The sequence below is a fragment of the Halichoeres trimaculatus genome, unplaced genomic scaffold (assembly GCF_033239565.1).
Source record: "Halichoeres trimaculatus isolate MK-OKI-2021-1 unplaced genomic scaffold, fHalTri1.1 fHalTri1_scaffold_18, whole genome shotgun sequence".
Taxonomy (NCBI): Eukaryota; Metazoa; Chordata; class Actinopteri; order Labriformes; family Labridae; genus Halichoeres; species Halichoeres trimaculatus.
This window is the reverse complement of record NW_027437196.1, coordinates 13,370,951-13,491,564: the sequence shown is the minus strand read 5'-3', so window position 1 is coordinate 13,491,564 and position 120,614 is coordinate 13,370,951. Positions and strand designations below refer to the sequence as shown.

The window sequence follows — 120,614 nt, the reverse complement described above, 5'->3', positions numbered from 1 at the left end:
GCTATACTTAGATCAGAGCTTTCGTCTCTCAGGTGTGTGTTTGCCGACAAAAACATTCCGAGGGAAAAAAAAAAAACAGCCATCAAAGCAGAGCAAGTGACCAGAAAGCTGAAGATTTAGTCCTCTAAAGAAGGCAAAGAGAATTTTATGATTGAGAATGCACATTCTATTCCTGGAGAAGAGGTTGAAAGCCACAACCTGCATTTGGCACAGAGCTGTCAGTGTAGCATTTATAATTGATTACACAATGAATAGTAAATCAGTCATGTATGTGATGATGAAGAAAGTGGAGCAGTTAAGACAGAAAAGACTGTTGTGGCATGCTTGGACTCCATCAGAGTAATGCTGTGTTGGCTGAATGTATTTGTGCTCAAACCATAAGCTGATTGGTTGATCAATACAGTTACTCAGCAATATTTACTGATAGGCAGCTGTAATGTTGGGCATGTCTCTGTTTAGTCCCTGGACAAATAAAATCAACTTGAATGCATTATGCAATGAGGCCTTTAACTGCAACATTACTTGAGTTAAAGAAAATAAGGTGCCTTAAATTTTGAGAAATTGCCTTGAAGTGATATTTCAACAACCCTGGCTGATGTTAAAATTGCAAAGATGGTTATTTACCCAGGATATTATTTTAAAACTCTGCATGCCAGTTGGAGTTTGTCTGAATTCCTGAGAAATGGTAAGCAGCTTAACTTTGTGAAGTAGGACTGTGAAAGAAAATAAATAAAAAGTGATTCAAATGTGAAACGCTGCTCAAGTAGTTGCACATACATCACAAATACCGGGGTTTCAACTTTTATTGTCAGGATACTTGCTTCATGTAAAATATTTCAATACAATACAGTACAATGCATGTTCCATCTGCAATCCTCCATGCGATTGGTTGGTTTTGTCGTCATGTTTGTAAGGCTTGCTCACAGCGGCTGAGCGCTCAGCCATCACAGGCTGCTCTGCCCATCTTGCCATGAAAACGGAAAAACCATGAAAACGGATTAAATTATAAACTACTAAAATCTTTTTTGTCTTTTCATTTTTTTGTCCTTTATTAAAACCCTCAACGCCACAGCTGCGGGAGCTCCACATCCTCCCAGCATGCTTCACAGCAGCTTAGTTCAGTCCTCAGCTGAGGCCCTCACAGGGCCACACACACTCACGCACACATAAAACAGACACACAGAATTAAAAGACAGACAAAAAAATAATAAACAACAGACAAACAGGAGGACAGTTGGACAAGGAATCTGTCAATGCTGGCAGTCACATAGCAGCTTTCAGTCTGTTCCAAGCTTTGACGGTAGGAGGGCCAGGGTGGAGGTGTAGGTGTGGTGACAGGTGATCAGGAAGAGGAAGAGGAGACGACACAAAAATGAAAACGCATCCCCTAAAAGCCAAGCCATCATCTGTTGCCTGGTTCAGACACAAGTCGGCCTCCATCCTTGTGTCTCCTCTCTCCATCCCCCTGCCTTGTGTTTCACCTGTCAGGTTCTGCTCTGGAGCGGTGTTTTGTAATACTGGGGTAATGGTGTGTTATCTTGAAGAAGTGTCGTCACTCAGGCCTAAAAGACTGCTGCAGAGAAGGTGCTCTCTGTTGGGTGGGGTTTGTAGCCTTGGACATCCCCACATCCCTCAGTACATTCGTTCAGGTGGGCATGGTGAGGGCTGTGTATGCGTGTGTGTATAGATATATATATATGTGTGTGTTTAATTGTATGTATGTATGTATGTATGGTAGGGGTTTCTCAGTAGCGATGGGTCTGGTGGGAGTACTGAGGCGGCTGTTGGGAGGTAGAGGAGTATCCCATGCTGCTTTGGGGCAGTGATGTGCTTGGTCCAGGGTTCTGGTAGGCAGCATGTGGATTGGAGCGCTGCAGGGAGGAAGAAGTCAAGATACTCATTATCTTATTTCTTGGGTTCTAAGAGATTACATGTTCAACCTGGAATTAAAACACTGGAATAGGGAGAGAAAGAAGACTTGTTTTCATCCAACTATTAAGGAAAGAGAGACACATACCTGGTAGTCTGAGGTCATAATGAGGCCACCTGAGGTAGTGGTGGGCGGGACAACTCGCACTTTTTTCAGAGGCGGACCCTGAGCATGGCTGTTGTCAGGGTTACCAGTGTGCCCCGCCCCATTTGTGTGGTTGTTTCCCTGTTGCTGTTGCTGGTTTTTCTAATGGTGCAAAAGAAAACACAAAAAGTGCTCCTGTCAGAGGGGTTCACTTCATGTTTCAGATCTAACTGATGAGATTCCCCAAAGAGCCTTAATATCATGACCACACAAAGGAGGCAGATAAGACTGGTTGGTTGGTATCTGTCAGTGCTTGGAGCTGTTACAGAGTTAGTGAAAGTTAAGTAAGTTTTAGAACAGGTAGAGGGTTGTCCTTGTGGAATATGCTGGACATTCAAGTCTAATCTATGAAGGTCCCACCTTGTAGTGTACAGGAATTTAAAGATCTGAAGCTTATGTCTTGGTGCCAGATATTACAGCACACTTTCAGAGGTCTAGAGTTGATGACTCGAGAGAGCTTCCTCGGCAATACTAGGCAGGTGGTCATAAAGATCAGTAGATGGGTGTACAGGGTATTAAAGGTATGTGTTCTGGATTTCTCACTTTGTCTGCCTTGTCCTCTGGTTCCTCCTCTGTTAAGAACTCCCTCTTTGGATAGGGAATCTGGCAGCCTGCGAACACACTGGAGAAAAACAAAAACAAAGGAAGCTCATCGACTTTATTCCTGGTAACTGGAAATGGAAACTATTTCATTCACAACAGATATTTCAAGAGCTGCGTGTGTGCGCCTGTAAGTGTGTGTATGTGTGTGTGATAGGACTCACTCAGAGGTGGGCAGAGGCTCCTCCAAAAAGTAAGGGTCCTGCATGGCCTGCTCAGATGTGATTCTACGGATTGGGTCCATGGTCAGCAGCTTCTGCAGCTTTAAGTCAGTGCACAAAATGTTATTTCTACAGTAGTAATTTGTCAGTGGTTCACAGCTATGACTTAATGTCCATGAACTTTATTTGATGCTGCCTCTATCACCAAAGGATGAACTTACCAAGTGGAATGCTTTGCTGTCTGGTTTGACTTTATGTTTTTCCATGTACTTTATAAGGCTGCAGTTTGTGTATCTGTGATAAAAAGGAAGCAAGTTGTATCAATATCGAGCCATCAGCTATTACATGAGCCGTGTACAGCACTCAGACATGTATTTCTGCCAGCAGACACAGCACTTTGCTTTCTGACTTTCTGATCTTAGAGAAAAACTGGGACACCGGAGCTGTGCAGACTCACGTGTTCCTTCTAAAGTCTTTCATCAGCGTGGAGTGTTCTGGCATCTTTTTGATGTCCTCCCAGTCTTTATCTGTCAAATGAGGAAAAGACAGGATTATAACACGTCACAACCTCCCTCCCTCCAAGAACAGATTATTTAGATTGTTGGGTCTGGATTAGGATCTTTTTAAGCACGGATGCTTGTGATTTCCTCACAACAGCCTCTCATTACAACAACAACATACTGAGCCTTGGTTTTGACATCTGTTTCGTTTAATATAAAGCTGAAAAGATTTGCCTTTCAGTGCGTTATTTTTCTGTTTAATATCAATCCTGTGCAAGCCTTTTTGCAGAAACACATCATAACTTTAATTGCAAAACGCCACAAAGGGATTGGAGCTACTGTAAGGGTCAGTTCTCCCTGCAGAATCAAAACAAAATCCATCAGATAGGCTGGGGAATTATACAACCAGAGCAGCAGAGAGGGTGGAAGGGGAGAAACCAATTCAGAAGCAGCTTAACTGAACTGGAAAATATAGGCTCAAATGTAACAGTGCAAGTACAAGTTTCTATGTTTGTGATTTGACTTCATCTACTGTGTCAGTGGGTTGATGTCCTTAGACTACAGGAGAGCACGAAGGGAATGAGGAAAAGAAAAGAGCAAGGTAAAAGTGGGGCAGAATAAAAGATGAACACTTTTAATTCACAGCTGATACTATAGGATAAAGGGGTATATATGAGGATTTTCCCTTTAGGTGTCACAACAAGTCAACCCTCACCAGCAGGAAAGCCCATGACATTAAAGATGCGGTCCAGTTGGTCGTGGTGGTAAGGGTTACTGGTCTTAATGTCTTCCTGGCGACAGTGGAATATTGGCTCAGAAGTCAGCAGCTCTGCAAAGATGCAGCCAATCGCCCAAATGTCTGGAGAAAAGTGGAAAAGCAGACTACAAGTTAAGCTCGAGGTGGGTAACTGAGTATTTCTGATGCTCAGGAACCGGAGCTATACAGACAGATGGCAGAGGAACATTTTCTTACCGATGGCTTTGGTGTAGTGCCGAGCCCCCAGCAGCAGTTCAGGTGCTCTGTACCAGAAGGTGACCACCACAGGGTCGAGATCGGCTAAAGGCTTCAGTGGTGAATTGAAGAGTCGGGCAAACCCCATGTCAGCTGAAGATTAGACACTGTGATAAGTTAAATGCTCGAAAACTTAGGGTTCAAATTTGAAAAGAAGAGATCATACTTACCAATCTTTACTCTACCCCTCTCTGGCCCTTCACCCATAACTAAAATGTTTGCTGGTTTCTAAGAAAGACAAAAACCAAACCCACACACTTTTAACAAAATTTCAAAATATTCAAAAAATTAATTCAAATGTGTCATAAAATGGAGACAAATAGCAATGATACATTCAGATTAATGGAGCAAAGATCTCCAGCCCTGCATAAAATATGGGATCAAAATTTACAGTTGTCGCCCTCCAGTGGACGATCACATTCACTACATCCAGAGGAAGCAAAGCCTACCATTTAAAAATTATTCAGACTGCGAAAGAATATGATTGTCTGTGTTACAGAATTTAAATCTGTAAATTAAGCATTTAAGGGTTAATGCAACACCTAAAAAGCTTCTTCAATTCACAGGAACTGAAATAATCTTTAACTTAAACTTAACTCTGATATCATCATCACTTCTCATAACAACTCTAAAACTATTTTTTGTGTCAAGAGAACAAGATAGACCAAAATCTGCACACGAGACAAAAAAGCATGTGAAAAACAGGTGGTTCAAAGCCATATCTGAGCACAAGCAGAGCTACAGCAACTGATTCTCTGCCCAGTAACAATCCTCCCATCTCTCATCAACCCCTGCCTTGTTTTCCACTTCTACCTAAGTATTTTCTCCTTCTGGCTCCCTCCCTCTTGTCCTTTCCTCCCCTCTCCCCGCCCCAATCCTCTTACAAGGTCTCTGTGGAGGACCCAGTTGGCGTGGAGGTAATGGATGCCATCCAGGATCTGGTAGAGCAGAGACTTGACCATTCCTCTAGGCAGCTGAAGAGGCTTCTTGTTGGCCTTGGAGGCTCTGTGGAACTTAATAATGTGCTACAAGGAGACAACATAACAGTAGTTGTGGTTAGCGTGTAATTTTTCGCTTAAAACCATAATTTTCTCTCTTCTCTCCATTTTTTAAATTTTTTTTTGCAGTCATACGGTAAAAATGTCAGTAAGGCTGATGTTTATGGCATGTGTTTCCACTTCCTCAGTGAAGGAATGTGAGTTTAGCAGTTTTGTGGAAGAAATGGTATTTCGACTCCATTCTGATTCCCTTCTGACAATTGAACACTGACTATTTCTTGGTGTTTATGTTTTTTTTATTGAGAGTTTACAACGCATAATTAGCACCATGTTCAGAGTCCTTCCTTACAAGTTGTGAATGAGTATGCACCAGCTCTGTGAGTAATTCTGCAGTTGTGAAAGTCTGGGATTTAGTCCCTCTTATAAAAAAAGTAAATCGCTTGAGTGCAAAAAGTATGTCAGCACAATATATGAACAAAATGTTTACTACGAGTTCAATTTTTGTATGCGATCTGTAACTAATGGAAATCTGCAGTGTTGTATGTGCGATGGTCTGAAGAGACGATTAAAATAAATCCCACTGAGGATATACGCATTAATTCTATACGCAACTATTGTGGCACATTAAGCAGGAAATATTGCAATATGTCTGATGTGTGTGTATGTGTGTGCATGATTTACCCAGAGATCATGCTCGGCGTAGTCAAAAAGCAGCCATACTTTACGGTCGGCGTGTGACAGGAAAACCTTCTGCAGGGAGATGACATTCGGGTGCTTCAGCTCCCGCAACAGCTGCAAAGTACAAACCATTCAGCGAGGGCAGAATCATGAATGAAAAAAAAAACACAAAGCTGATCTGCTACTCATAAAACATCTAAGATGTGCCAAGAATGAGGAAATAATTTGCCTGATAACCGTAAAAAGAGATACATGACACTTTTTTTGTCATATGTGATGCATGTACCTAATCAAAGTCTTTTTGCTCTTACGGTCTAAGTCTGGTGCTCATTTAACAAAAGCAACCTTGAGAAGGTGATTCATGTATTACATAAACCACCTAGGATTTGGCATGAGAGCTTTTGACAGACCAAACAAAGGGACAAAGTAAGCCAAGCATTTCTTACTGCAATCTCTCTGCAGGCTGACATGGAGATGCCAGTGCCTTCAATCTGCTTGAGGGCGTAGTCCTTATCATCCTTCCTACAAAACAGAGAGACAGAGCAACATCAACACCACGGCAGACTGTGAGCCCCCTGAGAGCTGTCTGCACCGAATCATAAAGGGGGGCACTTGGCAGCTGGCATGGGGAGTCTAAGAAGAGGCCGAGTTGCATTACCTCCAGATTTGTGTAATCAAGCTCACCTCTGAGGCTCAAAACAATAGAAGGGGAAAGGAAACAGGCCCTGTCTGGCAGCTGGCGAGGGACAAACAGAGCACAGAGACTGGCTCTCACTTAAATGAATCTGGAATAACCCCTTCCACCCTCCTCTCTGGCCTACATCATCTCATAAACCCAAGCTTTGTGCCTCCTCGGGCCCTGTCCAACTACTGCAGCACAAATTAGCTCACAGAGTCTCATAAACAGCACCCTCCTAAAGTGAACACAAACATCTTTGAACACTTTAGGGCTTTTTTGTGTGGATCCGGCTGCCAGTATGTCCCGGCTGTCACAATGGGCCTAGTATGGGCATGGTAGCTCAAGCTGCTCTATACAGCTCCTGTACAAACTGTGGCGTAAATAACATTAGAAAACAAAGGAAAAAGAAACAAAGGGTTTTAAATGAATATGGATAGCATTCTGATGTGCCAAAGGGTCTGTGATGGTCCAGCTGAAGCACTTTATTGCATCATAATCTAGTAATCCTTACACTTCTCATTAACGTTCATATCAACCCACGAGTTTCGGAGGATAAGGTTAAAAGTAAGAAGAGAGTGCTGAAATTAAAAAAAAGTTACAGTATATAATTGTGTTAAATTGGCTACAGAAAGTAATTTAAATAAAAATAAAACAATGGCGTATTTACATTGGGGTCTAAAAACAATAACAGATCTCAAAATGTGCAAGGTTTTTCTACAACAGTTAGATTCCTCTTAATTAAAATGTAAGAACTTAAAGTGATCATCAAAACAGCCGTTTTTTCCCCAATTTGCAACAAATATGACCTGACTAGACCACAATGTTGAGGCATATGTCAAAGTTTTCCCCAGGAAGAACACCCCAGACTGCACCAGTGACCATCCAGACTCAGCTCAGGACATTTTATGAACCCTTGGTAGCTTCTGCACTTTTTAGTGGTCTCCTGTGGGGCAGGGAGCACAGAGAGGGACAGGAAGAGAGGGCCTTGGACTCCACAGAAGGGGTAAGTGACAGAAGGATGCTTGCAAAGCTTACATACATTATAAACAATCCCTCTCACCTGCTGCATTTGACTGTGAGGGCTTTAAGCTGCAGACCATGACACCCACCCTGCAAGGAGGAGCACTACCACAGGTCATTCCTCCCATCTGCAATAAGACTTCTTAACATAAGCACCTCTGCCTGACGCTAACATAATTGCACTCACACCATGGCATTCATAATAGTATTGCACATGTCTTTTTCATACTCATTGTTGTTGTTACTCTCATTCTTGTCTTTAATTTGTTTCAAGTTTGTGAATATTGTACATTTTTATTTTTACAGCTATCTCTTGTTCTTTTGTTGCATTTTTAATTTTCATTTTTCCCATTTAAGCTGCAGTAACAACAGAATTTTCCTTTCTAAACGATGAACTTAGCCTCATCAGGATCCTGACAGCCTATTCTTTTTACACACGTCGCCTTTATGTTCCTCTGCATAAATCTCCGACATGCTTCCTCTGCACGTGATTAAAGCAGCTATGATACGTGGAAACATTGAAGAAGAAATTAAAACGTATTTAAAGGAGGGATAGAGGAAAGGAGGGGGGTAGTGAAGGGTTCACTGGTTAGGGGCCTTGCTGGTCATCAACTCACCCATCTTTTCTCTTCGCCTTGTATACATGACCGTAGGTGCCTCTTCCCACTTTGCATCCTTCGTACTCGAACAGGTCCTCGACACGCTCTCTTTCGCCGGTCAGCTTCACTTTGAAATCATAGTCCATTTTCACAACTGTCTGGGCCAGATGTATCCGCTCCTTCCCTTTTAAAAGCGACGCTTGGGAGGCAACTGGGCCACCCCAACGAGCTCGGTGTGGAAATTCAGCTAGTTGCCTTCCCCAGCGTGGCCCTTTCTTCCTTCAGCCCAGCTTCCACATCAAGTTTTGGGTCAGATTGTTTGTACCGGAGAGGGTGAGCGGTGCTCGGATGTAGTCCGGTTGGAATAGGAGCCCTGAATTTTTAAAATGTTTTCCTTTTTCTGTGGTTGCTGCGTTTCTCTCTCAGCCGGTATCTGCTCCAAAGAGACGCACTTCACTCCGTAACGACGGCGTATGCACGCACGGCACTGTCGTAAAATGTCGTGAATACATACCCGCAGCAGATAAAGAACTACAGAAAATGGAAAGACAGATCATCAAACCACGTGGATTTGCACACAATTACTATGTGGAATATCATATAATGTAAGTATCGATGCAACAGAAAATTGCTACAATGTCTCACATTTGTTTCAAACTAAAGAGCTGCTAAAGGAGATCTACATTTCACACGTTGGCCACTATTAGTATGCCTACATTTAATTGATTCATTATTATCTTCAGGACACAATTTTGTTTTGCTATGTACAAAAATATGGGTAATAATAAATACAGAATTATCAAGGACTTTTCAGAGCGATATGAGCCAGTAAAACATTGGGAATGAGTTTGAAATTTCCATTAAATTGGTTTGTTTTGAGACAAATAAATAATTGAAATGTAATCATTTTTATTTAGTTATATAAATCATAGGTAAGGTAAAGAGTTTCAGTTTTTAACTGTGATTGTAACTCCAATAAGTAGCTAAAATTACAGAGAAATAAGTTTTTGGACCTAGCCCTGGGTTATGTGTGTAAATATATTTGTCCAAATCCGTCCAAACTTTTAATTTACCATCAATCATTTGACTTACCTCCCCCTGTTTATCAGCATTTGTTCTTAACCCTCTGATAAAAGCCACACATAAAACAGTAATTTATTCTACAGTGAGGAGTATTTAATGACATAAGGAACAAATCAATAAGATGTTGCTGTGCTTTGAAAAGATGTTAATGGTAATAAAGGTATGACACAACTTTATCATGTAGAAATTATTTAAAAAACAACAACCATAATCTACTATATTTTGATATATAGATCAATACTACCTCAAATTTTGTGACTGACTCCTTAAGAAGTAAAACATATTATGATACTAGTTTGTGTGTTATAAGGCTATCACATACATGATTGTGAATGTTGGATGCTGTCTCTGACCTATTTATTTTTGTTGTTATTTGTTATTGTTTATTTTGAAGTGTAGCATATCTATCTATCTATCTATCTATCTATCTATCTATCTATCTATCTATCTATCTATCTATCTATCTATCTATCTATTTTTTAATTAATCCATTTTGAAGGCAAGTGCTTTAAATCAAGGATAACATGCTGAGATGGGAATTTTTTGCAATTCAATTGAAAAGTACAAAAAATATTGATAAAAAATGAAGAAAAAGCGATCTAAGATTTTCCAAGTGAAAATAAACATTTCTGGTAGAATGACCCAACTATTTAACAGATCATTTTCTCTTATTATCGTCTCTTATTTTTTTCTGTACATGTTGGAGGATTTACCTAGGAACTAATGTAACCAGACTAGTTATTTTCCGCCGGATGATGTCACGTAACACCACTGGTCCCATCTTGGTTTGAGAGTGAAGGGAGAGCAGAGAAAAACGTCCATATTACCGCTGCTTTGTCAGGTAATACAACACTTTTGTCACTGTCATCTCTTACAAAAACGTGCTGGGGTTACGTGTTGTGTCCCTTAAACCTTTGCTGCTGCATTCAACTGTTCCTCGTGTTTTAATCTGAACAGTTATTCAGCCACACAGGTCGCTGCTGATTCAGCTAACACATACTGCTACTCGCTAACGGTAGGTGAGCTAATTCGCTACTCCTCGGTTAGCAAGTAATGCGTTGCGCAGACAGATGACTCTTTTGATCCTTGAAAGCTCCACGCAAGTCATTGTTTTGATGGATCACCATAGCAATTAATCTCTGCTTTTCATCAACATGTCAGTTATCGAATTATATCAAAAATCTGAGCAGATTCTTTGTCTTTCCTTCTTTGCCCTGCGTTTACATGGAGTATACCTCCGTTTAGCTCGTCGTGGCCCGCCTTTGCAGTGCACTGATTGGATCTCTTGCATGTCGGTCAATAGAAATGGGCCCGTGATTGGTGGCTAACCAGGATGACAACGCCAGTTTTGTTGCCCTATACCCCTTGCCTTCAACATGGCCTTCCGTAGCTTCTCGTTTACAGTGGTTGATATTAACACTCAAAAGGCGATGCTGTTATTAGTTTGCTCACTAGTTGCCTTTACAGCGAAGAACGTAAGCACGTTTTGGGTCAAATCAGCTGAAATTACAGTCGACTTGGAGCTGTCAGGTTCGCCTTTTCTCACTGGTTGAGTCTTTCGGTGGAAAATGGATGGCGTTGTCTGAATAGCTGACGTTGACCATAGAGTAAAAACTTCAAGGGTGGAGTTTCTATGAATTCTGTCTTGTAATTCTTATTATGCTTTACTCATCGCACATGCCAGAAATCGCACCATATTCAACTGAGCCAACGATTCAGTAGCTCTCCAACAGAGAATCAAATCGTACTTAGACAGTTTTTCTTTGAGCATCATATTGAATGATAAATGGGCATGTAGACTTAAAAGGAGGCTGTGCAGCTACATTATGAAAAAAAATTTCCCCATTTATGTATGGTAAATGTTAATATTATCATGGCTGGCTTTGTTGAATGACAGGACTACTCATTTGTTTGATAGCACTTTTCATGGTGATGGACCCTCCTGGTGGGGGAGATGAACGGCGGAGACAGGCAGAGCGTCTTCGACGGGAGGAGGCATACTATCACTTCATCAATGAACTGAGTGAGGAGGAGTATCGCCTTATGAGAGACAGCAACCTGCTTGGCACTCCTGGTGAGAAGATTAACTCCTGACAAGTTGATGAGATGACTGCTTCTGTCAACTTTGCAAAATAACAGAACAACTAATAAAGATAGTGTGCTGATAGTTAAGGAGCAGACATAGTTCTTCTTTAACCACGATTAGTGCTCTATGCTTCACAGGGGAAGTGACTGCTGAGGAGCTCAGGCAGCGTCTGGATGGTGCAAAGGAGCGCATGTCATCTCAGCCCCGTACTGAGCAGCGTTCGCAGACTGCTGATGCTGGAGAACAGCAGGGCAGCAGTGCTGAAGTAGAAGAAAGAGGGGCTGGAGGGAGACGAGGGGCAGGTATGAAGTAGAGACAGGAACATCTGATCTTTTTAAATTTTGTTTATAATATAGTCTTTTTGATTTGGTCAAGCGTCAGTCTTACAGAGATCTAAATAAGGTTACATGTACTGTAGGTCTGGTTTAGCCTGTCAGTGAATGCTAGGATGCCTTTAAGTAAAGTTTGAAGCATGAATGCCCACACTTTTGGTGCCACTTAAGACCTGCTTGTTAAGTTTTTAATTCGCATGGATTTTGTAAGAGAGCATGTTAGCTGGCATTCTTAGAATTAATTTTTTTTTTTTCTGTAGGGGGCACAGAGCCCGGAGCAGAAACTTCAAATGGTGATTCATTACTAGAGTGGCTAAACACTTTCAGACGCACTGGTAACGCTACCCGCAGTGGACAAAGCGGCAACCAGACATGGCGTGCTGTCAGCCGGACAAACCCTAATAGTGGAGAATTCCGATTTAGCTTGGAAATCAACATCAACCATGATCAGCCAGAGCCGGGCGAGCATAGTGAAACTGTGGACACTGCAGAGCTTTCGGTGCCTGGCCCAAACACATCGACACCCTCTTTACGCACAGCTTCCTCTTTTTCCACCCCTCGTCCTTCAGCTACACCAAGACCTGCCCCGTACCCCACCCCACGGCCGGCCCTCAGTAGGAGGATGCAGACACGACGCACACGCAGCAGCACTACCACTCTTTCTATGAATCCCCCAGCACTTCCTGCACCAGTTACCCCTGCTGCTGCTCAGAGGAGAGGGGGGACTCTGCAGTCTTTGGCTCCGCCCCTTAATGTTCCCAACTCCTCTGCTGATCAAGCCACAGCTTTGCAACATCAAGCCCGGAACACAGAAGAAGAGCAGATGAATGCTGATACGTCTGCTTCTATAGACTGTCCTCGTGTGTCAACTCAGTCTGGGTCTCAGGCCCCAGCAGTGGGACATGAATCACGTGCAAGTAGGACTCGATCACGCGGGCGTGCACGCAGGGCTGCAGCTGGGGCTGTAGTTTCACCCCGTTTATCAAGGCGGAGCCGTTCCCCTTTGCACAGAGCTCCCCTTGCCAGTACTGCTACACCATCAAGCAGTAGTGTCAGTGGCTCTAGCATGAACACTGTTGAGCCAGGTAGTGGCACAGGCTCTGTTTCCATGGAAACTGTGGAGAGTGTGGCAGAACCTGCAGCTCAAACTGAGTCGGTTGTAGAAACAGGAGAACGTGAGAATGAATCCCATGTGATAGGAGCAGGAAGTTCTGGGGTGCGACGGCATCCGACCATTATGTTGGACCTGCAGGTGAGAAGAATTCGACCTGGTGAGAACCGCGATCGGGACAGCATTGCAAGCAGAACACGTTCTCGTGCCCGCGTTGCCGAGAATACAGTCACATTTGAAAGTGACAGTGGTGGGTTTAGACGCACCATCTCACGCTCTGAGCGAGCTGGGATCCGCACCTATGTGAGCACTATTCGGATCCCTTTGAGGCGCATCAGTGAGACAGGCCTGGGGGAGCCCAACTCCACTGCCCTGCGTTCTATCCTACGTCAGATCATGACTGGATTTGGGGAGCTGAGCTCTCTAATGGAGACCGAAGCAGACTCTGAAACCATTGCACCTAGCCACACAGATGCTAGTGGAATAAATAACACTAATGCAGCCAGTCATCTACATACAAACGAGAATGCAGCAGGCCAGGTTGTGACTGGCGGGGTCGACCAGGAGAGACCCGGACTGGTGGGAAACGAGGGAGACCAGAGTGGGCAGACCAGGCTCAGTGGAGGGATAGTGAGCACCACTGAGGGCCGGGCCACCAGCAGAGACACCAACAACTTAGTTGAAAATGGAACTCTGCCCATCCTGCGGCTGGCGCACTTCTTCCTGCTCAGTGATGAAGAGGATGATGATCACCCCAGGGGCCTGACGAAAGAACAGATTGACAATCTATCCACTCGCACCTATGGTCAGGCGAGCCTGGATGGGGAGATGGGTCGTGCGTGCAGTGTTTGTATCAATGAGTATGCCCAAGGCAACAAGCTGCGCCGCCTGCCTTGCTCCCACGAGTTTCACATCCACTGCATCGACCGCTGGCTCTCTGAAAACAACACTTGCCCCATCTGCAGGCAGCCCATACTGGCTGTGCATCATGATTGACCTATTTGCTCAAAAATACATCTATCATGTTCCTGGCTGGCTGAACTGAGCAGACCCATGAGGAGATTGCATGTACATAGTGCTTTCATGGTTTAATTTCTTTAAAATATCTGAAGTGTTGAGGAAGGTTGAACCAAAAGTGTGGAAAAATGAAATTATAAATGCAGAGAATTAACAAAACTTTATTTTTTTAGACTCTTTGTTTCCAAGTCAATGTTTTATTTCTTCTTCCTGAAACCTATTTCAACAGTCTGTGTCACGAAGCCTCAGAAATACCCGACACAACGGCTAGCATAAACGCTGAAGGAGCTCCTGTAGCCGCTGCTGACTTGTCTCACTTAAACGCTTTGATGTCCGTTACATGTGACGTCTCTTTGTCACAGCTGGACTACACAAATCCCTTCTAGACTTGATTTACTATGTCTAAGCTGTAAATAATTCATCACTGCTTGTAATTAAGGGTTTTGAAACAAGATGCTCTTTAGATGCAGAGTGTTTAGAATTAAAGCAAGATCCCTGCAGTTGTTCTATTCACCATTTTAAAGCTTTGACATCCGTTTTAAAGCACCCCCTTAAATTTTGCTAAGTAATATTTGATTAATTGGGATGTTTATTAGCTAAGTCTTTAATTTAAAATAAGTTTTATTCTGTACATTTATTTTTTTGAGACCTCACCATGTACTTGTCATATTTTATTGCAATACAGACTTTAATCATAAGTCACTGACTAAAACCAGCCACTTTAAATAATTTCCATATTAGTTTTGCAAATCAGATGAAATGCTGAAGGCATGTGATAATCAGGAAGTCAGAGTTGTAATTTAGTTTGAGTTGTGCAATACAGAAAGGAGAGACAGTATTGTTTGTTTTACTGTTCATTGTTGTTTACGTTGTAATGCCTGATTGTCATCTTCACTTGAAAAAAATAAGCTTTGTTTACCCTGAAATCAATGTTTCCACTTCGTTCCTGTTGCTTTTTTCTGATCCAAACTTCCCAGGCACTCTGGGATCTATTGCACAAAGTAATATAGTTTAGTTAGCTTGTTATTTCTGCCTAGCTAAAAAACTTACAAAATAAAAAAAATGGGACTGAGGGTTAAAAAAGTTTTAGATTAATGCAGTTTTCACACAACTGCAGCCATTTTTTTAAAATCAGGAATCCTTCCTTTTGATAAAGTCTGTCAGTGCAATGGTCGCAGCTTCAGCTTCAGCTCCAGCTCTAGTTCTGACCCTGAATGAGGCAGTGTTAGTAATATTATATTCCTGCTTTCCCTCTCTGGTTGTTAATTTTTCCATAACTTGCAAAGATATTTGTAGCGTAGCTTTAAATGATCATTGAGCCCAACCACTGTCAGTGTGTTGCCACCAGGGTCACTTTGTGCATCAACAACAGTACGCTGAATCTACTACATTTCTACAGAAATTATGTCGCAAAGGCAACTGCAGGAATAATGCAGTATATGTCAGACCGTGTAAGAGTGGGATAAGTGATTTTGTCTTTTTTGGGGGTCTGGTGTGGGGGTCGTTGTATGTGTGTGATAGAGATTGTTGGGCCCAAAGGAAAGGTCCAATGCCCCTAAACCTGGTTTTCAGAGAGCTTATGTTAAACCGATGTCCACCTTTGAGACCTGAAGAGGGTTATAGCCACTCAGTTTAGAAGTGAGTATTTATTCTGTTCCTATTTAATAAGATGGGAATCAACTTTTGAAGTATGAATATGTATTATGTTACAATGTGATGAGTAAATGAAACAGTTAAGACAAATATGTTACTATGTAATAAAATGAAGATATGGGTTTTCTTCTTTGCTCCTTAACAATGGAATAAAATGCAGCTTTGTTATGCCTGGAAATCTTGCATTTATGGTATGGTTAGTGTTGATCGCGCTGGGCGCGGGAATCTGGCTTACGAACGTCGACAGCTCAACACACCAACAGTGACAAGCTGATTTAAATTAGTTATTCAGACGAAATAGCAAACTTGTGCAGCCAGTAAGGATTTACACTGACAGAAGTCATTGGTATTGTACATTTTGGTAAACATTGCATTTGATGTGACATTTCATCCTTTTGAACTCACCAAAATAAGGTAATGCTTTCAATGCATGTTCTACCATATTCTATTGCTATTAGTTAAAAATGCAGTAGTTACAAATTAACAAAAGACTCACGGAATATCTCTATTCAAGCCCCCTTTTTGTAATGTTACTAGTTTTCAACAGTCAAGAGGGTTTGATGACAAATATAAGCCAATGTTTAAAAGTTAAGTAGCCTCAGATACAATTTCTTCTGTGTTATCCCTTGTTGAGTATTTTTGTGATTAAGAACTACCACTGGGAGTTTCGACCATGGTTCAGACATGATGAGCAAGCATGTCTACATTTCTGGCACTCCCAAATAAAAAGTCTTAGCATAACTTTGTACATTTCTTTTTGTTTGATAAAGTAAACTTATACAACACATAGCTATTCCTCAGTTAAAGTAATTCCACATTTGTGTAAAAATATTCTTTGAAATACATTTTGCGTCAGGAGAAAAGTAGGAGCACGCAAATTATCGCAAAATTCATTGCGCGCGCCCGTGGCTCAACTGAACTGAAACAGCACCCGAATGTGTAAAGCAATGACGACAGGAGCGGAAGTACAATAGCTTTCTTTCAAAATAAAATAAAATTGAAAGCGAAAATTTACCCATTCCTGCTCAGCAATAATAATAACAATAAGTATAATTATTTTATTATCACTACTATAAAATATTTTCCTTCGTTTAACGGCATATTTTATCATCTTTTGCACACATCTAGCACATTGATTGTCAACAATATGTGAAAACACTGTAACAGCCTTGATGTTCCAAATGTGATTTGTTCATTCAAAAAAAAGACAATGACTGAAAATGATAAGATTCCTTTGGTTGTATTTTGTCGAAATGATATAGAAATTAACACACACACACACACACACACACACACACACACACACACACACACCAGAAAACAGTCGAGAAAACTGACAAAGAAATGATAGGGTTTCACGAAAAATAAACCATAATCATGGGACACATGTTTATTTATTACTTTTTATTTATTTATTTATTTATGTACCTATTTTCTGAAAGCTTAATTTATTTAACGTCACATACAGCTTTGACTATAAATATTGCCTGTGAAATCCTTCTTTGGCGCTACTTGATTTATTTTGAAATCAGAAACCGGAAGTCACTTATTGTTATCTTGTACGTCGACACTGACTAACGCTTGCTCTCTTAAATTAACCAAAGCGGTCCGGTCGGGAAAAAATGAACCCCCAACAGCAGCAGCAGCAGCCGCGGCCGCAGCCTGGTCCCGAAGCAGCCTTCCCCTGCTCTGTCGGTGAGCGATGAGCATGCCACCGCTCCGGCCTCCTCGTCCTAGCCTCACCGACGCCCGAACACCACCAGCAAGATGTATTTCAACCGGAGAGCCAAGAAGATACACAGCGAGGGAGGTAAACCTTTTAAAAAAACCCACCTATGTATTCGTTGCTCCATCGGGATTCCACTCGCCAATCTATCCGTATCATGTCCCTGGAAACCATGTTTATCAATGTGCTCTTGTAGGCCTGTGCTTATAGGGGATATAGCGGCCTGTGTATGATAGTGCGTATTCGATATGTGCCTGGCATAATAACGGGGGTCTGTATTATCACTGCGGCATGCATGTGGGGTGACTCGCTGTACCGGTGTTTATCCTCCAGCCTCGCTCATCTTGTTTTTGGCACCGTTAGGGGATGCAAGGACAAGTAGACTGCAGGTGCCTCTTTTAGGCAGCGCCGGTTGTCCTCATTTTTATTCCTTTAAAATAATACTCTTAGCGAGACAAACATGGTGCAGTTCTGTGACCTTAAATGGACTGTATGAATTTCCTATAGCACCATTAGGCATTATATAACATGATGCATCTTGCTGCCTGAATTTAATCCTCTGTGATAGCTTCTATTAAACTGTGTATTGAAATAAATAGGAACATTTGTGCCTTAACAATGTCTTACATCTAAGCTCAGTGAGTTATTTTTCATCCCTTTAGTCCAGCTCCCACATATCAGTCGAGGAACAGAACGGCCTATTACCTGGTCGACTTAAAAACCACGTGACTGTCTACAGCGCGCACTTTATTCTGAGTCTCTTCTTCAGTCTCTCCCTTACTTAAGTCTGTAATTCCATGTCATTATTTTTCACACACGTTTATTGAAAATGAGTCGCTCAGGCCTCCAGCTTGAATTAATCCGTCATAAATAATATACAGTCAGAGCTACAGTGTCTTTCCCACAGTGGGAGTTAAAGAGAGAGGATGGGGTGTCACAGAATGATGCTGCATTGGATGGTTTCCCACTGACATTGAAATAGATTGTACCGGAACAGAGTAGCATGTGTTTGGCTCATTCAGTGACTTTTAATACTGACTGCCACATATTGTTAAGCTGCTTTGCTGTTGTGTGTGTGTGTGTATGTCTGTGGCTACACGCCTCATGCAGATTCCAGAAATAGAAGCAGGGTGAACTGTAAGTGGAGATGAGCGCCAACTGGGCCGTACTGGACTTAGGCTGACGATTCACAGTTATTTGATGTTGAAGCAGCGAATCTTTACCTGAAGGTCAAAGAACAGCCCAAGACCCAAACTGTATAAGTTAATGAATGGGGTGGTATAGTATTGTGAAAGAATCTTACATTTACCCAGACTCTAGTTTTTTTTGTCTAAATAGAAATCCAGATAAGAAATGTGGTCAGTTTTGTGCTCTATAGTGTTACAAAGTAGGTTGAAAGAGGATGGGTGTGAAGCCGTGCTCTAGTGTGAATGTCCATCAGTGTGTACATGTGTTCCTGCTGAGATTCTCCATGTTGCCTTTACTGTAATCTCCTCGAGCTTGACCTCTTGATTCTTTGCTCCAATTAGTGAGCTGCCACATCCCTGGTGATGACGTCTTCAGCTGACAATCTGTCACATTCACTCAAACGCTCTGACACACTCACACACAGTATAATATTTTTTACATCTTGAATATTGAGTTTTGAACCATTCAAACTCTAACTTAAGATTCTTTTTCATGTTGCTGAATGCACCTTTATTTACATGACAGCACAGAAAACTCTTAATCTGTTGGAAACACACCTACAGAGAGTATAGTTGTCTCGGGTTTAACAGCACATCTTGTCTGAGTGTAAATGGCCTGCTCTGAGAGTCATACACATGAACCTTAAACAATACATCTGTTTTTACTAGATAATGACTGGTTGTCATGGCTGCCAAGCGACTGAAGATGCAGTTTGGGAGATAGCAGGAGGCCTAACAAATAGCAGCACTTTGGTATTTACACAAGCTGAACACAGGGGGGCACTCCTGGACAGGCTACAAAGTCCATCTGTGTGCAACTCATCAGGCCTGCAACTTCATTTGTAGGCATGTCTGTCATTGCACTGATGATGTTTCTAGTTTCAGGCACATTCAAACACATTTACTGCTCAATCATTGACACATAGATGTGTTGTGTGCCGTATGTTTATTGACTTGTTGTCTTGTGTGTGTTGTTTTCTCCTGCCCGGCCCCTCTGGCGCCCACAGAGCAGTTAGTGTTGACCACCATTAGGCAGGAGGCTTCTGAACTGCAGGACCCAGGCCAGGGCGCCAGCGCTACCATGCGTGCCTGCCTCACAGACAGGTTTGACAAAAGTGAGTTTGCTCGAATTAGACTGGATTGACGCCCCATTTGTGTCCGGAGTCCTGAGGTGCATGTGGCCATGCGCAATAGCTAGAGGCAGGTGTCTCCAAACCCCCGGCCCTCAAGAGCTACAATTTTTAACAAGAGAGTGTCTTTGGTTCTTGCCTGAAAGGGTTACGACATGACATCCCTGCTGTGGACCCTGAACAGAATCATCTGTAGCTCCTTGGGGCCTGGAGTCATGAATGCTGAACAGGATTCAACACTCTCACTGCATGTGCTTGTAGATAGCAGGATGAACATTCACAAAAGACCATGTTGATGAAGGCAAATTGACATGCACTGGGGTCAGATTTCCATTGAACACATTATTTGCATGCTACAGACATGCATGTTTGGACATGGTATGCTTTAACAGAGCATGCACATGGTCACTACTGCATGCATGTATGAGCCATAAATGACAATGAGCTGAAGTAAAGTGGGGGGCATTGACCAGACATGACATCAGTTTTCCTCTGACACTTAAATTCCAATAAATGTTGTGTTCCAGAATGCAAATTGTTTGTGGATGCAGCTTCCTGATTGTTCACCACCTGAAAAGACAAGAGGACTAGAAAATCTGAAGGGATACTGGGCCAAGTTTTATGTTAAGACAGCACTTTTTGAGTAATTAGCCAAACCACCTCTTACTACTGTAGTTACATAATCCTTGGAGGTGGAAGAAACTGATAAAACTTACTCAAGTTACTGTGTTTAGTAGCTTTTTTGTTAAGTTTTTAATATTAGTTATTTTACTTGTACTTAAGTGTTTTTTTTTATTTTTTTTTAGGGGGGATTCTATACTTAACTACATTTTAAATTTCCTTAACTACTGAGTAAAAAAATATGAAAAGCATACTCGCTGTCCATCAACCATGTGACTACTGATTGGCTGACATCAACCACCAACACACTTCTCATGTTGAAATCAAAACAGACACTTTCACAGGTTCATCCTTTACAGGTCAGTAACTCACCAGAGAAATATAGGTTTTGCCAAGCAGACACCTTGTCCAACCAAAGTCAGCGTTCTGCAATCTGGACACTTCACAGAGGGATTTCACACCGGCACAGTTCTGGTTCTTGAACTGATTATCTTCTCAGCATCTTGGTGCTATCTGGCAAACTGGCTTTTGTTCAAACTAGTTAAAATAGACCAAACGTGGGGGGGCATTACTACTACTTCCTGCTTATTTTGCATGAACACAGAATATGGCATTCCCACCAATAATGACACAGTTTGCTAGCTGGAACAAATGTTTTGGGTTCCAGCTGTGAACCATCTTTTCTGGTCTGAACACACCAGCTGGTTTGAAATAAGATCCAGGAACTGAAATCATGCAGGTGTGAAAAACTCTTTACACAGCAGGCTGTGAATTGATGTTGGGACTGTCAATAAAGTGCTAACAGAAGAAAAAGAGGGAACAAAATATTTAATCGCTCCAAACTAAACATGTAAAAAAAAATCTCCCCACATATTAACACTCTTGGTTTGTTACACTAAAGCACTTGACGTAACGTAGACATGTTTTAACATAACCATAACTTTTTTTGTCAAACATATTTTTCAACCCCCCTCACTTAACACTCCCTATTTTTTGAAAGTACTTTCTACTGTTGCCCAAGTAGATTTTCTGACTTCTTCGTACGTACAATTTCATCAAAGTAACTGTTCTTTTATTTGATTAAAATATTTGGTTTTCTTTACACCCCTAATAATACTACATAAAACAAAGGAAAGGCTTGATTTTCTAGAATGGCACTCCACTTGGACTCTATACTCTTACTGTTTTCTTGATTGCTAGCATAGCTTACTTATCTCGCAAGCTATCAGGCTAACTGTAATGGTGGTTCAGAATATTTCCTATAGAATGAACAAGAGAATTTTAGCTGTTTTATCTCTGAATCTGTCACCCAATCCCTTTGTATTTTGCCAGTCTATTGTGGCAATAAGTGATGATCTGTCTTTAAGCTGTAAAATGATAAAGGTTGTGTTCTTCCCTTCCTGAGCATGTCTGAGGAAAATGACTGCCATGTGATTTAGGATAGCTGCATGTTGGGGCCCTGCATCTATTCACACATGAAGAGTATATTCACCTGTGTGTGAGCGTGTGTGTGTGTAAGAGAGAGAGAGCGTACATAACGCACTGTCAATTTGTGTTTGTGTGTACCTGTAAAAATACATACATGAGTTATGTGTGTTTGTGTGCCTGTTACAGTCTCACCTGTAGGATTACCCGGTTATGGATTAGGAGCAGGTGAAGTTGCAGAGCAGACACCGTGGGGATTATCATGCTCGCTCACTTGGCTCGTAAGAGGCTTTCTTGCCTTACCTTCTTCTCTGTTACAGTGGCACATGGGCCAATTTGGAACACACGAGACTGGGTCCACTTGGACCTGAGAATAGGGCCTGCAGGTCACCTAGGAGACTGGGACAGCCATGGGATGCAGGGGTCAACCAGGCAGAAGACGCTCTGTTGGTAAAGCTTTCTAAAGTGAACTGAGTAAAGTAGCTGTGGTGTTTAGGTCCACATGTCCTGAGGCTGTTAGACGAAGTAATTCAGGAGCCTTTGCCTTGTTTTTTAGGCACAGACTCTGTAACTTTGCCGCCATGTTGAAGAAAGAGGAAGACAAAGTGTGCAGGGATTATTATATTCTCTCGAGTATACACAAGTGCAATTGCATCTAAATGTTTTGACAGTTTCTCAGAGAATAAAAATATTGACATATCCAGAGTAAAGGCTGTAGCAGTAGTCTCAGAGCGGCTTGTGGGGGCGGGAAGAGAATGCTTCATCAGCAGGAGATAATGGTAGCTGTTCTACTCTAAATGCTGTTATAATTAGTTGCTATTTCCACTGGCACATTTCATCTCTGAGCTTTGTGTTTAGGAGATGTCTCTATTTTAGACATGATTACAATTAAATCCTGATGGAATTGTAGCTGTGGCATCCAAAGACACAATACAGACAGCTGAGAAAAAGACACCATGCTAGGGGACGACATAAGAGTGGCACCAAAGAATAACGTCCAGTGAAGTATGCTCTGCCATACTGGAAAATGTAGATGAATTATGCAGCCTGGTGCTATCCATTATTCAGTTGCCTAGCTTGCTTTTTAACGGTGAAACTTTGGCTCCAAGCCACAGCAGCTTGGGCTCAATCCCAAAAGCAAAGGTAATACTCCATACTGAGATGTTATGAAGCTCAGCTGTGATGAGTGACATCCTCAATAAATAACATGTACGATGTATTCAAATGTCTACATTGTTCTGCTTACTGGATCAAGTAATTTTATCTGCCCGCTGTGTGAACTTTTTTTTTTTTGTTTTGAGGAATTGTAATGGCAGGCTTCCAGCAATTAAATGGTGCAGGGGCTTGATTAGCTCATGCATTTTATTAAAAGGACACATCTTGATCTAGCTTCGCTATTTGTATGTAGCTTGTAGTAGCAGAGTATCTAATCGGAGTGTTTTTGGAGCTAGGATCAGATTTTCAGGCTCGTGGTACCTGTCCGGCTAGCCTGGGCACTTCATGTGAAATTGACCTGGCTGTGCTCTGTTGGGGTCGGCTGCTGACTCATCTGTGGTGCATCAGTAATGAGTTATGGAGGTGACTGTGCCTCTACTCCATCAGAGATGAGTAACTGAGGCATTGATCTCCTTAGAAATGAATCAGAGCCGAAGTGGGCTGCTGAGAAAGCTGTTATTGATCTGCTTCGGAAAGGTGGAGTGTAGAGAGGTTGAAAGGTTGAGGTATGAGGGTGAGGAAACAAGCAACAAGGGAGAAAGAAAGGTACACAGGAAGGGCTCAAGATGACATTAGCTGTAATTATGTGCTTTAATCTCCGCCAACTTTGACCTTGTATCATTCTGAATTATTTCCCAACAATCTCCCATAATCTGGACCCTGTGCTGTGAATTTGACCTACAGCTCTGCTGGATCTAGAGGTAATAGCCTGGTCACAGATAAAGAGGTGAGAGATAGGCGGCTTATTATCATTTTGCTTGGATAGACTTTGATCCTTGCTCTCTGCCTTATGAAGAAACTCTGGTGCTTTTTTGAAGTCACATTAAACTACGCTCTGGAAATCTCAAGGAAACCCCTTTCAAAAATGGATATTGATGAATTTTTTAACTAAAACAAAATGCTTGAACCAAAGAAATATCACTTCTTCAAATAGCTCTAAGTTGCATTTAAAAATGTTGTTATTATTGTAGCTACTTTCCTGCATAAGCACACAACTTAATGCCTTTTTCAGTGGGAAAAGTGAGACTGGTGATATATCCTGTAGATAAGCCTGACAGGCTTATGTCTGGGTCGTTTTACAATTCCTCGCTTTCTATAGCATAACAGCTTGAGTGGAATTTAATGATATTATCCAAAGTTTGGTTATCGATGAAAGCAGAGGGCTGTACATCTAATGCAGGAATGTGTTGCTCAGAAAGAGATGTTCAAGATCATGGAAATTCAATCTGCCAACGCCTGGCAGTGCTTATTCTTTCTTAAATTATTCATGCAATTAGGCTGTTGTTGTTTTGGCTTACAGACAGGCACGCCGCAGATCTCAGGGAAGTACTAACCCACAACTAGTGCATACAAATAAGAATAACAAAGAACTTATGAATAAAAGTACTGCTTGTATTCTGTAAGAGCAGTTAATGTTTGGGTCAATGTTTATTAATATAAAAGATTACTGTGACAAGTATTGAAAGGGGATTTGGAGGGTGGCCTAGCCTACCTGTATGGCATTATGGACTATTTTGTATGGCTGGGGTCTCAGTGTAATACCCAGAAACCTGTAGCAAAGCTGGTAGACATTTCTGTTGCAGTCATCGCCGTTGAAGGGAAGCGACATGAAGTGATCTCCTGATGGATGGTTTTACCTCAGGCTTGTCATTTGACCCATCTGTGTCCGACCACAACCTCAAGGCGATATAAGGCGTCTGGCCCTTTAAAAGCGGAGCCCCGGCTTTGCCCCTCCGCAGCACTGAAGGAGCTCCATATGGCTTCCTCTTGTTGTCTGGACTGGCAGCAGTGCGAGCCGCTCAGCATCAAGCTGGAAGGGGGGAATTGTCCAAATCGAGCCCGATAAAAAAGGCTTCCCAAGGCGGCAGGTGGCCAGATGACACGGCTGTGGAGCTTGGCGGGGCAGTATCTCTTACCGGGACCGGGAGCTTTCGCTACAGCACGGCCGAAGAAGGGGAGGGGAGGCACGGGCGTGCTGCTGCATCTGTCCTCGCCCAGGTTTGCCGATGTTTAGCCCAGCTGAGTAAACTGTAGGGCTCAGACCTGTTTGCATTGCTCTCACTTCCCCACAGTGCTCTTGCTGAACCACTCGTGTATTCCAGTTATGAGGCGCACTCGAGGGTAGAAAGAGTCCCGCTCCTGGCGCTCATGCGGGGGTGACTGAGCGGAGATCACGACGCTTGAAAATGGTTGGAGATGACAAAGCCAGGCGGGCGAGGAGGCAGGGAGTCTGCAGGAGAAGACGCGTGTTGCATCCTCTGCTGTCACTTCTTTTTTCCTGTAGCTTGATTCATCCCTGGTCGTTCCTTCTGGCTTAATGTGCGCCGGTTCCTGTGTGTGTGCGTGTGTGTGTGACATGTGGACAAGTTGACGTGCTGATAAAACAGACGGACCCGGTGTGTTTGTTCGCCATTGTGCATCCCTCAGCACATCCATTATACACGGGGGGTCCCGTGGGCGTCGCGAAACGCGCGTGTGTGCATTGACGGTACCTGCATAATAATACTGACAGACAGAGGGGGTGTTATACGGGAAACGTCATTGAATCGCCCCCACCGGCTTCAGCATACATCAGCATACAGTAGCCTCTAGTACTAATTGGTCGCCTTCGCTGTTGAACTGTAAACCACGTCTCCCGTCTATGTTTCTGTTTCTGTCCCCCTCCCTCCCCCCTCTCTCACTCACTCACTCTATCTGTCTCACTGTCTCTCACTCACAATCACTCAGCCTCGCCTCTCTCCCATCAATCCAACGGTGCAGGACCTGCTTGCTCGTCTGCCGGTTACCGCAAGGCAGATGATGAGATGTCCGGGACCACTTCCCAGGCGGATCCCATAGACGCCTCGGCGCGGACGGTGCTGCTCAACCGGCCACAGGTGACCAAGTTCTGCGACAACCACGTCAGGTAGGTCTTTGCAGGTTTCCTGTAAAGCATGTTTTATGGCTTGAGTGCACAGATTTCCATGGGTGTTCACTAAAAGTTAAATATTAGCCTGTGTTGATTACCAGGAGGCAGATAGGGAATGGAAGCAGTGTAATGACTGAATGATTTCCAGTACACATCATGAAATCAAACATATCTCAAGACTTCAGAGACACCAACAAAAGTATTTCATACTTTTTGATTGTTGGAGCTGACCACAGCTTATCCGTCAGACTTTTTATGTCCTGAAGTTTCACTAAAAGTTGAGGATCTGCTCGTACTTTATTTCTCTCAAAGAAAAAGCATTCCTTCTTTGTGGATGTTTGCTTAAGGGGGCTCCACAAACTTGTCACAAGGTTGAAGGACATGTGTTTTTTTCCCCCTGGACATACCATGTGCGCGAATAGACTTTGGACCACTGAGATTTCTTTTTCTCCCAGAAAAAAAAAACATGAACCAGTTTGAGCGTAAATCTCAACGACCTACTAGGAGGGTATTTATTTTTGTTTTACAATGACAACTTTATTGATGAAGCTGTTTAATAACTCACCTATTGAGTGATTATTTGCTGTGCTAACACATGCCCCAGCTTGAAGTCCACATTAGGATGTGAGTGGAAAAGTGCTGGGCTTGACAGCTTAACATGGCCGTGTTGCTCAATCAATATGTTCGCATGAATATTTAAGGTCACCGATGAAAGTAAAGTAACTACATGTTGACTTGTGTGCATAAATTACAGAAAGTGCCTCTGTCGTGTTGATCTGGGCAAAGGTGTGTTCTGTGTTTGAGGATCTGAGAGGGGTCACTGAGAGTGAAAGTCTCCTGATTTGATTTGTTGGACTATCATTGTGACTCTTAATGGTCTGAAGGCAAAAAGTGAGCTTCACATGTGTCATCATTTTAGTGCTTTGTGCTGGTGTGTCTGATTGGTCTCTGGAGGTTCAACAAGCGTGATAATGAATGGAACCAAACGACGCTTGTTGTTGTAAAAAAGTCTCTTTTATCAGTATTATCCCAGCTGCCCTCACTGTATTTTGTAGCCCTTGCTGTGATTGAAAATACAAAGCTGCAGTTAAAAGAACAGAACTGGAGGTTGGATCAATGTGATGTGAATTCACTTGTTTTTGTTTACCTCTTCTATTCACAAACGAAACCTGGCGCCATCGCCCGCATTAGGGTCATGTTGCCGTGAGTTAAAGGTTTGTTTTTTGTCACTAGAGTGCCATTATTTCCAGGAGATTTAATTCCTCTTTCAAACAGCCCATTACAGCCCTACAAATATGATTACAGTGAGGTGGTTGCTCCCTGTTTCATTGGATTGGTTAGCAAGTGGCGTTTTTCGCCCGTGCTGCATGCTGATTGGAGAGTCCGGAGCACTTTGGCTCCTGAGGCATGCCCTTTGATGTCCCTGTGTTCCTGTAACTCTTTAGTTTACGTTTTAAAGGTTCAATAGCCTTATTGATTTTTTCTGAGATTAAAGCCTTGTAGCTTTTATCTGCACTCTCAACTCACCTCCTCTCCATTCGATGAGTCTTTCACTTCCTTACATCACTGTATGCAGTGTTGTTTATAAAACCTGGGCATTAGTACGGCTCTCCTGCGCACAAACTCAACCTACTCTGCTATTTTCACTTTGAATGAAAGTTTCTTTTACACACACCTCATTTTTTTCAACTGATCTACCAGACCGTGCTTTTCTGCTCAGCTTACTACAGCTGACTTTTTTCTTCCATTAAATAATGCATGAAGAACGCTGACCTTTTCCATAAAAAAGGGAAAAACAGGACAAAGGCTGAAAGCAGCATGAGAGTTACACCCTGCAGCTAACAGCTGTTAACAACACCAGCGAGTTGGGCGTTCGTAGTGTAAAAAAAACCCCAACACATCCAGATGTTTTCCTGTCTTTTTCTGGTTTTGTGCCGATGCGTGTGTGTTGGAGTGTAAAGAGTCTGGTGTCACTCATCTTTGATTAGATTAGGGTGGCTTTATCTGTGAGATCATGGGTGTAGTATCAGTTAACCCTGACGGATCAAGTGACTCAAGGTCAGGGCATTAAGAGTGTAAGTGTACGTCTGTGAGTGTGTCTGTGTGTATGGAACAGACTACCAGCTGTTGCGCCTCTGTTGCGTGTGTTTACATTTTTGTGCTTTTGTGTCTCTAAAAGTGAGAAAGAAGGGAAAAGAAATCGGGGCTGAGATCGAAAGTTGTGTTGCACTTACCTGATGCACTCTCACACAAACACACACTATCCATTAAACAAAAGCCTCCAGAAAGCACTCACTTTTCACTCAGGCCATGCAGAAAAAAACAAGGGAGGGCTTGACCTGAAGGTTGACTTCTTTATTTTTAGCTTCTGTAAAAGCTCTTACGGTAGCTCTCGATTGTAACAAGACTGATCAATACAGTCGTTCGATCAACTGAGTGACTGACATGTTGGGGCTGCCAAGGATTCTTGCACCTTTATTCTGGGGTGCTGAGCTAAATTTAGATTTCTGGAGTTTAATCATTGCTCTGTTTATAGGTGTGATGTGTGTGCAGGTGGTAATGACTTTGTTTGTCCTCTCTGAGGATAATTGAGTGTTTCTAATAGATTTTTAAGTGCTGCAGTATTGACCTGTGATATAAAGTCTGTAGCTGTTCAGCCTTTAAGATAATTCTGCTGAAGTGAGGCGGGTTAAAAAATCATTAGCACGCAATTTATGCTCGATACCTTTGCTAATGCACCTTCTGGCTCAGCCTTTGTCCGTCTGAATGTCAACGCAACTTAATTCAATTTCCCCTTTCTGCTTTTTTTGCAGTACCACCAAGTATGGGATCCTCACCTTTTTACCTCGGTTCCTGTACGAGCAGATCAGGCGTGCTGCAAATGCCTTTTTCCTGTTCATCGCACTCATGCAGGTAAAGTCCATACAAAACAACCACAGAATGAACAGAAATGTTTTCAGTTTGTTATATACGTGGTTCCTGAATTACAGATCTTCACTGAAAAATGTATTGGAAAATTACCCCACAAGCCTCAGTTTTTGAAAAATGTGTCTCATTTCGAAGTTTCTTTCTTTATTGCAAAAGTTAAATTTGGGAAATTTGTTTGATAAAGCCTCAAGAAACAGATGAAGGATAATCAAGGAAGTTTCACAATGTAAACCCCATAAAGGGACCTTTTTTTGTTTTGATTTGATACAAGTAAAATACTTCATCTTCATCTTCCTTGAACCCCATTGTTAGTTTCTCTTCAATGGCTCCCAATGGCAGCTCAAATCAAATTCAAAGCCCTTCTCCTACCTTACAAAACTGGGACAAGAATGACTCCTGCCCACCTGGCAGCCAGGTCTACACTCCTTCTCACCCACTACACTCTGCCTGTGAAAGACGCCTGGTGCCCCCAACCCAGCATGGCTCTGAATCTCTAGCCAGACTCTTCTATTCTGTTAATTCCACCCAAATGGTGGAATGAATTGCCTAACTCTATATTGTTGAATTTTCAGAATTGTCAGTGCTAAGTGTTCACCAAGAGCTGGGTCTTAGACCTTCTGATCAGTCTACCCCTGAGGACAAAGAGAAGGGTCAGATTAGGTGCCCAAATGTTCCTTGAACAGTGTAGCCCTCAGATATCTCTTAAGAGTATTAAGGGACTCTGCAGATCATATAATGTTGTTGAATGTTGGAAGATATTGTTAATGCTGAAATGCACATGGACTGTGTAAAACATGGACACAGTCTACCCGACGTCACCCGTCTGTTTCTGAAACGGGAAATGAAGCACATCTGCGATAGCAGCCATATTGGTAGTGGCAAGGGCTTCGCATACAGCTATAGGGTGCTGGTCGGTCAAGTGACCCTGAGCTGTGCCTCTGATTGGGCAAACTCGGGATCTTAATATCCTCTGAACGGCCGAGTCAGAAAAAAAACTCACCTCCAGTACAGTGGGTGCTGAAAGCAAAACTAGCGACTCAGACAGGAGACGTTTTTGGAACCAGGCTGTAAATAGTTTAATTTCTGCTTTGAACACAGCTTTTTTTTGGCTTGGTGTGTATGTGACTTCCAGTACTTCCGGAGCCAGCCTCAAGCGAACACTTGAGAAACAGCAGATTTTAGCACTTCCGCATTGTCTCATATTCTTAGACTAGAAGTTGCTGCTTGGTTGTGCGTCACTTTGGACAAAAGTTTCTTTAAAATGAAATTGTAAATTTTTAGAATTGAGCTAAATACCAAAAGTTGGATCATCTTATTTTCAGGGTGAATTTTTAGTCTCGATGTCAATATTTGGTGCCATGTGGTCTGTAAAGGCAGATGTCACTCACCACTGCAGCACTGAGAAGATGACCGGCAGATAGGTACAGTGATCCTATGACACGAGCGCGTTAAGAGTGTTCAAAGTCATGCAGCATCTAAGGCAGAGTTATAAGATAGTGTTCATCAGTGTAACACAGACAGCTAAAGAAACAAAATGTCATTTTTATGGTATTTATGGAAAGAATTGGTAACACAAGAGCATCATTAAAAAAGGCAACTATATTTATTGAACAAGTTTGATCTCAAAAAGTTTTTCCAAAAAGTTCCCATGACTTAACTCTGCTGACTCACACTATATTTGTCTCCAATTCCAAAACTAAATGTTTCCTGTTGTTTTGATTTTTCATTATTGCAGACTGTTCTAAATTTAAAATCCAATTATTGGGGATTGGACTTCTTCAAAAAGCGTCCCCTTTCCCCTGTTCCTCTCACATATCTTGTGCCTTAATGCAGTAAAAAGTGTTGTTTATACTCTGATGCTCCATTATGGGCTCTTAAAACCACTCAGCTACCTGCAGTGAATCCTGAATGTCCCCAATCTTGACTCTCTGCAGCAAATCCCTGATGTATCACCGACCGGTCGCTACACCACACTGGTCCCGCTCATCTTCATCCTCACTGTGGCCGGGATCAAAGAGATCATAGAGGATTATGTGAGTATCACAGCACTGTGAGCTCTATAGGAAGAGATTAAAACTTTTAAAGTGTGAGAAAAAGTATTTAGAGATTCTTGAAGCTAATGTATGATGTTTCTTTCTGCTTTTCTTTCAGAAAAGACACAAAGCAGACAACACCGTTAACAAGAAGAAGACAACAGGTATCGTCTGCATGTGATCATCAACTGTCTGTGCGCTTTTCCATGAGTGTGCTCGTGTCTGTTTGCGCGGGCTTTGTTTGCCTTTCATGGCGTCCTGAATAGCTGTTGTCCGTCACTCACTATAGTGCCGACTCCGGACAAAAGTTAGCAGCTATGAATACTGTATGAGCGCTGTCTATAGGCTGACTGATGGCTGTGTTGTCCTTGTCTCTCAGTGCTGCGGAACGGAGCCTGGCAGACCGTCATCTGGAAACAGGTACCACAGCCTCCACCCCACTCCTCGCTCAGGGGTGTCATCTCTCTTTCTGCTGTTATACAACTCAGTTATAAAGTCTTTAACTACATCAATGAGGGAATATAATACTGTATGGAGCGGCGCAGACGTGCAAGCTGAAAGGATACATTTCTTCTTAAGTAAATTAGCAAATAAAACCAAATCAATAACGTAAATATAAGGCGGCTCTTTCAACCAAAGCAGGGAGGGTAATAAAATGACATGATAGACTTTAAAAGGAAAAGATCATTAAAAGTTAGAGGAGCCAGGCATGCAGCATATTCAGTGTGCTTTGGTGGTGTAGAGTTTTGGATCAAAATATCAAATATCTCTGCATCTTTCTTTTGTCTTTAGAGAGCTGGTTTTCAGTCTCAGTCTCAACTTTTAATCTGTGATTTTTGTGGTTTTCACAATTTCACAGATTCTACCTATAGTCACTCAGTCAGTGCATGTTTGCACAGACTCCATCTGTGCATTGGACTCATGACAGAGAAATGATACCCTTCCTATTAGTATTGATGTTTACTGGCTGGATTACACCTGCTTTGTTTTTTTGTCCGCATAATTCATCCAATTTTCCACACAGACAGCGTTTTAAGTTAAATAATCAAGTTTCCTCTGCTCACACAAAACTTTTGTCTTCTGGTGGTAACAAACTTTGGTCTACTGCAGTACAATGCCTGGTCACTGCATGTTCCTACAAGACAGAAAATCTGTATCATTTTTCTCATCACCAGGAGGTCTCCTCAAACGTACTCATTAACTCCAGAGTCCAGCTGTGTACAGTCTTGGCTCAGCAGGTCAAATCAAATCACACTTGAGTTATTTGGGTGACAACAATGCGGAGCAGGAATGTAACCCCCCCCCGCGCTCCGTCATCCCTCAGGGTCAGGACAGGTGAAGGGATTGTTCCTGAGCCGCTCAGCTCAAGCTGAAAACGAGGTGGCGACAAATAGCTTGAAGTTGAGAACTCTTGGATTTGTCTCATGTTACATAATTTGACTAAAATAGGAAAAACATCCCCCTGTGATTAATTACAGCTATAAGATCAGTGAAGTAGCGCTTTGGTAGAAAGCCAGTTTGCCCCAAAGGAAGATCCCACAAGAGAGTTGTGTTGAGGCACCAGTAAACAATCCCTGGATCACAGCTCATGAAATGTCTTGGAGTCCAGATTGTCTCCTCTGTAGCTCTGGGGAAACAAGGCTCCAGATTTTAGAGAGCCAGGAAAAGACGATTCAGTAGTTTTAACTGCACTTTATGCACACTGGCTGTGTTTGAGCTTTCCCGTTTCTTCTGATAATATCAACTCCACATGCTTTGAAACTTCTCCTTGTCATGTTGTCACCTGGTTCTTTCTTTGAGGCAGACTTTGAGAGGGTTATGGCCCAACTCTTTCCCCATACTTTCCAGAATATCCCAGAGAAATCGTCCAAATTAAGACTTTTTCATGCTTTATGTTCTTTTTCCTCATTTGTCTTCTGCTTGAGATCTCTGCGTGTTATCTGGTCTGCAGCTTGATAAGAACAGTTGAAGCTTTGCACTGCTGTGCGCGCTGTCACTTTATCTCAAATTCACTCTCTCTTGGTTGTCCTCCAATTAACATGCTTGTTGTGTCCTCTCCTCACCCCTTCCACTACCCCTCACCCTACATCTTAATACCCCCCCTTTTTCTTCCCCCTCATGCTGCACTGCTGCTTCCTGGCCACAAGGTGGCAGTAGGAGACATAGTGAAGGTGACCAATGGCCAACACCTTCCAGCTGACATGGTTATTGTGTCCTCCAGGTCAGACTCCATGTGTTTGAGTGTGCATATGTGTGTATTTGTGTGTGGACCTTCATATACATCTGTGATAATTCTTTGTTCATCACATGTTTTAATCCTTTTTTGTGATACTGTGTTTAAATGTTACTATAACTTTCTGATGTTGTTGAATACTTGTTTTATTTAGAAATGCTATTATTGATTCCCAGCTTAGCTTACATGTCCAATTGTTGAAAGTGTGAAATTTTATCATGCTTGAAGTTTGATATTTATAAAACAGATGTTTTAAGGGTGAAACGTGATACTCTAGTGTCGGCATTATTTATTTTTTACTCACTAGTTGATGAATAAAGAGTTTATGTGTTTTGTATACATCTCTGCTTCCTCTCTACAGCGAGCCACAGGCCATGTGTTACATCGAGACCTCCAACCTGGATGGAGAAACAAACCTGAAGATCAGACAGGTAAGAAACACAGAGTACTTTGAAGCTCTGGAGCAGAAGTTGCTGAGAAACCAGGCGGCTGAGTTAGGACATATTGTAACTTTTGGAGGTCATTTGGAAGAAGGTGGTAAAACCCTCTTTAGAATCTGGTGCGAACATGAAGAGAGGAAAGTTATTCATGTTTAACCCATTTATGCTCAATTCTTTTGAGAGTTGTAAGGCATTAAGTTGTATTTGTGGAGTCCCTCTGAATCATATTATACACTTATTTTTTCCATTTTGTACTTTGTTTTGAGGAAAACAAGATTTTTATGATTAGCAACAATTATTGCTGGTGGTCACACAGCTTGTCACTAGGTCACCTTATAATCATATCGAAATAATAATTATAAAGGGATAAAAAAATAATAACATATTCATAATAAATTAAAAAAGGTGATGTGTGTGGGGATGGGGTGTGGGCATTGGCTATGGCAAGTACTTGTTTGTCAAGAAAATTGCACCTAATAAGTGAATTATGAGCAATCCTGCAGGCAGTGTTTTCCTTTAGTTTTTGACAAGCTATGTGCCTACCACCAACTTTTGTTGCCACTCATAGAAAAAAACACATGAAAAAAAAAATTATCCCAAGTACAATTTTTTGGTTGAGGGTTACTCCAGAGCAGGGGTACCCAAACTTTACAATGCCAAGGTACCTCAAACAGTGTTTGCTTCTGGCAGGGGCCGCCCTTTGAAAACCACCAGAAAATGCTTCAGATTATGTAAAGAAATGTCAACTTTAGAAATGTTTTTTCTATTTTTTTTTTCACTTTTTAAAAATTATTATATTTGTTGAGAAAAGGAAATTATTAACAAACAAAAGCAAAACTCACACAAGTAGGTTTCAGGGCTCTGTCAGCCAAGGTGAGATACTCCTTTCTTACATGTAGTCAGTAGTTAAACAGGGAAAGAGCCTCAAAGTTCAGTCTAGTTTTTTGGATAGCTTAATAATAAGCGCAAAGCGCCAGGTCTACACAGATCGTGACATTGTAATGCCGAAGTTGGAGTTGTCAGATAGATTCTATTTTTCCCCTCCCTCCAATTTTCTGAGTGCTCCCAGGGGGCTGCTCTAGAGACTTGAACGATTAAATAATTATAAATATGTTTGGGGGGGAAAATCATGAGAAATTTATAAAAATTGACTCTTTCCTGAACGATTTGCATCCACCATGTCTTTCATCGGAAGGAGCAGGAAACAGATGATGTCATGTGACAGGATGGTTTTATAAACCAAAATCTTTTTTTAAGTTGTCTACGAGCATACAAGTGGAAAAAGTTGCATTAGTAACATTGAGATTTTTCATTGTAAGTAGAAAATGACAGAGATACACTTGGGAAACAATTGTTTCGGGTTAATGTTGTGTTGAAAACGCCATTTTTCAAAATTAAAACCTTTCTCACCACAATCCTCACATTCACAGATAGAGTCTCGGTTGTGTTTGTTGTGGCTCTTCCTGTGCTTCATCAGTGCCTTATTAAAGGTATTCTCTTAATTTACCTTTCATGTTTTTTAAACAGGGTCTCCCACTCACAGCAACGGCTCAGACTCTGGAGGATTTGATGGCGCTTAACGGCCGTTTGGAGTGTGAAGGTCCCAACAGACACCTGTATGATTTTACTGGCTTACTGCGGCTGGAGAACCAAAAGTAAGACACAAAGACAGATTTCTAGTGAAAGAGAAAAGTGTTATTTCTTATTTAATATATCAATATGAAAGCGTTTGTAATTGTGAGAAGAAGGTTAAATAAAGAAAATTTCTATGGCACTGTGAAATTTTCTTCTGTAGTATGAATTATATTTTGTTTCTTATTGGCTCTTTTTTTTTTTTTATTTCTCTAGTCCTGCTCCTCTGGGTCCTGACCAGGTGTTGCTGCGTGGTGCCCAGCTCAGAAACACGCAGTGGGTTGCAGGAATTGTTGTCTACACTGGCCATGACTCCAAACTCATGCAGGTAGACCTGATGTCTGCTCTGAATAGAATAGAATAGAATAGAATAGAAAATACTTTATTTATCCCTGAGGGGAAATTCAGGAGTCACCGCAGCATTTAAGAAAACAAAAGTAAGAAAGAGTATAGAAAGTGCAAAAAGGTCCATAAGAAATTAGATGACGACTTCCCGTCCACCACTCGTCCACCACTCTCCAGCCCAGCCAGTCTCCACCTCCACAGGGTCCAGGACTGAGCCTCCCCAGCAGTCTGTTCAGTCTCTGTCTCCTGGATCCTGTCTGCTCACAGCAGGCGAAGCTCCTCCGATGTGTTGCCGGCGTCCGATGTCAGCTCCGTCAGCCACGTCCGTGAACAGCACGATGCCGCTGGGTTAGCACGGCTAGCTCGTCCATCCCCCGGAGCTGGATCCCACGTTCCCAACAACGATGGATGGAAGGACAGGTCCACGTTGTCATCCCCCAGCTCACACCCGAGAACCGGCACGTCGTCCTCACCTCCTCCTCCTCAGCTCGAGGGAAATCATCAAGCCCTACACTAGTTAGCATTGGCATGCTACAGGCTGCTAACAGCTGAGTTCGCATGTAAACAATACAGCCATGGTTACATGTAGGATCTCCAGACAAACACAGGAGAAAAAGTAGTCAAAAATATTGCCAAAGCCACAAAAAGTATGGTGTCCGTGACCGACAATGAACCGTACAAAGTGATGATCCACTCCAAATACAGAGATTACGAAAAAGAGACGAAAAAAATTACAAGAAACGGAAAAAGACGAGAGAGCTGCTGCAACAGGCAGCTACTTGGGTAGCGCCTAGCAACGGAAAGAATTCAGCAAACTGGAAATAATGACTGAAAAATCCTGGTTTGAAAGGCATTTGGAGTTAAATTTGATTAGAAAAATTACAATTAGAGTTTAATTACCCTCTAATAAACCTCACTGGTGTTAATCAGAGATTTTAATAAACTCAAACAATCCAAGTCAGGAGGCACTTTAAATGCTCCATCCCTGCGCTTGGACTGCTGACATATTCTCCTGCCAAAACAGATCAAAACATTTTAATGAGAGTTTCATTTTCACAATCAAGCATGACAAATTAAAGAAGTGTTTGAAGAGTGCTACAAGGGACTTTCTCCTCTCCAGAGAAACCCCTGTAAACTGTGTCTCTTTTTACTCTACCCGTGCACCTGTCCTCTCCCCAGAACTCCACCAAGGCCCCCCTGAAACGCTCAAATGTAGAGCGGGTCACCAACATGCAGATCCTGGTCTTGTTCGGCATCCTGCTGGTCATGGCTCTGGTCAGCTCTGTGGGTGCTGCCATCTGGAACAGAGAGCACACTGAAGACGCGTGCTGGTACCTGTCCCGGGCAGGTGAGGACACAAAAACAACACACACAGAATGAAAGTGAAATGAAGATTGTGACTGAACGACGAGATGGTAACTATACGACTGCTGTGTTTGTGCAGGTGACATTTCTACTAACTTTGCATACAACCTGCTGACGTTCATCATCCTGTACAACAACCTGATCCCCATCAGCCTGCTGGTCACCCTGGAGGTGGTCAAGTTCACTCAGGCGCTTTTCATCAACTGGGTGTGTTAGAATCCTGGTGTAGGATTTTAAAACTACTCACTTTAACATCAACAGATCTGCTCATTGACCTGATGCTCTTCTTTCAGGACATGGAGATGTACTACTCAGAGACAGACACACCAGCCATGGCTCGTACATCCAATCTCAATGAGGAACTGGGCCAGGTCTCTTCCTCCTCCTCCTCCTCCTCATCGGATGCACTAAACTACTGTTGCATAATAAATCAGAACAAGTCCATCAGTGTTTGTGTTTGTTTCTTTTTTCAGGTGAAGTATCTCTTTTCTGACAAGACGGGGACTCTGACCTGTAACGTCATGAACTTTAAGAAGTGCACCATTGCAGGAATTACATACGGGTAAGCCCGCTCTTTTCTTCTTTAATACACTCTTTCTTCTTGGCTCATTAAAGAAACTCAGCCTGAGTAAACCCACTTTAACCCTCTTACTCTGAGTTTCCTCTAATCTTACTCTACTAAACCAATTACTGACTAATTATTAGTAAAGAATGACTCGTTAACTATCGGTTGATTGAACTCTTGCATGCCTGATCAAATCACCTAATCTACTCAGTAACTGATTCCTTTTGCAATTCAACCTCATTCATTGCTGCAGCCACTTCCCTGATCTTGACTGTGACCGTTCAATGGAGGACTTCAGGTATGTGACCTCTGACTTCCTCACCCCTCTGTCCTTTTTCCTATAGAAGCTGCATGTTTATAGATTAATTAATATATCTTTGGTTGGAAAAAGAACAACTTTTCTCTTTGATCATTTTCTGCTTTGCATCAAAATCGACTTTTTCTCACCGTGCAGCAACCTGCCATCCAGCAGCAACAACTCCACAGAGTTTGACGACCCAACCCTCATCCAAAACATAGAAAGCCATGTAAGAGTCAGTGAAAGTCTTCACATTTGATTCAGCTGAAGGAGAGCGTCTTTGAATGCCCTCTATATGTTTGTGTTTGTGTGTTTAGCCCACATCCCCTCAGATCTGCGAGTTCCTCACGATGATGGCGGTGTGCCACACCGTCGTCCCAGAGAGAGAAGACAACCAGATCATCTACCAGGCGTCATCACCAGATGAAGGAGCCCTGGTCAAAGGCGCCAAAGGCCTCGGTTTTGTCTTCACCGCAAGAACACCAGACTCAGTCATAATAGAAGCCGTAAGTGTGTGTCTGCGTGTGTTTTTTTTCTGCAGTAGGAGCCTTTTTCTGGGAGTTATGAGCTGATATTTTGTTGTGTTTCAGAGGGGAAAAGAGATGAGCTATGAGCTACTGAATGTTCTGGAGTTTTCCAGGTAAATGCTCCCATAAAAGTCCTTCTCAGTCAGTAAATTACTCTGTAATTTAAGACAAGTGTGTTTTAAAACTGAGCCCACTGCTTCCTCCACAGTAACCGCAAACGTATGTCTGTGGTGGTCAGAACCCCCAGTGGGAAGCTGCGCCTGTACTGCAAAGGAGCGGTATGTTTATCTCATTAAAGTTTTAAATCAGAATTACTTTTCTCTGACAGATTCTTCATTAATGATGATTTCTTTTTCATTCTCTTTTGGCAGGATAATGTCATTTTCGAACGGCTGATTGAGTCATCACAATACAAAGATTTAACCGTTGCTCATCTGGAACAATTCGCCACAGAGGGTAAGAAGGCAGGGTGAGAGCTGCACTGTAAAAACTGAAATCTTAGCAAGTGTTTTTGTTGTTTTCAGAAGAAAATGTTTTTTAAGATCAACATGAGCCACATTCATCTGACCAGTCCAGAAAATGTCTCGTTTTGACTTATTTAAAGACAAAAATGAGGTCTGAATTACTTGTAACAAGTAAAAACAAATGTGCCAATGGAACAAGAGCAATTTGCTTGAAACTAGAACAATATCTAATACAAGAAACTTTTTCCTTTTCCATTGGTATTTTTTTCACTTGTTCCAAGCAATTCAGACCTTGTTTTTATCTTTAAATAAAACTTTGATTGAAACTTGTAACAAGACATTTTTCTGGACTGACCAGGTTAATGTGGCTCATATCAAGTATAACAAGACAATTTGTAATTAAAATAAGACAAAAACACTTGATAAGACTTTATTTTTTTCCAGTGTGGGTCAACATTTTTCTCATGCGTATCTTAACAAACATGTCTAATCCTTAGCCTGTCCTTCAGTTTTTAATGGAGACAAAAATAAATAAGGACACTTCTGTTAAAAATTGATGGCACAGGAATTTAATGAAAACAATGAAAAAGATGAAATTCTGTGTGAACTCATGACTTCACTTCAACTCAAAAGAGCTCATTGAGTTTTCAACCAAAGCAGCAACATGCAGTCAATACTTGTACAGATCTGAGACTCATTTAGCAATAGAGAGGCAGCTCTTAACCCTTTGCGACTTACTACACCAAGTCTGCCAGAGTGTATTTTACACTTTTACATGCTGTATTGTCACTAATACAACCCTTATATACAAAACTTTACAAATATGTATGGATTTTGTTGCAAAAAGTGAAGTAAACCATAAAAAATGACAATTTTACACAGATTTTTCTAAATACAGAAATGTCATGGCTGTATTCCTCAAAAATGTAAATGTAAAAAAATGAGACGACATGTTTTCACCACAGGAAGTGAGCAATAGTGATCTGGCTTGTTATGTTTTTGTTGTTTACACTTTTAACTGGATTTCAACCACATTGGTGGAAGTTAAAATGTAACTATCTTCTCTGGTTTCAAATCTGCCACCAATCAAAGCTTAACTAAGTGCTACGCTGGGTTTTATAGGGTTACATGGCACTAAATCTGATGAGGAATTTCTCAGGACTTGTTTTTCATGGCCAAAGTCTTACGTCCAATCAGCCTTCAGAGCTCTGTGTCCAGTCATTTATCCTGATACTCCTCCATGGTTTCTGGTCCTGAATTCACTCGTTGAAAGTACCCTTAAAAAGTATTAATGCACATCTATTTTTTACCAGGCTGGTTAACCATGAAGAACTTCTCTTTTCCATCTAGGTCTGAGGACTTTGTGTTTTGCGTATGTGGACCTAGAAGAAGATGCCTACCAGGAATGGCTGAAGGAATACAATCGGGCCATCACTGTGCTCAAAGACCGCGCTCAGAAACTAGAGGAGTGCTACGAACTACTGGAAAAGGTAATCACAATCCTCTGTTGTGGTGTTCGTTGTTTTCTCCAAACTTTGGCAAGATGTTTTTTGATTAAACTGGCTTTGATTGGACTTCCAGAATGCCTGGAAGTCTAAATTAAGAGATAAACAGGAGAGAAAATGTTAATGAGGTTTTGAGACTTAAAATCAAGACAAAGACCTTAAAGAAGAGAGAACACACACACCATATGTTCGCCAGCAGGTGGCAGAGTGACTCTGCCCAGCCCCTCTCTAAAGGCTCCTTCAGTTTATTACTCACTCAGTCAGATTCTCCTTCAAGGTGTGTCTTTATTGAGGAGGATGTAGGTGAAAGATGCTAAAAAGAGAACTTCTGAAAAAGCTTTTGGCAAGAGTAAAGGTAAATCAATAAAATCAGTTCCTGAGATGAGAGAATACTCTCAGAGGAGAGTCGATCTGATGGGTTGGAAAAACCAAGGACTCGGTGCAGTGAGTTGAGGTGAGAAAAGTAAGTGAAGAGGAAAAAAAAAGAGGAAGCAAAAGGAGGAGGAGGAGAAGGAGGGGGGGCTCAGACTGGGAGACCACAGGGGTAATTACCTGCACCAGCCTGCCAAAAGCCCCATAAAACTGGAGTCAACACCACAGTAGTGTTAACTTGTGTGTCTGTGCAAGTGTTTGTGTGTGCAACCGAGTGTGTCTAATGAGGCTACACATGCATTTAAATGCTGAACAAATTAAAGGGGGGTGGTGTTACCCTTTGGCACAAACACACAGAGCTGGTACAGAGGTCCAAAATGAGCTGTGTTGGTAAACTTTCTGGCATCGTTCTTATCCCTAAATTAGACATGGATGATGTTCCCTGGAGATAAAGAGCCCTCACATCCAGGCTGGTGATGTTTGGCAGAGTTTGTAACCTATGGAGATAAGAGTTATTAGCCTGTCATTCTCATCTCTGTGCCCTCTCATTTATTATCCAACCTCTAAGTTACTCTGATTCTGTATTCATCCACTATCCACGGACAGAACCTGCTGCTGCTGGGCGCCACGGCCATCGAAGACAGACTCCAGGCTGGTGTACCTGAGACCATCGCCACTCTTATGAGAGCAGACATCAAGATCTGGGTCCTCACTGGAGATAAGCAGGAGACGGCCATCAACATAGGTGAGAGCATTCAACAGACAAAGTCTGAAAACTCATCGTTTACGTCACAGCTCTGCCAAAAAAAGTGATTGAAAGTTGGAGCAGCTGATGGCGTGGAAAGCCCCCGTGTCACTGAAGCCTCATGTTCAGCAGAGCAGGGAACTCTGTGTATTGTGGAGTTTATTGAGTTTTCTCCAGAAGAAGAGCAGGCATTATGTTGTCTAGGAAATGCCAGACATGTCTCCAGGTTTCACGTGAGTGCGCGGAGTGCTCGGGGTAGAATGCACTTTAAATTACTTGGTAATGACGCTGGTGCGTTTAGGTTTTCTTGGCCGTTTGGGGAAAGTTTCCACAAAAAACGAGACACAAAAATAAAGAAACATCAAACTTTTCAGGAATGTCTTCCTGAGACTGCAGCATTCATATCATGTATCATTTTTCACACACTGAGGTGTTTGGAGATGAATTTCACTCACAGACTTTGACAGAGATATGAAGATAGTTTGGGGTTGAAAGAGGAGACAGGAGTCATGTAGCTGTGTGTAAGAATGGATCTGGATTTAGCTAATCCACTCTCAAATGTGACCAGATTTTCACCTGTGTTTTGGGTTTGAGTACATCTAATCCCTCACCCATCCCCCCTTTCTCTCAGGTTACTCCTGTCGTCTGGTGACACACGGCATGTCCCTCATCATCGTCAACGAAGACTCTCTGGACGTGAGTAGGCTCTGTTCTTCCTGCTTCGTACAGTATGGGGACTTTTTGCGTTTGTTTGTGTGCGTATAGCGGAGGAAGTGGGATGTGTGAAGGGGCTCTGAGCAGGTTACCGTGAGAACTAAGGTGTGGTCCAGAGTGGGATTGGTGGGTGGGGTTCTTTGTGTGCTCACAGGTGCGTGTAATTAAAGTCTCTGGTGTCTCTTCGGAGAAAGGGATGAAAAGAGACGAGCTCTGAACTATCACTGTTTCCCTTTCTTTCACTTCCACTCACTTACAGTACAAGCTTTCCTACAACAGCACAGAGTTGTTACACAACATGTGCATCTCCCTGTAACACATGTGTAACTAAACACCAGCAGCATGTAAAAAGCAGGTCAGAGTGAGATCTGAAACATTCTTTATGTCCAGATTTGATTTTCTACCCCAGTTATGTGTTCATGTGTGACAGCTTAACCTAAGTGCTTAGATTACTGTCATGTGTCCGTCTCATGTCCCCACACACATCCACAGTGTTTCCACTTTTACAGAGGTTGTTTATATCTGAGCCTGGGAAGATTAGGCCTCATAAATTTGAAGTGTAGGAACTACGTTTATGTGCATGTGTGTGTTTGTTTTTGGATTTGTGTGTGAGGGAAGCATTTGTGGGCCCAGAGAGAGTGTTAAACCTGAGGGAGAGGTGTGTACTTTTATATTTGCTTCTTGCTTCGTGTAACTCTGGATGCAGATGGTGGCTGTTTGAAGCTTTTAGGGGGATTTTATTAGTCTGTATCATAATCCACATCACATTAAATCCTCTGTGTGGTTCACATTACATCCAATTGGCATCCTGTGTGAAAGGATTTTAGTGTTTGTCATACTCTAAAATGTAATTGAAGAACTTCTCACCTATAATTAGTTTGCTCTCCCATAATTATGTCAGCTACTGGTAAAAGAAAAATGTTGTGCTTACTTGCGTATAAGTTGTGTCTGGAAGCTCACAGACGTTGGGAACTGATGGTCAGGAGCCAGACAGCGTGCGAGGCCACTTAGACGCTGTGTAAATTGAGTTGGACAGGGTGGACGTTTAATGTCAGGGTTATAAAGGTGCTTGCTGAAGAATGGCCTATGTAATTAGAGCGAGAGGGTGAAAGCTGATACAGTAAGCACTGTGAGAGGATCATTTCTAATGCAGTTTGGAAAATTTGGTTAGCATCAGATGTTTGGTTTCAGTAAACAGTTTGAAAAGGGCTGAATCAATATAGTCTGGTTTGGGTGCTAAACATTTGGCTGCTGGTTTTACAGTGGGTGAGTTTTTATGACAGTTAGAACCATGACAAGGTGAGCAACACCTTCAGCAAGATCCCTTACTCTCAGCCTGGTTAGCGCATAAAGAAATAAGCAAGCTGACGCAAAATGTTGATCCAAAGATAATTTAATTTCCTCAAAGACATCCTTGGAGCGTGGGCGTTACAGTGCTTCCACTGCTTGTTCTTATCAGCCTGCTTCAAGAAGAACAAACATGACAGTGTTGTTGGTTGTGTCACAAATTAGACACTACTGTAAAGACACTTTCAGGCACTGTGCACACTTTGTGCTTACTTCAACCCTGCATTAAATCATACAGGGTAGCATCACCTCAAACCAAACACTGTGGCTTCCCTCTTACTGAAAGTGACAATTATTAATTGCAACCATCAGCCACTGTTTGATCCTCTGCATAGACAATGTGGCAACCACTGACTGTGAGAAGGGTCCTGTGTCCCTCACTTGACTTTATTTATATTTCTAAAGGATTCTTTATCATTGTGAGATAGGGCCGTTTTCACCATATGTGTATATAACTCCAGGATAAACGGTCGGATTGCTTTGCAAAACAATACAAGACAAGGTCACCATAATTTCTGACAGATGTAAAAGTACGATCCAGATCCTGGCAATATTCTGGATACTAGGATCCAGAATATGAAATATGTACTGGGTCATCATCATTTTCAAAACTGTCAGGTAACAAATTATCGTACAAACCTGCAACTAACACCAAATTGTAGCAGACAGTCTGCTGAAAGGGAGTATAACATTAAAGTAGGACTAAAGTGTTGGTGACAATCACAATATGCTTGGTGGTGGTCTGTGCTCTTTGAGTGCTTTTCTAGATTTTTTGATGTATTTTTTGTGCTTCTTATGTCTTTAATCTGAGAGGAGAGAACGGTGGATAGAGTAGGAAACAGGGCGAGAGCGGAGAGCGACATGCGGGAAAGAGGCCTAAGGTCAGACTTGAACCCAGACCACTCACGTGAGGGCGAACCACATGTGGAGCTCGACCTAGACCGTTAGGCCATCTGCACTTTTTGACCGTTTTGAGTGCGCCAGCTGAGAAATCAACTGTGTTTTTCCATACTCTCAGTTTGAACTCTCTTATGCACTTTAAATAGTATGTCTAAGTGTAGATGTACGTGATATGGGACACGACCTAACACTGTCACTCTTTTCTTTGGCACACTAAACTGATGTGTGAAATGAACCTGATAGAATCCTCTGTTTGGAACTTTTAAAGTTCGTCTCCATTTACTTTTCAATCAAGCCCAAACTGTGTTCAGGCTCTGTGAGGAGTTTATAAGTGATATTGAAATAGTTTGTCGTAGTAGTTTATCTTCTATATATTTGTTCATAATCCAAAATTCATTTAAAATAAGGGTATTAGTTACGCAACCAGTTATATCTAAATGCTTTTTCTCAGTATGTTGTGGTCAGGTAGAACACAAACCCATTTCCGGCACATAGACCAAAAGTCCTGATGTCGACACTACGCTGGTCAAAGTTTAGCAGGAGCTGTCCTCTTTCTGAAGATGATTTCTTTAATTTAGTGGTAGTGGTGCAAACTGGAACTGAACTGATGAAAAGAAAAATTACAAAGAGAGAAGAAGAGCAGAATGAAGCTTCCAAAACAAATGCATGTCATGGAAAGAGTCAAATCTTCACTATATTGGGTTATAGTGCTCATGGGAAATGGAGTCTTTATCTGCGACAAACACTACAGATTCTGAATAGTCCTCACGTCATGTCAGCCCTTTTTGATTCTGCCTCTAAGTGTGTTATAAAGTCCATCTCTATTGCTCCTCTCAACCATGAACCTAAAGTTTTCTTCTCTCAGAGACTTATTTTGAAACAATCCTCTTTGATCTTACAGATTTGTCACAGTGTCAACAGTCACAGTCAGGAGACACGTTCAGGACTTCTTTCAGTGCGTTGATTTTACTGACATGAGTTGTTAAAGGCCTCTGGCTTGTCACACTCAAGTTTCTGGCACAGCTGAATAATTTGCTGTGTCCAAAAACAGCTTGTAGATATTTGGCAGAAAGCAATAGCTGTCATCATGTTTGGTTGTTGCTTAACTTTTGTTATCTTAAGTTCTGGACGTGATTGCACCTACACGCCTTGGAAGAAACTTTTAACCCCTTTTCTTTACAAATAACTTCTGGCAGAGAAGAAACCCTTCCTGCAGTTGAATGAGCTGTGATGAGGCAGGATTTGCAGGATTTCCATCGTTGCTGAAAGGTGCTGTCTACCAGAGGCGAAACTCACTGACGCTGAGAGTGAGTGGAAAATTTGCAGAATCACAAGTTTCCAAAAAATCTTTCACCTACAAACAAGAAGTCTACACTGAGATTAACGTTATTTTACTATCAGTGCAGTCGTTTTAGTGTTTTGTGATATGAAAAGAGGGTCTTTGTCAAAAGTGCTGACAAAGACTTTCCATAAAGCAGCCACTTGAAAAACTTGGACTCCATCGTCATGAAAACTTTGGCTTTTAGTACACTGTCGTGGCAAACAGCCATGGATGTGATTCGTCCTTGAGCAAGAGTTTGATTCTGCACCAGCTCCAGAAAAGTTGTTTTTGCTGTTAGAGAGGTTTTTGAAGAAGTGAAGAAGTTGTCGTCCTAACATGTTAACGACAGGAAAGCTTGAACTGTCAATGAGTGCATGACGGTATTTTCCTGACTCAGGGATATATGCTGCTTTTAAACGGGTGAAAAAGTCGTAGATTGTATTTAAGTCAGTGGCGATTGCTCTAAGACTGCAAGGGAAGCTCAGCTTCCCCTAAAATGTCCCCAAAAAAAGTGTTGATATGTACGGCTGTGTGTACATTTCATTGACAAAATATGTGCTAGAATTCCTTCATCTTTTGTCCAGAATCAGCTACCTATCACAGGTAACTGGCTCCACCTCCTTCTCATTCATCCACGCAGCATCTCAGCGCTTTAACGTAGGCGGACACTTAGCATCTTCTGACTTCAACGGGGAAGAGTAGAGTGGGTTGTTCCACTGTGGAAACTGGACGGTCATTGGATAAACGCTGGGCTTTGTCCCGCCCATCGGACGCTCAGCGTCTCTGGGGGTCTATGAGGCAGTGGGCTGGCCTGGACGCTGGGCTTCTGCATGATGATTGGATGATCTGTCTGAGGCCGAATCACTTTTTAATTGACAGTAAAATGAGCGATCTTGAAGTATAACCCTCCACTGGAGCATCTTCTCAGTTGTTCTGGACTGATCTTGAGGCTTTATGGCTCCCCAGTGAGTTTACCTTTGTTAAAAATGACGAGCGTTGAGAGAACACTGGTAAAATCCCTGGAAAAAACACCTGGTTGGTACGAAAGGGTCACAGATCATTTTCTTGAAGAGGAACGGAGGGTAGAATTTACATTTAAATAAATAAACAAATTTAAGATGTAGGCCGGAAAGAAATGAGCTTCCCCTTCTTGACTGACCAGCAGCCGCCCCTGGTTAAAGTGCTGCTCAAGAACTATTTCAAATCGGTAATATCTGATTTTTTTATACTCTGTTCTCACTTGCAGTTTAATAATAGCTGGACATGAATGTGGAATCACAAATAAGAACCTGGACATTAGAGACAACACTGTCCTTTGATCTTATGTTCATCGCATGTTCATTATTCCCTGTGGTGTCACCATCATGACTTCAGAGCGCTCTGCTTGTGACTGTTTGTCTTTGTTGATGAAAGTCACACTGTCTTTACAGCTTCACTTATCTCACACTTAAAATACCTCCCCGTCTTCTCAGCTCCTGAGTGTGTGACGGTCTTTTTGAAAGTGTAACCTTTGCGTGAGCGAAAACAGAAGCTGCTTATCAAAATCCCACTCCCAGCTTCACCTCGTAACCTCGTTTTTTTTTTTTTTTTTTTTTTTTAAATGTGTCTCAACTTCTCAACTCTTTTTTGTCTTGTTATCAGTGTGAACGCTGATCAGTGTGTTGGATCCTTTCGTTGCCAGTAGATGCACTCCCTCCCTATCTCCTTCACACGACTACCTCCACCTCTGTCAGCACCCTCTCTGTGCCCAGGAAGCGACGAAACAACCACTGCTCTGTGTGTGTGTATGCGTGTGTGTGTGTGTGTGCCAGAGGCAGAGCAGGAAGAAGTCATGAAATATGTGTGTTTATGCTGGTGGATGCTCAGGAGGTTTGTTTGTGAGTAAAACAAGGAGTGTTTATTGTTCTTCATGTTTGAGATAGACAATCTGGATGGTGGAGGAAAAAAACAGGGGGTGGGGGGGCAGATCAGACCAGACCAGACCAGGCCATGTGAGGGCGTTGAGTGAGTGGTAACATGATCTCCTTTTGGTGCTCCTCCTCATCAAAACAAACCCTGTGAGCAATGCCTCCTGGGTAAACGGTTTGTGACCGCTGAAGCTGCGACAAGTGCCATCTGTCACCTCCAGCTCACATGCCACACACAGACCGACACAAATCTTGAGCCTGTCCGCCGCTGTTTAGTCAACGCTGCAGGACACACAGTTTAAAGTCTGGTTTTCAGCCTTTTATTTCTGTTACACACACACACACACACACACACAAACTCACACGCACACTGTGTTTAATCACCCACATCAGCCTGATAGCTCTGAATATACATTACATCTAACTTTCCCACAATCCCTCACTCCCGGTCATGCTGCCCGCAGTACAACTCTTAAACAAACAACGTCTTTCCTCTGCTCGTTAATCATCTTTATGCACACACACGCACACACACACACACACACACACACACACACACACACACACACACACACACACACACACACACACACACACACACACACACACACACACACGCTCATAGACACATTTATAGCACCTTAACTTTCATGCTCTGCAGTTCTGGCATGTCATCAAACTGTTACACTCCATATGTGTCTCTTTGTCTTTTGGTTTTGGAGAGTGTGTGTGTGTGTGTGTGTGTGTGTTAGACTGTGTGTGTCTCTGGCTCTGGCTCTGGCAGCAGAGGATGTGGGTGTTTGCACAGATGCACACTCAGATAATTAAACGGTGTATTAAATCTCACTGGTGACAGATTCTGCACTTCAGTTATGAGCGTGTCTTTCCTCTTCCTTCTCTTCACTCAGCAGCTCTTCCCTCTTTCTTTCTCCCCCTCTTTCTTTTCAGGTCTGACTGTCTCGCCTTACTTTCCTTGTCCTTTGTCGGCGTCTTCTCTTTGTACACTCCTGTTTATCTTTCTTAGAGCTTTTTGTATACGCTGCTCTCTGCTCATGTCCATTTGTCCTGATGGCACGGGCTCTTTAAAGGCCTGGAACAGATCAACATTTGTTCCCCTCCTGTCCTTGCTGTTTTAATTTTTATAAATACACACTGATGTTAACATAGATATCAGTGATTGTGTGTGTTTGTGGCCGTGCTTGTTTGCTCTGATGCTTTGTATAGAGAAGTATGCCATGAGAGAAAAGGTGACCTGTGGTATCTCAGACTCCCTCCATGTTCTGCCCATTTTAGGATCCTAAATATAAACCTGATAAAATTCCACACAGAAAGGCCTGTGAACAGAGTTTATGAAGAGTGTTTTTGTGTGTTTGAGCGTTTCCGTTCCCTCTGAGCTCAGATGCACATGAAAAGTAAACATTTAGTTTGGAGCTGAAGAATGCTTGCTAATGAGATTTGTCAAATTGCAACTTTGTGCAAAGTATAAAGCATTTTTTCCTCCTCCCAGGTCTCCAAAAATAGTGGGTAATTTAGCGTGGGAAAGTGGAAAGTTACTTGGTAATGAATTTTTCTTTGGCCTTTGTGTTTGTTCCCTTCTGAATAATGTGAACACATTAAAAGGGGAGCTGTTTCTCTTCATGCTAAGCTGCTGTTATTTGTTTTGAGTTTACTGTTATGTCTGCTCTCTAGATAAAAGCTGCCAGTTAACTTTAGGCGTGCACTGATCCAGCTTTTTAAGTCCAGATACCAATACTTATACCTGGACTTTGGTATCGGCTGATACCAATACCAATCTGATACAAGTTTTGATTTAACGACAGAATTATGTTTTGGAAAACTTCAGGCTTTTCTAACTTTGAAAACCAAAATGGAACAAAACTTTAGTTAGACTGACTGTATTGTTTTTCTTCTGTTTTCTAAATGTGTAAATGTGTGGCTGGTAAATCTCTAATACTAACAGGAATCCCAGTTTACCTGTAAACCTCAGCAGAGAATAAGTGAGGAATTAAACTTGCACAAATTGCGAGTTGCTGTCAGAGTTGTTGGTGAAACAAGTGTGAAATCCATTGAGCAGCTGAGTTTCTGTAGTTATCCTTAGACATGCACTGATCGATGGGTTGGCCGATTTCCTTAATTTTGGGGGATTGGTGATTGGCCCATCCTTACATATGAAACTGATCCTAAATACCTACGGGAAGGTCTGACAGCTATTGTTGCTTTTTGCTCTGAGACCTAAAACTCAGGACACTTAAATGGTTGTTTAAGTTAAAACATGAAGATTTTATTGTTTAACAGGTATTGTTCAGTGGTTTTAAAATAAAAGGTTCAAATAAGGTTGGAACATAGAAAGCATACGCTGTCAGTTATAAAAAATAAAAAATAAAAATCACTATTGGCCCAAATGGGTATCCTTTTTCATGATATTTTACCCCTACCTTGCAAAAACGTGCATACCTACTGGCCTGATGTCGTAGAAAAACATAGAGCTGAGTTGATTAGATCTGTCCCGTCCTATGGGTTTTCTCTTTGTCACCAATATCCGATCCAACTTTTTATGTCTGTATCAGACCAGCACCAGATACCAGGATCAGACTGGCTCATCCCATCGTTAGCTAAAGCTAATGACAGATGCACAAAAGTTACGTTTTTAAACATCTCCAAAGACTCATCTGGTTGTCATCATCAAGCTTTACTCAAGCAGCTGTGACAAGTCACTGTGCTGCTTTAGCCTCATTCCTGTGCAGGTCATTCATGTTATTAGACGTGGTAAAGGAAGTGGTTGGCGTATTGATTCTGTGGTATCCATGTATCCACTACTCACCTTACTCATTTGAGGGTTGATTACTCTAATACAGTATTAATATTAAGAATTTTATAGGGTAGCTTAGTCTAAGATTTTGTGCCGTTGCCCCTCTGGCAGCATAATATTGAACTAGTTCATTTTTGTCGTGTGACCAAAAGTGCGGTGACTCCTGAGAGCTTGGCTCAGAGGCAGAGGAGAGTGGGCGTATTTTTACAGTCTATGTTTTTCAACCCTGGAGCGGGTGTGTTATTTCTCTTCTATATTAGTTTTGACTTTTTTAAAAAAAAATTTCACATTAAAAGTCATCATTATTTGTTTTATATTTTTATATTTTAATTGATATTTATGGGGGTTTTTTGTGTGTCTTTCTGATATTTTTTCATTGTTGTTGTTTTTTTGGTTGTTTATTTTATAGGCCACTAATGGTAATGATCATTCAAGCTGTTAAATGAACTGTATTTGTCATGTGAGTTGCCTTTGAAGTGTAACGTTTCAATTTACCCTCTTAAACCCAGCATCCACATATGTGGAAATTACATTTCTGCCTCTCAGACCCATGATGCTTTATTTTTTTAAACTTTGACCTATTAGCTACATTTAGGGACACTGCTTACATCATCTTTTGGTGAAATAACAAAATCACCAATTTTAGTGAAAAAAGCAACCTGTTTAAGTACAATAACATTACTAACAAACATCTCAAAGAGAACTAATTTCATAAATAATCAAACTTCCTGCGCAAAGACCAAGTTTACTTACTTTAATCACAAGGTCTTACTTTTTTAAATAGCAAGTTGAGTTAAGAGAAAGAGAAAAGAGAAAGTATCAGCATTGGGTATTGAATAAAGTAGTGGGAATTGCATCAGTTATTAAAGTAGTGGATAAAGGCACAATATTAAAGAGCTAAAGGTGCAATGCATAGGTTAATATGATTAAGATCATATTAGCTATGGTAAGCCTTTAGTTTATTCAGATTTGTGCACAACCAGGCCCCAACAGCCGCCGAAGACTTGATGCATCAGCACCCAGAACCTCATGAGTCTCACATACGACATATTTATGCAATCATCTCTCGTTGAAGCTGTTTACTTTCTATAAAACTGAAGCTTTTGTCCATTCCTCTGTGATGAGGTGACGACAAGCAGGCGCAAAAACTGTGATTCTGTTTTTTCACACACACTAACACAGTGCACTTACACGTGTTTAACTCCTCTATGACAACACATGTACATCACACACACACAGACACTCTGACTTTCAGAACTCTGACAACCTGTAATCCCCTCTAATCCTTTCATTATGTTTTTGTTTTCCTTTCCCCTGTTTGGGGGGAAAAAGGTGAATGCAAACAGGAATTCCGGCGTACAAAGAAAAACACACAGCCTCAGGCTGAGAAAAGAAGAGCAGGGAATTTTCAGGGGGGAGAGGAGGGACACGTGTGCGTTGTGTGTGGCTTTAGGAAGAGAGGCGGCATTGTTCACATGATGTTGTTGCGTACACATATTCTGTGATTGTGCGACTGCTTCGCTCTGTAGATGGAGGGGTCATTTCTCCCTGGGTAACTGGACTCTCTCCTTCAAGGTCTGACGGCTGCCAATAACCCACTGGGACAGTCAGCAGATTGTAAACGGCGCCAAATTTTCAAATGTTTGTGCACTTTTGATTCCAGAGTTTGGTCTCATGATTAGTATGTGTTTAGCTGGACTGCCCATGTTTCCACAAACAATTTCCACCACGGGGCATTCCTCTTTGCGTCATTTCTTGTTTATTATTTATAGAAGCTGAATCCACATGTACATGTTACCAAGTTGCCCCTGGAGAGGCCGTTTCTGGAGCCGTTTGCTGTGACTCTGTTTGATTCAGTTTAGTCTGGATTCACCTGGTTGACTTCCTGCCAAAGCTGTTAATCTAACATCTTTGAACTCTTTTTTTTTTTCATTTCTTGTTTGATGAAATTGCACAACTGAGAGCTCAAAGATGTTTTTTGAATATTTATATTTTTTCTGGTCAAGAAGTAATCTTTAAACTTGGCAGTATACGGAAAAAAAATATTACAAAACACAAGGGACCGTTTGCATGACAACGGTTTTGGATGAAACACAAAAGTTTTGTTGCATTTCAGCCTCGCGTTTACACGGAAACGGCGTTTCAGTCAACCTAAAACGCAAACTTTTGAAACGGCCTCCAGAGTGCGATTTTTCTGAAACTCTCCCGACACCGTTGCCGTGTAACAGTAAGCTGGCGTTTTCAGTGGAAACGCTGACGTCACACTCTGCCTCGCACGCGCGCATACAATAGGACAACAGTACAGTTGTTACGATCGTCGCGAACTACCGTGTTGTGCTTGTGCTGCTCAATCTGCTGTATCTGCTGACTGTCTTTGAACAAAATGTGCATCTTTTGCTCCACTTTTTATTCCCCATTACACCTGATGTCCGGCTCAACTCTACTTCAGTGGAGAACTCCCAAAAGCGGCTTCTGGACAAGACAGTTAAAGCACCACCTACAGGCCTGGCATGCTTACTACAGCGTTTTCAGTCCATCAGCGTTTCCGTGTAAACACAGATTTTTTTCACTGCGTTTTCACAGCGTTTTGACGTTTTCAGATGAAACGTTGTCGTGTAAACAGGGCCTAATCAAAAGTATCAATTTTAAAACTTAACGGGAGCCTTATACACAAACGGCTTCTCTTGTAGAAGTAAATGTGTTCTGCACAATACAGCAGCTAGACAATGATTCTGTTGCCGTGATGCTGAACAGGACGAGTTAAAAGAAAAAAGGGTTTTAAGGATGATTAACACAACTTGCGTTTAGAATCATAGAGGTGAAACTAGGACGCATGAGGCGAGCACATTGAGCCGTGTTATCATACCACTTTGATGCTGTAAGAGCAGAATCTCACGGAAATCATAATTTAGTTATCGGAAATGAGGATTTCAGGTGTGTGTGTGTGTGTGTGCTCATGTGCATGTGTGTGTGGCCTGACTGGAAGCATGTAGCGTGCCTGCTCCTCCACATGGGATTCATTACAACCCAGTAGGTTGTTTATTTTCTCTGTTAATCCCTGTTCCTCTATTATCAAGAGCTCCATCAAAACTGCCCCAAAATGCTACCCCTGCAGGCAAGCTGGCATTCACAAACACACACACACATACTTACACACCCTTTGTTAAAAATGAATGATATATTTCACCCTGAAACCACATAAAGAGGTCTCCTCCATCTTTTCCCCCTGTCTGTCCCTTCTCCCTGGTGGTGTGTAGCTGCTCTGTGAAGTAAGGATCAGGGATCATTGTGCCTCCGGGACTCACGGAGCATCTACAGTGTCTACACAAACACTGAACATTATATTGGCATTCTTAACTGTTTCGTGTACACAGACGCAAATACTTTCCGGAGATGAAAGCCGCCTGAGCAACCAGGAGCACATGTCTTCCATTTACCGCTGGTGGTTTTTGACCTTTCAACAAATTGGTTTAAGTGTTTTGATGTGTGTTTGTATGTGTGTGTGTGTGTGATTTGTATCCTCACCACTTTGTGAAGCCACAGTATCTCCACAGAAACATAAAATTGGAATTTGTGGCCACTTCAGAGAGCCCCTGTCAGATCACATAAAAAAAAAAAAATGGAGTTACGATTGGTTGGGATGCCGATTAGGATTTCTTGATTGTTGGCAAACAGTGTCGTGGTTTCTTCTTGAGGTTTCCGTTTGAGGCCTGGTGTGTTTGTGTTGCTGACAACTGTAGAAAAGATGTTGCAGATGAAACTAAGACATCTTATCAGCTTCTGTAGCTGAGTTTCAGGTGAAAACTTTTCTCCTTTTTGTTCAACAGACTGAAAAAACCTAAACCCTCTCCACTGTGTCTCCTTGCAGGCGACTCGGGCAACGCTGACAGCTCATTGTTCGTCCCTGGGCGACTCTCTGAGGAAGGAAAACGAGCTGGCGTTGATCATCAACGGTCAGACTCTGAAATATGCACTGTCCTTCGAGCTTCGCCAGGCCTTCCTCGACTTGGCGTTGTCATGCAAAGCTGTCATCTGCTGCCGGTAGGGAAGATTTAGTCATCATGCACAAACACACAAATGCATGAACACACATGAACATGCAAACTTTTGATACACCAAAAACAATCTGCACAGATCTCAAAGCCTGAGGGAAGAGCTTTACCTCAAATTCTCTTTTGCCTCAAGATTTCAACATCAGTCATCTTCGTTGTTTCCTCAGTAATGAAAAGTTAGTGACAATTTTTACTGGACATCTACTATAAGATGAGGTTTCACTCCGCTGAAAAATATCAATGAATCATGCTTGTTGCTCATAAATGGAGTATGTCGACGAAAGCTCCAACAAAAATACAAAACAGATCTAAGAAAGAAATGAGTTAATGTCTTGACGAAACAACCGAGACAAATCGGTTTGTAAAAGTCTAGACCAAGTCTGGATTTATGATCTTTGAGAGCCAAATTCTCTGAATGTAATACACATTTAGATAGACCCAGAATCACTGTGAGAAAACACCTAAGTCAAAAAAGAAGAAAGGTTACAGTTGTGATTTTCTTTTAACAGCTATTTGTACTTTGTAAAGACAAAACATGGGATTACAATTTAAATCTTGAGCTGACGTGTTTTGAACGGCGCAAGATCAAAAGGAAAAGTATAAAAAAATCGGAAAGATGCACCCTCAAATCAAAAGACTAAACGCTTGGATAGAAACAAAGCCACACAAACAGCATCTTTTCCTCCTGAAGGCCAAACAGCTGAGAGCCAACAGACGGGAAAGTGCTCTCAAACATTCTGGAGAATTTCCAATCCATAATCACTCACAGATCAATTCTCAATCTATTCTGGGCACGGTGAAAAGAAAAAGCTTGCATGTTTACACACACAGGTTTGGAAACCTGCTTGTAAGAGTGTGTGAAAGTGTGTGAATGTGTGTGCCTGCTTGTAAAGGTTGTCTGTTGCCCACGGTCAGCAAACGAACAAGAATGATGAAAGCCTGACCCGCCTCACAGCAGGGGTAACACAATACACCACACTGCATGGAAATGTCAGAGTCATGACTCATTTACTGCTGGTACCTGAGGAATGGGCACACACACACACACACACACACACACACACACACACACACACACACACACACACACACACACACACACAAATCCTTTGCTGTTATCTGTCCATTTGACCTGGCTGTTCATTGAATGTTTATCGTGTGAACCCATTTTTGGTCTTGTTGCACTCAACACCAGCTGTGGCTTAAGAAAAGTGTTTCCACTCGCTTTTTGTCTTTGCATGTGTGTTTGTGAGTGTGTGAGCATGTGTGTGTGTGTGTGTGTGTGTTACTAGAAGGGAAGTAATTGACTCTTCACTGCGTATCCAGCCCATATCCGGGCTCAGGTCTCACAGGTCTTGCAAACAGCCTCCAGCTTTCTCTCTTCCATCCTTCACTACTTCTTTTTTCCTTTGTTCACCTCCATCGTCTCCTCTCCTTCTTATATCTTTGTTTCATGATCATAGTAGTCAGTATCATTAAACCATTTTTTCATATAGATACTTTTTTTCCACAAAGCTAACTGATAAGAGCATCTCACAGAATAGAGGTTTGGATCTGAGTTTTAAGTTTTCTGTTTGAGTTAGTGATTGAAATGTAGAATATGGTAGTTTAATGCCACATGGAAAAGAGAAAACTCAAATGTAGAGAAGCCAGAACATGTGGAGCTAAATTAAGACACAACTAACTGCATGATTTCATTGTGTAATACAAATAGTCAGGGTGTGTGTTCACCAGCTGTTCAGTTTTAGTTTCCTGTATGAGGAGATAGCTTCCTATGGTCGGATAAACATGAGGAAATAAAGCCACCGGGAAAAATTATTGATTTTTAAATTTCCTTTTTCGAGTCCAAGTTTATCTTTGGCTTGCGTCCTGTTTTAAAACCAGTTTATTTAACTCATTAATCTGAGTAAATGTCAAGCAATCAATCTTTATTTATATAGTGCCAAATGATTAAAAAAAGTTGTCTCAAGACACTTTCCAAAACATTAACAGGTCTAGCTAGACTTATTAACATTTATAAAAAGTTATTTTGATTAAAGAAATGTCAGAGGCTTTATGAGATTAACTGTTGTACAGAAATTTCTTTTTTGACTTTAAATATAAGCCACATTCACTTGACCAGTCCAGAAAAGTGTCATATTTCAAGTTGTTAAACGACAAAATGAGGTCTGAATTGCTCGAAACAAGTTCAAATATTTGCCAGTGGGGTCAGAGAAATGTACTTGTCAAGACTAGAATAATGTCTTAATACAAGTACATTTCTCTTACCCCACTGGCAAATTTTTGAACTTGTTTCAAGCAATTCAGACCTTATTTTTGTCTTTAGATAACCCTAAATAAGACATTTTTCTGGACTGGTCAAGTGCATGTTGCTCATATTAAAGGTCCCTTTTCTGCTCCTTTTCTGCAGCTTAATTTGGATCATTGATGTCTTCATGAAATGGTAGTAACATGTTTTGGTCCAAAAACCCAATAAATCAAGCACAGCAGCATTGTTTCCAGGCTCTCATAGCCCCTCTGTTCAGAACGCTCTGAGTTAGTGGGCGTGACCTTCATATGTAAATGAGCCACCGCTGATATCGCCCCGCTCTACCGCGTCACTGAGAGCGGCACCACGAGCTCCTAATGCACAATGTTTAGAAAACAGCAAAGTTCTCTTACAGTAACATTACAGGCTAAAACAACAGGCTAACCGCAGCTAAAGTTAGCATCCTGAAGCTAACACAGAGACAGGGGGAACACTGAGGAAAAGCTCTTACATCTGCTCCATAGCACACAGCATTTAAAATACTCACATTTCCAGGGTCCGAGGTTTGTTGGCGGATGGTTGGTAATGAGCCTGGATTCAGGACCAGTCTATTCTCTAGCCCTCTGTTGTACTGTCCAAAGTTGGAAAAGCAGTTGGCTGTGAAGTGACTAGCACACACATGCACAGTTTTACTGTGTGTAGCTGGAACATCTTCCTCATAAATGAACTCTAGCCACTTAGTCTTGTCTTCCTCTGAGATGGGAAGCTTGTGCATAGAACTATGTGGCTGTTTACAGCCAAAAACAGAGCAGTGATGGCCCTTCGCCTTCAGCATTCTCCTCCCCGCTGTTGGAGATCTCTCCAGCAGCGGGGAGGAGAATACTGAAATCAGGTCGGACTTGACCCTGATTGGTCAAAAAAGGGAATCGCTGACATCGGCAAATCCCCAGAATCCAAACAATTCATTTTTACATTGTTTTATGTAAAATTTTTACATTTACAAGCACTACTAAGTACAGGTTTTGTCATTAGATATCGCATTTTGTGGGCTGGGAGGAAAGCCAAAGACCCACAAATTTAACTAAAAGACTTGATAAAATGATTTTTGCATAATATGGGATCTTTAATGCAAGTTCCCATGAATATCTATGCTATTCCGTAAACACATGGCAGCACCTGTGACTTAACCTGTGCGAGGGGAAAAAAAAAGCAGAAAATAGCCTCTTAATGAACTGTTTCACCACTTTGTTTTCATTAGCAGCGTTCGATCTCTGCTCTTTGCCCCTGTGTCACTGAGTGAACGTGACTGTAGTTCTGCTTTTTGACACTATCAAATGTTAAAATTACAGGTTGTATTGGGAATGGAAAGTACTGTAGTTTAAACATTTCAACCACCTTGATCTCACTTACAGTGTGTGTGTGTGTGTGTGTGTGTGTTTCTCGGGGCAGCAGAGTCAGGGTGTACTCGTACGCATGGCTTCCTAACTTCACTGCGCGTTTGTTTATCGGCGGACTTAGTGGCAGCTCATTTTCTGCTCAGCTCCACCGTGAAGAGCACTGGGAGCCTTTCATCTCTCCCAGCGCCACTTTAAACACTGCTAACAGTGTCTGGGGTTTGTATGGAGGGAAGGTAGAGTGAGACGGAGAGGGAGAGATAAAGAGAGATTTGCGGTCAGAGGCCGAGGGACACGCAGGCGGACGGGCTCACACACACTTCAGATGCTGAAACAGGAGGAAACAAAGAGCAGAGTTTGATCCCGTCCTTCAGCAACATCCCCATGAGCCAAGACTCTCTCTGAGGTTTCCCCGTGGAAATACAGGCGAGGGGGTGTGTTTGTGCATGTGTGTAAATTGTGTGTATTTGGACACGCCTCTGTATGAATACTAAGCAGACCACCCAGCTCTGTGGCTCCAGCTTGATCGGGACATGTTCCTTCTTACATATTCATAGAAGATAGACCATCTTTATGACCTGTGGGCTGCAGCCGGATGTGTGTGAGGGCGTGTGTGTGTTTGTGTGTGCGTGTGTGTGTGCATGAAGAGTCATACATCTGCTCATGATTTAATTTATCCATATTTTTCATCAAAGCATCAAATTGTGCTCTGTGTGCATGTGATGGTTGATGTGGCTGCACATAATTACATTTTTATTATATCGTTATCAGGACACCGAGACACGTGATGAGGTTTTATAAAACAACATCCACATGAACACATCACGGTCAAACCTAAGAGTCATAAACACTCTGATCTCACTGACATACTGTGATATGTTTGTCTCATACTGAAGAGAAGCTTCTCAAGTTGCGAGTCCTGTACAGTGGTAAATATAGCTTGTTTTGTTCACTTAAATCCCTCCATTGATTTTCTCCATGTCTCCTCCTCCTACTCCGTGGATCTCAGTGTCCTTTGTTTAGGTCGCAGGTAGTAAAAGCACTACTTAAGCTGTGCTGCCTGCGAATAACAGGCAGAAGGAACGCCTCCTCGTATAGGGCTTGTTTTGAAAGACGAGATGAAAACAAATTGAAGCCTGGTCGTTGGGTTCAGAATGCAGCTTCTGAAAACACAAACATAGTTAGCGGGGTTGAATCTCTCTCACACACACACACACACACACTCACACACCACATGAGATCCTGACTGGTTGGGCATAATCACTCACTGATTCAGCTCTCCAAAGAAAAATTGTTGAACAAGGCTGAACTTTAAACTGCACAAATAAAAGGCTGTTATTTGGATGCACACGGAATAAGAATGGATGATGTGGAACAAAGAAACTCTTCATCTCTTCCTAATGTTGAAAACAAGTCAAATATGAATGTGCATGTTTGGTCGCTAGTTATTCAGTTGGCACCAGAATAACTAGCTGGTAACATAAGTTGGTATTCTTTATGTTTGTTTGCACAAAATATTGTAGCCAGACTGTAGCACAGCCATCCACCACTAGCCAGGGCTGTAGCCTCTGTCAATGGCTTCTGGCACAGTGATGATAAACATAGTGATCTACTACCCAGATGTAAACAAGCACAACCGGTTTTTGTTTGTCTCTACAAGTTATTTTGGGGGCTTTTTGGCTTTTATCAGAGAAGTCAGGACAGTGATTACGGTAGAAAACAAGGTGAGAGTGGGGGTGAAAAGAGCCACAGACTGGATTACACAGCTTGTATTCAAACCCAATGGGTGCACGGCCCTAACCGTTAGGCCAGTGAGCGTCAACTGGCGGCGCATGGGCTAAATCCATCTGACTACCAGATTATTACTGAACATACCCCAATGAAGACAAAAAAAACTGTGTTACTTTATTTATTTTCTAAATCACCCTTTGAAAAGTAGCTTGTGCCATAGCCTGCCTTTAATGTAAAATAACAGGGTTAGGGTTAGGCTCTTGTTTCACCCTCTTGTTCAGTTGTAGTTTAGCTAGTAACTCTACTTGCATGGGAGATTTGAGGTTTCAGAGTAGAAATGTTTCCCTGACAAGCCTCTGACAGTTCAGGTGTGTAAGTGTACATGCTTTGTGTTGTGGTGACTCCTCAGATTTTTTCTTTTAGCAACAGCAACAATTTCTTTGCAAACAAGGCAAACAAGTACAGCATTACAAGAAGTCAGCACTATAAATAAATACTTATTAGTCCATTAGTTGAGGCCTAGTGTTCTCCAAAATCTGCAACGCTACATTTGACTGGTGGATGTTTTGACCGCTGCACAAAAATCAAACCTAAAATATGGTATTGCCCCCTGGTGGCTCGCTGCAGTACAGGTAATATGAGACTGTTAACACTGACAAATACTAACAAATAAAAAAATTAGATAATAACCCCACAGTAAGCTTTTGAATCGAAAATAGAGGTAAAGTTATATGTTTGCTATGTATGGCCAGCACAGGTATTTGGACATTTAACTGCAGCGTAAGACCAAAGGCTGGTGGTGCTAGCTCTGCTAATGTTAGCCATACTTGAGAAACCAATTTGAAATTGTTCACAAGCAGACTGATATCAAATTTTGACGCGTCGAATAAATTGCAGACGATTTTGTTTTATTCTCTCCCTGCTAGAAAAATGTCTGCTCAGTGAAATGTAAATTTATGTTAGAGGGCCGGGGGCATAAATGGCTAATTTGAGGTAAACTTGATAAACTTGATGTGATCATTTCTAGGATAAACATCTTAAGTCTTAGTTTATAACTCTTAGACAAGAGGAAATTATGATGATAATTCTTTGTCACGTTCTACCAGTTGATTTATTAATCAAACCTTCAGGCCTTTTCTGGACGGCAAGACAAATGGTCCAAACAAAATGAATATTCAAACTGTATTTTTTTATTTATGTTATTCAGCTGTGTAAACATTAAATTTAATTTATCATATTTATAGCAAAAGATGATAAGATTGTTTACGACTTAATCAAATTACATTATTTATATGTCTCTGATATGGCATATTAGCTGCTGAATGAAACACATTTTAAGAACGAATGACCCATATAATACAAGTTGTTCCTCATTTTATAGATGTTGGATCTCTGATATTGAGATATGACTCCATTACTCATCTACAAATATTTTGCCAGGCAGTGTCAGCGTGTCAAGAGTGATTTTTTTGTGTTTCTTTAACTTGATCTTTGTGGTTGAAGAGAGACTGAAAAGTCTCAGCTCTTCAAGAAACAATGATTTCAAGTGGATTTATTCAGTGTCACATTCCACCGAGTGGAAAAGATGGCACCATCAGGTGATGTGGAGTTCAACACATTTATCAACAAGATACAGAGACTCAAATAGGATCTAAGAAAGCTTAAGGAGGGAGTTGAAGGATTAAAGTAACATATAGGATGAATGCTCGCTGGAACGTGTGAATGTAGCACACGCTACTCTTCTATGTTCTATAAAATCCAGTTTTTAAGGCGGATTGTGTGAGAAAAGAAAGGCTTATGTGGGGAAATACTCTGTAAACCTTTGTTAGTTAGAGCCAAATGTAAAAAAATACAACACACAGTGTGAGGAAGAGCTGATTCAGCACATTGTACTGTAAAATGAATTTTTAAAAAAGTAGTACTCGAGCAAAGCTCGCCACCTCACTATCATCTCTCAGTGTCCCCGGGGGAAAGTGTGTGTAATCGAGCCTCTTTGGGTCCTCCATTGTCAGTGAGGAGACAGAACCGGTTATGAACAGAGGGATCAGTGATACAGGTCAAGAGGGTGGAGTACCACTGGAAGCTCCCTGAACACACACGCACACACACCAGTATAAGTGCACACATACACAAGCGCTTATATGAACACATCAAATGCTAGCTACCCAGAGTGTTATTAGCCGAACAGTGAATCATTGTTTCCTAATGTCCAGAGAGGAGCCGTAAACACAGGCCTGCAAGTGTGTGTGTGTGTGTGTGTGTGTATGTGTAAGTGTGTGTGCCTTTTTCTGCTCTTTGAACTGTTTCCCACTCCTCAGATTTTCAGGCAGGATTTTCCCCTAGCAGCCAGACTCTTCTTTGTCCTTCAAGCTTTTCTTATTTTCCTTCCAAACTTTGCACCTTATTGCAGCTTCCTGTTCCAAACCAACCACCTCTGTTTCTCTTTTTTGTGTCTTCTCTGCAGCGTCTCTCCACTGCAGAAGTCAGAGATCGTGGATATGGTGAAGAAACACGTCAAGGCCATCACTCTGGCGATAGGCGATGGTGCCAACGACGTGGGCATGATTCAGACGGCTCATGTTGGAGTTGGGATCAGCGGCAATGAGGGGATGCAGGCCACAAACTCTTCTGACTACTCCATAGCACAGGTAGGGATGCAGACGTGGAGGCTTTGTTTTGGGACGTGTGTGCCAATAAAACTCACAAGATTTAAATGGAAATAAAAAATAGATTCAGACTTGGCCGTAACAAATGGATCACTGAGAATGACCTCCAGTAGCACCAAGAAATGCACATCAACCCTCCATTATCTGCTCTGTATCAAGATCTGATTCATAAACTATAGTGCTCTCATTATATTCAAACTCAAACATGCTGTAAAGTTAGATTTGATACAAGTTTTGTGTATCAAATGAATTTTCTTCCCCTTTTAGGCAAGTCAGCAAGTGCAGTGCTTTTAAATAAATAACAACATAAATAAATAAATAAATAGATAGATAATTATTTTGTGCATAATCTAAGATCATCTTAACATGTGTGGAAAGTGCTGGGATTTAGCTGCATCCCCTGCCTGACCATCATGGCCCCTGATTCTAACAATAAAAGAAATATTAACAGGTTTAATGAAACAATGCAACAGTTTTAATGGGGTTTATTTGCATAGAAAAAGGAGAGTTTGGCCTCAAATTAGTGCAATAATTTTATTCCTTTATTTCAATTCATTTTACCAGGAAAACGTCATTGAGATTAAAAATCTCTTTTTTTCAGTATTTTCATTTTATTTTACTTGTTTGATTGACAGGGGCGAATGCAGGATACATCACTTCATTAAATTTATAAAGTAGACACCATATTTACGGATGTCTGGCCATGGCTAATTGGCAGTTTGTTTCCTGGCCATGACCAACAGCAGCCTATTCCTGCAAAGTTACAGACAAACAGCATGTACTTCAAAAAAAAAAGTGTTTTCCTGGATCACAATCACTGAGAGTCATCCATCAAAACATCATCAAGCTTCAATACTTACCGTCTACTTTAAAAATTTTAAAGACTCAAAACTAAATTTTTCTGTAGCAGGCTTCATGAGCAATGTGCCTAAATATTTTACCCATTTCACGATCTCATTGGCCATAAAAGTAACGCAACCCTTTTGTGGGCCAGGCTTGTTAAAGGTCCCATATTATGCTCCTTTTCTGCAGCTTAATTTGGATCATTGATGTCTTCATGAAATTGTAGTAACATGTTTTGGTCCAAAAAGCCAATAAATCAAGCACAGCAGCATTGTTTCCAGGCTCTCATAGCCCCTCTGTTCAGAACGCTCTGATTTAGTGGGCGTGACCTTCATATGTAAATGAGCCACCGCTGATACCGCCCCGCTCTTTAGCGTCACTGAGATCGCCGCCACGAACTTCCGAGTGCACAATGTTTAGAACAAACATAGCGAGGCTCGTTTACCGTAACATTACAGGCAAAAACAACAGGCTGACCGCTGCTACAGTTAGCATCCTGAAGCTAACACAGAGACAGGGGGGACACTGAGGAAAAGCTCTTACATCTGCTCCACAGCACACAGCATTTAAAATACTCACATTTCCAGGGTCCGAGGTTTGTTGGCGGATGGTTGGTAATGCGCCTGGATTCAGGACCAGTCTATTCGCTAGCCTTCTGTTGTACTGTCCAAAGTTGGAAAAGCAGTTGGCTGTGAAGTGACTAGCACACACATGCACAGTTTTACTGAGTGTAGCTGGCACATTTCCTTGATAAATGAACTCTAGCCACCTAGACTTGTCTTCTCCTGAGATGGGAAGCTTGTGCATGGAACTGTGCGGCTGATTACAGCCAAAAACAGAGCAGTGATGGCTTTTCAACTTTGGCATTCTCCTCTCCAGATGCGGGGAGGGGATTTGGGGGTGTCTGCTATGGTGGACCAATCAGGTCAGACTTGCTCCTGATTGGTCAAAAAGGGAATTGCTGATGTCGGCAAGTCCCAAAAATCCAAACAGCTCGTTTTAGGACAGGATTTTACATTCACAAGCACTACTAAATACAGGTTTTGTCATTAAATGTTACATTTCGTGGGCTGGGAGGAAAGCCAAAGACCTACAAATTTCACTTAAAGACTTAATAAAGTGATTTTTGCATAATATGGGACCTTTAAATCTTCATCTGCTCATTGTTAATACAAAAAGACAGGGAGGCAACTAAGAGTAGACTTACTGCAGCATCTTGTATTAACACTTTCTATTATCAAAAACAAAACAACAATCATTTTTTTTTCTTCATAAATCAGAATTTCCATTCATTTTAAGCCACATCAAAGCTTAAGGACACAGTTTTTTTATTGAAATTTATAACCACAACAGAACGGCTTTATTATTAAACATCTATCACTGTTAGGGCTTCAGGTCTGTATTTCAAGGTTTAGAAAATGGTTTTCTTGTTAACAAAAGAGTTGACAACGCCTGATTTAACCAATGGGTGATACTGGGTCTGTCCATTTTTAAAACAATAACTTTGTATCCATCACACTGGGATAATGTCAGTTTGACTGTTTCTGTTTTTTTAACTTGAACGTAATCCTCGTTTAAATCAATTATCCCTTTATCCCATCTTGTCAACACAATATTTAATGTAATAAAGGATAAAATGTGGCCTGAAGACTCTTCTAATCCCTGAGGAGTCAAACTCATTCTGTCACTTTCACTGTCTGAGCTGTTTATCTTGTAGCCTTCAGGCATCTTATCAGTGTGTCTCCTCTTGTCTCGACTTTCTAGTGTCCGAGTCACATTCTTCCCTCCTCCTCCGCTCACTTTCTGTTTCATATTTTGATTTAAAACCTTCCTTGTTCATCGAATTACTAAAATATCTTTCTTTTCTGTCTCTTCCTCTCTGGTTGATAGTTCTCCTACTTAGAGAAGCTGCTGTTGGTCCATGGGGCGTGGAGCTACAACCGTGTCACCAAGTGCATCCTCTACTGTTTCTATAAGAATGTGGTCCTCTACATTATAGAGGTAAGAGCCTCCTATACACACACACACACACACACACACACACACACACACACACACACACTCACAGACATTACATTAACAGAGACGTTATGCAGCTGTTTGTCGACATGGCTGACAGAGATGAACGAGGTGCCCTTCTGGTGTCTGCTTTCTGTCTATTCTGCACGCGCAGACACACACACACACACACACATACACACACACACACACACACACACACACACACACACGTACATACAGAGGCACAGAAAGACATGGGTTTAGATCTGCAGTGACGAGACCTTGGCTCCAAGGGTCGGCACTTTTCAGTGTGTGTGTGTGTGTGTGTGTGTGTGTGTGTGTGTGTGTGTGTGTGTGTGTGTGTGTGTCCGCTCTGGCTTGTCTGTTATGACGGGTATTTGTCAGCTGTGCTCCACCCTCCTGCTTCTCTGTCTGACTTTAAGGATGCCAGCAGGTGCAGGTCCTCATGGGAGCCGCAGCCTGTAGACTACTGTCCCTGCTCACACCACCACTCTGCATGTCTGTGTGTGTGTGTGTGTGTGTGTGTGTGTGTGTGTGTGTGTGTGTGTGTGTGTGTGTGTTTCCATGATTATCTCACGTGATTGGCTCCCAGCAGAGCCGCTCTAGGCCAAAGGTTAGAGACTGTTTCTGTCCACTTGTTGGAGACAGAATCAGTGTGTGTGTGTGTGTGTGTGTGTTTTGTGTATCTGACCTCACCCCTAGGCTACATGCTCCACTGTATACCCAGGAATGCCACTGCTCCCACCAGTGGCCCCAAACGTTCCTCTATCTGCCCTCAGATCAGCCTGCGTCTACCGCGTGTGTGTGAGAGTGTGCGTGAAGGCGTTAATGATGTTTCCCTTGGGCCAGAGTCACTTTTAGACACCGTGTTTCGGTAGATTAACTTCTGTGAAGTCAGAAAAAGGTTTCTGAGCCAGCTGTAACCTGTGTGAGGAATGTATTTAAAGGTCTTTGCCAAATGATCTAATGAAGCTGAAGTAATGATAATTCAGTTTTGGCATATTTTATATTTGAATAATCAAAGTAGAGCGTCAGAGAAATGCTTTTTATAAACTTTTTGTCCTTGAACACATCTGAAAAAGTAGAATTATCTCATATTTTTGGTCTTCTGAATTCTGAATGTAAAAATCCACTCATATGTTAAGCCTGTGTAACACTCGTTACAGAAGCCGGCTGCCACTCACAACCACCAAGTGTCAATTATCAATACGTCAGATATTAAGTGAAACAGCCAAGAGACTTAGTGCCACAGAGAGTGATTTACAAAATGAAACTAAAAGTGAAATAACAGAGAAATGTGAGGACAAGATTAAAACTGCACAATAAAACAGAAGAGAACAAAGCAATATTAAAAAGTTGAAAACCACCACATGATGAAATTAAAACATCAAAAACAACAAAAGGTAAAAAAGTAAGTTAAACAAGCTAAGGCAGCTGTTACTTACTACGGTTGCAAAAAGGTGGAAAATTCCAGGTAAATTTGGGGATGATTTCCTGGAACTTTCATGGGAGTTTTAGCCTGGAAATATTGGAATATTTCAGAGTTTCATGTGTTTTTTTATTCCTCTTGTTATCATCTTAATTTAAAAACTAGAAAAGCACTCAGAGAGCGCAGACCTCCATCAAGCATATTGTGATTGTGACACAACACTTAAGTCCGACTTTAATGTTATACTCCCTTTCAGCAGACTTTCTGCTACAATTTGGGGTTAGTTGCAGGTTTGTATGATAATTTGTTTCCTGACAGTGATGAAAATGATGATGACCCAGTACATATTTCATATTCTGGATCTTAGTATCCAAATTATTGCCAGAATTTGGATCGTACTTTTCCATCTGTCAGAAATTATCATGGCCTTGTCTTGTATTGTTTTTCAAAGCAGTTCGACCATTTATTGTGGAGTTACTTACACATACGGTGAAAACGGCCCTATCTCACGATGATAAAAAATTCCTTTAAAAAAGTCCTGGATCCAGACGGTGATCCAGATCATCTCCAAAACTTAATCACTTCTTCCTTATCCCATTTTTAACATTTCCTGAAAATTTCATTGAGATCTGTGTGTTACTTTTTGAGTTATGTTGTTCACAGACAAACAAACAGACAAACTCGCACAAAAACATATCTACCTTGGCGGAGTTAATAATGTGTTAGACACATTTGTGTTTCCTTAACTAGCTTCATTCTGAGGTGGTTTTTCCTCAGATTTTGATTTTTAAAGGTTTTTTTTCATCATGGAGTTTTATGTGTTGTAAACAGATACAAAAGCCTGACTTCTTTTCTCTACAGTAACTCTGTCAAGTGTCCATCAAACTGAGAGACTAGAAGCTCAAGTTGTGCCCTCTCTCCCTGCTGTTTCTACTATTAGTACCCCACCTGGGGCAGATTTACCCTCTGCTATTGTTTCTCTCATCCCCTCTCATCCCTCTCTTTGTGCTCCCAGCTCTGGTTCGCCTTTGTGAACGGCTTCTCCGGGCAGATCCTCTTCGAGCGCTGGTGTATAGGCCTCTACAACGTGGTGAGTATCCACTCTCACTTCTCAAATTTTGACACTCTTCCATTTCAGGGTTTCTCCCCCCGTGCGTCCGCCTGTCGTGTCTCATTCTCTACCCATCAATCAGTCTAGCTCTATCTTTGATTCTTTCTTATGTTTGAATGCGCATGCCTTCATTTCAGATCATAATAAAATCGTTTTAGTCGTCTCATATAATCTTTCATCCTCCTTTTTGTTAATTCATGCTCACTGCATAACATCTGTGTGTCTATCTCTCGTGTGATACAGATATTTACTGCTCTGCCTCCTTTCACTCTGGGGATATTCGACCGACCGTGCAGCCAGCAGAACATGCTCCGTTTCCCCCAGCTCTACCGAATTACCCAAAATGCTGAGGGCTTCAACACCAGGGTACGTGCGCAGGCTTTTACAGTCAGAGAGCAAACACAGAAACCACGTGCTGCGGCTTGCATCAAATCTGTCAGTCCTGTGGCTCACCTGAGAGATTGTCGGGCGATGCCAGCTGTTTGTTTGGGACGCCCACAAGTAAATGAAGGTGGCAAGGAGATGGGGCGGCTCCATGGCAACCCATAATGAGATTCAGCAGGCCAGCATAAGGAAGTCTTTCATTTTAGATGGTGCACCAGCAACCTGGTGTGCTGGACGTGTGTGAGTTTGTTTGTGTACAGCGCAGGAGGGAGAACACGGTGGAAGCTGTCTGTACTGTAACTTTTAGAAGTTGCTCTTCCTGTTGGTTTTAACGTTGCTCTGACTTTCTTTTCTCATCTTTTTCTACTTCTCTGACTGTCTTTCAGGTGTTTTGGGGCCATTGTATTAATGCACTGATTCATTCAATAATCCTTTTCTGGTTTCCGCTCAAAATGTTAGAGCATGGTGAGTAACATCTCAGAGTTATTCTTCTCTATCCTCAAAGCTCGGGCTCATTCGGCTCTGCCACAAAGCATCTGTGTGTGTTTGTCCTCCACAGACTCTCCCTTTAAGAACGGCCAGGGAAACGACTACCTGTTTGTTGGAAACATGGTCTACACTGTAAGCATTTGTTTTGTATTTGCTTTTATACTCTGTTTTTATCCCTGTCTTTGGAATGCACATTGTTGGGTTTCTGTGTACACATCAGCACGGCGCTGCTTCCTCTGAGTCGTTAAGAGTCTCCAGTCAATCTGACCCGTCTAGCCAGCTCGTCTCCCCCTCACACTCATCCATCTCCTCTCTGTATTAACTTCTCCACCTCACACTCCCTCTATCATTCGACTCCCTCCAGTCTAATGAGAATGTCAGCAGTGTTTATCTGTTGTCTTATTAGTGTGTGTAGACTGCAGGGGGCTGCAGGGGTCCTGGGAGGTTCAACTTACATTGCTGAGTTTATTATACAACACTTATGTTTATTATCCTCACAGTTGCCAGAAAACTAATCTTGTTTCTCTGTTTTCTTTCTTCTTTTTGCACTCCCTCTCCTCTGCGGTGTGTGTGCAGTATGTGGTAGTTACAGTGTGTCTGAAAGCAGGAATGGAGACCACCGCCTGGACCAGAGTAAGAACAGTAACACAATCTACTATTTCACTCCATGTGCTGTTATTTTCTCAGCCAGTGATAGATAAATAAGTAAAGGAGGTGAAGGATGAGTACACTGCAAAAAAAGTGAAACCAAAAACAGTTTTTTGTCTTGTTTTTAGCATGAATACCTTGTTGGACTTAATATTGTCAAGGTACAGCAGAAAACACAAGAAGCCTGGAGGAACCAGGTGTAGATTAACAAAAATGTTTATTAAACCAAAAATTCAAAAGTCCAAAAAAAACTAACAAAATAACATCAAACAAAAAACCAAAACAAAACCCAGTTTAAGATAAGAAACTAAATCCAAAAGGTCCCAAAAACATAAAGGGAAGCAAAAATCATGACATAACATGACATGAAAACAAGATGAACTGGCCAGAAACTGAAGACACAAAGACTAAATGCAGGATAAATCCACAGGACAGACGAAAATAAATAACCAGACAAAAGGGTCAACACATGACAGAACTAAACGTTTGGCAAGAACGTTAGACAAGTACTGCAAAATAAATCATGAAAAATACGGACAAATACAAGACAATGATCACTAAGATAAAGACAGAGAGTACTTAGAAATAGGAATGGGTAAGTGCATGTGTGGAGTATCAGGCATATACCAGCATTAGTTCAAGGTATTAGTACTCTCGAAGGCTGCCGATACTCAAGCCAATACTCCTCGCTGCATTGCTGCAGTTTGATTCTACAGCAAATGTGTATTAGGTTTTATTTTGAATTTTATTTAAAAAAAAATACTAAAACTCTTCCAGTTTTTAGTTTTATTTTGCTCTTTTGTTAACTTCTTTGAAACAAATTATAGCAGAGTGACTGTGCTGTCTTTGTTTAAAATGATCCATCACTGTTGCCATTGGTATCAGTGCTCGGTATAAGTGAATACCTAAAAGGAAACACTTGTACTGGTATCGGCCTGAAAAAAAGTGGTATCGAACATCCCTACTTGGAAACACAGAAAAACAAGATAAATCTAAAAGACAGACACACTGATGATAGAAAAGACAAAAAGGCCAACAAATATGAGCCACATTTACCGGACAAGTCCAGACAAACGTCTTATATGACGATTCAGGCATCATTGTCTTTAACATCTTGATAAAAGACATTTTCTGGACTTCTCAGGTGAACATGACTCATAAACAGCCTAATAGACTTTTTTTCTTAAACATAAGATTCAAACCAGAGGTTTCCTCATAACCTGATTTTAATTAGCGTGTCTTATCCTTATCCTGTGATGGAGGTTTTGGGTTTCTCAGTGCCGCTGCTTCTCACAGATCATTTCTGCAAACTTTTTACTACACAGAGAAACGTCCAGATGTCGGTCACTTCATTCTTAAAAACAACAGTTTAACTGTTAAAAATGTGTCTCGAACAGGAGTTTAGTTTTCTTTTTTTAGGAGGGGTTGTATGAGGTACTTGTAAATAGTCAGTGAATGACCCACAGGGGATGCCGGTCAGTTCAGCCCCTTTTTTGAGAAGCTGCTTAGAGTACAAGAAAACTCAGCCACACTACACATAATGGAGCTTTTTTGTGTGTTAGCATTAGTGTGCACTACATTTCACATTTTTTCAGCTCTTTGCTGTGAGAAACCTGTTTGTTGGAGCTCTACTCACTGACTCAACTCGCCTGCAGTTTGTGCAGCTGGTACAAGTGGCGTCTCCTGTGGTTAACATACTTATCTATGACAATCAACCTCTCTGACAAACATGATACATAACTCCTCAAAGGTTTGATAAACATTTAGGATAGTTATTTTTTGGAGCTGAATTTCCTTGAATTTAACGTGTTCGTAGTTGTCAAATTTGCTGCTTCTCTGGAAAATTGGAGCATGCAGCATCTTGTTATACGTTCCCTGTTGCTTAACCTAGTTAATCACTCATGCTCAAGATTAACATCAGGGAGACTTACACAAAAACAGTACAAATACAGAAGGTTCCTCCCACTTATCTTCAACAAGCTGATATTTTCAAACTCATTGTAGTGATACCAAAAGTGTATTACCTTGTTTTATTGTAAGGAGCACCAAGTCTGTTGTATGCTAGAATTTACACATTTTGATAGCGTGTTTGTTTTAAAAGCAGACATAAAACATGACAGACAACATTGGATTTCACCATAAAAGATGAATGTTTTCTCTTTAAATACAGACTTTGAGTTTTGTGTCTGGCGTCAGTTTTCAGTTCTTCTAAAAACTGTCAACAAAACAAAGCTCTCCATTGCTGCATGTTGGCTGTCATCACGTGTGTTACTTATACACATTCACTTTAAAAAGCTTTTATTTGTCAGTACTGATAATGCAGGGATAATCTTATACATATGTATCCCTTAAATAGTTTGACAGAGATCTAAAAACTCAACAGTAAAACCTAAGACGATGACTTTGCTATTAGATCTCAAACTAGGCCTCTGCTGAAACGAGTACATCTCAGTGAAGGAGAAAAACAGTTAGAAGAACAGATGACCGTCTGTTAGATAAACAGTACATACAGTGACATGAGAGCGCAGCAGATTCAATTCAACATAGTTCACCCACATGCCCTCATTCCTTTCAGAGACTGTTTTATTCAAGTCACGAGAACTAGGTTTTACCCTCATCTAAATGGTTACTGTTGAAAGTTGAAACTCTGAACTCGGAAGAAAATTACTTCCTCCCTGATTCCTATGACAGATATTTTGCTAAAATGAAGTAGCCAGAGCACTCAGCATGAATCCTTCAGGACTTAAATAAAGCACTGACATCAGACTTTGTGCAACATTTAAACACAAAGTTGGTTTTAACATTAGTCCCGCCCCAGCAACAACCTCCAGTCTAAGAATATGAAACAATGCGGAAGTGCTAAAATCTGCTGTTTCTCCAGTGTCAGCTTGAGGTTGGCTCCGGAAGTACTGGAAGTCACATACACACCAAGCCCAAAAAAAGCCATTTTCAAAGCAGAAATTAACCTTTTTACAGCCTGGTTCAAAAAACGTCTCCTGTCTTGAATCGCTAATTTTACTATTGGCACTCACTGTACGGGGGTGAATTTTTTTCTAACTCGACAGTTCAGAGGATATTAAGATCACAAGCTCGCCCAATCAGAGGCACAGCTGAGGGTCATGTGACCGACAGGCGCCCTATAGCTGTACGTAAAGCCCTTGCCACTACCAATATGGCCGCTATAGCCAATGTGCTTCATTTTCTGTTTCAGAAACAGACGCGTGACGCGTGGGGAGACTATGTCCATGTTTTATACATTCTATGGTCCCGCCTCTAATAAGGCAAATGACCAATCATAGTACAGGATTTGATGAGACTTATGTTAACAGGGGGCTTTGGTACAAAGTTATTTTAGTAACAGCAAAACATCCAGATTGTTACTGTTGAGTAAAAGAAAATACTAGAACAAGGTGTCCCTACTTCTGATATTTTTTTTACATGGAGACTTAACATGTCCAGTCGCATAGAAGAGTATCTTTAAAAGAAAAAAATTCTAATCAAAAACTATGAAAAAAACTAGATGTATTTAGTTCCTTCATATTTATTTGTGTTGGAGCGCAGTCTGCAGGGACTGATGTTGATTTTAGGACAGCAGTAGCCTGAGGCGTGACAGGGACACGATTTAGCTCCTCTCTGCTGCTGGAGACAGAGACAGTGAGAGACAGTGAGAGACAGAGATTGGCAGGATGCACAGAAGGGCGCTGACACTTTAGCCCGTTCAGCTGTCCACACAACAGCCCGGCAGTAATGAAGCAGGGTCCCACTGGAATTCACACAGTGTCCCCTTACAGCAGATCACAGAGCGCAGGAAGAAGACAGGGGGAGGAGGGAGGAAAAGGTTGTGTATATTCCAATGAGCTGTATGTAAACTATTTAATCGCGTGCTGCCTTGATCATCACCCTCTGCTCCTCCTCTTCTCTCCTTTGCAGTTCTCCCACCTGGCTGTATGGGGAAGCATGGCGCTCTGGATGGTCTTCTTCGCTGTCTACTCCGCCATCTGGCCCACCATCCCCATTGCCCCTGACATGCTGGGCCAGGCGAGTTCCTCTCTATAAACATGTGTCACTCATTTCAGTAACAGGGGGTGAAGGAGGGGTTAAAATAGCCCTCTTCTCTACATCTCTTTTTCTGCAACCTCCATCACCTGCCCCTCCCTTGCTTTTGGTTGCAAACACATGGCGCCTATGAGACTCACCTCTTGGGTGTTCCACGTCGGCACTGCTGGAGCCCCCGGGGGGAGATTTATGCCCCGCCAGCCCCCTCTCACCAGGCATCCTGCACCTGCTGCGTGTCACTGGAGCTTGTCTTTTACTGCCCTCTGTGGAGGTGTTGACTCAAGAGGGTGGACTGTTGCTGCTGCCGCTGCTGCTGCTGCTGTTGATGAGGAGGAGGAGGGTGTCCCTCTGATTGAGGGAGTCATTTTAAAGTTTGGGGATCAGGCAGGGGGGAGGTGTGGTGCCCCACTGAGAGAACAAGGCCGTCTAAACTCCCCTCAGCCCATTAATTCAATTTGTGTCAGAAATCAGGAATGCGGTCACATATCTCTGCAGCTGCTCAGACTAACAGGGGAATGGTCAGAGACACTCAACCACCCAGCCCCCAGGACCCTCCATCACCCCCCATAACTGCCCCATTACCTCTCTTATTTCCTCTGCTCCTTCTATCTATATCTCCATCTGTCCACGGAGACGGGATGGAAAAGAGCTGTGCTTTTCTGCTTTGAATAACTGTGTGTGTAGGAGCGCTAACGTCCCTCGTGTGTCCAGCTATGTTTGATTTGTAGTCCAACAGTCTGTTTCTATGGACAAACCGAGTCAGAGAGGACTATTAGACATGCCTCCGCCCCCACTGTGTGTAAAACCATGTGATATGATGCGTAACCATGGCTTTAATAAGCGTGTAGGTGTGTGTCACATACAGAAAGACGTTGAGGATGAGTTAGTCCAGTTGTGTCTTGCTTGTGATTCCAGCTGCTGCAGAGGATCTTTCCTAATGTTTTCTAGATCACTTCCTTGTAACCTCTCCTCCTGGGAACAAATTGTCTCTATATCTCTGTATCCAAACACAGGACACAGGAAGCACACGATACGGGTAATAAAGTAAAGGACAGGGCTCATGAAGTGTTTGTGAGTGTTGACTTAAACACCAAGAGACAAAGACTTAGGCTTGTGAAACAGCACAGAGCTCTCAGAGATAAGTAAAAAGGAGATTTCTGGTAATGAGGGGAAAATGAAGGACAAGCATCAAGATACGGGCTGCTCATAATGACAGGAGGTTGCGAAAGAGAAATGTTTAGTAGGAGTAACAGGCAAGGAGGCAGACAGACGGACAAATTGAGACACTGCTTGGATTCATGATTAATCCTTGGAGACTCTCTGAGGAGGGGGTCAAAGGTCAGTAGCTGCAGCTGGACTGTAGAGACAGGTAGGGGGTGATCTGTGGTTACCCAGCAGCATTTTTATCCTTGAGCCTCATAGAAGTATTGTGTTTCGTCTATGGGAATCCAGAGTTAAATCCAGTTTGTGGTGCAGATACGGGCTGTGAGAAGGCTGTTAAATATGTTTGGCGAGCATCAGAGGGACTGAACTCTGGCTAACTTTGGTATTTCAGTCTGTTAAGGCTTTAGATGTGTTGTGTCTCACATTACTGCCTGCCTTTTCCACATATGACTACTCTGTCGGTTGGAGAAAAATGACTTAATACTCGTGAAATAAATGGAGCCTGTGTGTTTGTCATCCCAGGCTGGCAAAGTGATGCAGTGCTGGCACTTCTGGCTGGGTCTGGTCCTGGTGCCTACTGCGTGTTTACTCAAAGACTTCGCTTGGACCGCGTAAGTAGAGCTCATTTTATATAAATACAAGGGAAATCCATACTGAGACTATTTAGCTTAACTGGAGCGTGTACATAACCCGTACTGAGTCTGTGTCAACACTTACGCGCACTTCATTTCATGATTCACATGTCTGCGAAAGCTCAAAGTTTTCCTCATGAGTCTGATGAGCTCCTCTCTACTCCGCAGGACACGCCGCACTGTGAGGAAGTCTCTTCTGGAGGAGGTGCAGGAGCTGGAGGCGCGGGCTGTTGACCCAGGGGCAGCTGTGCTGAGGGATGCCAGTGGGCGCAGGTATGAACAGTATTCTGCAAAGTAAAAACTCACGTTGAATCATGTGAAGTTTTATTTTTTGCACCATTCAGTTTGTGTCTTGATTTTCTTTTTCGTCACTCATTTTTTAATATTTAGTTTAACCAATAGAGAAGACCGTTAGCGTGCACATTTCATGTACAGAGGCCGGGGTTGTCATCACACCTCAAAATTTTCTACTCCACACATTTCGTATATCTCTTCAGCTGTGATTTCCTAAAGAAAGATAAAAAAACCCACAAAACTTAACTTTCAAAAATTGAGCAGAAAACAGAAAATTCCAGGATGTCTGGCCCTTAAAGATTTCACAGACGAGAAGTGGATCATGATATTATAAAGACGCCACAGTAGTCATCGTGTTGTTTACATTATAGCAAAGTGAAGCAGAGTTGAAGCTGTCATAACCTTTATACCAGTACTGCGTGCAAACAGACATATTTATAGTATCAACAGAAGAAAAGAATGCTCTGTGAAACTGACAAGAGTACATTATGTGTGCAAAGAAAACACTGCACCCATTAAAATGTCCTGCTGTGTTTGCACATCCTAAACTTATTAGTGAAGTTTCACAAGGACCCGGCAGGACATGCAGCGAAATTAAGCCATTAAGGTTCTCATGTGCAACCAATTAGCAAATTCATGAAGGTTTCAGGAGTTTGGTTCATGTATGAATGAGGCTGAGCTACATACTAGGCAGCCTCTGTATTTCCTTCAAGTGTTACACTTACTCTCAACGATCAATTCTTCATCAAAACAAAGGTTGTATGTGTCCTGTTGAGAAGGTGGTTTTTAGAGGTTAAACTGGACTCTGTTGAAATAAGATTAATGTTGCAAATGTTAATCTTAAAGGAAAGTCAGTCTCAGTGTTAAGAAGCGGAAATTACTGGCAGATCAGTCACCCAGGATGAATAAGACTGCAAAGGTTCCCCTTTAAAGTTTCCCCTATAAACTGTCCCTAAAAGGTTTCCTTACGAAAGCGTCCCCTTAAGGTATCCCAACAATGTATCCCTACAAGGTTTCCCTACAACGTGTCTCTTCAAAGTGTCCTATCAAAGTGCAGCTACCAACTGTCTGTATAAAAGTATCACTACAGGGTTTCCATAAAAAGTGTCCTATTAAAGTGACCCTGTAAGGCAGGGGTGGCCAACCTGCAGCTCGCGAGCAGCATGTGGCTCTTTGTCTTTCGGTGTGCGGCTCTTTGATCCATCCAAAAACTATATATATAGAGTTATGAGTAGTGGTGTGCCGATCAATCTAAATTATTGATATACTGATGCCAACGTTGGGATTAGTGTTGATCAATATTTGCGTGTACACATTGATACTTAAGTTTCATTTTCTCCTCTTTAGTACAAATTTAAACACACCAACACTTACAAACACAATAAATCTCCCTTTGAAAATTGGAAATGTATTGATTTTCATTTTATGTCATTTCGTTGTTGTGTGAGAGGAAGTGTGTTTGTAAGACCCCGTGTGTGATGTGGCTCTCTGTAGTACCACAGTAGTTTTTGTGGCTCTTGGTCTCTGACTGGTTAGCCACCCCTGCTATAAGGTTTGCCTAGAAAAGTGTCCCTAGCTTTTTCTTCAAAGTGTCCCTTCAAGGTTTCCTTACAAAGTGTCCCTACAAAGTATCCCGTCAAAGTGTAGCTATGAACTGTCCGTATGAAAGTGTCCCTACAAGGTTTCCTTACAGAAGTGTTACATTTGTTTCTGTTTCTGTTTAAATGCTTGTGAAGAATTAAACATCCTTTAACCCCACGGTGCAATCCACAGGGCCGAAGCAAAGGCTGAGGTCTCGTAGCTCCAGAGCTGTCATACACACACACAGAGGTAGTTCCTCGGTTTGTACTATCCCACTGTGTGAACTTTGACCTCACATGACCTGTGTGCTCCACTGCAAGCTGCTCCTGCGTGACCCACGTCTCTTCCTCCATCCTTTACTCCCTCTCCCTGTTTTCCCTCAGCATTATTTATAAATCTTTATTTCTCTCCTCATGTCTCTTTTTTTAACCAAAGGTGGATCAATTTGAACTGCTGCACAGACCTGGTTTGTCCTCTGGTTTTGTGTGTAGTTCTTTCATCTTGATTTAGCCACGTGTGTGTTAGAGACAGTTTTCTGTGTCATTTTGGATAGACTGATTTTGTGCTTTATCTGCTAAAGAGGCTTGTAGAAAGTTAAATTAATCAGTCACTCTGGTATTTCTATTTTATGCTGCTGTACAATTTAACTTCACAGCATTCAGTAAAGTAGCTAAAGTTTGCCTCACCCTAAGCAGCCAACACACACAAAGTATAATAAGACAATGAAGGAACGTGTTTAAGAAACTGCAGGACTTCAGCTCATTTTATCTACCACAAATGAGTCATCTGGACGAGCTGCTTTCTCAGAAGAGTTTCCTCCTTGAGAACTGAGAGACACTTATTCAGGTTAGGGAGGGGAAGGGTGGGGAACCACACTGCTGCTCCTGACCCCCATACAAGGCCCCGTCCTGAACTGACCCCACTTTAAAACCCAGCAACCTGGGACTGAAACCTGGGGCCTTCACCGTTTAGTATAAGAGAAGTATTAGAGTAGTTGTAGGACGAGGAGCAGAATGGAAAAAGAGCACATCTGTGTTTGCAGTTCCTGAGAAGGTCCCGGGGTAGGCATGGGAAAGAGCTGGAAAGGTAGAGAACAGGAGCGTCTCTGGGGAGGAGTTCAAACGAGGCACATCCTTGGACTTTTCTGAATCTGGAGGAAGCCAGAAAGAAACTTTGCAGGCAGAAAAAGGACAATTTAAGTTGCACTGATGCGTAGGCCTTTCATTTTTCCTTTATCATTCTACTCAACGCAGTCATCTATCTAACAGACATCTTTTTCTCCAGCCAGACTTTTCCATCAAACTAAGAAGACCCCCCAATTTTTTGGGGTGTGTGTTAAAATGAAAACTCCAGTGTAGATTCCCAACTGTCACAATCCAAATGAAGAATTTCCACACTGGCTAATCCAAATTTGAATCTTGGGAATACTGGCTCTTCTCCAGAGCTACTTTGTTAATCATTTACAAGAAATTTTAATGCTTAGTTTGGAAAAAAATGAAAGTAGAAAATATGCTCTTTTACAAAAAACAAGCAACATGTTAAAAGCTAATACCCTTAAACGCACAGTGCTTTTTTAATGACCCAAATAGCAGCTGTGATGGTTATAAGACTAAAAAAATAAGTATACGCATATGCATGTGTGTATGTGTGCATGCATGCATTTGCGTGTGATATCTGGAAAGGACTTAGTTATTTTTGGTCACAGGAGGAGAGGAGCCGTGACGGCGTGTGGTCTCCAAACACAGGACCCAGTCTTCTTCTTGGAAAGGGGGCACGAGGAGCAGAGGATAGGGGAGTGGGGGGAGGCTGGGCTGAGGGAAAGTTTTCTGTAGATGTCCTGTTACCGTGAAGCACTTAATGACTTGCTGTTGGCTCAAAATTGGACGTTAGACGCAGTCAGTATGGAATCCACCTTCTTCCAGCTTTCTGGTCTTAAATCCAATTTGTTAGCTTGTTGATCTGTGTGTTTTCATTTTTGAAGCACTGAAATCTGCTGCTACGCAGAACTAAACGCAAAAAATAAGAGAGTGCTGAGAAGTAGGTGCACCATTGAAATAATCCCAGTAGTTAGCTCTCTGAATAGCTCTGTGAAATAGCTCTGTGAGTAGTTTAGGATTCTCTCTCGTAATGTGTCTGTGTCTTCACTAAGTGATGTTGTTCTTTTCTCTGCAGTCTAAACGAACGGGCCCATCTGTTGACAAGAGTCTTTAGGAAAACGCCTTCGAGCGTTGGACGCTCCAACTCGGTGCAGCAGACTGTGACACGTGAGTGTGTCCCCATCTTAACGCACACACACAAACACTTTGCTGTCAGATATTGTTTACGGATGTTATCTGATGTCCCTCACATCACAAAGAAAAATCAAAATATCTAACATCAAAACCCAGAGCATGGTATTCTAATACAAGCAAAAGATCAGGGTTGGAACCAAGGTTATAATAGTTAACTAAAACGAAACTAAAAACTGAAACTAAAATTTAAAATACATTGCAGTTAACTCAAACTAATAAAGACTAGAAAAGAAAACAAAAACGATAAGTAAACTAAAACTGTATCTCGTGTTCACAAAACTTACTGAAACTAACCAAAGTTAAAGACAAAATGTCCTTAGTTTTAGTTTCTGACAATATTAATAGCCTTTAGGATTTGATTTAATCCGACACATTTTCCCAACCAATTTTACAACAGTTTTAGGCAGTTGTCAGTGCCATACAACACCATCATAGCGTACGTACATCATAACATACTGGGAAGTGCTTGTTTACTGCACTGACTGGCTGAGAGCTGTGCTGCGACGAAACGTAGTGGAGCAATGAATCAGAGCATCTGTAATAGTTTAATTTCATGTGAGTCTGACTTTGATTGCATTTAAGTCTGCTTTTATTGTTACAGAGTCCAAGTTCCCAATTATTAAAGCTCATATTATACTGGTTTATATAATTTATGTTTATATTATTTTTATGTAATTTATCTTAACCTTTTTTATGTAATCTATATTTATATTTTTTATATTAAATCTATATTATTTTCACATTTTTAAGGCAGCAGCCAACAGTTCAGTATCAGCATTGACTGAGCAGTGAGCACTATGTTGGACTTGAAAATAAACAGTATTACAAAATATTTACTCTGACCTTTTTGAATCCTACACCTGGTTAATAAGGTATGAAAAAACTAAAACTAAACTGAAACTAAACTAAAACTGAGCCATGTTGCAAAAATCAAAACTAAATAAAAACTAGAATGCCCACTCTAAAACTAATTAAAACTAAACTGTAATGGAAAAAACAATGTCAAAACTAACTAATACTAAACTATAATGACAAATCCAAAACTATTATAACTTTGGTTGGATCAAGCACCTAATGATCTAACACAGTGTTAAGAATACAGATTAAAAAAAACAAAACAAGGACGTGTTTTGGAAAAAACAATCAAAGAAAGAACAGTAATTCATGTTTGTATCTTCACCCCGTGTTTAGAAAGAATTAGTTTTAAAATTACGTCCTTTCTCTTCCATCTCCACAGATGGCTATGCCTTCTCTCAGGAGGAGCACGGCGTGGTCTCCCAATCCCAGGTTGTGCGCTCTTACGACACCACTCGCCAACGCCCGAGCCTCTAGCACCACCGAGACCAAGGCTTCGGCTCACCGTAACAACGGTTGTCAAGGTGACACTGGAGACGGACTCATGAGAACCCCTCTCGCCAGGTGACCGACCCCTGCTGTGGCCTTACTTGGAACTATGACCTAAACCCTGAAGGGTGGAGGGGGGGTCACGGTCAGGCGTGCAGGCCGTCGCCGGCGCACCAAGAACTGACTTGTGAGAAGGGACCAGGTGGACTTGAAGGAATAAACATTCTTTAAACTCACACAAGCTGCACAAGCATGAGCAATCATATCCACGCACAGACATGACAAGTCAAACTCAGAGACTGCTCCTCATATCTGTATACCCCCAGACTGGGTTTGCCTCATGCCACTGTGTGTTAATGTGTGTGTGTGTGTGTGTCTGTGAGTGTGTGTGCATTCCAGTGCGTCTGTATCTGCCTGTGCATGTATGTCCGCACGCATCAGCGCTCCTGTGTTTGTGTGCATGTGTGTGTCTGCCCCTGCGTGAGTCTGCTTCCACGGTTCCCTCTCATCTCTGACGCGAGGTGGGTTTAGCTAATCAGTCATCACACGCCTCAAAACAAACACGCTCACATGCACACATGAGCTGGAGAATTCCCTCAAAGTGGGACAGAGGGAGGCAGAGACACTGCACCGCACCTCTGTGTACTAACGGAGCTCTGAGCCTCACTGCCAAACACCTCTGAGATGCCACTGAGGCAGACCACTAACGCCAAACTGGACCACCACCCTGCTGTAACCCCTCCAGCCTCCTCCTGCTTACTCCCTAACCTTCTCTGCAGCCTCTGTCTCTACATCACAACTCCTCTTCCTGACCGGTTCTGATCCACTCTGTTTCTTGTGGTCTCTGATCACTCCTGTGATTCCTGTCTTGCATCTTCAGCTGACGTCGAAGAAGCAAGCCTGGCATTTGAGCTTCCTTCTTTCAGTTATGTTGGATTTCTTTACCAAGTTTTTACTTCTTTTTTTTTATTAAAGTGAACATAAATTGTGTTTTATCCTTTTTTCCCATCTTTTCATTAATGCCTGTTTTTGTACTCATGTGGAGACACGTCATAGAGGGAATATTTTACTTGAATTAGTGCTAATAGGCATCTGAAACAGAAGGGAGCTGACTGAGACACTCGCCTGGATTGTGTGTTTTGGCTCTGGGAATTGTCTGAATGTAGAGTCCATTGTCTGTGTGCTCTGTGTTGAGGACACTCCAGATCAAGAATGCAAGACTGAAAGGGTGGGAAACGGGGGTTGTCCATCTCGGTCCTAATCATTAAATCTAATCAATCCATGGCCTGACTTTGTGTTTCTGCGTCTTGACTTTAAAAGCATTGTGAGGGATTTGGTTTACATTTGATGCTTGAAATTGTTTAAAAAGGCCGAATTTGTACATGACGGGTATTATTTCATATGTAACCACAGTCAAACCTCTCCCATGCTCCTTCTCTAACCTCATCATGGGAGGCCGATTGGACAGATCTCAGCCGATTAATGCAGCCCCCTGCCTCTGGACAGCCAACTGGAGATCCCCTTTCCCACCCACCTTCCTGGATGCAGACCAGCCCAAAGCAACTACAGCTGCTTCAATATGGAGAATCCATTGGGCCAAGCAGGAGCCAGAGAGCCGGTTATGCTTCTCAGCGTCTCCCCAGCGACTCCCCACCGGCCAGCTCAGCTTTCCACATTACTGATGTTTCTGTGAGAGCCTGCCAAAACTACACCTCCTGATCTTTGTCGTAGTTTCTAACTACTCATTGTTGTACTTTGTTGCTCTTTCTCTCTGTGATCGGTTGATGTGACAGGTACTCTGTGGGTGGTAGAGCGCTCTCTGAATGGGTGTAATTAGTGTTTCTGAAGGCTTAAGTATAAGAGTGTTTGCTGAGGGGATGAAGAATCTCAGAGTGTTTCTCTGCGAAACACTTTCCTCGTTTGATTTGTGTGAACACCAGTCATCCAGAGAGGTAAAGAAGACGTCTGGCTCAAAGCATGAAACCTGCTTGTTATCATGTATGGCAGTGGAAACTTAAAAATAACTTAGTGCTCCCAACACATTGTTTTCTGTTTAAAAGTTGTTTATTTTAGGATTCATTTGAAAAATGTCACTCCTGCATCAAATTTCACCAACTCTCTTCCATCATGTTTCAGATTTATCAGACTGTCCCACAGACGTGCAGGGAGTGCCGATGCAGACGTACCCATTGTTAGTACTTTGGGACATCTCGTGCTGCATGCTCAGCGGAGCAGCACATTCCTCAGGTTGCATGTTACTGAGTTACCCAGCTGCACTTTTCATCTTTTTCCTTTCAAATTAACAACCAACAACTGCAATTTTGTGCCTTTTTAAAGAGTAAATTCACAACTCAAAGCAGCCCTGGAGCTGCTTATGCCCTCAGCACTGACCTGTAGGAGTGTTAAATACACACACACACACTCACAGGCACAAACACTTTGAACAGTACAGAAAAGAAGAGGGCAGGTGGTTTAGTTACGTCTGTAATCCCCCCCTCTCTCACACTCACACTTGTCAGGTACATTAACTGTGATTATTTTGTAGTTGGTCAGTGTGTTTCCGCTCAGGGCAGCTGGGGATTTTTTTTCTTTCTGGGTGGCAGAAGTAAGGGCTGGGGGGAGAATTGTGGGGTTGAGCGTCACAGCCTATGTCCTGTGTTCACTTCATTAGAGTTTAAATGGTCTACAGGGAGATTGCGACTGCTTTTCACATCACACCACCTGCATTTCCCATTACACACACAGCTCACTCACAGTTACTCACACAACCCCGTCCTTCCACACTTCACACTGACTCACACGTACAGTACAAACATCTCTCCACACACTTTCTCTGCTCATACTTTCAACATAAACAAACACACACTGTATGTAAGTGCAGATGTGCACATGGCAGAAACACAGCATGTGGTCTTTTTTTGCCTGAATATCCACTTTTCATACAGTTCGCTGCTATAAATCATTCAGTCATCACTCAAACCAGCACCTTTAGGCCAACAAATCTTTTCTCACTCATTCAAATACACAAATAAACACATGCACAGTCATTTTTGAGACATGCACGAGCGCCCACCTGGGCTGTAAAACCCTCAAATTTGCAGGTTTGACTCTACATCAAGACAGAAAATTGTTTGTGCATCTGTCTTAATCCATCAAAGGCTGAGCTTAGCTCAATTCAACTTGCCAAGGGGTCACATTACACACAAAACAGACACACACATCACACATCAATAAGGCAGACCCTGCTGCCTCGTGAGTTCTTCATGCGAGTCTGACTTCCTGCTTCTCTCCCCCACTCAGGCAGCGTTTCTTTAAGGTCTCTAACACAGCCCTCACAGGTTTAAACTTCACAACAGAGTGGTCTGCAGGTTGGCCTCTCATCACACAGTCACTGGAGGAAATTTCTGATCACTGGACCCAGCTGTAGGAGGAGGACAGGGGGACTGAAGAGGTCTGTATCCTCCCTGAGTAGGGTCCAGGAAGGCCGGGGCAGCAGCCACGGGGTGGGCATAGCCAATGTACTGCGGGTGCAGGAACTGCCCCTGGTGAGGCATGATTTGTGTGGCTTGCTGGCAGTTGAGCACAGAGAAGTTAGTGGGCATGTTGACGAAGACGCTGGCGTCAGGGGGTAGGCAGCAGGAGGCTTGAGCCCGCATGAGAGGAGGGGGAGCAGGGCGGGGGGCAGCTGGCGGGGCAGAGGAGCTGGAGGAGGTGGCTGTACTGGACTGGCGGGATGACGAGCCTCTGGAGGTCCCTGAGCTGGCCATCATGGGGATGGTCTCCAAGAGCCGGCCGCCACCAGCTCCCCCTCCTGTCGCACCTCCCGATGACAGCTCCTGTTTAGGCCGGAGGCAGCGGCAGCAGCACACGGCAACCACGGAGCCCACCAGGATGAAAGCGACAAACACAGAGCCCACGATCAGGAAGGGCACATAAATGGGCACTGTGGAGGAAAACACGGAGACACACTGAGTAAAACAGACAATCTTTTAGGTAAATAAAAACTCATGTGTTTGAGCAAAACTTTGGTGAAACAAAAGCCTGAGCAGGAGGGAGTGTTTAGACTTCGGTGAAAGAATGAAAGGTGCCCTGGGATCAGGTCCTCAGGGAGTCCCAGGCTCTCATTAGCAGTTATTAACTTTGTTTTGATCTGTTTTAATCCTCAGCACCCTACTGTGTCCCTAACCTCCTCGACTCTGCAGACTAGTGTGTGTTAGTGTGTGTATGTGTGTGTGTGTTAGTGTGTGTGATACATTCTTGAAGCTGCCTGCCAGCAGATATTTGTGACTTTTTTCTCCTTCTACTATTTATGACCAACTCTTTGAAAAAAAGTTATCCAGGTTGAACTGAAGTTTTTGGCTTCAGCTTTAAAAAAGGTATCAAAGTTGATTGATTTAACGTAGCGGAACAGAAGGTTATTCAGTCCTTTAAATCGAAGGAGTAAACTGATTCCTCCTCTCTGACCTTTTATTTCTTGTAGTCAAAAAGTAAGATTTAAAGTCAAAGGTGGACTTGTTGCTCTCTGACAGACCTCACTATCAAAGTGTGATATCCTGGGTAAGATTGCAGAGGCTTTATTAAAACGGTCAAAAACTTGACAGATTTGTGAAAAGGATTGAAGTTACAGTTTATAAAGTTTCAATGTGAGCAGGAGAAGCTCCAAAGACAACTCTCAAACTGGATGGATAATAACTTGACTTTGAAAGACACTTACAGTTTCATTCATACTGCTCAGGTTGACCTCAAAGTAAAGGCACAGAGTCAATTATTTTTGGCAGAAATAAGGTGACGGATGAGGTGAGGTCACTTCTGAGGTGTTTTCCTCCAATGCTCTCTCACAAAAACACCTTACAAACACAGTAAGCGCCGTGTTGCATTAGCAATGATTAGTTGTATTTTATTGTTCCCACAGGGTGTAGTTATGTTGTGCTTTGAATGTGCCCGTGTATTATGAGGTGTAACGGTATGCCAAAAAAAGAGAGAGGTGGCAACTGGCTCCAGTTTCCTTTTGTCTCTGGGCTCTTTGAAACACATCCATACAACCTTGAGAAACTTTTTCAGAATGCTCATCAAAAGTAGCAGGGCATTAAGCAGGATTACTGAGTGAAACCTGTTAAGCGCTGGAGGACGTGCTGTGGCTGTGGCACTGAGTCCAGGCGACAAAAGACATAAACCAGAGGCCAGGACTCTTGTGACATGAAACAAACTAGGACCTTGACCCATTTCCCTTTGACAAGAAGCGGTGTCAACTTCAGAGGCCAGCGCAGCTCCCAGCTAATGCCTTCCAGTAAACAGGTTTTAACAGGAACTCTGCTATGGCAGCATGTATATAAGTTACAAGAGCAGAAATGTCTCAGGGAGGCTTTGACTGCTCTCTTTTCCTGTGCTTATATGGCCTCCACCTCAACTTCTCCACTTGTATTTACTGCATGATCAACAAGGATTAGTAATACCAAAAACTTTCGTCTAGTGTTACTTCATCCCTGCTTTGACTGGAAGACGTCTCTCTGAAGCACTGTGTGGTAAATCAAGGAGGGAGGGCAAAAAGCAGAAAATACAGCAAATGGGGCAGTGACACACTAGGGTTGGTACCAAAAATATGCTTTAAACCTGCTACAACAGAATGATAGGTGTTTTTTTTAAGTGTAGTATGCATGTCTGTGTATGTCAGTGTTTTATACACCATTTTAACCATTTTAACCATTTTAACCATTTAAAGAATCAGCCCCATTAAATTATCAAATGGTGTAACCACAAAAGCTTGACAAGTATTGAATAAATAATCTTAATCGATATTATGCAGGTGTACTGATGAAATAAGTTATTTGTTATGAAACATTATCTCAAAGTTTATTTAAAATGTTTAATTTATAAACTTGATAATATAGGTTTTGTTGTATTGAGAAAGTCAGTATGTCACAGATATCATTTTTTTTCTTTAATTCTGGGTCAGTTGGTTCAAAATCACAAGAAATTTCATTTTTACGTCTTTCACCTAAATATGATGGTGAGAGGAATACTTTGATATATTTTTTTTTTTTGTAGAAAAGCCTACTTAAGTTAAAGCAAAACAACTGGAATGTTGAAGTGAAATTTTGTGCTGGAAAGGGACACAAATTAAAAACTTTTATATTTTCGGTATATACCAATACCTGTACTGATACGAATAAATACAAAGACATTTGAACCTATTTTAATCACATTTAAGTGAATACCCCAAAATGACTTCATCTGCTGTCTTTCTTTGGGTGTAAATCAGGTGAAATTTTAGATTATTAAGGAAGAAAAAACAAACAAGTTAGCCTGCATGCTAAGCGAGAATTTGCACCATGCTAACACAAGCTAGGCTAAACTAGGGTCTACAATATGTTTCTTTTGAGGTGTTGGAATTACCATTTCATCAAACTTCAGGTTAAATGCTTTAAAAAAGCATAAAATGTGAATGTTTGCATGATGAATTTTTACATATCACATACATGGCAACACAGCATCCTTTTATGCTAATTCTGGATGTAGTTTCATTTGTTAACATAAAGCAGTAAAACACTGTTTCTTTGTGGCAGGTTCACCCCTGAGGATCTAATGATGGAAGAGTTTTTGTCTCTGTAGCAAAGAAGAAAAAACACCAACAGTCTACTGTCATCATGAAGTGTAACCCCGCCAGCTGGCTAATTCCTATTGCTAACACAAGCTTGGTAAACCTGAGAATGACTGAAATGTTCAGTTTGAGAACTCAAACCCGGTTTTGGATACATCCAAAACTTTAACATCATGATTAAACTGAATTGAAAGATAAAGTATGAATTTAATTTCAGTGGTCCGACATAACGTTGAAAGAATTGTTTCTAAACTAGCTTATTTCAAAATTGAGTTGCATCACAAAGTAAAGCTATTTGTAAACAAGACATGAGTTCTACGTCTGTCATCTTCCAGAAACCATGAATGCCTGTGGAAAATGTCGTGGAAAGACATTTTTAGCACATTTTACAAGAAATTAAAGTCTGGAGCAGAGAGGTTGCACTGGGTGAACAATTAGCATAGCACAGCTGGATTTAGCAGTACATTTTTTGTATAATTTAAGGATTTTTGATTTGGTTTCTTTATATAATTATTAATTGTCAATTCAGTGTAGAGATCTGAAAATTAGAAAGATTTTGATTGACTGATCAGGAGCCACTGAAGTTTTAGATCCAACTTGTGGTGAAGTTGTCCTCAAATATAGGCAAAAAAAATCCCTCAAGATCTAACTCATAAAATTTGAATACCTACTTTGTTGTTTGTTTTTGGCCGTAGTCCTGCAGCTAACATCCCTAACTGCACTTGGACTTAACCCCAGATGATTGAATAAAGTCTCTTATGTCACCATCTCTGCTATCACTGTAATGTGGAATGTGATGTAAAAGTGCTTTGAGTGGACAGACAGGAAAAAGAGTTATACACGGTCAGCTGAAGAGCAACAGGCCACAAAGGTTGCACATGGAATTTAAATCAAACCATCCTCGGGACTTCGCTTTCTATCAAAAAAGGGTTTTCCACTCGAGCCCTTCATGCTCTGTGTGACCTTCTCATCCTGAACTCACAGTGGCTGAACCCCCCCATTGTTCCCTGTCACTCTTCCACACCTGCTGCCTGAGTTGAGCCATGGCAGCCATGCCGCAGTAACAGCATCCCCCCTCTCTTAATCTTAAACCCTTGTTTTGGGCACACTCTCTTTGTGGTTCCGCTGGCTGGACTCTCCCTCGTCTTCCCCGGCTCTCCCACGGGCGTTCTCCTGTTCCTAAATACCATATGTTCCTTCATGCTGAGCACATTAATAATTTCCTGCCTGTTATCCATTGACATTACAGTGTGTATCTTTCCTGGATGATTAATGTGGCTGCAAGTGAATGAAAAATGAATGAAATGCACTAACTGAACCAAGCCTTTAAAACACACACACACACACACTTCCTCTTTTCTTAGAGAGGAAAAAAGGTGCTTTTCTTTAAGTTATTTTGGCTGGAGGCCACTGAATGAAATGTATACCTCTTCCTGGAGTGATAAGGCATGGTAGTCTTAGCCAGTGACAGATTTTAGCAGGAGGTCCAAAAGAGGGCAGGGTATTCTCTGGGGAAACATCAAGAAAGGCAGTGTTGCCTCTTTTTTTCCAGGTTGTCCAGTTTATTATATGTGCTGTTTTGAAGAGCTGTTGTTTATCTGCCCCCTATATGATACAGACTCTCATGGCTCCATGGCAGATTTATCTATGGGGGAAAATGTTGCAGAGCTGAATGGTGTAGAAACGTTTTAACCCAATACATTAAGATAGAAACCAGGGGGAAATTATTACTTTTCTAAATGTCCAGATCTGTCAGTGCCTTTGAGTGCGTCTCTGTCAAATATTTCAATCTCTTGTCAAGTCCACACTCGATCCCCGTGGGGACAGCGTGATTTGAACCCGACTTTGATCTGTTACAGGCCAGAACAAACAGGGCTGTTTATAAGTGCCGCATAGCGCACGGTGCCATTTGTGAGTGCATTCAGCCTAACTGGTTTTCTGCTGTCTCCTGCGCAGCTGTCGTTGGCAGCAGGAGCAGGCAGCAGATGAGGCTCTTTATGTGGAAATACCGTGGGACAGTTGTGTTCAACAGAGAAAACCAAACATTGTAACAACTTCAAAGATAAAGCAGCTTGTGCATATAAGGCCTGCAAAGAGTCTAGCAATAAACAGTGATCACTCAATGAGTTATTTTTGGTTTGTTTACAGAGCAAAAGTTTCACTGTATGCAGGAGTTAGAGGCTCAAATTAAGGAACTATGTGGTTTATACCTGCACCCGAGTCCTTGTCCTCCTTGTTCTCTGTCCCGGGCTCTGGAGCCTGCCGGTCGTTGTCGCAGCTCCCCTGATCCAGCCGCGCGTCCGTGCTGGAGCAGCAGTAGCGCAGCTCGCATTTCCCACAGCAGATGATTGCGTCCTCCCCGTCGATCTTCTCCGGGCACTGGAAACCTTCTTTCCAAGCGCCCTGAGAGTCGTGCCAACCGTGGCAGTACTCCCCACTGGCTTTCACGTCGATGACGACCAAGAGAAAAGTCACGATTATGGTGACATACTTCGGGAAACCTCCTCCCCACATCCTCGGGGAAGAAACGGAAAAACTTTTTCTCACCGTGGTTACCTCACCTGATGAGGGAAGTGGTGCCGTAGAAGGGTGCGACACAAGAAGCCAAGAGGGTGAACTGAGGGTGCAAGAAAGCCCTTAGAAGCTGTCATTTGTCAGAGGAATCCTGTGCGTAATTCAGATCCAACGTTTCTAAAAGTTGTTCCACGGTGGAGATGATAATCCAAAGTTTTACAAAACGTGAATAAAATGCTACTAAAAAGGTATCAGGTAGTTTAACATTAATTTATAATCCAGTAAAACAAATCACGGAGCTCTTGCCAAATCCAATAAGGTTAAACAAATGATCCCCCTCTGGCACCGCAGCACGCCTCCTTTCTCTCTTCAGCAAACTTTCCCCAGGGATGCAGAAAAAGAGCGCTTGGAGTTTAAAACCATTCAGCAGTCATTCAAGATACCTCTCAAAACTTCCCTCTTGCACTCAGTTGATCATTTCGCTTCTTTGTGTCTTGGTCTGCATTTTTAAGCGGCAGTAGGCAGTGTGGTAGGTCTAGGTTAGTCCAGCAGGATTGAACTAAAGCGCGCAGACTGTGTTCCTGTGCGTCTAAGTGAGGGGGCGTGCAACAAGTCATATGGGAAGACACATCCCCTTTAATAGCCTAGGCTAATGAGCAATCATAACTATGGGATAGAGTTTGCAGAAAATCAGCGTTCAACTTCCGGTGTAAAACATTTAAAATAAAATCCTATAACAGACTAAAATGTGTACGCTGAAACTTCAAAAGAAACTTTTTTGTACGGTAAACAAGCAAAAATATAGAACGGATTGGTTGAAATACACGTTGTTGTGACGAAATTTAGCAGTTTGTAATTAACTGAACTAAACTTTCAGGCCGTGTGAATGAAACCCAGTTATAAAGAAATCCTTTAGTTTTGACTGTCCGATGCCGCGTCTACAATAATCCGTTTCCCTTTCGACACCAACAGGGGATTTTCAGGACGACTGCGCCCTCTGGTGGAGTTACCGGATGATTGCAAAAACCTAGCACAAACCCCAAACTAGTCTGCGGTGAGGAAGTGGCTGGTTGTTTATTGTAATAAAATCATATATGATTGTAACTTATTTTAGCCTGAAGTGATAGAAATAGCTGCAAAAGACCAGTTGTAAAAACATGGATAGCAGTCCCATTAAAACTTTAGGTTAAATGTACAAAGTTAAAAAAAATACAACAGTCAAAAAATTCATTGTAGGTATTGCACACATCGTATTTTTTTAGATGTAATTTCTTATCATGGATTTCCCCCTTTGCTGTTGAAATGTATCGCTGCTGAGGCTCTACTTTTTGTTAAAATTAATAGTTAGCACCGTATTTTTAAAGGGTAACGTTTAATTGTTTCTTATCTACGTGTTTATTTGGATCCCTATAAGCTACTACAAAGGTAGAAAAAACTCTCTGGGGGTCGACTCATGCAATTCTTTAACAATTTACACAAGCCTACATCAAGGCACAATTAAAAAACATGATAATAACATGAACACAGAAAAGAAGAACAAAAAATTAAACCTGTTTTAGATCTCTGACATAAGATTCTGCTTCAAAATCTGTTTACAAGCAGTTTCACCATAGCTTTTCTGAGCTTCTTACCTTACCTGCACTCCATTTCCCATCATGCTGCACTGTGAAGCGGCACAGCACAGGAAGTGGCGCGCGACTTAAAAACGCGATGGAACAGTCAGAGCTAACCGAAGAAGAGATTTCAAACAACGTAAACAAACGGTGGTGGCAACAAAGCGTCGTGCAGCCAGACAGACTTTTCTTACACACAAGAAGGTGAATTGTTAACCGTAAACGATAGAGTTATTCGTATGTCCAACTCCTTAATTCAGAAACTAAACGTAAGCTTATGGTTGAGCAGATCTGCGACAGTGGAGCTCAAAGCTAAAAGCTAACATCTCTGTTTTGAGTACAACTATTAACTTTATTCTTTTAAATAACTTTGTTCATAGATGTCGTTTGTGAGAGTGGGGCGTTCACAGCCACAGACAAAGGGAAAACGAACAGTTCGCCCTAAGAAGGCAGCAGCTACTAAAAAAGAGTGGGTGGTGAGTAGTAAATGTAAATACACTTTCTAAAAAGTGACGTGAAAGGCTGCTCTTGATGTCTTGTAGCAGTTGTATAATGTTGTTAATCTTGTCTTGTACTTGTAAAATCTACAATTATTGTCATTTTCAAGTAGAGGCTTTGACGAAGTAACCAGGTTACTTTTGTGTGTTCCAGAGCACCACAAGTGACCTGTCAGTGCACAAGCTGACTCCCGCAGAGCTGGTAAGCTGATGAGTCTGTGCCTGTGCAGAACCGGAGCACTGTTACATTGCAGTCAATACTGTTCTATCATCTGAGCTAACCTGGAGTAATATTCATTATTTATTTACCTTTATTTAACCAGGAAAAAGTCTCGTTGAGATTAAAAATCTCCTTTACAAGAGAGTCCTGGCCGAGACAAGCAGCCGCACAAACACAGAGTTGCAAAACACACACAACAACACAGTTAAAAACAAAGCAGAAAGAACAAGTACACAGAATAGAAACAAAATCAGCGGTCAAAAACATCTACAGCAAAATGTACTTGCTTCCACGTCTTTCAGAAGAGCCTTAAAAAGCATCAAGTGACACCAGATCCTGTAACTTTAAGATTTTTTGCAGCTCACTCCATGCTGAAGGGGCAGCACATCTGAAAGCCCTGCTACCTAGTGCAGTGCGGACCCTCGGTACAGTCAATAGAAACAAGTCTTGGGACCGAAGGTTATAATAACAAATACTAGGTTTAAATATTATTTATGTCACAAAATTGAGGGTAAATGTAACAACATAACTGTCTTGATGTGTGTGGGCATCACTGGGCCTCCTGATGAAAAATTCACATGTCCAAAAAAAATTCTGCATGTCCAATCCCAGATATAGAAAAAGCAGAGGGCTTCAAGCACATGGGCTCCAGGAGTGCAACTGGAAACAAACTACTGTGGTCTATTTTTATACAACCGTTTCTTCCTATGCTGAAGCATCATGTGTTTAACGAAAACTACAAAAACAAAATTACTGTCCAAGATACTTGACTGTCATTTCACTGGTGTGTAGGAACACATAATGAGTAATTTACTTCATTGCATTCAAGATTGCATCTTTTTTCTTTAGTTAGTTTAAAGCAACCTGAGCACAAGACCCCCATACAGCCCAGAGTGTTGCTGGCTCAGCTTAAAACTTTCCTGTATATGTGTTTGCTTTTACTTCAGAATTATCGGCATGAGATTCACAAGTCCCACAACACGGCTGCAGCTCAGTGGGAGCTAAGGGAGAAAGCCCTTAAACGCCGCCTCAGACACCCTGGCAGCCCTGCACCTCTTGACAAAGCCAGCCTTAGCATCATCAGAGAAGTATGTGACAAATTCCCTGATTTACAGCTCACTGATTTATGGCTCCCCTTTTCTGTTTTCAATAAAAATTACAATTTATGCAAATAAAAAAATACGATGTAAAGGAAACGTGCCCCTGCTACTGTTGGGGTTGTTCTTCTTTGCTGCAGGTGTTCTCTGACCAGCTGCTGCTACAGGATGTGCTGGCTCGCTCTGATCGAGCCATGGCTGTTGTTAAGGACTTGTTTGGAGATGCTCCTCGTAGACAGACAGGTGGAAAGGTTTTTGTTGGCACTGTGACTACTACAGATTGTTATAAGATTGATGCAGTATTAAAAAAATGTGATAAGTGTTCTCTTGGTTCTTGTAGTTGTTTTTGAGAATCCTGGGTTGAATTTCTTGTTGCTGACACAGTGTGTTGATGTTTTTCTGCAGGGCACCCTAGTGTGACAATGGCACCACACTGTGGTTCTGACTCAACGCTGCCTGTGCTTCAGCTACCAGATCCTCCTACTCAGCTGTCACTGCTCAGCCAGTCTATGATGGATAAACAAGTGTGTGTTTAAATCTTTATTTTCTACTGTTTAATCTTAATGTACTGCATGTGTGTCTTTTTTCATCCTGTTATTCCCATTTCTTACATGATTCTTTGGTTTGCATTTCTTATGTGGTTTCCCCAGGCTCTTAATGAAGTAGAATCTCCAGAGGCCTGCAGCGATGAAGATAACAGTCCTGATGGTAGTTCAGCCTGTGATGTAATTAGAAGGTAATAGTGCCCACAAACAAGCACTGCCATAAAGAGTGAGTGATCACAGATTACTGCCCAGCTTTCAGTTGCACTGAATTACCTTGAGTGTTTCCTTTGCAGGGCAAATGTACAAAAAATGAAGGCACTGTCTCAAGCTAGAGCAACACAGGAAGTCCATCATCTCAACTCAGACAAGGTGGAGAGAGATATTATTCCTGTGACTCCCTGCTCGTCAGGCAGAGCACCAGGTAAAGAGGTTGGAAGAAAAATAAAGTTTCAGCAAAAAGACATTTAAGAAAAAGAGAGGGAAGAAAATCACGATCAGGAGTTTGCCCAAGAGGTGCAGCCTGTGTCACTGACAGGTCTTGCACCCTGTAGCAGTTAGTTAGGAGGCCCATGGCCTACCTCTTGAGGTGAGAATTACAGAGTATAAGAAGACCTTTGCTGCAGCAGTTGATAGAGAGTTTGTGATGAACCTGAAATTTGAACGTCTGAATTTGACTTTGTTACAGACCTTTTTGATGTGGTTTTTGATGGGTGACGTCTCAGAGACTACATCCATGTATTATACAGTCTATGGTTTGATCTAATGACTCCATCATGTTTCAGCTCTCAACGCCACAGTGGCTATTCAGCGTGCTCAGTCCAGACTAAGTCAGCCCCACGAAGGAAAAGAAGAACCTTTTGTTCTGGTTTCACAGGCTCTGAACCCTGGGCTATCTTCCAGCCAGCCAGGTAGAACCAAGAATCTCTTTAATGATGTGTAAACAAGGAATGTTAAGATACTTCACATTGCAACTGATAGAGGAATTTATTTCTTTACCTGCATTTGTAATTTTAGGAGGAAACAGTCGATGTAATAGAAGGACCAGGAAGTGTGCATCCCAGAGTCTGAAGCTGGATGGCTCCTGTGTTGCCTCTCAAAGTGGAGACCAGTCCAGTCTGGGTCTTCTGCAGGACATGTTGAGTCAAGTAGAAGCAGACTTGGATTTGCTGAGTGAAAGCCCCAAAGCAGATTCTGCTAAGAGCCAGAAACAAAGCAGCTCACAGAGTCTCACAGGATTTTCAGTTGCACTGGTGTCCACTCTGGGGCGTTTGGTGCATCTCTTCAAACAGGTGTGACATTTGTCCCTAAAATTCCTTCCTATAATCCAGTGGACAGATTAAAAATCTTACAGACTGTATACAAAAATGCATCACAGGAAGGTGTTTGACTCACTGATGTGCTGTCCTCCTCCTGTACACTGCAATTCCACGATAGCGCATCACATTATAATGTTTTGGGAGTGTTAGGGGTATGGCTTGCAGTATGTAGGCGCTTTGATTATAAGACTTTAATCTGACATGTTGTTTAGCTTAAATAGAGAGTTATTGCCAGAATTAAAGCATATGTACTTGGAACTGGGAAGTCGGGAGTGGGAGTGATGTCCTCTCTGAGTTCAGCATTCCTGTTGCTAAGTCAGAAAACTTGCCTTAACAGCAGTATTTCAGTATGTAAACAGTGAACAATACTATATACATGACTGATTATTGCGACAAACACAAGTCTAAAATTCAAAAATAGAAGGAATATATAAGGAACTTAATTGCTGTTTATCCCTGAACTCGGAATTTCCTACTGGGAACTCGGAGGTGGTGTGGATGCTCCGACTTACAAGTCGGAAATTTCGATCTCGGGGGTGGGGGGGGGGTTCCAGCTGGGCATTCCCACTTGGAACTTGGAAATTCCAACTTCCAAGGAACAGATATAACACAGCATAGTAAGATATTTAAGCCTATTGTTGTCCAAAAGAATTACTTAATGCTCCCTGGCTTTATTATCTGCTTTGAACGAAACTGTATGCAGAAAGAAGAGGAGGCTCAGGTTGAGGCTCTGGAGAGGAGACGACTTGAGGAGGAGTTGAAAGGGCAGCGGGCCCTGATTGATGCTCTCACTGCTGAGACAATGAATCTGAGGGAAGAGGCTGCAGCTCTGCAGGTGAAACACAGTTTACACACTGACAAGCTGTTGATTAGATGCCTTCTGTTCAATGAACCTGTTTCTGTTGGGTTCCTTTCAGGCTGGGTTGCTACAGCAGACAGCAGAGCTGGAGCAGAGGTTGGACACGGTGGTGCTGGTGATGGGGGAACTTGGACTACTGAAGACCAGCACTGACCCACTTGAAGATTCAAATGTTAAAGCAGCAGGTTGACACTTTTTGCATTTGATTGTCAGTGCATCACAATATGCAGAGGAAAGAGTTCATGATTTGTTTTTTAATGTCTAAAACAGCCCTGCAGTCTGCACCAGCTGCTGTGAAACACATGGAGTCAATACAACCTTCTGTTTCTCCTGCTGTGCTGCTCTCCCCTCCTCGACAGAGAAACAACTGGCATCGAAATTCTGGTAACAGCCAAGGTATCTTTTTAAATACCTGGTTTAGGACATATCTGTTCATACTCCCATTCAACCAACTGTTGGTTTCACTGCCTGTCTCTTCCAGAGTGCTCTTTTGAGGCCCTCAGCTCAGCCTCCAGCCTCACCAGTCTTCCTCTCATCAGCCTTCCTCCTACCTCTTCGTCAACACTGGCCCTTAACGCTCTCCACTCACAGCTCTCTCCAGAGGCCATGCTAGCTGAGATAGCACAGCTGAGCGAGCAGAACAACCTGATTAAGGCCCAGCTTAGCCAGGCTGGTTCAAGGGTTGCAGGATCATCTAGAAACAGCAATGGAGAAAGACTTTTTAGTCCGGGCAGCGCAGACAGAGTCACACCAACAGGTGCTGGAGAGAGGAGGGTGTCAGCTTCCAGCAGCACAGGGAGAAGGAGTCGTCATTCGCTGACTCCTGAAGGAGTTCAGCAGATTTCTCAGGTAACACTTCTACTTTAACACAGGAGACATATCTTAGCATCCTGTTTTTTATTTATTCAGAGACTTTAGGCTTTGTTCATAAAGTTTTCTGGAACCAAATGTTTGTAAAAGTTTGTACAAGTCTGGCCTTTGAAAGAGAGGAAGTATGTTGCACTTTGAAAACAATACTAACAATCATAATCATGTATAGCAATATGGACTCAAAATACATTTTCCTGAGTTTTCTTTTCTTCATAAAATATTTTTTACTTACTTAAAGGAAAGAGTATATATAATTATGAGTTTACATTTTTTGTATTCAGAGGTTTAAACACTAATCCTGACATACCAATGCATGTTATATTGTGTTTCTGCCAAGTCTGCTCTGCCGTGCCTCCCAAAATCTATAGACCACTCTTTTTAGACATTCATTCATTTTCTAAAACGCTCATCCTTTGCAGGGTCGCGGGTGACTGAAGCCTACCCCAGCTGTTATTGGGCAGGGTAGGCAGGGTACACCCTGGACTGGTCGCCAGTCAATCACAGGGCTGACACATAGATACACAACTATTCACACACACACTCACACCTAGGGGCAATTTAGAGTGGTCAATTAACCTAATGAGCATGTATTTGGGCTGTGGGAGAAAGTCGTATTACCCGGAGAGAACCCACACATGCACAGGGGGGAACATGCAAACTCCACATGGAAAGGCCCACCATATACACCATAACTTCATGATAAATGGTCAGATTGCTTTGCAAAACAAAACAAGACAAGGTCACGATGATTTCTGAAAGATGTAGAAGTATGATCCAGATCCTGGCAATTTTCTGGATAAGATCCAGAATATTAAAATATGTAATGGGTCGTCATTATTTTCAATACTGTCAGGTAACAAATTATTGCACAAACCTGCAACTAACACCAAATTGTAGCAGACAGTCTGCTGAAAGAAAGTATAACATTAAAGTAGGACTAAAGTGTTGCGTGAAAATCCCAATATGCTTGGTGAGGGTCTGTGCTCTCTGAGTGCTTTTCTAGTGATATTATACTATTATATTATAAATATAATAAATCACAATGTGTTTCAATGAATTGGGTCACAATACTCAGTGTAGCAGAGTGCTTGCAATCAGGATAATATTACTCTGGCTGGAGTATTTTGAAAGTATAACTTTAAACAGTGGATGTTTTCATTGTTTCTCGTTTAGGGGACGTCACCTACCTCTCTGTGTGCAAGAAGTGTGGAACAGCGCCTTCTGGTGCTGAACAGACAAAGTGCAGCAGCAAGGGGCCGTCTCCTGGAGCTGATCGAACAACAGAAACCAAGTGATTCCCCCTCTGGATCCCCCATCCCTCCATCAGCCATCAGTCCACAGTCAGCAGGTATGTGAGCTGAATCTAAAGTCAGTCTGTCTGTCTGAGTCACTCTCACTTTTATTAAAAGAAAAATCTTTGTGTCGAATTGTTCTCAACTGAAGGAGGTGGTCCAGACCTGTCCATGCTGTTGGCTGCACAGGAGCATCTTTCACACACCAGGGCTATGTCGAGACAGTAGGTGCTTCCTTACAGAGTGCACTTCAGAAGACACCACCCATCAAAAAATATCTAAATCAAATATAAAAATTCATCATTTCTCAGTAATATGGAAACAAATGTAACTTTTTAGAACATTTTTCATCCCAAAGATTACTTAAAAATATAAGAATGAAGTCTTTCGTCACACTGGGTCAGAAACACCTGCCATATGTGGTGTTACTGTGATTCAGGTCTGCTGGCTCGCAGGTGTCATCTTACAGTCTTGGAGGACAAACAAAGGATGACAGAATGGAAGTAAGCAAACTAACAAACTAAATATTCTGAAGAATTTTAAAAGCTTTGAAAAAAAATGAAACTGAAATGTTACTTTTAAATTAAAAAGAAGAAAAACAAACATTTTTTTTCCAAAACAGGTGGGGAAACGGAGAGAGCGAGAGGGCTGGTTTGCCTTGTCCTCTCATGTGAGATGACAAAGACTAGTTCAAAATGTGATGATTATTTAAACTATGTGACTTGTAAATTCTTTATTTCTTAAATAAACTTTTTTTAAAGTAACATTTCTTTTTCTGCTTGTTTTCAACACTTATTAAGGTATATATGTATAAAAAAAACTTATTTTCAGATAAATTGGCATCTAGGCCTGTCACGATAAATTTTGCTAGACGATAATTTTCCAAAATATTATTGCCGATAAACAATATTATTGTCAATATTATTTTGATTTTTTCTCCATTTTTTCATTGATGTAACTATGATAAATGGGATAATAAAGTGAGTACACCATATGAGCAAGAAACTTGAATTTCTTAAGAGTATTTAACTGTAATTAAAAGGTCAGGTTCTTTTAAATGAAATAAATTAAACAAAAATTATAATAAATTAAACAAACAAGACAGAGAAAAAAATACAATGAAAATGAAATGGACTCTTTTTTTTAGAAAAAAATACATGTCAATGAAAATAATTCATACTATTCAAAAACAATAAAACATAGACCCTGTCTCTAAAGAAAAAAAGAAACTCCAAAAAAAAAAAAACAACAATAAAAACTATAGCCTAAATAAAAGGGAGTTTATACAGTTCCTGAATTGTTTGTAACATGTACTTTTTCCCAGTCAATCCGTACTGTCTGTCAAACATTTTTAACATTTCTGGCTTTCAACCATATTGAAGGGCTGCATTTCTTTGGCGATGTAGCTGTCTTTGAGCGCCCACTATTTGGTGCTTTTATATCTATTTACTTTGCAGACCAAAAGCCTCAGTAAGAGTGGATTGTCAAAGAACAAGGCTCCGCTGCACCTCCCTCTTCTTCTTTGTCGCCACTATTTTCAAACAAATGCGACATATCAGCTCGTTGGTGTTCATGAGCTCACACTTTGTTCATTCTGATAAAAAAAACCAAAATATTCCCACACTGGGACTGTGGCAGGCAGTTTAAGAACCATATCTTTCGTGCCATCACTCATATTAGCGTGTGTTTCCTCCTCACCCCTCAGGATGCTCGTTTCAGCTCTGTCCATGTGTATGCGCTAGCAGCCCCGTCTTCACCCCAAAGATCGCATTTTTGACAGATGCTCACTCCGCTATAAATCCGCTAAATCCGCTATAGAACCTATGCACCCCGATGTTAGGAAAGATAGATGTAGTGAGCCATCTTCTCATTTAGCCTCTTTGGTCGAAAGAGAGGAGGAAAACAAACATGCATGCACGTGTCCGTTTATCGAGGCTGGCAAACTTACCGAGGACATTTTTATTTATTTTTTGGTTAATTAATTTATTGATTATCGTGACAGGCCTAATCATATGTATATCAAATATAACAAGCTGAGGTGTCATTTGTCTAGTATTTGGCAGTATTTCCTGGAGTGCATTTTGATTGTACATTTTTGGCTTTCCAGCACTCATCGAAAAGGATATGTTTGAAGTAATAGTGTGCAGAGTCACAGTATAATATTATAATTTTAATATTAGTTTTCTCTGCTGAGCAATCTTATTTAAGTACTCTGAAACACTCCTGGATTACAAATTGTTGTGACCTTAAACTGAAGATCTGAACCAAAGCTTCTATCTGAGGAGGAGTAACTGTGCCAACAGGTGACTATGTTTTGATGATTAGCCCATCATGTCATCATGTTTCTCTTTTGCTGCTTCTTGAACATAACTATGGTCAAATGCTGATGTTGTGTTTGTGTGTTTGTAGGAGAATATGGTGCACTGCAGTCAGAAGTCAGTAAATGGCAATCTTGAGTCATCAAAGAGAAACAACAATACAGATGATTAATTTAAATAATTTAATGTTTCTGTTTTTTTTTAAACATGTTTTATAGTCAAACGTGTTCATTTTGAATATTTTATGCAAATGATAAAGGTTGCCTGAATAGATAAGTTTAAGAAGAGAATGAAACAAAAAGATCAACAGAAGTTAATATTTGACATTTCACAATCTATGTGTGGACCTGTGATGGAAACAGACTTATTTAACAACTCAGTAGCCATAAAAAATAAATAGACATAATATGCTTTTTATTGTGTTTGATGGTGTTGACAAAAACAAAGAAACAACAGGAAAAAAGACATTTTGTGATCAAATTACTGTGGAGGGAAGTTGCAACAAAACTTTGTTTGAAAGCTGAGACTCTGCTTCATGTATGCTAGTTTAGATTTATTAACATCTTAAAAGTAAAATCAAATTTTTCATTTCATTCAAATTCTCAAGAATCAGTGATTTATTCTTTTTTTTTTTTTTTTGTTCAATGTCACACACATATAGAGTGACGCATTTAAAGACCTGCCACCAAATAAAAGGCCATGTGAGCTCATATAAGGCGAGAGCTCTTCAAAGACACTCATAATGTGCATAACATTGGACCATGGGAAGAAACCAGAATACCTGGAGGAAACCCCGACTGATCCTGACAAAAGCAAATAACCGCTGAACCGTTGTGATATTCTGGGGTTAACGGATACAAATCGTCCCTAATGGAAACAGTTTTTACAAGTTTAGAAAGGACGTCCTGTGTTGTCAAAGGTGAGATATGGCTCTAGTGATTCTTGGATGCAGCCACATAGAGCGCTGAAGGGATAGGAGTAACACTGAGCAGTCTGCACACTGTACAGCACACCCAATGAAACTAGAGCAATACCAAAGGCAGCACCAACACATTTTGAAGCTTTCCATAGATTTCTACAAAAGCGACTTCCCTGACTTGGGCTCTGGACTCCAGCGTCAGGAGCCTCCTCTTGCAGAGGTTCAGGCGGCCAATTAAGTTCCTCTGGGATTCCAGCCTGCCTGCATTCCAGTGCTGAATTTACACCAGCTAATATCTCCCCCTCTTGTTTATTCTCGAGCTGTTTTATAAGCTGACGGTTGGATTCTCTCAGATCTGTGCAGGTGGTTTGCAGATTCTTGATGCTTTCTTTGTTGCATTTAAGTTCATTGTTCAGCTTTGTTATTCTCTCATTGTTCTTGTAGTTTGTAACATCAGCTCTTTCTAGTTCAAGCTCACAATAGAAATTTTCTGACCGTAGGTTATCATTCTTTTCTCTGTATTTACTGATCTGCTGTTCAAGGTCACTGCACCTTTCTGCTAGTTCCTGGTTATGTTCTTTAAGAATTTTTTCATTTTCTGCATGCTGCTTTACTGCGTGCTGGAGCCTGCAGAGCTTTTTATGCATTTCCTCAATCAAAGATTCCTTCTGCTGCTGTTCTAAATCATTCATGTTGGCCTCCTTGTTTTCCTGCTGTTTGTTCTTGAGTGCATGCACCTCTAACTGAAGCTTTTTGTTATTGTATTCAAGGTCTGCAAGCTTGTCAGTCATACATGTTTTTTTCTCTTGTAAATCAGAAAGCTCCTCCAATAAATCCCTTATACTGATTTCTTTTTCATAAGTAACCAATTCTTTCGCTGCCTCTGTTTCATGAGTTGCATATGCTACTTCCAGTTCTGCCTTGAGCCTCCAGAGTTCCTCATCATTTTCATTTTGATCCCCAACTGATTTCAGATGTTCTTCAAGTTTCATAATATGCGTCCTTATTTTCTCCATATGTATATCTTGTTTTTTTTTCTGGAGCTTCTCCCTGAACTTCATATATTTCAGTTCCTTCTCTAGTTTCCTGACATGTGAACTGACTGACGTGCTTGGCTGAGGCTCTTCTTCATTGAGTGGTCTCTGAAAATCCTGTTCCTGATGTTCTGCAGGCTCAGGACCCTCTGCAACAGCGAGATAGCGAATATCCTCAGACATTTGTGAGCAATTGTCATCAAAATAATTTTGTGACATATTTGAGAAAAGTTGTGAGATATTGAAAAGTAAATTCAAAAGTTATGTATCCAGGGGTTATGTTGGTGTGGGTTTTAAACAGATGTGTTGATGTCAGGGATTCCTTATGACATCATAGTTCTGTATGTCCCATCATCTTCTCTCCTCATGGAATGTTTATTTTCAAAATCACAGACCACAGGAGGAGCAGAATTCATGAAGGAATATTGGTTAGACTCAAGTAATTTGCTAACCTCTGTTGATACCGTTTACACGACAACGTCTTAAGGGTTAAACGCAAAAGTTTTGTAGCGTTTCAGCCTCGCGTTTACACGGAAACAGCGTTTCAGCCGACCTAAAACACAAACTTTTGGAAACGGTCTCCAGAGTGGGATTTTTCTGCACTGCTGACACCGTTGCCATGTAAACCGTAAGCCGGCGTTTTCAGAGGAGACGCTAACGTCACACTCCGCCTCGCGCGCACGCATACAACAGGACAACAGTACCGTTACGATCGTCGCGAACTACCGTGTTGTGCTTGTGCTGCGCAATCTGCTGTGTCAGCTAACTGTCTCTCAACAAAATGTGCATCTTTTGCTCCACTTTTTAATTTAGTATTCCCCAATACATCAGATGACCGGCTCAACTCTACTTCGGTGGAGATCTCCCAAAATCGGCTTCTGGACAAGACAGTTAAAGCACCGCATACAGGCCTAGCATGCTTACTGCAGCGTTTTCAGTCCATCAGCCTTTCCATGTAAACGCAGATTTTTTTCATTGCGTTATCAGATGAAACGTTGTGTTGTAAACTGGGTCTCAGAATCCTGTTCTCTCTGATTTGATGCAATTACGCAGAACCACACGAGAGGGAGTACTGGTATGCTGTTTTACAATAGTGGAGTGATTTGTAGGGAGAGGAGATAATCACACACTTTTTTCTCTTTTATGACCACAGGGTGTCTCTGTAACAGCAATCTTGGCTTGTTCTACACCCCCCACCCCCAATAATCAAATCAGAAAGCCATTCCTGAAGTAGGACAGGAGAACACTTAAGTTTCCCATCCAGTCAGGAGTGCTTCACAGGCAGCGACAATGACCAGCAGAGAAATCAAAAGGAGTAAATATTGCAGATAATAATAGGATGGAGGCATGAAAGGGCCAGGGACAGCAGCCATAAATGTGAGGTCAGAGGTCACTGAGGAGATGCAGGGGGTTCCAGGCGGGGCTTATTGTGCCTGACCTGGCTGAGTGAAGCATGGGGTGAATGAGGATTAACCCCATTCCAGTGCCTCTAAATACCCCTCCGTTGACTGCAGGGCCTGAGGAAGGTTCCCATGTGACTCCCCCTTTCTTTCAGATCTCTGCAGCTTTAGCAAACTAAGCTAGAGGAAGAAAACAACATTTATATCATAAAGGATTTGTTTTCTTTTTAATATACACATGCTGGATGTAACATCAGCGTGCTTTGGGTACACTTGTGTATGCAAACAATGACACATGTCACAGGGCAGTACTGGGGGGCATGGCCAGGGAGTGGGGGTGGTTTTCTTTACTCATTTAAATCTGCCCCCACTTCACCTCAGTAAAGGAGGCTGAAGTCACTCAGAAAAACACACATACTAAACTTTGTGCACACACTGGCTCACACTATCTTCTTTGATCATGTCCTAACTAGAGTCTGCCTCATGAGAGGGTCCAGAGTGCAGAGTAGCCCGGACAGGCAATAAAAAAAATAGAGAGAGGAAGCCGTTACCAGCTCAAAGTTTTATATTTCAGTATATTTTATTTCAGCAAGTTTATAAAGTCCATATCCTGAGTTATGTCTCAAGGAATTTTTGTGATTTAAGTGTCAGTATGGCTGAGTCACAAGCCAAACTGTGTTAACCCTAAACAGCTTGATAGGAATTTTTATGTCCTGTGTCACTACAATATTTCTTTTTCATTGATGCACTTTTCTCCTTTCCCTCTCTTTTTACTGCTGCGGTATGGATACAATGCCACTAGAGGGCGACATTAAAGTGCTACAGATGCTCCAGTTCTCCTTTTTATAGTAAAAACTTTCTGAATGGTAACAATTTTAGAAAAAAAGATAGTCTAATTGTCAAAACTGCTCCATTATTATCTTAATAAAAAAATACTGACTTTTACCGCTGTCATGGCTTAGAGAAGTATTGTGTTACAGAAACTATTGCCGTTCTTATCAAAAATGACATTCACCACTGGGACATGGTACACTTTTGAAGCTTGTGCTTTTTAAAATCATGTTCCGGAGGAACTTTGCCCGCCCCCACCGAAGAAAAAAAAATCTCAGCGTTTAAGAACCAGCATGGTGTATGCGTGTGATTGCGTCCATGCATGTAAGTGAGTGTGTGTGTGTGTGTGTGTGTGTGTGTGTGTGTGTGTGTGTCTGTGTGTGTCTGTCTGTGTGTGTGTGTGTGTGTGTGTGTGTGTGTGTGTGTGTGTGTGTGTACTCTACAGCTGCACAAAGCTCTGATCTGAAGCAGGCTATTGCTTGCTGTGAAAATATTATTGCAAGTGTTTATTATTGCTTCAGTGTGAAACAGTGGGAGTGTTGTGCGTGCTGCACGGGCTGGTGGAGTATGCAGTGTGTGTGTGTGTGTGTGTGTGTGTGTGTACGTACGTGTATAAGGGTGGTGGTGGTACTGGTTGTTGGGGGGAGGAGGTCTTCCTTCTCTTCCTCTCTCTTTCCCACCGGTCGGCCCCGGCCCGTGGCCCATTGCACCCTGGGTAATGGGGAGGCCTATTGGAGTTGATTAGTTCCGGCTGGAGCCCAGATAGAGTTCTGACAGGCAGGAGAAACGAGCTCTCAGCGTGACCCCCCACCTCCCCCTACACACCCCTGTCTCAGGCACAATGGGCAAAGCAAGGGAAGGGTTTTTTAAACAACTGCAGCTTTACTCTACTCTACTTCAGTCCCCCTTTGGCCAAGACCTGAGCCATTATCACTGGAAAATCCACCTTAACTATTTCATAAAGTTATTAAATTATATTACTATTACATAACTATTTGATACCAACAAAAATTAGAGGCCACAACTGGGTAATGTAGTTATTTTTGAGATTTAAAACATGCTGGTATAAAAGTAGTTCACACTAATTAAAGACAGACTAAAAAAGATTTACAAAATAAAATACACTCTGAATTTTTGTTTAGAACATTCAGAAGGGGTGTATGTTTCGTGGACCTGCAGAGGTTGTGCTCCAGCTACATTTCAACCCAGTAGATGGGTGACCTGAATGGTAGAGCAGTGAGATCTCTTCCCAAACACATTTAACCCATTATAAAAGGTACAAGATGTCTCAAGCCTGCGACAGCTCAGAGCAAAACAGATTCTTGTGTCTGTTTAGAAACTTATAAGACTCTTGTGCTTGTACAGATGCATTTTCTCTTGCCTGTCCCATTTATTTAAAACTAAAGGGACTGTGAGGTCTGTCTGGAAAAGCTGGAGTTTTTCCAGGATAAAGACTCAGTTTCCCATGAGCACCAGCACCCACTGGTATAAGGACATTTGGATCTTCTTCTGCATTTTGCAAGCATGTGTGCACATGTTAACACAAACTGTTTTCTTCTGCTCTTCTGTCCTTTTATCAGTTCAGCACCTGTGGCCACCATTACGACAAAATTAATCCATGAAATGATGTTCAGCAGAGAACAACACAGATCTCTCTTTCCACTGCTAAACTTTGACTGCCAGCGTAGTTTTGTCATAGGGACCGATTTGGGGGCTAATAGTCTCATTTTAAGCTGTGGATTATGAACAGACAGGGATATAATGTGAGAATATTTCAGGATAGTCTATACAGGGACTTTTGGCAAGTATTTAAGGGCGACGTCACACTACCCTGGCCATTCAAACCGTGCCATACTCAAGAATGACTTTTGCACTTAACATTCACCAATACACCAGATGATCGGTTCAACTCTACTTGGATGGATGGAGATCTACCAAAAGTTGCTTCAGAACAAGACCGTTATAATGCCAACTACATGCCTGGCATGCTTATTACAGCAATTTCACAATGTTTGGCTTTTTCGGATAAAACGTCAAAACCTTATATTCATTATAAATATTGAATGGATGGAGATAAAAGTGCATGGTCTAATATGATTTTAAGATGTCTTAGCAGCGAACAAATGTTGAAAAATCTACCAAGTATACTGCGACGGTCTCGGCCAGCAAGATAAAAAAAAGGATCTTGTGAGAAACTTTGGCTAAAAGGTAAGAGAGAGCCATGTGAGTAAGCTTCAACTTCATGGAAACATGATGAACCTGTAGTGCTTGGCGACAAATTTTGGTAGTCGGATGTATTTGGGATGTTTTTCTCAGGCTGACCAATTATTGCAGCCAAAACCATGGCAACAACTTACCAATGCTTACAACAATAATCCTTCATACCTGCAAGCTTAATTCTATTCTGTTGCGACCGTAGACTGTATATAGAGTGAACAGAGTGGCTCCGCCATTTATCATTGTACGGTTTTGAAGCCAAAATACCCCCGTCACAGGCGCAGCCATTGGCAGCAATTGCAGCCAGAGTCTGCGCAGTAGAGACGATGAGGGATTCTGGGAGAATCTGAGTGGAGCTGGGTGACAAAAATGATAATAATTTTTTTCTTTCGAGAGTCTAATCACTTCTTGACTCTACCTACCGACATATTTTACAAGCCCCGGAAAAATACAGGAGAACAGTATCTGTCAACCATCGTTTAACGTTACATAAAGCCTCGTCTCTAATCTAATAACTAATGAAAACAAAACTTTTCAGAAAAAAGAGGACTTGAGGACGTGAGAAACATTTCTACAAGGAGTATTAATTTTTTAAAGTTTGACCACAGCCCATCTGGAATGACTGGAGAGTCTGATTTTTTGATCTATACTGCAGCCAGCCACCAGGGGGAGCAGGTTTGTGAAGACCCCACTTCGAGCCGAGCAAGCGGACGTCCATTTTTTTTACAGTCAATGGTTGTGACAGTGCCTCCAACATGGCCGATTTATGAGTTGATGACATCATGTGAAAACACTCTTTAGGCAGTTGAAGCAAAGTGTGCTTGGATGCGCCAAGAATTGGTATCATTCGCATGCAACTCATGACACTCAGTATAATGAAGGAGGAGGAGTTTATAAACTGTACTGTTGTCAGTCAGTAGGGGGAGCTTTGAATCTTTTAGCTTCACTGTTACACTTAAACAAACACTTATATGTTGTAAAACAGAGGTTAATGACTTATTTTTCTGTTTAAATGCTCTCACATTAATTTCTCTCTAATATCAAACACGCTGACAACCTCAGCCTGTTTTATCTTACGTGAGCAGTGTGTCACCCACATGAGCAGCCTCTTGGAATCGGCTGCGGGGCATTGTATCTCCCCGAAAAGCCATCACATCCACCATGTTGGACACCTGTGGCACAAACTGACGACCATCGCACACATTCCTCAGCAGAACAGCATCATTCACACACTTTTCCCCCCTTTTGCAGATTCATCCTCTTTATTTCCCACTCCCACTCAACCCCCCAAGATCCCCTCTTTCTTCTTCTATCCTTTTCTCTCTTGCTCCCTCTTTCTCCACACATAATTGATTAAGGGCCGTTTTCATAAATCAATTTGGGACGCACATCAGTCAGCCCTGAATGGAGGAGCCCCCCTCTGAGCAGCGGTATTAATCTACCTCAGCATGCCCTGCCACTCTCACTTACACACACACACACACACTCACACACACACACACAGCTCTGTAGAATTTGTTTTCTTTAGCTGAAGTTTTTGGCCGTTGCAGGTTGCCAAACATGAAATATGCAAATGTTTTCTGTAGTTTCTGCAGACACTAGAACCTGGAACAGGCGACTTGACGGACACATACACACAGTTTCCACTGAGTCTGAACAAGGCTTGCTGTTATGAAGAAAAACTGGAACAGAAATGTGGGTGTTGGGGGGGGGAGGTTGATGGATAAGAAAAGACGACAAAAGCAGACGCTGGCAATTTTTTTTTTTTTTTTATAAGCAGCGTCTTTTTATGGAAGTGAAGGAAGTCTAACTCTTTCCATCTGTCTTTGCTGTACATCCCTAAACAAACAAATATGTTGTTTGTGCACTCAAAAGTCTGTCTCCAAGACGGAGAGCTCAGAGCTGTTTATGATCACTCCTTTTAATTGCCGTTATTATTAGCTGACTTCATCTCTTTCTTTCTCTTTCTCTGTCTGTGCCTCTTTCTCCAAGTCAGAGCTGTTATTTTGGATGTTTTGATATTAATGTAACCATGACACCGCCCTTTCCCATTAGAAAAACTGTTCCAAGTTGCAATGAATTCTGGGAGCAAGAGCCTGAAACAGCTGCAAGTGATATGCCTGACTTTTCCCTGGATTTGAGTCTGGATTTTCTTACACTCTGCCCCAAACTTTTTCCTTCACCTTGATCTTTTGTTCTTTTTTTATTACCTTCTTAGTACCCCCGTTGCTCCAGCTCTATTTGTTTCTTGTTCTTTTACCTTCCCTGCGTCTTTTCCCCCTCTCCCTGCCACCCCTCTCTGTGCTCCAGGGTGTTGGCTTTAGCGGTAGTGAAAGCTGCTTTGCCTTAAAAAACAGTTTGTCTTAATGAGAGGAGGGGGCAGGCAGGAGAGAGGGGACCGAGGGTCACAGCTGAAGCCAATTGCGTCCCTTTCCTGTCTGAGGTGCTGCGAGCCAGGGTCAAGCTCAGGGTCACGCTGCCCCGTCATTCCGGCTGAGTCCTGGTGCCGGTTTTGAAATGCCGCCAGCATGTGTGTACAAGCCAGCGTGTGTGTGTGTGAGTGTTTTTTTTTGTGTGTATGTGAGTTAAGAGAAGAGGGGCAGGAGGCACATCTGTTTCTGATCCCCCAGAAAGCCTTGCTCTCCGGACTTGGAGGTGCTGGCGTGCCTGTGGAGGACTGCGAGCGAGAGGGAGGGGAGTAGAGGGCGAGTGAGCGGTCACATGCACACACAGTACGTGTCGGTACAATGTGGCGTGTTTTTACAGTCCGCATCCTCTGCTTTTTTCGTTTACATTTTATTTTCAAAGTATAAGAAAAGTTTATCTCTCGAGCCGTCCATTACCGCCTGCTTACCAAGCGTTGACCTTCCCATACCTGGCTGCCAACTTAAGACATAAACAAGATGACACAAATTGATAACTTGAAGATGATTTGGGTGATTTTATTCCTACAGCTTAAAGGGGCTGTGAGGAGTTTCAAAGTGATTTTGAAAAAGTCTCCCTTCTAGATGTTTGCCTGATCATAATCCGCACAATATAGGTTATTTCAAAATGCTTCGTAGCTTTCCATTCGGGTCAAGCATTCAGGGATTGTTTTATGGCACGTCACAGTCTCTATGACAGTACCATGCTGGCTGACAAAGTTCTTCAAGTTCTGTGTTTTTCTATGCTTGAAAACAATTTCTGTGATTAATTTTGTAGTAGTGTTGGACACTGGAGCCCAACTGTCAGACAGAAAAAGGAAAAAGGACAGAATAGCAGGTGAAAGCTAAATGGGAGAGTGATACAGGCTGGGCTAAAGGCTAACACAGGGGCTAAACTTGCTAGGATAATATTCATTCCAACCCACATGCAGCAGGTATTCTGCAGTGGTCTGTTCAAACTTGAGAGTCTATCAATAAAATGAAGAGTAAGGTTATGTTAGCTCTGATTGGTAGATGACTGGTCGGACATAGCCAGGATTCACTAACGTTACACATTACTGACACTTCATCACAGCACCGGGCTGTCAGTAGCGCTACAGATGGACGACTGCTAAATAACTGTTTAAACCAAGAGACAACATCCGGTTAGTAAAAATGAAGCCTGTGAGGAAGTGCTAAAAGTTGAGGCTGGCTGCAGAAAGACCAGATGCAATGTACATATCCAGCCATAGAAAATGACCTTTACAGCATTAAAAAGCATAAAACAACTTGGGTCTGAATCACTTTTTTTCTATTGACATACACTGAAGAAGTTTAGAAGATATTAGGATCATCTGATTGTCCAGTCAGAGACATAGCTTAAGTCATATGACAGACCGGCGCCCTGTAGCAGATTGAAAGGAAACTCACAGCTGGCGTCTTATCATATGTGACTGCTTCTGCGGATTGGCTTTATTTAACAGTTTCAGGAACAGACGGGTGACGTCATAGAGGCTACGTCCATGTTTTATGCAGCCTATGGTTCAAACTGAAATTTTGCTAGCTGTCATGTTAGCCTACAGATATGTTGGAGCACCAAGCTGCTAGTAGTGCTACATACAGCCGGATACAGACGTACGGTACAATCTTACGTTTGCTTGTTGTCATGTGTCAAACAACAACGCTACCTAACTATACTCGATGAATACCTTACCTTGTGGTGTTGTATCTGGTAGAAAGTTGTCTTGAACAAAGTAATTTTGTTCATAACAAACACTGGTCACATCTTTACCACAGTATGAGTGAGACTCCAGGCCAGAAGGTGGTGAGGCAGTCCAATTAAAACAGATCCTCCCCACAGCCTCTGTAAAAAATAGTCCCTCAGTCAGCTTGTCTTGAAATAACTGTCACTGACTTGAACATGTTAAGACTTTTTACCACATATGAGGAAAACTTGAACATTTTGTAGCCACTGTCATTATCTTTCATAGTTCTAGTCATTCTGCAACTTAAACATGCACTTGCCAGCCCTGGTGCCTGGATTGCAGGACAGGATCTTGCTTCTCTTTTCAGTATCAGAGATGATTGAGACCCAATGAGGGTGTAATGGCAAGAGAAGCTGTTCCGTGTCACCATTGATGGCTGTAACAGAGGCACACTGGAGGGAAGACGGTGGCAGTGTGAAAGGGCTGAGCAGGCCGTTTGGGGCAGGGATGTGTGTGTATATGTGTGTGTGTGTGTGTGTGTGTGTGTGTGTGTGTGTGTGTGTGTGTGCATAGCTGAGTGTGTGTTTGAGTTCAAGCTAACTACCAAATCAACATTTTTGCCACAGCTACAACAGTAAAAAGTGAATTTGTTACATCACTTATCTACCAGTTTCCTTTTCTTTTTATTTCCCCCACTCTGACTCTCCTACTCCCCCTCCTCTTCCTCCTCTTCCTCCTCCTCCTCTTATCTGTCTGTGGCTACCAGGAGAAGCTAGGGTTGAGAAACTAAGGCCCCGTTTACACGGAGACTCCCGCAACGATTCTTCCTTTGCGTTTTCAAAAGCCACCCGCGTTTACATGAGGACGGCGTGAAAACGCTCCGCGTTCATACGACTCCAGGAGGAGAAGTCTCCTCTTCTGTTCCTTCTTTTTCTGCCGTTTTGTTGTGTGAGACGGTCGGCAATCCAACCATAACGCGCATTACCGCCAACTACTGGCTCAACTTGAAACGTGGCTGAGCGCGGAGCCTTCACCTGAAACTGCGAGTGCGCATGCGGTGACGTCAGCGTTTCACCCTGAGACGCTCCGCTCTGTGTTTACACGAAGCTGGATGGAGGAGCGGATTCAGATCTTTCCACTCTGGGGAGCGTTTTCAAAAGTTTGCGTTTTCACTGAAAACGCAACGTGGTCTCGTCTAAACGGAAGGCCAAAACGCAACGAAATGTTTGCGGAATCGACCGTTTTCGGCGTCGTGTAAACGGGGCCTAAGTTTGAGATGAAACACAGAGTCAGTCTTTGAACAGGGCCAATAAAAAAAAGGTGTGTATTAACAAGCCTGACTAACAAGCTGCAGGACCTGCAAAGCTCGCATACACACACACACACACACATACACACACACACACACACACACACACACACACACACACACACACACACACACACACACACACACACACACACACACACACACACACACACACACATGCAAGCCCCCTGCATGTTTTCGTTCCTTTTTTTTTACCCACAGTGGCAGCTTTTATTAATTTCACACACATTTATACAAAACATAAACCAAACTTCTATAACATTTTTTTTTATCTGTGTCAAACAATACTTTAACTTTAAACTGGGTTATATCTTTTTTTTTTGCTGAAGTTTTGGCTTGGCTGATGGTACTTTACTCAGTAATCATGTTATTCTGATCTTATGTAGTCATTTAAAAGTGAAATAATTACCCTTGAACAGAACATGGTATTTTAACTAGTTGAAGCTCTCAGCTAGGCTAAGCTAACTGTTTACTGCTGGGCCCTAGTTATGTCAGTCAGTTAAGTGGTACAAATTAAAATGTATTTAAGCAGGTGAGGCTGTAACCTGTGGACAGAGACATTTTTGTTGCCAAAGTGTTTATTTCTGCCTTGAAAATGACTTTTTCTCTGCTTGGTCTGTATGTACACTCCACAAACTGCAGGTGTTGTCACTCCTGCATAGCCATATATTTTTAGACCAGAGGTGGCCGCTTGCCTGTCAGAGATGTCCTGGATACAGGATATCCACAGACTGCTCTCATGGTGCCTTTGAACAGGGATATGTTCACAAGAGGGGACCTGGGATGCTCGTCTCTTCTTCTATTGACATCATGGTGACACAAAGTTTTCAAGTTCAGTTCATATGTTTTTAGAATTGAGTTTCACATAAATACATTATTGAATATGTTTGATGTAACTGACACAGTCTAACTTAGCTGACTTTGAAGAGAGCAAAGCTTGTACAACCTAGCTTAAGACACTCGGGTCATTGATATTGCATTCAGATATTTTACAGTCTAAAAGTTGATGTTAGAAATTTCTTTAAAGAATTCCTATACACTACCTGTCTGTATGTGCTTGTAAAGTACCCTCTGTATGTTTTCCTGTTTTCTATTGATTTCTGTCACTTCTGGACAGTGCATCATGTCAGTTAAATAACTTCTGGTACTCCCCTTGTTTACTTTTTGGTGTTCAACTGTGCAGCCACTGTCAGAAAGTCTTTTTATCATCTGCCTTTTGTTTAGTATGTGTTTGTTTGCGCTTTTAGAGCCAGGTTAATACTGCTGACATTTTATTCAGATTTTCCTCATTCATCCGAAAAGGTGGAGGCTTTGCAAGTTCAAATAATTTTGCAAACCAGACGAGTGGGCATCATGTACCACCTCGCAAAGGACCATGGGTAATGTGTTTTAAGTGCCATTTTTGAATGCCTAAACAAACTGTGATATTTGGAGGACAGGAAAAAGTAAAGGCAGCTGGTAAGATGTCCAAGTACGCCACACCATGCCAAGGTAGTGTGTAGAGGGGTGTTAAGGCCCACTTAACGCATTAACCATGTTCTGTTGCTAGGCGCAGCCCTGTTGTGGCTGCCTGTTACAGCAGCCCTCTCTTCCTTGTCCCATTCTTGTAATTTTTTCATCTTCTTTTTGTCATTTTTGCATTTGGAGTCGATCATTACTTTTATGGTTCATTTGTTGGCCATGGACTCCAAACTTTTTGTGTCTTCAGTGATATTTTCACTATTTTTGCTCCTGTGTTTGTCTGGAGCCTGTAGCAAGTCAATGCTAACTGGTGCAAGGCCTGATGATTTCCCACAATGTGAGGACAACGTGCTGGTACTCAGGTGAGAGCTAGGAAGTAACAACATCGACCTGTCCTTCCATCCATCGTTATTGGGAACATAAGATCTACTTTCAATAAGATGGACAAGCTAGCCATGCTAACCCAGCAACAGAGGGACTACCAGATCGCAGAGTAGCATCATGCTGTTCACAGACATGGCAAACGGAGCTAACACCAACTCCACATTGGAGAAACTTCACCTGCTGTGAGTAGACAGGGTACAGGAGACAGAGACTGAACAGACTGCTGAAGAAGCTCAGTCTTGGACACTTCTTGATTGCTGCCGTGACTCCTACTGAAATTCTCCTTGGGGATAAATTAAGTATTTTCTATTTTAATCTATTCTATTCTATTCTATTCTATTCTATTCTATTCTATTCTATTCTAAAGGACCCTCACTCCACTAAATGATTCAAATTAAAATATTGCTTTTGGCTATATCACATCAACTGATATCCACCGCATTTCATATTTCCAGACTCTTTTTGCCCCTAAGTTGGAACATTTGTGTGAGGAAGTGCTATTTCATGACGCCCCTCCACCTTTGTTGTTACTGTTTCAGACTTCAGGCCCTAATAACTTCTTTTAAACCCCGTGGCACTCCACCACGTACTCCAACCTTTCTCCGGTTCCCTTAACTCCTTTCTGGCTTCGCCCCCGAGGGTCTAAGGCTGCCGAACCTTCAACCCTCCCTCCCCCTTTCTGTGTCTCTCCCCTCCAGGCTACTCCAGGAGAGGTTCTTTACAGCCCTGTCATCCCTGCCAGTGCAGTAAAAAACACATCTGGAATCACACTTATACGCTCTCACCCCGTGTTTTAAGAAGCCCACCCTCTCCTGCCTCCCCCGTTTTTTTTCTCTCTCCCTCTTTCTTCACACACAGTCGTGACAAGGGCCACGCCGCAGGAAAAACACTCCCATAATGAGCTACAAACACTGAAATAACACCGTTACCCTAAGTGAGATGTTTCTAATGAGGGCTGGAGAGAGAAAAGCACAGATTTTAGTGAAGGGGGGTGGGAAGAGGACACTGTGAAACAAGATGCAGGCATGATGGATTTGACTTTATTCATCCACCCACACAAGCCGAGGCCATCTTGAATCTCGGTCAAACTTTAACGTCCCTCCTTGGTCCGTGTTATTTCGTAAGAGGAGTTTTGTTGTGCGACCCTGTGTTCGCCACTCTTTTTAGGCTTTTGTGTGAGAAAGTGTGTCCTGGTCTGAAGCGTGACTATATATACATTTAATAAGGGCCTGTGCGGTGTAGTAATGGCTGGTTGGGTTGGCTACGGCACAGGGAGGAAATGTCAGCAACAGATAGAGAGCTAAGAGAGCGGAGAGAAAACAAATTGATTCCCTGAAATTGCCACCTTATTTGCTCTGATTGAGACGTGTGAAGACACTTCACTGTTTTCATGCAAAGTCCGTCTACCTTAGTCTTTCTGTGCTTTTCAACCACTTTACTGTGAGAAAATCTACGCTATTGTTCCTCTCCCTCCATCTCAGTTTTCCTGAACTGGCTCCAGTGATGGATAATAAAGCCTTGAGAAATCCTCAGGCTATTTTACTCTCCCCCTTTTTTTTGAACAGTGCAACTTAATCAGGATGAGAGAGGAAGAATGAGAGGGGAATAACTCTTGGAAACGGAGGGGAAAATGTGACTCCTCCTCTTTCACATCCTCTGAAATAAAGATTTAGAAATGAGAGGAATAACTCAGCGAGAGATTGGGTTTCATTTGGAGCCAAGACCCTTTTTAACCAAGACCATGTGCCACTTCTTGGTGGGTTTGTGTAAGTGTATGTACATTTATGTGTGTGTGTGTGTGTGTGCGAGTGTGTGTGTGTGAGTTTCAGGGAAAGACAGAGAGTCAGGTTTCCACGCTGAGGGGAGGTGCTCAGCGCTGTAAGCAAGAGAAAGAAAGAGTGAGCAGTGCTGCGGTAGGTAAATAGGGCCCTGACCCAGGCCTGCCAGTGGAACGCTCTTCTCCTCCTGCCAGAATCTTTTTGTTTTGTTTTTGTGTTGTTTTTTCTTCTTCTGCAAGACCAGTGGGGTGATGTGGGGTGAGGGTGGGGTTTAGGTGGAGGGAGAATGTGTGTGAGTGTGTGTGTATTTGCATGTGTGTATGGGAGAGCTCGCTATTAACGAGCTCCATCTTTTTTCTAATTAGTGCTTAGGAGAATATTTTCTTAAGGACTGTCGACCCTCCCTGCAGAGCTTTTTTTGGGCGCAGAAATGCATGTGCGTGTGTGCGTGTGCATGTGTGTGGGTGTGTGTTTCTGTCTCAGCATGTGTATACAGTACCATGTGTGTGCATGTGTTGTATATCAAAGCTTTTTCTCTGTGATCCCTTTCTCTGCCTATTCAGGACTTTCACACACAGCACATCATGGAGACACAGTGAAAACTAGAACAGATAAGACAGTTTTAAACCTTCAGTTAAGATGGAGTCATGTTTGTACCAAAGGCTGTATTAAATATGGACGTAGTCTCCACAGCGTCACCCGTCAACAAAGCTAATTCACAGACGCAGCCACATTGGATATGACGGAGGCTCTGAACTTCCTGTCTAACAGCTATAGGGTGCATGTCAGTCATGTAAGCTGAGCTGTGTCTCTGATTGGACAATCAGACAATTTTAATATCTTCTAAACTGCTAAGTTAGAAAAAAATACACCAGTGTGTGCCGATAGGAAAATAGCGTTTTAGACCCAAGTTGTTTTTTGAACCAGGATGCAAATATGCTTTTTAATGCTTTAATTGCCTGTTTTTTTGGCTTGGTGTGTACGTGATTCTTGGTCTTTCTGCTGCTAGCCTTAAGCGGATTCTTGATTAACACCGACTTTTAGCACTTTTACATGTCAACATACAGATTCACGAGGTACAATTATTTCCAAAGGTAAAACAAACTTTGTTAGGATGTAAAACATTATGTATCATGTTTCACTGCTGATCAGTGGTTAGGAAAGACGGTATATTAAAACTCACTGCAGTACCTGTGATTTTTTTTTCTCTCTCAAAGTCTATGCTAGTGCCAGTAGCCTGGTCTAGTCTAGCTTAGCCTAGCCTGGCCTAGCCTAGCAATAACGCCACACAACATTTAAAGAAACTTTATAGACAGGACAACATAACAAACAAAATAACATCTTGACTAATTATTTACTGAATTAAGAGTATAACCCCCTTTTAAGTCAAGCCTTTAAACTACAAGTGTTGCTATGGCAACCCGTTTAACCCAAGCAGCAACAGCTACTTGCATTATTATATATAGAAATACATACACATTCTAAGTCTTATGGAGCTAATCCTTTAATGATAAACTTGATACTATCTTTTGTCTATTAATATATAGATTTAAATATTATCTATTGGCGGATTTACTGAAATGTCATCTCAAAGTCAGGTTTTATCTATGTCATCAGCCTTGTGATACAAATTTCTAATGAAACAAAAACTTGCTGATTCCTGTATATTATCGTTTATCACTTTATCACTGTATACAATACTTTTAGTCAATGTACTTATATTTTATACTTATATTTAATTTACCTGACAATTATGCTTATTTTTGGTACTTCCCTTTATCTAATATCTTGAATTTTGTATTTTGTACTTTCTGTTTTTTCAACACTTTTGAATGGGAGTAGCTGTAACTGAAAGACCAAAGTATTTCTGAATGCAGATTACACACAGTCCACAAACACTAAATAAGATCTTTCTTTCAGTAACTTCCACAGCCACACTCTGTATTTAAGGCTAACAGGTGATCTGGTTGCTGAGTCTTCTTCTGCTGCTTTGTTTTCCTCTATTTTATGTCTGATGGCATCTAGTGTAAAGAACCACTCTCCACTATAAACCAATTAGTTACAAGGTATTACTGCTGGCTTCTGTCTGGTACCTTGTCTGTTAATCCCTTTTGTACAATGGAGTTATCATCTACGTAAGGACTTTGCAAAATGTCCTCACAAATAAGAAGTCCCCCACAGAAAAATGTTTCCTCAAAAGTTGGTCCTCACAAGTATACAAAGACAAACACGAGACATCCTGTAGGTAGAGAGTGGACACACACATACACTTCCAGTTCATTAAATCGAGGGGTCTCAGATCCTCTCTCCTCTCAGAGCTTAAGAGCAAAGGAAATTTTCCTTTCTCTTTTCTTCCCTCTCCAAACTTTCTTTCTCTTTTCGTCTCTCTTCTGCTGTTTCTTTTCAGCAAGGCTGCTGCTCTCGTCCTGGCTTTGATCCCCCCCTTTTACATCCCCTATCCACCCTCCACCCCTCCACCCCTCCCTCCGCCCCCTCTCAGGGCCTCCAGCCAGCTCGCTGGAGTGGTTTCCTGAGTCTGCCCAGATTAATGAGTGTAAGTTAGTGTGTGTGTGAGAGAGAAAGAATGCCTCAGTGTACCACAAATTGTGAGTGTGTGAGTTTGCATACTGTACAAGCCCTTGTGTGTGTCTGTGTGTGTGTGTTTGATCCGCGGTTTCCAAACCAAACTTTATTTTGTGGATTTTCTTTTTTTCAGGGATCATCAAAGTAAGTGATTCCACAGAAGGCTGGCTCTTGCATCTGGGTCATTTTGAAGAATTCCCCAATCACGACAAGGCTGCCGGGATGTGATCGCAATCAAGCGGACAGCGTCTGTAAGAAAAAAGGGGAGACACAGAAAAAAGACCCAAACGATGCTGACTGTGTGACGCTGAGAGGAGGTTAGTTAGCTGAAAACTTCATTCACACACTGAGGCTGAGAAACTGAAAAACAATCACAACGTGACTGATTAGAATTCCTAAGTGCTAAAAATAATCCCCTGATTGGAGCCATGTGTTGAATTTGGGGTGGTGGGGGTAAGGTGCTGTGTGTGTGTGTGTGTGTGTGTGTGTGTGTGTGTGTGTGTGTGTGTGTGTGTGTGTGTGTATGGTGTGTGTGTGCGTGTGTGTGTGTGTGTGTGTGTGTGTGTGTGTGTGTGTGTGTGTGTGTGTGTGTGTACTGTGGTGGGTCGTAGAGAGAGGCAGCAGGCAGCAGAGGGTGGGGATGAATCAAACTGGAGAGAAAAAACAGTTTGTCTTTTCTCTGAGCTCTGATAATAACGCCACGTGAGTCCCCGCTGCACAGCGTTTATTTACTCTCACAACTCGCAGTGTACACACTTTCACTCTCTCACACACACACACACACACATGAATACATTCACCTGAAGACACACTCTGTCATCAGCACTACACACACACAGATACACACTCAAACGTCTTCCAGCAGACTTACAAATATGGACATAAACATGCAATCACAACCATGCCTGCTACAGCCTCTGACACACAGATGGAGGAGGGGTGATGGAGAGGAGCGGGCTCATAATGGCCAGGTGGTTTCAGTTAGGACGTAGTCTACCTGAAGAAAAGAGGGAGAGGGGAAAAAAAGAAAAACAAGACGGACTGAATTAGCTTTCTTGGCCAGGTAAGTTTCCAAGTTTCCAAGAAATTCAACTTGGGTGGTTGTCTTATGTTACAGTACAGTGCTAGTACACTAAGAAAGCTCTACACAGCAAAGTGCTGAGCAGGAATTCACACAAAGACTATTTATTCTTTGAAAATTTTCTTAAAATTTCCATACCTTGTAAAATATATGTCTATATAATACTTTGAAGAACTCCAAAAGTAGCCTGAATGTTTGCTTCAAGCACCAAGATCTTAAAGCACTAAATCCTACATTACCCATAATGCAACCCGGGTGTATGGAACCTCCTTGTCAGTTAAAATACCTTAACCAGAGCCGTCTAAATAGAGGGCTCTCTTTAGAGGGCTCTGACCTTCACTAGAAAAGCTCACACTGAAGTAATAGGAACAATAGGTTAAATTAATATCTAGCGCCAAAAAGAAGGTTTTTAAAAGGCTAAAGCTAAACAGAAGCCTCTCACTAGTTGAAGGATTTTAGTAAGAAGCTTAAAGTCCCTATGAGGACTTTCTAAGTGGTCTTGAATTATTAGTGTATCATTCGTTCATTCCATAACCATTTTAGAATCCAAAATCGGAAAATGGATAACAACTTGCTATTCCGTTTCTTGTTTTTAAATCAAAAATAAGAAGAACAAATAACCGCCTTTTTTTGGCTGTTTTGATTTGGTTTTGCAATTAGAAATACGATATAAGAAAATGGAATTATCACAGGATTTCTGTTATTCGCTTATTCGCTTATTTTTTATTTGTTTTTTTTGTACCATTTTAAATGTGTTGTGACTTTCTAGATGCACTCTTTATTGTAATACACAATTTAAAGTGAGATTATCAGCACCAAAAAAAATGTTATTTCTTATAGATTTTTCTCAGTTTCTGTGGTTGGGTCCTGGATGGATTGGTCTGTGGTATGTGGACGTCCCTATGATAACATCAAGTTGGCCAACAAAATTTAGCAGCACTAAGAGCGATTGTGTTTTTTTTTTTTCTTTCTGCCTGATAGGATTTCTTGGATTAATTTTATAGTGATGATGGACACTGGAGCCTAACTGACAAAAATAAAAAGAACAGAAGAGCAGAAGAAAGCTAAATGGGAGTGTAATAGAGCAAAGGCTAAAGGCTAAAAG

General features: G+C 41.9%; 5 protein-coding genes across 16 annotated transcripts; 3 read left to right on the top strand and 2 right to left on the bottom strand.

The window, feature by feature from the left end:
* Window positions 1-791: 791 nt before the first annotated feature.
* cdk8 (cyclin dependent kinase 8) lies at window positions 792-8,794 on the bottom strand. The gene is made up of 13 exons (XM_074693119.1): window positions 8,340-8,794; window positions 6,470-6,545; window positions 6,027-6,137; window positions 5,232-5,372; window positions 4,518-4,575; window positions 4,309-4,440; window positions 4,051-4,194; window positions 3,293-3,362; window positions 3,057-3,129; window positions 2,839-2,936; window positions 2,618-2,696; window positions 2,018-2,176; window positions 792-1,871 (listed from the first exon to the last, which is right to left on the bottom strand). The coding sequence occupies exons 1-13, from the start codon at window positions 8,465-8,467 to the stop codon at window positions 1,746-1,748; spliced, it is 1,395 nt and encodes a 464-aa protein (XP_074549220.1). The 5' UTR covers window positions 8,468-8,794; the 3' UTR covers window positions 792-1,745.
* Window positions 8,795-8,849: 55 nt separating this feature from the next.
* Window positions 8,850-15,864, top strand: rnf6 (ring finger protein (C3H2C3 type) 6). Of its 3 annotated transcripts, XM_074693117.1 has the most exons (5): window positions 8,850-8,926; window positions 10,111-10,245; window positions 11,323-11,478; window positions 11,628-11,792; window positions 12,083-15,862. In XM_074693117.1, the coding sequence occupies exons 3-5, from the start codon at window positions 11,331-11,333 to the stop codon at window positions 13,927-13,929; spliced, it is 2,160 nt and encodes a 719-aa protein (XP_074549218.1). In that variant the 5' UTR covers window positions 8,850-8,926; window positions 10,111-10,245; window positions 11,323-11,330; the 3' UTR covers window positions 13,930-15,862. The 3 variants fall into 3 exon arrangements, with proteins under 3 accessions (XP_074549218.1, XP_074549219.1, XP_074549217.1); XM_074693118.1 differs by lacking the exons at window positions 8,850-8,926; window positions 10,111-10,245 and adding an exon at window positions 10,258-10,419 and having other exon boundaries at window positions 12,083-15,864; XM_074693116.1 differs by lacking the exons at window positions 8,850-8,926; window positions 10,111-10,245 and adding an exon at window positions 10,795-10,934 and having other exon boundaries at window positions 12,083-15,864.
* A 1,289-nt stretch (window positions 15,865-17,153) lies between these two features.
* atp8a2 (ATPase phospholipid transporting 8A2) lies at window positions 17,154-81,606 on the top strand. 7 transcript variants are annotated; one of them, XM_074693048.1, is made up of 37 exons: window positions 17,154-17,413; window positions 19,524-19,631; window positions 25,668-25,812; window positions 28,629-28,728; window positions 30,678-30,776; window positions 30,895-30,940; window positions 31,156-31,196; window positions 32,924-32,997; window positions 33,371-33,440; window positions 34,977-35,104; window positions 35,298-35,409; window positions 36,606-36,774; window positions 36,871-36,998; window positions 37,085-37,162; window positions 37,265-37,353; window positions 37,610-37,654; window positions 37,811-37,883; window positions 37,972-38,160; window positions 38,245-38,294; window positions 38,390-38,459; window positions 38,553-38,637; window positions 39,996-40,135; window positions 41,129-41,267; window positions 41,899-41,963; window positions 54,134-54,306; window positions 62,155-62,338; window positions 65,090-65,200; window positions 67,666-67,740; window positions 68,005-68,127; window positions 68,532-68,610; window positions 68,705-68,766; window positions 69,211-69,267; window positions 73,213-73,320; window positions 75,025-75,113; window positions 75,303-75,407; window positions 79,182-79,273; window positions 80,538-81,606. In XM_074693048.1, exons 1-37 carry the CDS (start codon window positions 17,371-17,373, stop codon window positions 80,630-80,632), a joined length of 3,639 nt encoding a protein of 1,212 aa, XP_074549149.1. In that variant the 5' UTR covers window positions 17,154-17,370; the 3' UTR covers window positions 80,633-81,606. The 7 variants fall into 7 exon arrangements, with proteins under 7 accessions (XP_074549149.1, XP_074549148.1, XP_074549153.1 ...); XM_074693047.1 differs by having other exon boundaries at window positions 25,635-25,812; XM_074693052.1 differs by lacking the exon at window positions 19,524-19,631.
* Window positions 81,607-82,769: 1,163 nt separating this feature from the next.
* On the bottom strand, window positions 82,770-90,295 carry shisa2b (shisa family member 2b). The gene is made up of 2 exons (XM_074693734.1): window positions 89,453-90,295; window positions 82,770-84,587 (listed from the first exon to the last, which is right to left on the bottom strand). The coding sequence occupies exons 1-2, from the start codon at window positions 89,754-89,756 to the stop codon at window positions 84,025-84,027; spliced, it is 867 nt and encodes a 288-aa protein (XP_074549835.1). The 5' UTR covers window positions 89,757-90,295; the 3' UTR covers window positions 82,770-84,024.
* Window positions 90,296-91,426: 1,131 nt separating this feature from the next.
* spice1 (spindle and centriole associated protein 1) lies at window positions 91,427-98,806 on the top strand. 4 transcript variants are annotated; one of them, XM_074693536.1, is made up of 18 exons: window positions 91,427-91,573; window positions 91,750-91,845; window positions 92,021-92,068; window positions 93,034-93,174; window positions 93,324-93,426; window positions 93,589-93,707; window positions 93,834-93,919; window positions 94,022-94,149; window positions 94,511-94,636; window positions 94,743-95,017; window positions 95,748-95,879; window positions 95,962-96,088; window positions 96,174-96,287; window positions 96,385-96,752; window positions 97,947-98,121; window positions 98,217-98,289; window positions 98,505-98,568; window positions 98,688-98,806. In XM_074693536.1, exons 2-18 carry the CDS (start codon window positions 91,750-91,752, stop codon window positions 98,742-98,744), a joined length of 2,232 nt encoding a protein of 743 aa, XP_074549637.1. In that variant the 5' UTR covers window positions 91,427-91,573; the 3' UTR covers window positions 98,745-98,806. The 4 variants fall into 4 exon arrangements, with proteins under 4 accessions (XP_074549637.1, XP_074549636.1, XP_074549635.1 ...); XM_074693535.1 differs by having other exon boundaries at window positions 96,174-96,299; window positions 98,220-98,289; XM_074693534.1 differs by having other exon boundaries at window positions 96,174-96,299.
* Window positions 98,807-120,614: the final 21,808 nt, after the last annotated feature.

What these genes read in the sequence shown, in the direction of transcription:
- cdk8 (XM_074693119.1), bottom strand. Translation starts at nt 8,467, where the DNA reads ATGGACTATGATTTCAAAGTGAAGCTGACCGGCGAAAGAGAGCGTGTC. An exon ending in GGGTCCTCCACAGAGACCTT is followed by an intron (nt 4,576 to 5,231) that starts GTAAGAGGATTG and finishes TGTCTTTCTTAG; the next exon opens with AAACCAGCAAACATTTTAGT. An exon ending in GAGGGGTAGAGTAAAGATTG is followed by an intron (nt 4,441 to 4,517) that starts GTAAGTATGATC and finishes TCTAATCTTCAG; the next exon opens with CTGACATGGGGTTTGCCCGA.
- rnf6 (XM_074693116.1), top strand. Translation starts at nt 10,835, where the DNA reads ATGCTGTTATTAGTTTGCTCACTAGTTGCCTTTACAGCGAAGAACGTA. An exon ending in CAACCTGCTTGGCACTCCTG is followed by an intron (nt 11,479 to 11,627) that starts GTGAGAAGATTA and finishes TATGCTTCACAG; the next exon opens with GGGAAGTGACTGCTGAGGAG. An exon ending in TGGAGGGAGACGAGGGGCAG is followed by an intron (nt 11,793 to 12,082) that starts GTATGAAGTAGA and finishes TTTTTTCTGTAG; the next exon opens with GGGGCACAGAGCCCGGAGCA.
- atp8a2 (XM_074693047.1), top strand. Translation starts at nt 17,371, where the DNA reads ATGTATTTCAACCGGAGAGCCAAGAAGATACACAGCGAGGGAG. An exon ending in GAAGATACACAGCGAGGGAG is followed by an intron (nt 17,414 to 19,523) that starts GTAAACCTTTTA and finishes TGGCGCCCACAG; the next exon opens with AGCAGTTAGTGTTGACCACC. An exon ending in GCCTGTACTGCAAAGGAGCG is followed by an intron (nt 38,460 to 38,552) that starts GTATGTTTATCT and finishes CTCTTTTGGCAG; the next exon opens with GATAATGTCATTTTCGAACG.
- shisa2b (XM_074693734.1), bottom strand. Translation starts at nt 89,756, where the DNA reads ATGTGGGGAGGAGGTTTCCCGAAGTATGTCACCATAATCGTGACTTTT. An exon ending in GGACAAGGACTCGGGTGCAG is followed by an intron (nt 84,588 to 89,452) that starts GTATAAACCACA and finishes TTTCCTCCACAG; the next exon opens with TGCCCATTTATGTGCCCTTC.
- spice1 (XM_074693534.1), top strand. Translation starts at nt 91,750, where the DNA reads ATGTCGTTTGTGAGAGTGGGGCGTTCACAGCCACAGACAAAGGGAAAA. An exon ending in TGCTCCTCGTAGACAGACAG is followed by an intron (nt 93,427 to 93,588) that starts GTGGAAAGGTTT and finishes GTTTTTCTGCAG; the next exon opens with GGCACCCTAGTGTGACAATG. An exon ending in AAGAGGCTGCAGCTCTGCAG is followed by an intron (nt 95,880 to 95,961) that starts GTGAAACACAGT and finishes GGTTCCTTTCAG; the next exon opens with GCTGGGTTGCTACAGCAGAC.